This window comes from Bos javanicus, chromosome 20 (assembly GCF_032452875.1).
Source record: "Bos javanicus breed banteng chromosome 20, ARS-OSU_banteng_1.0, whole genome shotgun sequence".
Taxonomy (NCBI): Eukaryota; Metazoa; Chordata; class Mammalia; order Artiodactyla; family Bovidae; genus Bos; species Bos javanicus.
The window spans coordinates 8,600,432-8,744,610 of record NC_083887.1 but is presented as its reverse complement, the minus strand read 5'-3'; the positions used below and the strand labels follow the sequence as shown (position 1 = coordinate 8,744,610).

Sequence of the window (144,179 nt, the reverse complement as noted above, 5' to 3'; positions counted from 1 at the left end):
TTACTTTCCTCATCTCTAAAATGAAGGTAAGGATACCCATATGACTAGGTTTTTTGTAATAATTAATTTAGATAATCTTTGTCAAGGATCAGGAACAGAACTTGTTCTATAAAAGGCATAAATAAATGCCATATACCATGGATTCTAAAATGCACATTCATTTTCACATTTTAACATCTCTGAAATTGGAATGAATTTTGTGTTGCATTACAGTTTAGTCAACAGGATTTCCCCCCCCCCCCTTTTTAATGGTACGTAGTGGTACAGTCAATGGCATCTTAAGTTTGATTAAATATCAAAATATCAAAAAAAAAAATATCTTTCTCTTACCACAGACTTCAAGAACATGTTTTATTCCCTCCCAAACCTGACAAGTCATATAGCAAAATAAAGCAGAAGTAAAATAATGGACAGTGCCTTATAACCATTTAGAACAATTGAGAGTAATTTCCCCCCTATTTTATGCCATAATTCCACTTTTAGGGTTGTGAAAAGAGCAACTGAGATTTTTGTGAAAGGGTAAGATCTTTAAAGAGGCTCTCTTTTGCCTTTTTCACAGACAGCCTTGGTTTTAAAAAAAATGCTAACTCTAGATAATGCAGTTCTGTGAGAGGAAATATGTCCACCTTGTCTAAAACAATGTTCCAGTTAGATTATACTGGTTGATTCTGCCAAATCATCACACAGGATAAATTGTTTTGGTCCGAGTCCTGGTTTTAAAACTGATTCATGTGAGAAGAGCCAAGGGCAAATGAGTCCTGCAAACATACCTATACTCTCACTGGTCACTTGTCCCTTTGCTTCTGGGATGCCCTTTCTGCAATCCTCTCAAAATTGTTATCCCCAAACCGCCTAATAAAACAAGAGAGACAAATTTAAATAATAACTATATTATAATGCTAATAACTATTGTTAAATTTGAGGTGAAATAATGGTGAAAGTGAAAGTGAAAATGTTAGTCACTCAGTCATGTCCAACTCTTTGAGACCCGATGGACAGCAGCCCTCCAGGCTCCTCTGTCCATGGAATTCTCCAGGCAAGAATACTACAGTGGGCAGCCATTCCCTTCTCCAGGGCATCTTCCTGACCCAGGGATCGAACCCAGGTCTCCTGCATTGCAGGCAGATTCTTTATCATCTGAGCCACCAGGGAAGCCAGAAATAATGGTACCTAATTCTTTAAAGGTACATATTGTAATTTTTGTAGATAAAATGATATGTCTGGGAATAATCTAGAATTGAGGAAAATGTGTGAAGGTACAGATAAAAAACTCAGGCATGAAATTATGGAAGGTAGATGTGGGTACATAAGGGGTTCATTATACTGTTCTCTCTAGTTTTGCATATATTTGAAATTTTACATAATGAAAAGTATTTTTAATGTGCCACTGTGAAAAGTACTGCAACATATTTTATACCTAAGATGAATGAATCTTGTAGAATCTTCAAGAAGTACTAGAATGGCACACATGCATATAAATAAACTACCATTCTTTCAAAGTGGTCAAATATTTCAAGATAAAGAAATATCATAGTCTGGAGGAAGTACATATTTAAGTCAAAACAAAATTACTTCTCTCTAGTTTTCATCCAAAAATGCACCTTTGGATAGATTTGGCTCCAAACTCACCAATCTTCCTGCATCATTACTTCCGGAAGAGTCTCAGTCACCTATAACATTAATTATATTGTTAGAATATCTTGGAAACAATTGTGTGCATTCTCATGGGTCCCCTAGCACTGTTAAGGGTTCCCACTGGCACCAGGAGCTCTGTGTCTGCCATCGCATGATTTTACACTTACTAGTGCTAGCAAGTGATTTTATAAAGTTATGCATCCTGGGCTCCTCTTCTGCAGTATTTGGCTCAACTCACCTAAAGACCTTAGGTGCAAAAAACCATTATATTTTCCTAAACAAATCTGCCAGGGCAGAACCTAGGCCGAAACTGGCAGCAATGATGGCAACTTCAGGGCAAAAGCAGCAGCCACGGCAGCAGTGACCACAGCCATGTGACAAAGGAAGGTTCTGCACACAGGTACCTCTGGGACCCATAGTGGGAGGCTCTCACCCCTTCGTCTTTAGAGCCCGACTGGGGCATCTGCACAAATATTAACTCTGGCCTGAGGCTGGGACAGGAACCGCCAGCACATAGGCAGTAAACTTTGTCAGTAAATTATTACAAAATAAAACTGTACACATGAACACTGCAAGAAAGCACGTCAGGGAGTCATTATAATCTTTTGAAGTGTTTAGAACCCCAGGTTTTCCCTGCAGAAGGAAATGGCAACCCACTCCAATATTCTTGCCTGGAAAATTCCACGGACAGTGGAGCCTGGTAGACTGCAGCCCCTGGGTTCAGGAAGAGTGGAGGCTACTGAGCATACACACCCACACAGAGAGAATAGAAAGGGCCTTGTTAATGCAGAAGAGGCTGCCACTTGCTTAAATATTTCTCCAATGTTAACTCTTAAGAAGTTGAAGTTATCTTGAAAGGATAAGAGCATTCTAAGTATCATTGGGGGAACATGGATAATAAGATTTTGGTGACTTCATCAGACTTTTTCCAAGACAAAGATACTTTTATTTTGATAGTACAAGACTCTGGGACTCTAGGAATAAAATTGGCCCTGTGCACACAACTCTGTGGAACTAGGTTCCTTTCATTTTGTGACAGCTGCTACTCTACAGAAAGATTTTGATTTAGTATCTTGTTTTTAATCCCCATTTTTATTTATTTGTGTTTGGTAAGACCTAAGTGCGACAAAAGCTATTCTTCTGCAAATATGAGGTGGTACTGTGTTCTGTTAGAATCTGAATTCATTCATTGAAACATTTATTTTCAGGTTTACCAACTGTTTATTTTCACTAACATTTGAGCATGTTATTTTATAAATGACAGGATTCCAGGGTGGAAATGGAGTGCTTTTTCTCCTTTTAATTTCTATTTTAAAAAATTATGTCAGTTAAACTCCACTTCAGTGTTGTGGTTTAGCAAACTTGTGTTGCTTTACGGAAGAAGGAGTGTTAAATTTGATATTTTAAAACATGTTTCTTTATGGTTAAACATGATTTCTCAATGTTATTTTTACTTGTATTTTGCTTTTGGTATGGCCAGATAGTCAACTTGTTTTTCATAGCTCCTGATTTTCAGAAAAATCAGAATAAATTAGTTCCCTAAAAAAAAGAATCTCGGTTTTTGAAAACAGCTTCAATACTGCAAAGCACATACCCACAGACTTAGAAAATAAATTTAAAGATCAAGACATTTGATGGGAAGGTATAGTACTTACTATGAAGCTTCAGATGAACAAATTATTAATGAGGAGGCTATTTAAAAATTATTTTCTTATAGTTGAGCATGCATGGATAGAATGCATAAGCAATCACTTTAAATTTTATACAAATTATGAAGTCACATTTGGTTTCTTTTTTTTTTTTTTCACATTTGGTTTCTTTGTACCACCTCCACAAGTCATAAGAAATGTCAGAGGAAAAATTAAAATGCCATTGTATAAATTTACATTTTTAATTAAATATATTAAAATATTTTGTATGAAGAATGAAATATTTTTAGAAAAAATATTCCATGGAGCTCATTAGCTCTATAGGTGCTAAAATTTTTATTTGAAAATAATTTATCAGAAACTTATCCCAAATATTGTCTATAAAATAGACTATAAAATACTCTTAATAGCTTCAACAATTTCATCAGCAGAAGGATCCTTGTCAAAATTTAAAATTATCAAAAATTGTTTGCAACTTTTCATTTTTCAAGGGCAAGTAATGTTTCTTTGGATTGTATCAATTGAAAATAAAATTGCTAAAGGTATATATTTTAAGAACATTTAAAATGAATTTTCCTAAAAGAAAGCCACAAAATTATGATTAAGATACCACATTGATAAAGTATTATTATATTTATTGTTTTATATAAAATTATGGCATCAAAAACATTTTTTGTACTTTGTGAGTTATATTGTTATTCATATACCACCATCACCTCTGTTGTATTTTATAAGTAACAAACTGTTTTTAAAGGAAAACTTTATTTGTGATACTTTTAATGGCACTTTTTTCCTGCCTTTTTCAACAAGAGCCTGCTTTTTCATTTTACGCTGGGCCCCTCAAATTATCTAGCTTGCCCTGTTCACAGAAAAGGATATTTTATATGTTTTACCTGATTAAGGGAATAGCTATATTTCTAGATGTAATCAAGGCCGTTAAATCTATTCATAGTGCTGTTATATGGAAGAAGAGAAAAGCTGTCTCTTACAAATGTTTAACCAATTTCTGTAAGCCAAGCATTATAGAAGATTCTAGTTCGGTGGGATAGTGGGGACAATAAGATGAGCTATTGTCTGACACAGATAGCAAAACTGCAACAACAAACTAATTTTTTTCAAGGTCACAAGTAATTTAGACTTGGCATTAAATCTCAAGTCTCTCAAATCTACCTGGTATAGTTTTTACCCACCAATTCTTTCTGATTGTATCACTAACAATTCAGAAAGTGCTCTAGGTATTTCAAACAGTATAATGTGAGTAATGACCACCAAGGAAAACCCATTCAAAGGTGCTGGAGCAATGGAAGGAAACAGCTATTGCTGGAGGAGAGATACCCCTGCATTCTCCCTTCCTCCCTTCCTCTCTTCCTGCCTTTCATCTTTCACTCCAGATTCCCATTAGCAGAACTGAATTTTAAGTCAGCAGACAGAGAGCCTGGAAAACTCGGTCTGTAGGAGTCAGTCCTCTATGATATTGAGCAGAACAGGGGAAGGGTGAGCAGGGGATTGAAAGCAAATGACTGGTGCACTGAATAAGCCAGGGCTGATAACTTCTTTAGGTCTGAGAGCTTCCTGAAAATCTAAAAAGTGCTGGTAGTCAGCTATTACTGGCAGTCCTCAGTTACTGAGATAATGCATGTAAAGCCCTTAGCGCAGAACAGGGGATAGAATAAGTCGAGCTTACATCATCCTCATCATCATCATCATTACTTATCACTATCACTACTATTAAATGGGAAGAGGTTCCCTGGTGGCTCAGATGGTAAAGAACCACCTGAAATACAGGAGACCTGGATGTGATCCCTGGATTGGGAAGATCCCCTGGAAAAGGGAGTGGCTACCCACTCTAGTATTCTTGCCTGGAGAAATCCATGGACAGAGGCACCTTGTGGGCTATACAGTCCATGGGGTGGCAAACAGCTGGACATGATTGAGCAACTAACACTTTTACTTTACAGAATTATCAAGGAAACAGGAGAGTTTGCCAAAGGATGTTGAGGCCACCATTCAATATGTGAAATAAAAAGACAAAGCTGAATGTAATGCTGGTCAGTCGTAGTCTCTCAAGCAGAGCAAACTGTTGACCTTATAAAGGGTTTTTGTTTGGAGGGAACATGAAGTGCCAGGAATTGTCAGATTTTCATGGGTCAAAATTTTCACTTTCATGCATTGGAGAAGGAAATGGCAACCCACTCCAGTGTTCTTGCCTGGAGAATCCCAGGAATCGGGGAGCCTGATGGGCTGCTGTCTATGGGGTCGCACAGAGTCAGACATGACTGAAGCGACTTAGCAGCAGCAGCAAATTGGTTGACATCAACTGCAGTCCATTGCTACTCAGGTGAGACTGTTGTTGATTAGTTGGCACTCAGAGGTATGTTTATTGGAATGATTCTGTCAATGATAAGTTGATTTCATGTGGGGCTTACTGAGGCAAGTTATTCTTGACCAAGTAAATGGGTTTAAAACTGGTTTTTTGGCTACTTGTTATCTTTGCTAATAGCAAAAATCAGCCTTTTTCTAAGTTTATGGGAAGTTCTTAATTTTCAGTACTTCCTTTTGATTGTCATTTAATCAAATCTTTAGGAGAAACTTTCATGGATGGTGCAGATCTTTACCACTATTGTTGATTTTCCTTAAAGGTGAGGTTTCCTCTGTGGAAATTTTATTTTCAGTTTACATGTCTATCAGCAGGATTTTATCCTGTTCATTTGTTTGGTCTTTAAACAATTTCTTGAATCATCTGTAAGGACAGTGGCTGTACTAAAGTATCTAAAGTGAAAGTGAAGTCGCTCAGTCATGTCCAACTCTTTGCGACCCCATGGACTGCAGCCCACCAGGCTCCTCCGTCCATGGGATTCTCCAGGCAAGAGTACTGGAGTGGGTTGCTATTTCTTTCTCCAGGGGATCTTCCCAACCCAGAGATGGAACCCAGGTCTCCCGCATTGCAAGCAGATGCTTTAACCTCTGAGCCACCAGGGAAGCCCTAAAGTATCTAAGGCTCTGGAAAATACACATTTAACAATAGTGAGACAAGTAAGTATAATTGGAAGAGACTGGAAGACATTTCAAAACCATGATCCCAAATTTCCCAGACCTGATCATGAAAAAAGTCTCAAAGATCCTCAAGTCTATTTCAGATAGTTAGGTTACCTTTCCTTTAGCTTAGATAAGGATTACTGCAAATCAATTATAGTACTTGGGTATAACATATCGTCCCTGGTTGGCCAAAAGAAAATCCAAGGCCATTCTATTATCTATAACTACTGGGTTTAAAGAATTTAACCTGGTTTGTTGTGCCCCAGAGTTGGGGATGTACTATTTAATATCTTAGCCAAAGTAATGGAACATATTTTTGATAAATGCCTTTAGTAGTTTAACTCCTCTGGATAGGATCATTATTCTCAGGATTGACTCCTCATCAAAGGTTTTATACTTTTGTCCTCTTTTAAAGAAGATCTAGTCCATTTAGGATGTTTGGATTATGTTTGTTATCTATTGTTCTGTAACAAATAATCTCAAACTTAGCAGCTTAAAATAAGAGTATTCAGTTGTTTGAGGGTCAATCTCACATTGTTTGAGGGTCAAGAATCCGGGAGCAGCATATCAGGGTGATTCTGGTTTGCTGATCTACTTTTTTAGTCAAAAAACCCATTGACAAATAATGTCAGCACTTAGTTTTTGAGCCACAAAGAACATTAAATCAGCAGTTGGTACTGAAGTATCCAAAAACTGTTTTGGCCATCAAATTTCAAAAACATAATCAGACAGTTCCCTATTGGGTAAGGATTGTAGAGTTGCTGGAATAAGAGTATTTCTCTAATGGATAATAATATGAAATGAAGAAAATATTGGTACTTATAACTTACTAATTGAGGTACAAATATGAGTGTTTTTCATTAGCAACAAGGAGTTACTGTATACGATAACATCAGGTTTGAAGGTAATCATAGTACAAGATCTAAAGGTGTTTTAATATATTTGGTTCATGACTATTCTGAGGCAACTAACCTAGCATTGGCTACTGTAATAAAAGACTGGCCTTATAATAGGTATTAGGTCTTAAGTGTATGTCATGTTGAAGGGTTAAAACCCATATAGATGAATTTTCTCATGTTCATACAAAAAAAGAAAAGCTTATATAATCCAGAAAGACTTTTAAGGCCTCTGTTAAAATCTGTCTGTGTCCATGGAATTTTTCAGGGGGTGTTAGTGGTAAAGAACCCACCTGCCAATGCAGAAGTAAGAGACATGCATTCTATCCCTGGGTTGGGGAGATCCCCTGGAGGAGGACATGGCAACCCACTCCAGTATTCTTGCCTGGAGAATCCCACGGACAGAGGAGCCTGGCAGGCTACAGTCCATAGGATTGTGGACATGACTGAAGCAACTTAGCACACATCCATGGAATTTTTTGCCTGTTGCAATTCTGAGACCATAGTTACTCCTTCAGTGAGTTCTTAAATCACACGTGGTATAGGTATATTATTAACAATATCAACTATAATTTTATTGTAAGAAATTTTCTGTGATTTTTAAAAGCAATCCTTTGCAGTTCATTCTATCTGGTAGTTTCATTTGCAAAGTAAATCCCTACCTACTATATTCATAGGAATTGTGTCATAGAGAAGAAAGGAATGCCTTTCTGATAATGATTCCAAGGTATCAATAACAGGTTGGGACTTAGGGAAGGACTTAGGATTCTTAGACATTCCCATTCTTTTGCTGCTGCTGCTGCTAAGTTGCTTCAGTCGTGTCCGACTCTGTGCGACCCCGTAGACAGTAACCCACCAGGCTCCCGCATCCCTGGGATTCTCCAGGCAAGAACACTGGAGTGGGTTGCCATTTCCTTCTCCATCCCATTCTTCTAGTGCGTCCAATAAATCCATGCCTTCCATACTTTACTATATATACTCAAATTTGTCTTTTTTCACCACCTGGCACAGTTGGTCATTTTTAATTTAAGTGAAAATTTCTCTTTTTTTTCTTATTAAAAATCTATTTTAAATTTCAAACAACTTTAAAATTTTATTCTTGGGGATCTGATGAGATTAATGGTAGATGTAGTGGCTCCATAGCAACAAAAAAAGCAATATTAGTCCCTTCAAGAGGTTAGAAAAAGGAAAGGGAAATACTGGGGCTTAATGTCACCCTTGGAGTAACATCAGCAGACCAATTTGGGATAATTATCCCTCTATTCCTTGTGTCCTAAGTCACTTCAGTTGTATCTGACTGTTTTCGATCCCATGGACCATAGGCCACCAGGCTCCTCTGTCCATGGGATTTCCCAGGCAAGAATACTGGAGTGGGTAGCCATTCCCTTCTCCGGGGGATCTTCCCTACCCAGGGATTAAACCCAGGTCTCCCACATTTCAGGCAGATTCTTTACCGTTTCTTAGCCACTATCGGGCTGCCGTCTATGGAATCGCACAGAGTCGGACACAACTGAAGCAACTTAGCAGCAGCAGCAGCAGCAGCCATTATGAAACATTGATTCTTTCAATTACCATTGTATTTGCAATATCTACAGGTATTCCTAACCACAGGCTCCCAATTTTTCAGGGAATGGAGGCTTTTTTAGTTATTTTTATAGTTTATTTTTATTCATTTATTTATTTGACCACTCTGAGTCTTAGTTACTACACAAGATTCTTAGTTGTATCATGTGGGAGCTAGTTCTCAGACCAAGGATCAACCCCCCACCCACACACAGACACTGAGAGCATGGAGTCTTAGCCACCAAGGAAATCCCTTTAGTTATTTTTTAACTAGCAAGCCAAACACCATTTTCAGCTCCTTTAGTTCCTAAGACTCTGGCAGTATCTAGCCACAACTTGACTATTTTCTAAGTTAGCAATTTTACATTTCACTTTCTTTTTTATCATTAAATTACATATTTAAAATTTGACCCCATTTACAAGAGAAGACTTGTCTCTCTACTTTAGTTGTGGGTTTACTCCAGCTTCTAGAATATTTCCTGAAGTATATTTTTCATGTTTGTTTTGGTTACAATTTGAACCTTTTTACAATTTTTTCCTTTAAAATATTATTTCTGAAATTGTCTTATTGTAGGCAATTTTTAAATTTGCATAGCTCTCTTGAGACAACTTTTTAAAATTTATATAACTGGGTGGTTTAAATTTTTTCTTTCCTACCTTTCAGCTTATTAAGCATTTTCCATGAGAGGCTAAGCACTAGCCTAACTAGTTGGTATAGATATATAATAGAGAAAGTTAACTGTAACAAAATACTAAATTCTGTAACAAATTTCTGTCTGTATTCCAAAGTTTAGGAAAATCTTCAATTATATCCTTTAACTTGGCTCTAGATGATAATTTTAATTCAACCTTCTCATCTAGAAATTTTACAATAAAATTATTCTTTCCCTGAGAAAACCCTCAAAAAAGAATAGCTCATCTAGAAGGTCAAGTAAAACTGAGTAAAAAGAATGAAATGCAAGATGAATAGGTTTCAAGGTTACAAAGTTTTTGAAAGCGACTACCTTGAGTTAGAAATTTTTTGAGGTCTTAGCATTACACTTTAAGAATCTGACTATAGGTATTTTGTCTCCTAATATTATTAAAGTTCTTGTTAATGATATTAATTTAATGCTTTGGACATGTCAAACATGACATTATTAAATCAAAATAATTTTTTGCTATTTACCAAGAAAAATACAGAAGTTAGATTATAGAGCTTCTTAAAGGAAATAGAAGCTCTTCCAAAGAGAAGAAAGAGATTTGGCAGAGACAAACCCATAACACACAAGGAAGACAGGCCTCTACAGTCAGTTTACAGTGTGGGCTTTTGAAGGGTATTGCCACAGGACTGGAAAAGGTCAGTTTTCCTTCCAATCCCAAAGAAAGGCAATGCCAAAGAATGCTCAAACTACCACACAATTGCACTCATCTCACATGCTAGTAAAGTAATGCTCAACATTCTCCAAGCCAGGCTTCAGCAATATGTGAACCGTGAACTTCCTGATGTTCAAGCTGGTTTTAGAAAAAGCAGAGGAACCAGAGATCAAATTGCCAACATCTGCTGGATCATCGAAAAAGCAAGAGAGTTCCAGAAAAACATCTATTTTGACTATGCCAAAGCCTTTGACTGTGTGGATCACAATAAACTGTGGAAAATTCTGAAAGAGATGGGAATACCAGGCCACCTGACCTGCCTCTTGAGAAATCTGGATGCAGGTCAGGAAGCAACAGTTAGAACTGGACATGGAACAACACACTGGTTCCAAATAGAAAAAGGAGTTCATCAAGGCTGTATATTGTCACCCTGCTTATTTAACTTCTATGCAGAGTACATCATGAGAAACGCTGGACTGGAAGAAACACAAGCTGGAATCAAGATTGCCAGGAGAAATATCAATAACCTCAAATATGCCGATGACACCACACCACCCCTATGGCAGAAAGTGAAGAGGAACTAAAAAGCCTCTTGATGAAAGTGAAAGAGGAGAGTGAAAAAGTTGGCTTAAAGCTCAACATTCAGAAAATGAAGATCATGGCATCCGGTCCCATCACTTCATGGGAAATAGATGGGGAAACAGTGTCAGACTTTATCCCTGCAGATGGTGACTGCAGCCATGAAATTAAAGAACACTTACTCCTTGGAAGGAAAGTTATGACCAACCTAGATAGCATATTCAAAAGAAGACATTACTTTGCCAACTAAGGTCCGTCTAGGCAAGGCTATGGTTTTTCCTGTGGTCATGTATGGATGTGAGAGTTGGACTGTGAAGAAGGCTGAGCGCCGAAGAATTGATGCTTTTGAACTGTGGAGTTGGAGGAGACTCTTGAGAGTCCCTTGGACTGCAAGGATATCCAACCAGTCCATTCTGAAGGAGACCAGGCCTGGGATTTCTTTGGAAGGAATGATGCTAAAGCTGAAACTCCAGTACTTTGGCCACCTCATGCGAAGAGTTGACTCATTGGAAAAGACTCTGATGCTGGGAGGGATTGGGGGCAGGAGGAGAAGGAGACGACAGAAAATGAAATGGCTGGATGGCATCACGGACTCGATGGACGTGAGTCTGAGTGAACTCCAGGAGTTGGTGATGGACAGGGAGGCCTGGCGTGCTGCGATTCGCAAAGAGTTGGACATGGCTGAGTGACTGAACTGAACTGAACTGGGTTCCCCAACCAAGCAGAAACTAGGATTGTCAAGTTGACAAAAACCACACAATCCTTGACACTTGAGTATGGACAAAACAAAGTGAACAAATTAACAAGAGAGTACTTTGTGAAGGTTTTATAGAGGACCCCAGATAAAGTTTTACAAACCTTTTTTTTTTTTTCCCACAAATTGATTGCTGGTCTAACAGATCTCCAACAATTAGTCCTCAAGTCGGGCTTGCATTGAAAATTTATCAAGCTTATGCTCCCAGCTGTTCCCTATGGAACACTCCCTTGTGCTTCAAAAGCAACAAGCTTTCAAAGCAGAAATCCAGTTGCAGCTGTAGAAAACAAGTTTATGGTTACCAAGGGGGAAGGGGACAGGAAGGATAATTTGAAAGATTGGGATTGGCATATACACACTACTCTTTGCAACTCCATGGACTGTAGCCTGCCAGGTTTCACTGTCCATGGAATTTTCCAGGCAGGAATACTGGAGTGAATTTCCTTCCTCCAGGGGATCTTTCTGATCCAGGGATCAAACCTGTGTCTCCTGAGTCTCCTGCATTGGCAGGTGGATTCATTACCACTACACCACCTGGGAATTGTATAGCGTAAGGAACTCTACTTAATACTCTGTAGTGACCTACATGGGAATAGAATCTAAAAAAGAGTGGATATATGTATAGCTGACTCACTTTGTCATACACCTGAAACTAACAGAACATTGTGTATCAGCTATACTCCAATTAAAAAAGGAAAAGGAACAAAACAAAACAAACCAACCTAGGAGAAAGCAAAACACAAGAAATAAACAGCACCAAAAGCAAGGCAAGCTGCAGAATAAGTAGATTAATAGCAAAAAAACATTTCTTAGATGTGTGCTAAGTCACTTCAGTAGTGTCCGACTCTGGGCGATCCCATAGACAGCAGCCTACCAGGCTCCTGGCACGTCTCCAAAACAAAGGTATAATGATCTTATACAAAGACCAAGGCACTGGCACCCCACTCCAGTACTCTTGCCTGGAAAATCCCATGGGTGGAGGAGCCTAGTAGGCTGCAGTCCATGGGGTCACTAAGAGTCGGGCACGACTGAGCGACTTCACTTTAACTTTTCACTTTCATGCATTGGAGAAGGAAATGGCAACTCACTCTAGTGTTCTTGCCTGGAGAATCCCAGGGACAGAGGAGCCTAGTGGGCTGCCGTCTATGGGGTCGCATAGAGTCGGACATGACTGAAGCGACTTAGCAGCAGCAGCAGCAGGCTTAATTTAGTAAATAGTGCATCTCCAAACCGAAAGACCTAATTGCTCCATACAAAGATCTAGGCCTAAACAAAGACATATTTGGTTACAAATCCTAGAATAACAAATTCAGTGATATAAACTCAGTGAAACTACTCAGAGATGAGATTATTGTTGAAACTGACTCACTTGACAACACATCTGAAGAGTAAATAGAATTTTGGCACAATGTGCCCAGTGAGTGTACCTGTTGGCCTCAGGCTTCCCTGGAATGCTCCTAAATGAAGATCTTTAAAAGAATCTAGGTGGACCCTCCAAAAGTGTCCAATGAAGCCATCACTCAACATCTGAAATAAAAAGACAAAGTTAACTTATTGCTTGTGATAGTAAGAGATGCTGGTCAGACACACTGTCAGAATACATTGTCAATTCTATTATATAAGGATTTAGGGAAGCACCAAGTTCAGGAGCTGGTGAACTCTCAGAGGTATAACTGGATTAACATCATCTACAGAAGCATGGTTACTCAGGTTAATTTACTGTTGGTTGGGTACCACTCAGAGGCATGCTATTGGAGTGCATCTGTCACCAATAGGCTGACTTTCAGAAGTGAGAGATTGACAAGAGCGTCTGGCTTGTAAAAGTGTGTTTACCAAGATGAGTCATATAACACAACAGGCTTTAAATTAATTAGGTGACTGCTTGTTTTATGGCTTTGTTATTAAATGCAAGTTCATGTGCCCAATGCACAGTGAAACCAAACAATACCAAAACATCGGAGTCTGGAGCACAGAAAGGTTTATGGTAGGGCCACGCAAGCAGATGGGTGGCTCATGCCTTAAGAACCTTGGAACTCTACAAAAGCTTTCAGCAAAGCCCTATTAAAGAAAAGGTAAGGGAGGGGCATGGTTAGTGGTTGCAAACTTCTTGGTGTCAGATCCTTTGTTCTTGAAGTCAGGTCACAATCAAGTCACGATGTTTCTGGAAACTTCCACCAGAACAAATATTATTCTATGTTCTGACAAGAAAGGGCAAGGTCCCAAGGCTTTCTGAGGTCCACACCCTAGCTAAAAGGAGAGGTTTCCAGCATCAGCCAGTTACCCTGCCCCAGACCGTTCGACCCACACCCAACTGGGTCCTCCCACCAGTGCCCAGACCCTCCTGAAGAGACAGATCTCAGCCCTCAGTGCCAGGTGCCCAGACAGACCCTGCCCAGCCATCATCACTGAGGGAGCCAGGCGCCTGAGACTCAGCCTGCCCTCAGGCTGCCCAGACAGGGACCAGGTCCCAGGGACTGTGACCCATGAACACTGCAGCCGCCATTAGGTCACTGAGGTAGGGATGGGGCAGAGGCTGACTGCTGCTTCGATGCCTGGGTCCAGCCAGTGGGCAACCATGGCAAGGGCTCTGGCCAGTGCACCTCCAGGACCTACCCTCCACCGTATTTTGCTTTGTTTAGAAAAAGACAGAAAGAAAGAAAGTGGGGGAGGCCAAAGGGCAGGGGACAGAATATGAGGGAGAAACAAAGGTGATCAGTCGGGGGTTGGGGGGGAGCCCCGGGTGGGGTTCAGCCCTCAGCCTGTCCCCAGGCCCTCCAACTCTCCTGCTGGCCCTGAGGATCTGGAAGGCCAGGGCTGAAGGCCTTGGTTGCTTCTCACTATGCTCATGGCCCCCAGAGCACTGCCCCATGGACTGCTGAGGGAGCGGGACCTCTAATGGCTGTTCTAACGGCTGCTCTAACGGTTGTGGTCTCCACTAAAGATCTCGCACTAACAGCTGTACCCCCGCTCCACCCCATTACAGCTTCAGAATAATCAGTCTTTTCCTACATTTGTAACAAACTTTTTTTCCTCAAGTTCAAAAATAAGATAAAGTAGGAGAACTATTGGAAGCTGCCTCAAGTGGTAAAATTGCCCACTCTGAAACAGGTGCCAGTCTTTAAGTTAGATGACAGTCTTTGGTACAAGTGAGATTTCTGTGTGTACAGCTGAACTTTGTATGGTTGAGCCAGCAGATGAAGAAAAAAAAGGATTCTTCTGGAAGAAGGGTTGCAGCTGAAATTAGTACACATTTAATTTCAAATTTTCATTCCCTATTACCATTAACATTTATTGTACATAATATTCCTTTTTAGTAAACTTATGTGTAAAAAATGTATGTAGATTTGTTGAGAGAGTATTCCACCTTTACATTCCTTGTTTTTTCTTCTTTATTTCATCGTACAGCAAGGTTCTCTTCAAAGAATTTCATAACTCATCTTTTTTCATATTCAATATTGTAAGCCACTTCTAGTTTTAACTTATGATATCCTCTTCATTTCCAAGGCAACTGGTTATAATGTTATTTGTAACCACAGAGTTAGAACTTTATCATGGAATTAAACATTACAGAAAGTAAATCTAAATTTATATTTGGAAAAGAAGAGGAAGTAAAAGAGAGTATCAGTATGATTCATTGCTTGATTTCTAGATTCAGACAAACCTGAGTTTAAGTCCTGGCTCTTCCATTTATGAGTTGTGTGACCTGGGGCAAGTTACTCAACTTCTTCAAGCTTCTGGGTTCTCATTTGTGACATGATAATACTAAATAAAACCCTCTTTATGGCTATTGAGAGGATTAAAGGCAATAAATTGTGTAGAGTGGTTAGCATAGCTCCTGGCACCTGGCATATGGTAGGTTTCTAATAAATGGGATGTATTCTTTTTGTAATTAATAGGAAAAATATGAAGAGATGTTAAAAAACATAATTTGTTTTTCTTATTTCTCTTGTTTCTTGTTTTGCTTCTGTGTAAATAAAATTAAATATTTTCAAACTCTTTTACTAACATTTGCAACACAAAACCCCGTTTAGATCTTCACAGCCCTCTAAGGCAAGAAATGTGTTGTTACTACATCAATATATTTATGGTTAAAAAAAAAAAAAGCTTTATTTGGATGAGGTAACAGGGGTGGGAACATGAAATCAAAGAAATGTATGAGTTCATTAAATGTGACTAAAGTATCCAGGGGAGATGGCAATTTACACTCCTAGAGCATTTCACTCTCACCACATTCAGGTCCATCTAGTGACATGATAGATCCATCCATGGGCTGCTGCAACAGAAAATAATAGTGTCCAATTGGCGTAGAACCTCCTGAAATTTATGAATGGCTCAAAGAAATAGAGACACAGAAGGCTTGCAAAAGTACCTGTCCTTTTGCAAGATGTGACAAGTATTTGTCACGTCAATTTGTGAAATTGATGTCCTGTACCAAGAAAAGTCCTGAACCCCTCTGGTTGAATAATTATCTATTAAATGAATGTACTATATTTAACCATTCCCCTGGTTGAACATGTTTTCTCCCAATTTTTTTTACATTATAAATGATAATGCTGCAAGTATCATTGTATACACACTTCTTTTCTTTCATGATGTAGTGATTATGAGTCCAGTCCCAGGAGCTTCAAATATCAATAATCTTAAGCAATTTACTTAATTTTGATGTCCCTCAGTTTCCTCATCTGTAAAATGGAGATAATAAAACTACCTACTTCATATGGCTGCAATGAAAATTAAATATGTCAAGCACTTAGAAAAGTGCCTGGCATGGAGTAAGCATTCTAGGTGGCAATCACTATTAAAGGTGAAATTTTGCCTTAGGCTGAATCTTCATTTGTAAAAGAGCGTTTATATTTTTATGCTCTCGGTGTTTAATGCTAAGCATCTTTTTAAGAACTAAATTGAGAATTTAAGATTTAAGAATTAATTTATAGCAACAAGGACAATGTCTGGTTGCTTATTTTTCCATAGCCTCTTTTAAAGTTTTATGATTTTTCTTATGCATACTTTTAAATTCATTAACTGTGAGATATTAGCTTATTGTTGTTTTAATGCAAATTTATTTAATTGCTAGTGAAGGTATTTTTTAAAGTTTCCTCTTATTCGAATGCTGTTAGTATCCTTTTGTTCTTTAGGGATTTGGTGTTAGGCTTTAGCTTCCACTGAAAACTGATGTATTTAAAATTCCATCAGCTCACATATATTTAGTACAAGTAATTCCCTAAGTCTGTCTTCTTTTTTAGCTTCCTTCATTAATTTTCATTTTATAGATACTTAAAATGTTTATATAGTAATATATATCCATCTTTTTTCATTTCTCTTTTGATCTTATTTAACTTCTTATTTTCTTACAATTTGATTTATTAATACTTAACTTCAAGAAGTGTTCTCCTAAAGAACAGAGACTCTTCCCCATCATTGGATCTATATGCCCAGCCCAGAACATAGTAGGCAACCAATAAATATTTATGGAATGGATGAATAAGTAAAGGAACAACTGAATTGCCCTCAGTAGTCCACAGACCACACAAAACATAATAAGATCATATTTTCTTTAATAGCCAAATTAAGAAAACTATGAAGCTGCATTCCATAAGCTGTAAGAAACCCATTCTTCCTTGGGATAGCCCTCCCACAGGCCTATTACACATCCCCCTATTACACATCAGTTCTGATCACGTAGCATCACTGTTGGGGTCTAGCAGGTAACTCACACTGTCTATAACCAGTTTCTCCAGAACACCACTCTGTCCAACGGGTTTCCCTCGTAGCATGGACACAGATATCTTCCTTAATTCTCCAAGGCACTAAGAAAATAATTTAAAAATTAACAAGATACACTGAATATTCAAGAATGAAATAATAATAATATAGAGTACTACTGCTAGGAGGAGTTACTATTAGAACACTCAATACAGCAATGACCAACTCATTCCCACTAAGAGAAAATCTCAGGCATCTCCACACTCCAGAATACTGGCCCTATGAACCCCTGTGGTGGAAGTATGAATGGGATTGTGAATATATATGTGCTTGAATATGTGTACATACACATCGCGTGTGTGTGTGTGCACATATAGAAGAAAGAGAGATGGACACTTTCCTCTTCAAATCCATGTCCTGTCTCATATGGCTGTTATGAAGATTGAGTTAAAACACTGACGGTAGGAACACCCACCCAGAGAGCATAATTTGGCTCCATGGCTCAAACAAGGCTATGTTAAAGGTCAGCAGTGCTTTACTCAGGTCTGAGTTATTTTGTCTTAAATAACACTATGTGAAAGGCAGTAAAAAATGGTCCAATCCTAATATTAGTGTGCCAAGCCCAGTTCTACTGACTTCCCCTTCACACTTTTAATCTCCAGCATAAAGAGATCAGGTCGACATAATCCTCTTGGCACACTTTAGTGACATTGCATACGCGTGTGCTGTCACTTCAGTCGTGTCCAACTATTTGTGACCCCATGGACTGTAGCCTGCTAGGCTCCTCTGTCCATGGAATTCTCCAGGCAAGAATGCTGGAGTGGGTTGCCATCTCCTTCTGCAGGGGCTCTTCCCCACTCAGGGATCAAACCCACGTCTCCTGAGTCTCCTTCGTTGGCAGGCAGATTCTTTGCCACTGAACCACCTGGGAAGTCCCACTTTGCAAGGACAGTTCAGCCTAAATCCAGATTCCAGGGTGCTATAGTTTGAGTATTTGAATCCCCCCAAAATTTGTGTGTGGAAATCCCAATACCCAATGTGATGATATGAGGAGGTAGGGGGCTTAGGAAAGTGCTTAAATTATGAATGAGGAGCCCTCATGAATGGAATCAGTACCTTATAGACGTTCTGGCAATAGCCTCAGCCCTTTCTACCATATGAAGATACAGTGAAACGTCCGCCACACAGAGGAAGGCCCTCCCTGGATCATGTTGGCCCACAGTCTCAGACTTCCAGCCTCTAGAACTGTGAGAAATAAGTTTCTATTGTTTACAAGCTGCTCCGTCTGGCATTTTGCGACAGCAGCCCAAACAGATGAAGACACAGATACATTTTTCCCCTCTGATTCTGAAAGGACATATGCCCTCCAATAAACCTAAAGTTGTCAGCTTATGGGAGACTTCCATTTCCTCCAAGAGTAACAAGTGAATACTTGTTCTACATTTGTGTAATTAAAAAGAGCCATTCTAGTGACTTTCCCAAAACAAAGAAAGTCTTTTCCAAAGATGAATTGATGACTCCACCCCTATAAGAAGCAAACAGCTGGAAACTTTTAAGTGATTTAATACCAGCTTTCAAAAACAGTAAAGTCATAACGGGCAGCTTTTTTTGCAGAAGGGATAAAAATGTAGTGCGAGGTGGAGGTCCAACTTGACTTCTCTTCATATTAATATGTAGAAATGTTAGCTGCTCAGTCGCATCCAACTCTTTGCAACCCCAAGGATTGTAGCCTGCCAGGCTCCTCTGTCCATGGAATTCTCCAGACAAGAATACTGGAGTGGGTAGTAGTTTTCTTGCTAGTTCTTAAATCATGACTCCTCTCTCCATCATTTGGGTAGACTGAGTTCATATATTAAAATTACATTATGTGCAAATGAGGGCTCCTATTCCTTCCCATTACCCTTTCCTCCATTTTTGAACTAATGCCATGTCATTTCCATTCATTTCCTTAAAAATTCTAGTACCTAGCAAAGATAGTTCCTCTTCATTGTTCTTTTTCCCTCCACAGTGTAATATTTGCTAATTCTGCTGATTTGTTTTTCCAAAACAGTTTTGGAATCACTTTATTGAGTTCTAAAAAGTACACTTTGCTTCCCTGGTGGCTCAGTGATAAACAATTTGCTTGCCAAGCAGGAGACATGAGTTCTATCCCTGGGTCAGGAAGATCCCCTGGAGAATGAAATGGCAACCCACTGCAGTATTCTTGCCTGGGAAATCCCATGGGGTTTTTAGTCCATGGCTACAGTCCATGGGACCGTGAAAGAGTCAGATAAGACTTAGTGACTAGACAACAACATAAAGTACCCTTTGGTTTTTAATGGCATGTGTTAAATCAGTACATTTATTCAGGAAATATCATTTCTGCTATCCATAATCATGCGTGTGTCTGCCTTCATTTGGTTTTCTGAATTGTTTCATTAAGGTTTTTTCTAGCTTATTTTATGTTCCTTTAACAGTCCACATTAACTTCCACATATTTTATAATTCACTGATATTGTGAATAAGATCTCTTTTTGGTTACCTTTCCTCATTGTTTTTAACAATATTTAGGAAAGATATACATATTTACACATTTATCGTGTGTTTTCCCATTTCACTGAATGCTTTTAAGGTCTTAAATAGTTTTGTGGAGGGTGGAAATGGCTTGATTAGGGTCTTCTATTTCTTGAAATAGCGTTTTTGTTTCCTCCCTCCCCCAATAATTAGTTTTCATTCCTTTTGGAGATGCTACTGTGATAAAAACTATTTCTAGCATTATATCGGAAAATAATAGTGAAAAAAGCACCTTTGTTTTCTTCATTTTCTTTTTTTAAGGAAAATGTTCCTAGTATTTACTCTACCATTTACAAAATCAACTTAAAATTTTAAGTTCTTAGTCTTCCCTTTTTTTATATCAAGAAAGAGCAACTTTGCTCTCACTTTTAAGACTGGATGTTGAATACAGATGGCCAACAAATACGAATAAAGATGCTCAACACTGCTCATTATTAGAGAAATACACATCAAAATTACGATGAGGTATCATTTCACATCAGTCAGAATGACCATCATCAACAAATCTACAAACAATAAATGCTGGAGAGGTGGAGAGGGTGTGGAGGAAAAGGAACCCTCTTGCATTGTTGGTGGGAATGTAAATTGACACAGTCATTAAAGAGACCAATATGGAGATGCCTTAAAAAACTAGGAAAAACTTAAAACTACCATATGACCCAGCAATCCCACTGCTGGGCATGTTCCCTGAGAAAATCATAATTGAAAAAGACACATGTACCCGAATGTTCATTGCAGCACTATTTACAATAGCTAGGGCATAGAAACAAACTAGATGTCCATCAACGGATGAATAGAGAAAGCAGTTGTGGCACATATGTGCAATATGTACAATACAGCCATAAAAAAGAATGCATTTGAGTCAGTTTTAGTGAGGTAGATGAAACTACAGCCTGTTATACAGAGTGAAATAAGTCAGAAAGAGAAAAATATCGTATTTTAATGCATTTATATGGACTCTAGAAAGATGATACTGATAAACCCATTTGCAGGGCAGTAATAGAGGCTCTTCCAGATGTTCAAGCTGGATTTAGAAAAGGCAGAGAAACCAGAGATCAAATTGCCAACATCCGTTGGATCATAGAAAAAGCAAGAGAGTTCCAGAAAATATCTACTTCTGCTTTATTGACTACACCAAAGCCTTTGACTGTGTGGGTCACAACAAAATGTGGAAAATTCTTAAAGAGATGGGAACACCAGACCACCTGACCTGCCTCCTAAGAAATCTGCATGCAGGTCAAGAAGCAACAGTTAGAACTGGACATGGAACAACAGACTGGTTCCAAATCGGGAAAGGAGTATGTCAAGGCTGTATATTGTCACCCTGCTTATTTAACTTATATGCAGAGTACATCATGAGAAATGCTGGACTGGATGAAGCACAAGCTGGAATCAAGATTGCCCGGAAAAATGTCAATAACCTCAGATATGCAGATGACACCACCCTTATGGCAGAAAGCAAAGAAGAAATAAAGAGCCTCTTGATGAAAGTGAAAGAGGAGAGTGAAAAAGTTGGCTTAAAACTGAACATTCACAAAACTAAGATCATGGTATCTGGTCCCATCACTTCCTGGCAAATAGGTGGGAAACAATGGAAACAGTGAGAGACTATTTTCTTGGGCCCTAAAATCACTGCAGATGGTGACTGCAGCCATGCAATTAAAAGATGCTTGCTCCTTGGAAGAAAAGTTATGACCAACCTAGACAGCATGTTAAAAAACAGAAACATTACTTTGCCAAGAAAGGTCCGCCTAGTCAAAGCTATGGTTTTTCCAGTGGTCATGTATGGATGTAAGAGTTGGACTATAAAGAAAGCTGAGCACCAAAGAATTGACGCTTTCAAACTGTGATTTGGAAAAGACTCTTGAGAGTCCCTTGGACTGCAAGGAGATCCAACCAGTCCATCCTAAAGGAAATCAGTTCTGAATATTAATTGGAAGGACTGATGCTGAAGCTGAAACTTCAGTACTTGGCCACCTGATTCGAAGAACGGATTCATTTGAAAAGACCCTGATGCTGGGAAAGATTAAAGGCAGGAGGAGAAGGGGACAACAGAGGATGAGATGTTTGGGTAGCATCACCAACTCAATGGACATGAGTTTGGGTAAACTCCGTGAGTTGGTGATGGACAGGGAGGCCTGGTGTGCTGCAGTCCGTGGGGTCACAAAGAGTTGGACATGACTGAGCAACTGAACTGAACAGAGACTCAGACATAGAGAACAGACTTGTAGACACAGTGAGGGAAGGAGAGAGTGAGACAAACTGAGAGAGTAGCATTGAAACATATACATTACCATATGTAAAACAGCTAATGGGAAACTGTATAATACAAGGAGTTCTGTGACAACACACGGGGGTAGGATGCGGTAGCGGGTGGGAGGGAGGTTCAAGAACCGGGGGACATATGTATACTTATGGCTGATTCATGTTGTTGTATGGCAGAAACCAACACAACATTGTAAAGCAATTATCCTCCAATTAAAAATAAATTTTAAAAAACACTGGATATTGAATTTTATCAAATATCACTTGGAGCTCTTATTGATATGACTATGGTTTTTTTATTTTGTTATTAAAGTTATTGATATATGTTCTTACTTGATAATTTTCCTTTCATTGAATCACTCATTAATTCAGAATTTCCCTGATTCCCTAATCTTCAGTAGTCTCCCATCACTCTTTATCACATGCCCTATTTTATTCTCTTCATGACAGTTATGCTTATCAGGAATTGTCTTGCTTATTCATTTACATGTTTACATCTGTCCTTATGCATGGGACCCTTACTAGTATTTCTGCTTTGAAATCCTTACTGATCAGATCATCATTGCCATATTAAATTGTGTTATACCCTGAGTTGGAGAAGGAAATGGCAACCCACTCCAGTATTCTTGCCTAGAGAATCCCAGGGATGGGGGAGCCTGGTGGGCTGCCGTCTAAGGGGTCGCACAGAGTCAGATATGACTGAAGCGACTTAGCAGCAGCAGCAGCATTACAGAACTATCTTAGAGCTGATGGATTCCAAATCTGCTCCCTAAATCCTGGTTTTCCCTGTGGATCTATTTGCAAATCACCTCGGGGTAGAAGTTGTCTTTAGTTCAGGAGAAAGCACTGTGTGGAACTGATGTTTCTCAATTTCTGAGCTAAAGTTCTGAACTACTGTTAAGTCTTGCTGCCACAGAACACAGTGAGACCAGGGACTTATATATACTTTTATTCAGAGATTATTCAAATAAGAACCCATCATCTTTAAAATTTTTTAGCAAACTACAAGCTATTTCTAAGTTGCTGCTGCTGCTGCTACTGCTGCTAAGTCGCTTCAGTCGTGTCTGACTCTGTGCGACCCCATAGACAGCAGCCCACCAGGCTCCCCCATCCCTGGGATTCTCCAAGCAAGAACATTGGAGTGGGTTGCCATTTCCTTCTCCAATGCATCAAAGTGAAAAGTGAAAGTGAAGTCACTCAGTCGTGTCTGACTCTCCGTGACCCCATGGACTGCAGCCTACCAGGCTCCTCCATTCATGGGATTTTCCAGGCAAGAGTACTGGAGTGGGTTTATTTCTAAGCAAATAAGATCAAAATATCAGCACTAGGTAAGAAGTAACACTTGGATTTCAGCCTAGATGTTTTTACTTATTTACCATGTGACCTTGGTCAAGAAATTTATTTTCCTCTTTATAAAATGAGAGGACTGCATTAGATTTATCAATGCCTTCCAGCTGCAATTCCAAGTGAAAAATTTACTAGAGAAAATTATAAAATCAATATGAATTAACTATTCTTTTTATATCTAAGTAGTTAAAATAAACGTTGGTAAACCTTTAAGTACTGCTATTTTACCAGAATATGTTGGTAACTTGGTGGGATTTTTGTACCCGAGCATCAGATCATCTCTTTGAGTTAAATCTCATGAATCAAATGATTTGGAGATGTACTTTTCCAGTGGAGAACTCAGAAACAGTTTCCTTAGCCTATCTGCTTATCATAGAAACTGCACTTTCTCCTCTCTTTTCCCCTCCTGCTGTTACGCAGCCAGTGCAGGGAAGCCATATTGAAAATGACCCTTCATTCTAGCCACAGTTAATCATTCGTGGTCCAAGTTGGGCTCCTCACTCAGTCAAGCCCAATAAGTCCCATCCCCAGGAATTTAGGTTTTAAACAGCAAAAAAAAAAAAAAAAAAGATGTAGAGTTGGTCCCAAACGCTTGAAAGAATAAAATGTAAACCTTGGTCATATCAGGCAGTCATGCTCCACACAAAAGAGATGTTCATAAAACAAGAGGCAAGCAGAGTGTCTGACGTTTCTGTTCCATAGACAAGCTGTATTCCAATCACTAGAATGGGTAGTTTAGTTTAGGTTTTTTTTTGGGGGGTGGGGAACTATTCCAGTATACTTTCAATAAGTTCGTTTTGCCAAGCCAATCAAAATCTGGTTTGCTTGCCTTCCTCTCCAACCCCCAGATCTAAAGTGGCACAACTTCTCTACAAATAAATTGAACTCTCTCATCTTCAGCTAATCTCCCTACCAGGAATGATAACTTCTTTCATAGCCCTGTCCATCTCCACGACTTCTGTAATACTTCCTTGAGTCATCTGCTCACAATCCTCCTTTCTTTTAAATTTAAAGATTTCCATTAGCTCAACTACTATAAGAAGTACATTCTCCAGCTAAAATTGACCTGTATGACTTACAGATATTTTCACCTTATTTCTTTAGTCATAGAGCCTTCCTCCTTCTCTGTTACACAGAGTATTAGAGTTTCCTGTAAAAGAAAATTCTATAGACACAATTCAATGATATGTATGTATATAAACAATAGTAATATATATATTACAGTATATAATATATACTGTTGTATTTGTGTATAGGTACTTCTATCTACTCAGATCTTGAGGAGAGTAGATGGGGGAAAATGTGTGATACTTTATAAGAAATAATCCTTTGAACCTAACAAGATACTAGAATCATGGTAAATTATCAAAACAGCAATGTGATGACATCCTCTTTTCTCAGCAACCCAAATTCCATTTGTAAAAATATAAATATGCCCTTCACATAGTATTGGGAAATCCTTCTGAGGAAGGAACACAAATTATTTGAGTAAAAATATTGCTAACTGGGGTCTTCCCAGGTGATGCTATAAGAACCCGCCTGTCCATGGAGGAAATGTAAGAGATATGGATTTGATTCCTGGGTCGGGAAGATCTCCTAGAGGAGGGCATGGAAACCCACTCCAGTATTCTTGCCTGGAGAATCTCACGGAGACAGGAGCCTGGCAGGCTACAGCCATGGGGTCACAAAGAGTCAGACATGACTGAAGCGACTTAGCACTCATGCACACACGTTGCTAACTGGCAGAGAAAAAAAAAGCATTAATGAGAAAATGGGAAAGGTGGTAAGGTACACAAATTAATAGCATATCCACAGCTATTATTGAAATATTCCTTGTTTTGGTTTTCTAGATGTCTTATCAGTTTATATGTACTTCATGATAAAATTTCCTAATGGTTTTTCTTTCTGATTTATGTGAATACATATCCTCACAGAAAAATCCAATTCCAAGATTAGAAAGCTTTCCTTCTGTTCAGTCCTTAGGGACCATGAGATACATTTACCCCCATAGGCAATACAAATCTTGTGAAATGCAGGCAGAGCTTTCATGCCTTACGATTCATTTCTCTGACTGTACAATCATTACCAGCATAAGCAAAGCAAATCCAAATTACCACTTCTACTGCAAGCCAGCTAGAGAAGAGACAGCCCTCATTTTTAGAATTCTTTAACTCTGCCCCAACAGAAGTGCTAGGAAAAGCATAACACACGGAATCACACATTGGTCTTTTGACAAACGGCCAATCTGGTGACTCTTAAAGGAAGAATAACAGGGAACACTAAGGAAGGGACAAAACAAAAGTAATGGCTGAGAGATGAAGTTGAAAACTGAACTAAAAATGCAGAAGGTGGGGGAAAGGAGCCAGTCCAGCATACATGTAATTTCAGAGCCCCAAGAGAAGCCTGCATAAGGATACATTTTATTGCTTTAAAATTTATGAATAACTCTGTAGCAGAAAGTCCCCATGGTTTGGTGGATTCTTTGGATGCCTGGATATTATGACCCCAAAATTTTTGATGCAGAAATTAAAAGTTAGAAAAAGACCTTCCCATTTTCTGTCTCAAGGGATGATTCATTTTCAAAGATACGCATATATATTTAATCTATAAATTTTGCTATAGCAATCTGTGTTTAAAAATATAAATCTTTCTGAACAGAATGTCTGTGTTCTATGAAAGCTGCTGATCCATTTGTAAATTAATCTTATGAAGAATTTTCATGACATACAAAACATGGAAAATTATATGGCAGTTTATTGGCATCAATCTCATGTACTATCCCATGGTCTATAGCAAAATCATAACACAGACTCCTAAAATGTCACTGGAATTAAACCTACGTTTAATTTTTAAAATATTTAATTCCCAGTTGCTAACCTACTGACTCAAAATTACATACATTAAAATAGTCTCTCTCTTACTCAAAATTAAAAATGAAACCATGTCCAGTGTAACATCTAATAGTTACTTTTTAAAAGTAGAATACAAAATTCTAGTTTAACTTTTAGACATATTTTTCTCTTTTCTGAAATCTCCTGAAAATGACAGCAAAGGGAAATTTTTCAAAGATCTAATTCACAAGCACAAGGACAGCTAGAAAGATGCTACAGCAGACAAGAAATGTTAAACTTCGTTAACAAATTTGTGGAGACAGAAAGCAGATGAAGAAGTGGAAACTGGCTTAAAAGAGAAGAGAAATGTGAAATTAAAATGCCTGACCCCAAACTGAAACAAGCTGAGTCTCTCCATGGAGCTCAGGAAGGGCTGAGGAATGGAAGGCATTGAAAGAGGGGCAGAGATGCACTGACAGCAGAATTGGCTGAGAAACATCCCTGGAACCCTATCCTACCCCATGAAGCAACACGACAACTCATCCTTGTCTCACGTTGAGCAAATGGCAGGTTTATTCTCTGTGGCAACTGAACCAGACAGGCCCAGACTAGAGGAATCCAGGCACAGGAGAGCACAAGGACGAGGCACCAACATGAAAATAAAGGACGAATCAGATTTAGGCGCAATAAACAGTGAGACCTCCTACTTCCACCCCTATAGCCTGTTCCAGGTCCTAAAACTCCAGGAGCCATGCTTATCTCTCCCAGTCAAGACACCAGAGAAGTTGTTGTCACAAAAGTTGTCTCAGTGCCTCATCGCTGAGGGGAGGTCCACGCTTAGTTGTTCAGCCGTGTCCGACTCTTTGCGACTCCGTAGACGGTAGCCCGCAAGGCTCCTCTGCCCTAGTATTCCTCTAGGCAAGAATACTAGAGTGGGTTGCCGTTTCCTTCTCCAAGGGATCCGACTCAGGGATCGAACTAGTGTCTCCAGTGTCTCCTGCCTTGCAGGCAGATCCTCTATCCTCTGAGGCATCAAGGAAGGTCCACAAATTCCTCCATCACAGCAGCGCTTACAATCTGCTTTTCAGTGCCTTCTTCTTATTAATGAAAATGTCTGAATGAAGAGCCAGGCTCACCAGACCCTTAAGGAAAGCTCCCAAATGACAGGCAAAGACAAAAATGAACAGAAGAAAAAGAACCTGCTGTGGGGCAGGGGTTGGGATGCAGGCAGTAGAATAAAACTTAGTTTTGTTTTGTTTTGTTTTATTTAACTCTGATTAACATCCTCCAAGAGGTGAGAGGAGTAAACTGTCTATTCTATCCATGCCTTCCATAAAGGAGCTGGATATAAGATCACTTTGGGTAGCATTCTAGTTAAGTTTTGACACTATTTGCCATTATTTCTGCCTTGTTGGGGTTAGACAATCTGCCCAACTCCTCTTTAGTAGTGTATAACACAAACACTCAAAACATTTATCAAAAAATAAACATTTTTAAAGGAAAAAGTTCACATTCCTCTATTATACTGTTAATGTTAGTGTGTGTGTGTTACTGTGTGTGGTGTTCAACTCTTTGCAACCCCATGGACTGTGGCCCACCAGGCTCCTCTATCCCTGGGATTCTCCAGGCAAGAATGCTGGAGTGGGTTGCCATGCCCTTCTCCAGGGGATCTTCCTGATCCAGGGATTGAATCCAGATCTCCCACATTGCAGGCAGATTCTTTACGGTTTGAGCCACCTGGAAGGCTCAATGCTAGTATAGTTAGAAGTATTTTCAACTCCCCTGGAAAAATTATTCAGTTCAGTTCAGTCGCTAAGTCTCTTTGCAATCCCATGAATCGCAGCACGCCAGGCCTCCCTGTCCATCACCAACTCCCGGAGTCCATTGAGTCAGTGATGCCATCCAGCCATCTCATCCTCTGTCATCCCCTTCTCTTCCTGCCCCCAATCCCTCCCAGCATCAGAGTCTTTTCCAATGAGTCAACTCTTTGCATGAGGTGGCCAAAGTACTGGAGTTTCAGCTTTAGCATCATTCCTTCCAAAGAAATACCAGGGCTGATCTCCTTCAGAATGGACTGGTTGGATCTCCTTGCAGTCCAAGGGACTCTCAAGAGTCTTCTCCAACACCACAGTTCAAAAGCATCAATTCTTTGGCCCTCATCCTTCTTCACAGTCCAACTCTCACATCCATACATGACCACAGGAAAAACCATAGCCTTGACTAGACGGACCTTTGTTGGCAAAGTGATGTCTCTGCTTTTGAATATGCTATCTAGGTTGGACATAACTTTCCTTCCAAGGAGTGTCTTTTAATTCCATGGCTGCAGTCACCATCTGTAGTGATTTTGAGCCCAGAAAAATAAAGTCTGACACTGTTTCCACTGTTTCCCCATCTATTTCCCATGAAGTGATGGGACCAGATGCCATGATCTTCATTTTCTGAATGTTGAGCTTTAAGCCAACTTTTTCACTCTCCTCTTTCACTTTCATCAAGAGGCTTTTTAGTTCCTCTTCACTTTCTGCCATAAGGGTGGTGTCATCTGCATATCTGAGGTTATTGATATTTCTCCCGGCAATCTTGATTCCAGCTTGTGCTTCTTCCAGTCCAGCGTTTCTCATGATGTATTCTGCATAGAAGTTAAATAAGCAGGGTGACAATATACAGCCTTGACGTACTCCTTTTCCTATTTGGAACCAGTCTGTTGTTCCATGTCCAGTTCTAACTGTTGCTTCCTGACCTGCATATACGTTTCTCAAGAGGCAGATCAGGTGGTCTGGTATTCCCATCTCTTTCAGAATTTTCCACAGTTGATTGTGATCCACACAGTCAAAGGCTTTGGCATAGTCAATAAAGCAGAAATAGATGTTTTTCTGGAACTCTTTTGCTTTTTCGATGATCCAGTGGATGTTGGCAATTTGATCTCTGGTTCCTCTGCCTTTTCTAAAACCAGCTTGAACATCAGGAAGTTCACGGTTCACATATTGCTGAAGCCTGGCTTGGAGAATTTTTTTTTTTTTTTTTTCTGGCTTGGAGAATTTTGAGCATGACTTTACTAGCATGTGAGATGAGTACAATTGTGCGGTAGTTTGAGCATTCTTTGGCATTGCCTTTCTTTGGGATTGGAAGGAAAACTGACCTTTTCCAGTCCTGTGGCCACTGCTGAGTTTTCCAAATTTGCTGGCATATTGAGTGGAGCACTTTCACAGCATCATCTTTCAGAATTTGAAAGAGCTCAACTGGGATTCCATCACCTCCACTAGCTTTGTTCATAGTGATTCTTTCTAAGGCCCACTTGACTTCACATTCCAGGATGTCTGGCTCTAGGTCAGTGATCACACCATCGTGATTATCTGGGTCATGAAGATCTTTTTTGTACAGTTTTTCTGTGTATTCTTGCCACCTCTTCTTGATATCTTCTGCTTCTGTTAGGTCCATACCATTTCTGTCCTTTATCGAGCCCATCTTTGCATGAAATGTTCCCTTGGTATCTCTAATTTTCTTGAAGAGATCGCTAGTCTTTCCCATTCTGTTCTTTTCCTCTATTTCTTTGCATTAATCGCTGAGGAAGGCTTTCTTATCTCTTATTGCTATTCTTTGGAACTCTGCATTCAGATGCTTGTATCTTTCCTTTTCTCCTTTGCTTTTCACTTCTCTTCTTTTCACAGCTATTTGTAAGGCCTCCCCACACAGCCATTTTGCTTTTTTGCATTTCTTTTCCATGGGGATGGTCTTGATCCCTGTCTCCTGTACAATGTCACGAACCTCATTCCATAGTTCATCAAGCACTCTATCTATCAGATCTAGGCCCTTAAATCTATTTCTCACTTCCACTGTATAATCATAAGGGATTTGATTTAGGTCATACCTGAATGGTCTAGCAGTTTTCCTTACTTTCTTCAATTTACGTCTGAATTTGGTAATAAGGAGTTCATGATCTGAGCCACAGTCAGCTCCTGGTCTTGTTTTTATTGACTGTATAGAGCTTCTCCATCTTTGGCTGCAAAGAATATAATCAGTCTGATTTCAGTGTTGACCATCTGGTGATGTCCATGTGTAGAGTCTTCTCTTGTGTTGTTGGAAGAGGGTGTTTGCTATGACCAGTGCATTTTCTTGGCAAAACTCTATTAGTCTTTGCCCTGCTTCATTCCGTATTCCAAGGCCAAATTTGCCTGTTACTCCAGGTGTTTCTTGACTTCCTCATTCCAAATAGCAGGCATTTATTGAGTGCTTACTTTGTAAGTACAGCTTGGTGCTGACAAAATCTTTACAAGCTTAATCCTCTCAACAACCCTAGTAGATGGGCACAACTAATATTTTCATCACACAGAAAAGGAAACCAAGGATCCCAAAGGTCAACCGACATCTCCAAGATGACAAAACCATCTGAATCTAGATACGCCTGGAACTAAAGTTTCACCTTTAACCTCTGTGATCACTATTCCTCAAAAAAATTTTAAAAGTACATCAAAGTTGTAACGTGAGAGTATGGAGAGGAAGTAAATGGTAAATTGGTAATATGTGTCTCTTGATAGATGGTTCCTCAAAAGTTTTATAAGTTGATAAAAAAAAAACCCTAGAAGTATTACAAAGGGAGCAGAGCTGTCCCTTAACAGGGCCTCACGTAGCACCCTTAACTAGATAGGGTTTTGATAGGGTTACCATGGTCCAAGGGTGGGGTCTTTAGTGCTATTCCAACAGAAGGTGCAAAACAAGATAAAGGGTCACCTGTAAAGACTCCAAACACAGCTGTTCATCTCCATTTTAGGAGCAAACTCTCATTAACAAAAAGTGGGGAGAAACACGCATTAGAACCAGAATATCAGTCAATGTCTAAATATGATTAGAATGTTGTTTCTCCAATAATCAAATTTTTCTGGGAAGTTAAGTTATAATCAGAAGGTTGCTCAGTGAGCATGGAAACAAAGCCAAGGAGTTAGGTTCTCTTAATGTTTCACCAAGTTAGTCATCCATTCATCCATTTATTTATCTACTCTCTACTTACTGAGTACCTACTTTATATCTGGCATTCTTCTTTATACTGAGAATATGATTGCTGTAAGAAAGACAAAGTTCCCACTCTAATGGAGTCCACGTTTTAGTGAAAGAGATCCTCAAATGAACAGAGAATATGATTTTAGATACTGATACATGCAATGAATAAAATTAAGCATGGTAAGAAGATAGAGGTTTAATAAGGTGGTCAAGGAATAGTATCTAGCAGGATCTTTGAGACCTGAAGAAGTAAGAGGGATCATTGTGCTATTTCTGAGGGGGACATCAATCCAGCAGAGGAAACAGCAAGCGTAGGGATTCTAAGGTGGAGATGAGCTCACTATGGTTGAGGAACAGTATAGCTGGAACCCAGTCAACAGGTAGAAAGTGTTAGTCGCTCAGTCGTATCTGACTTTTTGCAACCCCGTGGACTCCTCTGGCCGCCAGGCTCCTCTGTCCATGGAATTCTCCAGGCAAGAATACTGGAGTGGGTTGCCATTCCCTTCTCCAGGGGATCTTCCTAATTCAGGGATCAAGCCTGGGTCTCCTGCATTGCAGGCAAATTCTTTACCGTCTGAGACTTCAGGGAAACCTAAAGAAGAGGAGGTCAGAAAGAGGAGGTCAGCAAGAGCCAGATCGTGTAGGGCTTTACAGCTATGATAAGGATTTAATTCTAGGAGTTATTGGAAGCCATTGGGGAGGTTTTGAGAATGATAGAGCCCAACTTCTGGGAGTCAGGCTTTGGACTGGAGTGAGAGGAAAACTTAGACTTTTCTTTGGGAATGGAGTTAAGCCCGAATATTAAGCTAGGTATGTGTCATATAACAAGAGACAAAGTTCTAGCTAATGACAAATGAAAGTGATGTGTGAAACTTTTTCAAAGGGAGGTTCTTACATCTCTCCTTTTTTTTTCTCTCTCTCTCTTTCCCAATGACTGGGTTGTGGTTGTAAATGGCTAAGCTGAAATCTGGTATTCCATACTAGACCATGAGAAAGGGGCTTCATATAAAGGATGGAAAAGTAGCAAGATGGAGAAGCCTACATCTGATAATTACAAATCTTCCAGACAAGCTGTGAACTGCCTTTGTTGACATGAAAGATAAATTACTATCTTGTTAGAAGTTTTCTGTCACTTGTAGCTGAGTAATCCTAACGTATTTCATTCTTAGCTTGTTTGAGATTGCATAATGACTAGAAATTTCAAGCCGGGACACTGACTTGAGTTGTCTCAGAAACCCTGATGGAACATACTGGTCTCTATAGTTTATAATAGGTTCTTCATAACTTGGCAGAAGGATTGCTCATTGGGCATCCAAACTCCACTTAATAAGCAGATCTAGTCTATTCACTGAAGAAGGAAATGGCAACCCACTCCAGTGTTCTTGCCTGGAGAATCCCAGGGACGGGGGAGCCTGGTGGGCTGCCATCTATGGGGTCGCACAGAGTCAGACATGACTGAAGCGACTTAGCAGCAGTCTATTCACTGAAGTCTGCAACTTTTATTCTGGTTGATGACTTGATTGGATGGTGTGTTTCTTTGGCCCTTAAGATATACAGATGAATTCTCCCTTCAACCACAAAAAGACTTTCAAACTTGATGGAATCTTGAATTCTTCCTTTACTTAGAATCCCACAACTTTTATAAACATTAAAGTCATATCCAGTTAAATTTTGGAAAGGTTTTTGATCCAATGGAGAGGCAGAGGTTGAAGATACAGGTTAGAGAAGGCAAGAGGAAAATCAAGCAGAGAGAAGGAACTTTGCTAGGAGAAACCATGGATTGGATTTTTTCCACTCATCATCCTCTGGAGCTTCATCCAAGTTTCTGTGTATATCAATAATTTGTTTCTATTTATTGCTGGGCCTTCCCTGGTGGCTCAGATGGTAAAGCGTCTGCCTACAATGTGGGAGACCCAGGTTCGATCCCTGGGTCAGGAAGATCCCCTGGAGAAGGAAATGGAAACCCACTCCAGTACTCTTGCCTAGAAAATCCCATGGACAGAGGAGATTGGTTGGCTACTGTCCATGGGGTCGCAAAGAGTTGGACATGACTGAACGACTTCACTATGACTATTTATTGCTGAGTAGTATTCCACATATTGAGTGGTATTATGAATATACCACAGTTTCATTAACCATTCATTCATTGAAGAACATCTGAGGTGTTTCCAGTTTGGGGCTATTACAAATAAAGCTGCTATAAATATACATGGACAGGTTTTGTGTGAAAGTAAGTTTTTATTTCTCTGGGATATATATTCAAGAGTGCTCATACAGACAAATGCTCATACAGTAGTCACGTTTCATTTTTTAAGAAAGTGCCAAACTGTTTTCCACAGGGACCATACCATTTTATATTCCCAATAGCAATGTATGAGTGATTCAGCTTCTCTGAATTCTCATCAGATTTTGGTATTATCACATTTTTTCAGTTTCATCCATTCAGATGAGTATGTAGGGATATCTTATCACCTTGGTTTAATTTGCATGTCTCTTGATGACTAATGTTGATTGGTTTCTGAAAACTGATTTAGCCTTGAGTCCCTGGAATACCCACTTGGTCATGGTATATAATTATTTTTATATTATATTATAATTATTTTTATATTAGTAGAATTTCATTTCTACTATTTTGTTAAGAATATTTGAGTCTATGTTGAGTCTATGTTTGAGTCTATGAGAGATACTGGTTTGTAGTTTTCTTTTTTATACTATTTTTGTCTGGTTTTGCTATCAGGGTAACAGTGACTACACAACATGAGTAGAGAAGTGTTTTCATCTCTTTTTCTAGGACAGACTGTGTATAATTGGTATTAATTCTTTAAATGTTTGGTAGAACTCTCTAGTGAAACCATCTGGGCCTGGTGATTTCTTTTGGAGGAGTTTTAAAATTATGAATTTCCTTAATAGTTATAAGTTTATTTCAAATAATCTGTTTTATGTCAGTAAATTATGGTAAATAGACTTTTTCAAGGAATTGATATATTTAATCTACATTCTCAAATGTATGTGTGCAAAGTTGTTTATAATATTCCTTTCTCATCCTTTTGATTTCTGCAGTGTCTGTCATGATATCCCCTGTTTCATTACTGAGTTTTCAGTAATTTGTGTCTTCTTTCTTTCTCAGTCTTACTGCTGCTGCTGCTGCTGCTAAGTCGCTTCAGTCGTGTCCGACTCTGTGCGACCCCATAGACGGCAGCCCACCAGGCTCCCCCGTCCCTGGGACTCTCCAGGCAAGAACACTGGAGTGGGTTGCCATTTCCTTCTCCAATGCATGAAAGTGAAAAGTGAAAGTGAAGTCACTCAGTCATGTCTGACTCTTAGCGACCCCATGGACTGCAGCCCACCAGGCTCCCCGTCCCTGGGATTTTCCAGGCAAGAGTACTGAAGTGGGGTGCCATTGCCTTCTCCTCTCAGTCTTACTAGAGGTGTGACAACTGTATTGATTTTTTTCCCCCAACATGCATTTGTTTCATTGACTTTCCTTATTGTTTTTCTATGTTCAGTTTCAGTGATTTCTGCTCTTTATTATTTCTTTTTATTTTAAACCTGCTTATATCATATTTGAAGTTAGTTTCTTATAAACATACTTGGATCATGATTTTAATCCACTTCTGCCAATCAAAATACATTTATGTTTAATGTAATTGATATGTTAGGGCTGTCATTTTATTCCTTGTTTTCTGTCCTTTTTTATTATTATTATTATTATTATTTACTTTTCCTGCTTTCCTGTGGGTTACTCACACATTTTTTGAATTCCATATAGATTTGCTTGTAATGTTTCTTCATGTGTCTCTTTATATAGCTTATTTACTGGTTGCTTTAGGTATTACATTATATACACATATATTTATTTAAATTACATACATATATGAAAGAAAGTGTATTAGCTACTCAATCCTGTCTGACTCTTTGCAACCCCAGGGACTGCAGCCCACTAGGCTCCTCTGTTCATTGGATTTCCCAGGGAAGAACACTGAAGTGAGTTGCCATTGCCTTCTCCAGGGGATCTTCCCTATCCAGGAATCAAATACAGCTCTTCTGTACCGCAGGCAGATTCTTTACCATCTGAGCCATCAGGGAAGCCCCATATATGCACATATATATGAGTATAATTAGAAATGTATATATATGTTTCTATTATAAGGTTTCCACACTTCACTTAAACTGGTAAAATGGCAGCACAGTATACTCAAAAACATATGAAGTATAGAAACCGTATTGCCCTTTATGTTTCTCTACCTTTCCATTAATGATACAATTGTCTCAAATATTTCCTCAAACTAAATTCAGAATGACATCAGACAATGTTATAATGTTTGCTTCAGCCACCAAATAAAATTTAGAAAACTCAAGAAGAAAGGAAATCTATTATATTTACCTATATTTTTGTCTAACTTGTTCTTTCTTACCAATGATGCTATAGTCCTACTTTTATACTTTCCATCCTGTTTAGAGTCTTCCCTTAACCATTCTTTAGAAAAAAGTCTATTAGTGACAAGATGTCTTAATTTTCCTTCATCTGATAATATCGTGATTTTTCCTTCAGTCCTTAAAGAGGTATTGTTGCTGAATATAGGATTCTGGGTTGATGGTTCTTTCAACACTTGAAAAACAGTATTATTTCCTTTCAGCCTCCATAGTTTGTGGTGTGCAATTCACTGTCATTCATATTATCTTTTAGGTAAGGTGTCACTTCTTGTTCCCTAAGCTTTCAGTTTTTTCCTTTACATTTTTAGAAGTTGAACTATGTGCCCTGACATGGATTTTTCTTTTTGTTTGATTAATCCTATTTGGATTTCATTTTTATTTTTTTAAATAACAGCTTTACTGAGGCATAATTTATATACCATGAAATTTCGCCTCTTAAAGTTTACCATAAAGTGTTTTATAGTATATTCATGAGGTTGTGTAACCTCTACTATCTAATTTTAGACTGCTTTCATTCTCTCCAAAGAAACCTACCTAGCAGTAGTCACTCTTGATTTCCCCTCCAGTCTTTGGAAGCTCCTAATCTACTTAGTCTCTGTAAATCTGCCTATTCTACATATTTCATATAAATCTGATTATACAATACACAGTCCCCAGTACTGCTTTCTTTCATCTAGCAAAATGTTTTCAAGGTTCACTCAAATTGTAGCATGTATTAATACTTTATTCATTTTTTAATACCAATTAATATTCCATTGTATGGATATACTAATTTTGTTTATTCATCTATCAATTGATGGGCATTTGAATACAAATATTGCTGCTATGAATATTTGTGCACACATTTTGTGGAGATGTTTTCATTTCCATTAGGAATGGAATTTCTGGAAGATATGGTAACTCTGTTTGTTTGAAGAAATGCCAAACTGTTTCCCAAAGCAGTATTAGCATTTTACATATCCCCCTTCCCCACATCCTTGCCAGTACTTATTATTATCTATTCTTCTTACTATGGCTATCTTAGTACATGTGGAGTGGTATCTCATTGTTTTGATTTGTATTTTCTTAATAGCTAAGACTAGAGATCTCTTCAAGAAAATTGGAAATATAAAGGGAACATTTCACTCAAAGATGGGCACAATAAATAAAGGACAGAAACGGTAGAGACCTAGTAGACACAGAAGAAATCAAGAAGAGATGGAAAGAATACACAGAAGAACTGTACAAGAAAGATCTTAATGAACTGGATAACTATGATGGTATGGTCAGTTACCCAGAACCAGACATTCTGGACTGTGAAGTCAAGTGGACCCTAGGAAGCACTGCTGTCAATAAAGCTAGTGGGTATGATGGAATTCCAATAGAGCTATTCAAAACCCTAAAGGATAATGCTGTCAAAGTGTTGCACTCAATATGTCAACAAATCTGGAAGACCCAGCAGTGGCCACAGGACTGGAAAAGGTCAATCCTCATCCCAATTCCCAAGAAGTTTGGTACTAAAGAATGTTCTAACCATTGGACAGTTACACACATCTCCCATGCTAGTAAGGTCATGCTTAAAATCTTGCACGCTAGGCTTCAGTATTATGCAAACCAAGAACTTTCAGATGTTGAAACTGGTTTTAGAAAAGGCAGAGGAACCAGAGATCAAATTGCCATCATTTGCTGGATCATAGAGAAGGAAAATGGCAACCCACTCCAGTGTTCTTGCCTGGAGAATCCCAGGGACGGGGGAGCCTGGTGGGCTGCTCTCTATGCGGTCGCACAGAGTCGGACATGACTGAAGCGACTTAGCAGCAGCAGCAGAGAAAGCAAGGGAATCCCAGAAAAATATCCACCTATTTCATCGACTATGCTAAAGCCTTTGACTGTGTGTATCGTAACAAACTGTGGAAAATTCTTAAAGAGAAAGGAATACCAGACCATCTTACCTGTCTCCTGAGAAACCTGCATGTGGGTCAAGAAGCAACAGTTAGAACCCTGTATGGAACAACTAACTGATTCAGGATTGAGAAAGGATTACAACAAGGCTGTCTGCTGTCACTCTGTTTATTTAATCTATACACTGAGCACATCATGAGAAATGCCAGGTGGATGAATTACAAGGTGGAAATAAGATAGGCGGGAGAAACATCAACAACTTCAGATATGCAGATCAGTTCAGTTCAGTTCAGTCGCTCAGTCGTGTCCGACTCTTTGAGACCCCATGAACTGCAGCATGCCAGGCCTCCCTGTCCCTCACCAACTCCTGGACTTCACCCAAACCCATGCCATTGAGTCAGTGATGCCATCCAACTGTCTCATCCTCTGTCGTCCCCTTCTCCTCCTGCCCTCAATCTTTCCCAGCATCAGGGTCTTTTCCAGTGAGTCAGTTCTTCACATCAGGTGGCCGAAGTATTGGAGTTTCAGCTTCAACATCAGTCCTTCCAATGAATATTCAGGACTGATTTCCTTTAGGATGGACTGGTTGGATCTCCTTGCAGTCCAAGGGACTCTCAAGAGTCTTTTCCAACACCACAGTTCAAAAGCATCAATTCTTTGGCGCTCAGCTTTTTTTAGAGTCCAACTCTCACATCCATACATGACCACTGGAAAAACCATAGCCTTGACTAGACGGACCTTTGTTGACAAAGTAATGTCTCTGCTTTTTGATATTTTATCTAGGTTGGTCATAACTTTCCTTCCAAGGAGTAAGCGTCTTTTAATTTCATGGCTGCAATCACCATCTGCAGTGATTTTGATGCCCCAAAAAATAAAGTCAGCCTCTGTTTCCCCATCTATTTGCCATGAAGTGATGGAACCAGATGCCATGCTCTTAGTTCTCTGAATGTTGAGCTTAAGCCAACTTTTTCACTCTCCTCTTTGACTTTCATCAAGAGGCTCTTTAGTTCTGCTTCACTTTCTGCCATAAGGGATATGCAGATGATACCACTCTAATGGCAGAAAGTGAAAAGGAACTAAAGAGCCTCTTGATAAGGGTGAAGGAGGAGCCAGCTTAAAATTAAATATTAAAAAAAAAACTAAGATCATGGCATCTGGCCCCATTACTTCATGGCAAACAGAAGGGGAAAAGGTGGAAGTAGTGTCAGATTTCCTCTTCTTGAGCTGTAAAATCACTGAGGATGGTGAGTGTGGCCATGAAATCAGAAAGCAATTGCTTCTTGGCAGGAAAGTGATAACAAACCTAGACAGTGTGTTGAAAAGCAGAGACATTACTCTGCCAACAAACGTCTATATAGTCAAGGCTATGGTCTTCCCAGTGGTCACATCCGGTTGTGAGAGCTGGACTGTAAAGAAGGCAGAGCACTGAAGAATTGATGCCTTCAAACTGTGGTGCTGGAGAAGACTCCTTAGATGGCAAGGAGATCAAACCAGTCAATCATAAGGGAAATCAACCCTGAATACTCATTGGAAGGACTGATGCTGAAGCTGGAGCTCCAGCATTTCAGTCATCTCTTGCAAACAAATGACTCATTGGAAAAGTCCTGAAGCAGGGAAAAATTGAAGGCAGAAGAGGGCGTCAGAGGCCTCTGTTGCCCTCTTCTCCTTCTGTCTTCAATCTTTCCCAGCATCAGGGTCTTTTCCAATGAGTTGGCTGTCAGAAGATGAGATGGCTGGATGGTATCACCAAAGCAATGGACATGAACTTGGGCAGGCTTTGGCAGATGGTGAGGGACAGGGAGGTCTGGCATGCCATAGTCCATGGGGTCGCAAAGAGTCTAGTTTGCAAAGCAATGGACATGAACTTGGGCAGGCTTTGGGAGATGGTGAGAGACAGGGAGGTCTGGCATGCCATAGTCCATGGGTTGCAAAGAGTCTAGTTTGCCCAGTTGCCCATGACTGGGCAACTGAACAATAACTAATGAGATTGAGCATCTTTTCAAATGCTTACTGGCAATCTATGTGTCTTACTTGGAGAGATGCCTATACAGATCTTTTGCCTATTTTAAACTAGATTATTTGTCTTTATATTATTGAAATATGAGTTCTTTATTCTAAAAAAGTCTATCAGATATGTGACTTGCAAGTATCTTTTTCCCATTCTATGGGTAGCCTTTTCACTTTCTTTACGGTATCCTTTGAAGCACGAAAGTTTTAAATTTATTTAAGTCCAATGTATCTAGTATTTTCTTTTGTTGCTTGCACTTTTGATGTCATATCTAAGAAGTCTTTTCCTAACACAAGGTACAAATATCTACTTCCATGTTTTCTTCCAAGAATTTTATAGTTTTGGCTCTTAAATTTAGTTCTATGATCCATTCTGAGTTAAATTTTGTAAATGGTACAAGGTAGGGGTCCAATTTTACCATTTTGTGTAAGGATACTCAGTTGTCCCAGCACTATTTGTTGAAAACACTCTTTCCCTCATTTAGCTGTCTGGGGACCTTCATTAAAAATACACTGTAGATGTATGTCTTTTGTCAAATTTCAGAAGTTTTCAGCCATTATTTCTTTGAGTATTTTTAGGCCCACCTTCTTTCTTTTCTCTTTCCAGGACCCTGATGACATGAATGTTAGATCTTTAGTCACTTAACTCCATGAAACTCTGCTCATTTTTTTAAAAATCTATTTTCTTTCTATTGTTAGATTGGATAATTTCTATTTATCTATCTACAGGTTCCCTGATTCTTTCCTTGTACTCCTCCATTGTGTTGTTAAACCCATCCACTTAGTTTTCTGTTGATGTTATTCAGTTGTCAAGTCACATCTGACTCTTTGTGACCCCACAGAATGCAGTATGCCAGGCCTCACCATCTCCCAGAGTTTCCCCAAGTTCATGTCCATTAAATTGGTGATGCCATCCAACCATCTCATTCTCTGATACCCTCTTCTCCTTCTGCCTTCATTCAATCTTTCCCAGCATTGGAGTCTTTTCCAATGAGTTGGCTGTTCATATCAGGTGGTCAAAGTATTGGAGTTTCAGCTTCAGCATCAGTTCTTCCAATGAGTATTCAGGGTTGATTTCCTTTAGCATTGACTGGTTTGATCTCCTTTAAGTACAAGGGACTCTCAACACCACAGTTCAAAAGCATTAATTCTTTAGCACTCTGCCTTCTTTATGGTCCAACTCTCACATCCATATATGACCACTGGAAAGACCATAGCCTTGACTATACAGACCTTTGTTGGCAAAGTGATGTCTTTGCTCTTTAATACACTGTCTAGATTTGTCATAGCTTTCCTTCCAAGAAGCAATTATCTTCTAATTTCATGACAGTAGTCACCATCCGCAGTGATTTTAGAGCACAAGAAGAAATCTGTCACTGTTTCTACCCTTTCCCCTTCTATTTGCCATGAAATGATGGGACCAGATGCCATGATCTTAGTTAATTATTAAATTTTTAGTTCTAAAGTTTCCATTGGTTCTTTTTAATATCTCCTATTACTTTGCTGAAGATTTTCTTTTTCTGTCTCAAGTGTTTTTGTAGCTGTTCAGAGAAGCATTTCTCAGATTTCTGTCTGCTTTAAAATCTTTGTCAGATATTCTAAGAACACTCTCATCTTGGTTTTATCATTTATTGTCTTTTTTATATACAGTTTGAAATCTTCCTAGTTCGTTAAATGATCATTGATTTTCAGGTGAAATCTAGATATTGAGGGTATTGTACTATGAGATTTTAGATCTTATTTAAATCTTTTATTTTAGTTGGCTTTTTCTGACACAGCATTCCAAGTGGAAGTGGGGGTGGAGAGCAGGCACCACCTCATTACTGCCAGGTTGGGGAAGAAGTCCAAGTTCCCTATTTGGCCTCCACTGACACCCAAGATAGGAGGCTTCCCATTACTGGTTAGTGGGATGAGTGTCCTAACTCCCTACTTAACTTTCTCTGACACCAGAAGAGGTGAGGGGAAGTTGAGATGAAAGTCTAGGCTCTCCACCAGACCTTTGCTAGCATGAATTAGGGGACAGGAGTCATATTTTTTTCTTAGTTTTTGTCTGGAGTAGAGCATTTATTGTCTAAATGTTTTCTGTCTGCTATACTGCCCCTTTACTGGTCCTTCAGCTAAAGAGAGGAATATTTTCTTGGGTCTTTCTTGGTCTGCACCATAGACACTTCCAAGTAGCCAGCTTCTTCAGTTTCAAGTCTAGGATCTATGAGGCAAAAAGAAAACTCAGGTAACTAATTTTTATATTCCTTGGGTTTCCAGGACCTTAGCTAGTCTGTTTTCTCTCTTTCATGGATGTTTTATGTGTAACATATGTGTAATGCTTTATGTGTAAAATGTATGCTTGTTTTGTGTGTAATGTTCAAGGATTTCAGCTGTACTTTGTGAGAAGAGCAAAAAGTAGGTCTACTCCATCTTCCCAGAAGCAGAAGTCTAAGTAGACATTTTTATAAATAGAATCATATTTTAATCACTAGGAGATATTAATAGTTAAAGGAACTTTGAAGTTCATCTTTTCCCAGTTAATAATAATTCCCTTGTATATCTCTTCTGTACAAACTATAAATTGGGTTTGCTTTAAGTGAGAAATGCTTATAGATTATTTAAAAATATCTGAATATTGAATACAACTGTCCTTTTCCAACATTTGAATTAAATTCCTCTATATAATTACTTTTTAAATGTTTTTACTTATTGCCAATCTGAACATATTGCAATAGGCATTTCTTTAAACTACCTAGTGTTAAAGGATCTAGTGAGAATCCACAACTTTCCAGAAGTGTAAAATGGAAGCATTTCTCAGAAGTTTTCTATTTGAAAAGCTTCCCTGTATCTAATAGATAGTTTCAGTTATCTTACTGAGTTTCTATATACTCACTAATCATTGACTATTAAAAATATTTAACAATTTCTGGATTTCCAGACCTATTATCTTTTCAATAACCATTCCTCCTTCTCAAACCTCTGCTCTTTTATAGGTGTTAATACCTAATAATACTATCTTTTATTGCCCTCCAACTATCTGTCAGGCACTCTGCTAATAAGCTCCTAATATACTTTATCTTATTTAATCCTGTTTAAGACAAAGTGATGCTCAGAAGGACCACACTGAAAGTGTCTGTAAGTGCATACAGAGCCTCTGCTTATGAGATTCATGCTTGATTTGACAGTGCTACAACCTACAGAGTAAGCATCTTTTCTTTCCAAGGTGAAAGCTTATAGGTATGTTTTCTCCCTTAATACTATTTTGTAACTTCTATCATGCCTTGATTTTATCTTGGTCATGTTTTTACCTAAGAAATAAATTTTAATACAGAAATTTAAAATATGATATCTGTAATGGTTCTGAAGTTAAACTCAAAGTTTATTTACTATTTTTAATTTCAGTATATGTCATTAAAAATACCAATAATTCTTAAAAGTTTATCACATGAGCACTGTTGTACTGTATTTGGATGTGAAGAGAAAACACTCCTGGATTAGATGTTACTTCATTTGGCTAATTGTGCCAAGAGGAAAAAATAACAGGAAATTTAAAATAAAATAAGCTGTGTTAATAAATCCTTGTTAATGATAAGATTTACTGTTTAAAACACGTATTTTTAATTTAACCTAAAGGACAAATATTAAAAGCCTACATGTCTAAATATTTCTGTATCCAATAGAGAACTATTTTATATTAAAATTTTAATTCATTTTCATTTACATTTTATAAAAGAACATATTTAATTTGCCTAGTCTCAATTTCAAAATATTGATAATCAGTATTTTTTCCTTTCAAAATATCTTGGTCAATAAATCTTCTCACATACATTAAATAATACTTTACTTCTTTCCAATTCAACTATTTCCAAACTATTAGTCAGGCAAATTCCTTAGTAATTGCTTAATCAATATATCTTTACACCTGTCATTATTTGCCAATCCTACACATTTTAAAAGTATTCCTGTTATTTTTCTTTAGTACAGTAGCATACAAATACCACATACACCCTGATTTGTAGAGAACAAGGCTCCCTATTCTATGACAGGACTTCTCAAACGCAGAAATATGATGTTTGTTATTTGGATAAATATACATATTTTGGATAAATATCCCTGCAGATATACTGAACTACCAGTTAGGAAGGTTGACATTAAGATTTTTTTTCTTGATAACCTATTCCTCTCTCAGGGGTCTCTTTTTGCTTCACACTACTGCATGGAACTGCTACTGAATTACCGTTAGAAAATGTTAATCATAATTATAAATATTTTAGTTATTTAAAATATTTTTTCTGCTATGTTCAATTTCCTAATGATAGAAAAGCTCCTTTTATACTCAAAGTCTAAGTTAAATAAACATTTTTTCATAAAATGACTGTTGTTGCAAATGAAAATTAACAAGTTTATTAATAAATAAGATGTCTCAGTATGAAAAACACACTTCTAGTATTGGTACTACAGTTTTATCTAGATATACCTGAAAGGCAACAACCACCACACATTTTCAAAACATAATGTATACAACATTTGCAAGTAGACTAGTCAAAACTGCTGGTATTTTTACACACATTGACCACGTGAGGAAGAATATTATCAGCGGCATCCTCATCTTAGGAAATAATATTTAAAATATTCACATATAGTAAATTTATATGTAACAATAATGTGGAGAAGGGAACTATTTATCTACTCACTACCATTATTATAAATGAGTATATAAAACGTCTGCCTTTATATACTCATTTATATAAAGTATAAATATTTTTCTGTTCAGAAAATAGAAGACATTTTAATTTCTCGTGATGGCCTGTTACGGAGAGGAGAACCTGTTACTTCTAACAGCAAGAAACGACACTTTTATATGAATACACGCCTGAAGACGTAAAACCTAATTTTAGAAAGCATTTAATTTCACCTACATAGCAGTCGATGTGTCAGACACAGCATACCTCAAAAGCTATCCTGTAATATTCGCGGACAAGCGTCCACCCTATCTAGCCATTGAAGACATTTCTGCTTTTTACCAGCGGCGATGGAACTGTATTATTGTGGAATATGCGGCACATTCGGTATTAAATAGGCTCCCGGGGCAGGGCTGTCACTTTGGAGTTGGTCCCGGGGAAGGGCCGTCGTGCTCAGAGGCAGCCACACTTGCAGGGCCATTTTGTCCGAGGCCTCACAGGGCAGAGCAGCGTCAGCAGCGGCTCCTCCTTGAGCCACAGGCTCGGGCCCGCGAGCCGGCCGCAGGAGGCGCGAGCTGGAGCCCGGCAGCGGGCCGAGGCCCGAGGCCCGAGCCTGCAGCGGGGGCTTAGAAACCGCTGTCACGCGCTGCCGGGCGCAGGTCCTTAGGCCCCGCAGTCCCCCGGCCGCGGTTTTCCCAGCCCCGGCGCCGTTGCCAAGGCGACCGCCGCCGAACGTTCCCGCGGCGGGCCCCGCCCCCCGTCCAATCGGACCGGCGCTCGGCGGAGCCCAGATTCTCTTTGTTCCGCAGCCATTTCAGGCCCCGGACGGGAGGCAGCGCCGCTTCGGCAGAGGGCCCGAGCGCCGGAGGCCTCTGGGATGGTGTGGGACCGGGTAGGTGGCGTGAGGGTGCGCGGCCCCTGACTGGAGGGCGGGAACTGAGGCAAGCTGTTCGCAAGCTGCCTCACGGCCGCGGGGAGAGGCGCCGCCGCCTCGTCGGTGCCAGCCTGGCCGTTTGGAGCCCGGCGGCGGCGGCGGCGCGGTTCTAAGCCCAACAGCTGCTGGCCCGGGCGTCCTTGGGGATCCGGACAGGGGGCGGGCGGCGGCTCTTCAGGTGTCCGAGGGTAGGGCCCGTAGCCCCTGAGGGGTGGCGGGAAGAAGGTCTGCGCCTCAGGGCGCTGACTGAACCGCGGCGTTTGAGGACCCCGGGACAGCTGCTCCCCGCGGGTTCTGGGCACCGTCGGGCGCTGCCCCGGATGCCCGCTCTTTGTCCCCGCCCGGCCGCCTCTGCTCGGCTGTCCTGGGCCCGCACCCACCACCGCCTCCACACTCCGACGGCTGATCGCTGTCTCCAGGCGGCTTTTTTCCCCTTGGGGACTCGTGGTTTCACGACATGTTTACATAATTTTAATGTTTGTAACTGTACGGGTTTTGCGTGGGTGTGTGTTTTTTGCACTTCTGCCCTTCTGTACTTCTCCCACGCGAACACGCCCCAGGGAACTGCTGCTGAGAAGCGGACCCACGCCACAAGCAACCTGTTTGGGGAGTGGTTTTCTTCCTATTGAAAGCAATCGCTTGTTAACTTGTTTTCAGATTTTAAGAATCAACTAGATTTTACAAGGATTGCATAGTTTTAAGCGCGTTACCTTAACCATCACTAATCAGTTCCGTTCTTCCACAGATAAAAATATAGAAAATTAAGTTGGAGACTGTCCACAAATTGATTTTGACAGTTGTATTAAGAAGCTCAGTAGCAATCCTGCCTTGAAGCTTGTAGCTTGAATGATGAGTGTATAAATGGTGCTTTTTTTTTTTTTTTTACCTAAAGGAAAGATTTTTTTAAAAATACAAGTTGTATCGTGTAGTAGGTATTTGAAAACGCAAGACTGTAAAATGGCTGTCCTGACATGCTCGTTTTTAGGATAACAAAAGTTACATTTGGTTTTAAGTTTCTCTATTTTGTCAAAGCTTTCATATTAGAATGGTAAATAAGTTATACTTAATCAGGGGAGGATTCCTTATTTTGAAATCAATTCTGTTTTCCATTTTTACCCTCTCCTGCACCTATTTTTCTTAGAGAATGACTCTGCCAAGTTGAAAACTTGGAACTGCAAAAGAGAAATACTAGCTTGAAGGTGCAGATTTCTTTTTTACTCTGCACTGTATACAATGCATAAATGCGTTAACAGTTTGGCAGTTCACCTAATTTAACGGGAGCCTAATGAACTATTAGTGATCCACTTTCTTTTACCTAAAAGAGGCCCCTACCAGATTAGCCTTGGTGTTATTACATTTTCATCCTAGATATTCAGGGAATTACTGAATTCCCCCCACAGAAGTATCTTAAAATATTTTAAAGTTGTATAGCTTATTATCATTGTATATTGTGATCAGGATAAGATTTTGGTAAAAATATATATGATTCCGGTTGTAAATCTTTCCATTATCAAAACTTTTTGTATCCATTGTTTTTATGACTAGTTTTTTTATATAATGTTAAAGCCATCTCATGAATTCTGTTTTTCTAAATCCTATAAATGAACTGCATTGAAATATAAATGTATTATGTTTAGAAGAATTGCTTGCAGTTAACCATGTTGGATTACTGCAGACACTGTTTTTAAGAAAAGGAATTTGGTTATAAAGGAAGCCAAACCAAGTGACATATATAATGAAATAAATTTATCAAATATAAACTGCAGAGAAGAACACAGCAATAAGTGGGAGTTATTTGTTTTGCCCAGGATATAAATTATGCATTTTTTCCTAAAACTGATATTTGAATACATATTGGTGTCAAAGATCTTGTTCCTAAAAAACAAAAGGGTGAAAAAGCTGAGAAAATCAAAGTGAGAGTTTTTTAGAAACAGTGTAGAATAATTCCAGCTTCAGAAAGGTAGGATCAGAGACAGCTAACTAAATTCCCCAGGTGTTGAAAATCTTTCTTAGTTGGTTCCATTCAGCCAGTGCTATAATAGCTCTCTGGTGAGTGCTGGCAGGTAAGAGAGATCTCCTGGATTGTAGAGGGTGAGGAGTTTACAATGGAGGACAGAGGTCTGCAGAAGTGATGACTGTAGATTTGTAGTTCTATAGATGGGTGTTGAGCTTCCTCGGTGGCTTAGTGGTAAAGAATCTGCCTGCAATGCAGGAACCTCAGGAGACTCAGGTTCAGTCCCTGGGTCAGGAAGATCCCCTGGAGGAGGGCATGGCAACCTATTCCACTATTATTGCCTGGAACGTACCATGGAGAGGCTAAATCCATAGCGTCCCAAAGAGTCAGGACATGACTGAAGCGACTTAGCACACAGATGGGACTTAGGGTGGGAAAGAGTTTTCAGAAGCCACGTTTGCTTATTTCAAGACTTCCTTACTAGAATTATTTGACGTACTATGTAATAATGTTAAGAGTTCCAGAATCTTAATGGTTAAATGAGATACGAGAATGGGAAATTAGGGTGCAGATTTGTCTTAGAATTTTTTGCAGTAGATAGAACCAATACAGGAATGGTGGCTACATCTCATTCCAAAATGGCACCTGATAGCTGAGCAAATATTTGAACTCAGAATTGAAGGAAAGCTGAAGGAAATCTGATATCCGAAAGACTACAAGATTTGAATCATCATATGTCTCTTTAATGGTAAAAATTTTAAAACAAAGCAAGTCTTTTCAGTGTAATATAGTAAGTTCTTAGAACTGGGCCTGGCATGTAGTAAACACTTCATAAATAATAACTTATTATCATCGTCTTTGACATGGTCATTGGTATTTTAGAAAACTATAGAAAGCAACCATAAAATAATGATCACAAATATCAGGACCATGAGGTAATTAAGCCCTTTGATACATTTCCTTCCAATATTTTTTCTCAGTTTATTTGATTTTTATACAGTTGAGACTTTTATATTAATAATTTTGCTTTTTTCACCTAGCACCATAAGCATTCTGACATGCTGTGAAATTATTTTGTCAGCATCTTTTTAAATAACCACATGATGTTTTTATGAATTTCTCATAAACATTTTGCTGTTGAACAGTTAGCAAGTTTCTTTTTTTATTATATTTTTGCGGTTATAATAAACACTACAATGAACATCCTTATACATAAAACAATTTCTTTGTTTTAGATTATTTCATTAAAATAGATTTCCCAAAGTGAAAATATTGGGTCAGTGTATATGAACATCCAAAAACTCAGTTCATATTGCCAAACTGCTTTTACTTAAGGGAATTTAATAATGGAATTAAATTGAGGAGCACAGCGTTTATTGCCCTTTTGCTTGAGTTGAAAGGGAAGAGTGAGTGAATTAACATTTTTTTTCTGTTGTATGATGATGTAATATGATAGTCATCATTTGTAGGCATTTGGCATACATTATTACTTTTACATACAGTATGCTCATTATCCTAGCCCCCTGTTGCTTTACACATGATAGTTACTTCCATTTTACTTACGGGAGAACTGAAGTATCAGTAGGTAAGTAGTTTGCCCAGAGACTCAAGAGTGTTCTTGGCTGAATTTGAATCTAAATCTGCATGATTATGAAATGCATATTCTTTTATTTGTAAAGTTTTATGTGACACACATATTCAGAATCTTGTAATGAATATATGTATACATTGAATGAATGCAGAATCTTAAAATGTATTTTATAGTTCACTCTAACGGTGAATCTATTAACTATAGATCATAGACCACATTTTTTTAAATTTTATTTATTCATTTATTTTTGGCTGCTCTCAGTCTTCAGTGCTTCTCGGGCTTTTCTCTAGTTGCGGGGAGCAGAGGCTGCTCTGTACTTGGTGGTGTGCGGGCTTCTCATTGCAGTGTCTTCTTTTGTTGCAGAACACGGGCTCTAGGGCATGCAGACTTCAGTGGTTGTGGTTCCAGGGCTCTAGAGCACAGACTCAGTAGTTGTGGAGCTCAGGGCTTAGTTGCTCCGGCATGTGGGATCTTCCTGGACCAGGGATAGAACCCATGTTTCCTGCATTGGCAGGCGGATTCTTTACTGCTGAGCCACCAGGGAAGCCCCATAGACCACATTTTGAAGATAGTAAACTGAGCTGGAAGTAATGAATGAATGACTTGCAAAGTTTTAAAACAGATAAGGTTTAACTATTCAGGTGTATTTTAAAAAGAAAAAAAAAACAACTCTTTACCAGGATGAGGTGTAATTGATAAGGAGTATATAAAGCTGGTTTCTAAAATGATTGCAGCAAGCATTTGTGGGTGAAATGCTCTTAGTAAAGACCTCTTAGAAGAGGAGAAAACAAATCCATCAAATATGGAGGTTAAGAGAAATGACAAAGGCCCATTAAATAACTAAATTGAAAAACATGTTTAGTGAAGTCCCTGGCAAAGTGTCAACTGAAGTCTTAATAGAAAAGAAAAAAAAAATATGTTAAGGAGAGTAGAGTATCAACAAGGTGTGTGAAAATAATTTTATACTGAAAACTAAAGCAAAAAAAATTTTTTAGTTGCATTTTGTAGTTGACTTTGAAGCACTCTGAAGCCATTAGTGAAATAATTATTGGTGAAGTCCCTGAAACCTCAAATACCAAAGTAACCACTACAGTGAAAAGACTGATCCCAGAAAGGTCAAGATTCCATTGCTTTTGTCTTTACTAGGGAAGGAATTAGGGGAGAGAAATACTTAACCAGATTGTAAGTGTAAAAAATAGGTGCAAATAAATAATTAGGAATAGGTGGTATCCATCAAAATCGTAAGTAAGTGAATACAAAACATGGATCATTATACTGCCATTGAAATAATGTTTTTAAAAAATACTTAATGAAGTAAAAATATAGTTTATTTTAACTGGCAATAGGGAAATGATGGAAAGATGCCAAATTATGGAGGACTTCATTGTGCCCTTTATGCATTTAATGAGCATTTTTAGTGCTGAGATTGTCCCTTTTTCTCAAGAGATTTAGATCCTACTGTCGAGAGAGAGATGTAAATCAAAAAAGTGCAATGAAGTGTAGGTAAAGCTTTTACGATATAAATCTGATGAGACCCTGTAAATAGTTTCCGCTTTGTAGACAAACCAAACTTAGCCACTGTACTGCAAAAGCAACCATAGACAATATGGAAACCAAGGGGTGCGACTAGATTTGATTGGTAGGCTTTAAGGAGAAGAAGGGGACAACAGAGGATGAAATGGTTGGATGGCATCACCGACCTGATGGACATGAATTTGAGCAAGCTCCAGGAGTTGGCGATGGACAGGGAAGCCTGGCGTGCTGCAGTCCATGGGGTCACAAAGAGCCAGACACGACTGAGTGACTGAACTGAAGTAGAATTTCTAGTATACAGTAGAGGGATTTCAGGAGGAGATACTTACTGAACCTTGTATTGCCCTAGCATGAGCCATTGAAAGATTTGAAACAAGAAATTTGCAGTGTTGATTTGTGTGATTCATTAAGAATAGAAAAATAGGTTAATTTTAGGTGCTCTAAACTAATAGGAGGATTCATTTTTTAAATGGGCAAATTCGTAGACAAGGAAATACAGCTAGCCAATAATCATGAAATTAATGCTCTACCCCACAAATAGGGAAATGCAAAGTAAAACAGTGAAAAATTTTTTTTTCAAAATATATACATAAATATTATGAATCTTTTCAAAATTTCTCTCTTTTTTTTTTTATTTTTAAAAGAAAATCCTGAAAAATTTTTTTACCCATCAGATTGGCAAAAGTGATAAGAATGTAGAATGTATTTTGCTAGAATGTATTGATAAGGTTGAAGGGAAATGCAAGCATTGAATAAATCAGTACAGCCATTTTAATTTTCAGGTAAAAACTTTTTGGACTTGAGCAGTTCCTATTTCTTAGAGAAACACATGGGTATATCGGGAATCATGTATATTCAAGGAAGTCTTTGTCAGTAGCCACAGAACCTCCAGACTTTCAGGTCACCTTTTATCTCCTCTACACTCAATCATTAAAAGGTCTATATTTGGCTCCTTTTTTTTTTTTAAACCCCCATCCCAGCTCTTCATATTCTTCTACTGTGCGTTCATCTGCAAAATCCAAAGCTTGAAAAAGCTACTGTTCTCCCTCCCTTCTGCCTAAAAATCCTTAGTTTTGGATTATGTCCTCGGATTATGTGACTACTTCCCTTTATGATTGCTATCAACTGCTAACATTAAGGTCATTCTTCCTCATTTCTCTCTTATTTTTGCTCCAGGCTCTTGCCCCTCTCTTCAATACCACTCAGTCTTTATATTGAAATTAGAACAAACATCCCTGATTTTTCCTCCAGTGTTCCTTTCTCCTCTGTCTTATCTCAGTCACTCATTCCCAAAGTTTTCCCTCTTGTATTGTCAGTAACTGCAGTCCCTCTGTGGTTGCTATTTCACGTTTTCTGCTCTTTGACCACACTTCCTATCTAGTAGTTCACTCCTAGTTAGTATCTCAGCGCCGACTTTCTCTTTACCCCGATGGAATCGCCCGTTTGTTGATCCTATTACTGTGTCCCTGCCACTCACCCTCTTGCTGTTTTTACTTCCTTTCTTACTCAGTTTAAATTTCATGGTTAATCACTCCCTTGGATGACTCCCTTGCTCTTCGCTTGTTTAGTAGAACCACACACTGGTTAAAACCAACTCTCTGCTTTCTTTGCACCTGCCCCTAGGTATCTTAGAATGGCTAGAAGAAAATACAGCCACACATGACCACATACCTCTTGTGGACTGTTATGCTGCCTATTGATTATACTGTATTTTCCTGGTCTGTTCGCTTTCCTACTTTTCTCAATGACTATTTTGTATCTTCTTTTCTTCAAACCTCCAACATGTCTTTTCCCATCCTCATTTTCAGTTCATTACCTTGCTTCCTATTTTGTTAAGAAAACTGAAGCAGTCAGCAAACTTCCACACACTTCCACCGCCCCATGAACTATGGTCATCTGTGTCAGTACATGCTGTCTTCTTGCTTGTTAGATGAGCTGTTCTGTGTCCTTGTGTCTGCTTCTGTGTTAGATCCCATCCTTTCTCCTCTATCATCTGCTCAAGGAATTGCTTCAGCTTCTGTCCTTCCACATTAATTTTTTCCTTTACTGGATTATTTCAATCAGCAAAGAGACAAACTATTATTTCTACTATGTTAAAAAAAAAAGATTAATCCACTCTTTACCACCTGTTTCCCCATATTTTTGGTTTCCTTTTGCAGCATTATTCCCTGAAAGAGTTGTCTATATTTGCTGTTGCCCTTTTCTCCTCCCATACTCTGTCAAACCCATTCCAATCAGGCCTTTGCACCATTCTGAGCTGAGACAGTTCCTTAGTTTCTCCAGTAACTTCCTTGTCGCCAGATGCCATATGTTATTGAGTCTGTTCATCTTACTTGACCTGTCAGCAACCTTTGACAGAGCTATTTCTCTTAATCTTGAAACTCTTTCTTCTTTGCTTTGCAGGATAACTCACACCCCTGGTTATCTCCTACGTCAGTGCTGGCTCCTTGTAATTCTCCTTTGCCTTTCTTTACACAGACTTAGTATTGGAGAGCCCCAGAGCTCAGGCCTTGTTTTTTGTGTTTCACACAACTCACTCCATTAGTAATCTCATTCAGTCTCATGGCTTTAAATACTGTCTAAATGCCATATATGCTCAATCACTCAGTCGTGTCTGGCTCTTTTTAACCCCATGGGCTGTAGCCCACCAGGCTCCTCTGTCCAAGGAATTTTCCAGGCAGGAATACTGGAGTGGGTTGCGGTTTGCTTCTCCAGGGGATCTTCTCCACCCAGGGATCGAACCTAGATCTTCTGCATTGTGGGCAGATTCTTTACCAACTGAGCCACCAGGGAAGTTGCCATCTCAATGTTCAGTTCAGTCGCTCAGTCGTGTCTGACTCTTTGCGACCCCATGAATCGCAGCACTCCAGGCCTCCCTGTCCATCACCAACTCCCGGAGTTCACTCAGACTCATGTCCATCGAGTCAGTGATGCCATCCAGCCATCTCATCCTCTGTCGTCCCCTTCTCCTCCTGCCCCCAATCCCTCCCAGAATCAGAGTCTTTTCCAATGAGTCAACTCTTCGCATGAGGTGGCCAAAGTACTGGAGTTTCAGCTTCAGCATCATTCCTTCCAAAGAAATCCCAGGGCTGATCTCCTTCAGAATGGACTGGTTGGATCTCCTTGCATTCCAAGGGACTCTCAAGAGTCTCCACCAACACCACAGTTCAAAAGCATCAATTCTTTGGCCCTCATCCTTCTTCACAGTCCAACTCTCACATCCATACATGACCACGGGAAAAACCATAGCCTTGACTAGACGGACCTTTGTTGGCAAAGTAATGTCTCTGCTTTTGAATATGCTATCTAGGTTGGTCATAACTTTCCTTCCAAGGAGTAAGTGTCTTTTAATTTCATGGCTGCAGTCACCATCTGCAGTGATTTAGGAGCCCAAAAAAATAAAGTCTGACACTGTTTCCACTGTTTCCCCATCTATTTCCCATGAAGTGATGGGACCAGATGCCATGATCTTCGTTTTCTGAATGTTGAGCTTTAAGCCAACTTTTTCACTCTCTTTCAACTTTCCTCAAGAGGCTTTTTAGTTCCTCTTCACTTTCTGCCATAAGGGTGGTGTCATCTGCATATCTGAGGTGATATTTCTCCCAGCAATCTTGATTCCAGCTTGTGCTTCTTCCAGCCTAATGTTTCTCATGATGTACTCTGCATAGAAGTTAAATAAGCAGGGTGACAATATACAGCCTTGACGTACTCCTTTTCCTATTTGGAACCAGTCTGTTGTTCCATGTCCAGTTCTAACTGTTGCTTCCTGACCTGCATATACGTTTCTCAAGAGGTAGGTCAGGTGGTCTGATATTCTTCAGAATTTTCCACAGTTTATTGTGATCTACACAGTCAAAGGCTTTGGCATAGTCAATAAAGCAGAAATAGATGTTTTTCTGGAACCCTCTTGCTTTTTCGATGATCCAACAGATGTTGGCAATTTGATCTTTGGTTCCTCTGCCTTTTCTAAAACAGCTTGAACATCAGGAGGTTCATGGTTCACATATTGCTGAAGCCTGGCTTGGAGAATTTTGAGCATTACTTTACTAGCGTGTGAGATGAGTGCAATTGTGCGGTAGTTTGAGCATTCTTTGGCATTGCCTTTCTTTGGGATTGGAATGAAAACTGACCTTTTCCAGTCTTGTGGCCACTCCTGAGTTTTCCAAATTTTCTGGCATATTGAGTGCAGCACTTTCACAGCATCATCTTTCAGGATTTGAAATAGCTCCACTGGGATTCCATCACCTCCACTAGCTTTGTTCATAGTGATGCTTTCTAAGGCCCACTTGACTTCACATTCCAGGATGTCTGGCTCTAGGTCGGTGATCACACCATCGTGATTATCTGGGTCGTGAAGATCTTTTTTGTACAGTTCTTCTGTGTATTCTTGCCACCTCTTCTTAATATCTTCTGCTTCTGTTAGGTCCATACCATTTCTGTCCTTTATCGAGCCCATCTTTGCATGAAATGTTCCCTTGGTATCTCTAATTTTCTTGAAGAGATCTCTAGTCTTTCCCATTCTGTTGTTTTCCTCTATTTCTTTGCATTGATCGCTGAAGAAGGCTTTCTTATCTCTTCTTGCTATTCTTTGGAACTCTGCATTCAGATGCTTATATCTTTCCTTTTCTCCTTTGCTTTTCGCTTCTCTTCTTTTCACAGCTATTTGTAAGGCCTCCCCACACAGCCATTTTGCTTTTTTGCATTTCTTTTCCATGGGGATGGTCTTGATCCCTGTCTCCTGTACAATGTCACGAACCTCATTCCATAGTTCATCAGGTACTCTATTCTATCAGATCTAGGCCCTTAAATCTATTTCTCATTTCCACTGTATATGTTACCAGTGCCCAAATTTAGATCTTTATCCTCTCTGTCTCTAATTCCGTACATATTCAACTCCTTTTTGACATTTCTACCTAAATGTCTAATAATAGGCCTCAGGCTCAGCTTGTCTGTAACTTACCTCCTAAACTTCCTCCCAGTACTGGCTCTGCCCACAGACTTCACCATTTTTGTTTGCCAATGGCAACTCCATCCTCCTAGTACCTCACACTAAAATACTGGAGTTGTTCTTGACTTTGCTGTTTCTTTGACACATCCATTCCATCAAGACAGCTTTTTTTTTTTTCCCCTATATCATCAAAATATATCCAGAATTTTATCATGCTTCACCCTCTTCACTACCCTTATCCTGGTCCAAACCACAGCCATCATATCTTTTTGGATTACTTACTAGGATTCTATCTGGTCTCCCTGTTGTATCTTGCCCTCCTGCCTACAGTCTTCCTTCAGTATAGTAGCCAGAGCAAACCTTTTACGATTAATACAGTCTCTGTCACTTCTCCATTCAAAGCCCTGTAGTTCCCCCTTTGACTCAGAAAATCTAGTCCTTACGATCACTTACAAGGCTCTACATAATCTACCCAACCCACTTCCCTTTCTCCTTACCTCCCTGACCTCATTTCCCACTACCACTTTCCCTTTTACCCACTGGCCTTTGCTCAGCTCTCACGTTCTCTAAACACTGTTTAATACTGCATCCTATCCCCTTATCCCCCTTATCCTGGATTCTTTTTTACTTTGTGCATACTACATACCACCTTCTAACACACAGTTAGGGGTCAACAGGCTAGATCTCCATTGCCCTGTGGCCTGTTTTTGTACAGCTTATGAGCTAAGAATGGTTTTTACATTTTTTTAAGGATTATAAAATAGAAAGACTATATAACAGACATATTCTTAGTATTTGGCCTGAACATGGTCTGCAAAGTGCAGAAAATTTACTTTCTAGGCCTTTACAGAAAGGTTAGCACTAAATATTCTGTTTATTGTCTTTTCTCTTCTTACATGAATGTAAGCTCCAAGAGGGCAAAACCTTTGTTTTCTTTATTGCTCTATTTGCAATAAGAACAGTGCCTAGAATATAGCCAGTCAGTAAATATTTGTTAAAAGAATGAATTGCTTGTAATGGTATAAAATTAAAATGAAATGGCAACCCCCTCCAGTATTCTTGCCTGGAAAATTCCCATGGACAAAGGAGCCTGGCAGGCTACAGTCCATGGGGTTGCAAGAGTCGGACATGACTTAGCGATTAAACCATTACCAAACCAGAGCTAAATATAATAAGTAGGAAAGCTAGGGCATATTTTAGATGAGTTTTTATAGAACCAAAGTAAAATTCATTTTATTTTGACGTAAAGATATGTATTTAAATGCCCCCAAAACGGCTCTGTAAGGATACAGCATCAAATGAATATTAGAGTACCTTTGGGGAAGAGACCAGGATTAGGAGAGGTACTTGAAGGGAACTTGAATTTCATCTGTATTGTTTACGTTAATACAGTGAGAAGCAGCAGATACCAATTTTTCATTTAAAGATTCTTCTAATGAAGAGAAAGGGGGAAAAAATAGGTATTGATTAAAGCAGTGGGAAGAAATAGTAAGCGGGTAGAGAGAGAGGGAAGAAAACATTGCTGGCCAAATATGACATTTAAAAAAGGCAGTCTGAGAAGTGAGCAGTATCAATATTTGAAGATGGAACAAGCAAAAGTAAGACTCTTAAGTAGGGAAAAGCATAACATCAGGGAACTATAAGAAAACTGCTGTGGAGCATAGTTGGAAAAGGGGACAGAGCCTGCTAGGAGATTAGTTCAGAGAGAGACAGAATCCCACATTAGGAACAATTTTGTAGGCTATGGTAAGAATAAAGTGAAAGTCGCTCAGTCGTGTACAACTCTTTGAGACCCCATGGACTGTACAGTCCATGGTACTCTCCAGGCCAGAATACTGAAGTGGGTAGCCTTTCCCTTCTCCAGGGGATCTTCCCAACCCAGGGGTCAAACCCAGGTCTCCCACAATACAGGCTAATTCTTTGCCAGGGAAGCCCATGCTAAGAATATGAGGCTTTATTTTTAATTGTGAAGAGAAACCATTGGACAGTTTTGATGGAGAAAAGATATAATTGCAACTTTAACTTGATCATTTTTGCTGCTTCATCTCAAAAAATGGGACTGGAAGTGAGCAAGAGGGAAGGCCAGGTAACCAATTAGACTAGACTACTTTTGTAGAAAATGGTATCTGGACTGTGGTAGACAGTATAGGTGAAAAGTGGTCAGAGTATATTTTAAAGGTATATTTTAAGAGTATATTTCGACAGAACTGACTGATGGTTTAAGTGTAGAATATAAGGGAAATCAAGGATGACACCTTGGTATTTTGGCATGAACAACTGGATGAACACAAGTAACATTTACTAATAATAGGCAACTGGAGGAGGAACAGATTTGAGTGAGATGAAGAAAATCAAGTTCTGTTTTAGCCAGCAAAGTTTGAGATATCCATTTAATAAACAAGTAAATAATCTTACAAGACGTTAGAATCTTGAGTCTGCAATTCAAAGGGCTGTTCATTGGCACAAACTGGATAGATTATGTAGATAGAAGAAAGATGCCAGGGATATTTAGGGGTGGGGGGGGCAGCAAGGTAAAATGAAAACCAAAGGAGATATATTGCCACAGGCTAAGAGGTGAAAGAATTGTTGCCTGTTTTCAGCACTGTGGAGAAATTAAGATGAGGCCAAGAAGAAACCATTTGGTTTGGCAACAAGGAAATCTCAGTCTCATGGAATATAGTGTTGGGGGGGAAGGTGGGGGGTGGGAACAGGGTGATTATACCCAACTTTCAAGATGTTTCTGTGAATGGAAGGGAATAATCGAGCATTAATTGGAAAGAGTGGGTAAATGGAGTCAAAGCTTGTTTTTAAAGATATTTTTAGATAATTTTAAACTTAGAGAAAAGTAATGAGAGTAATTGGGAGAACTCTCATATACCCACCCTTTACCTGCATCCACCCATTTGTAACATTTTGCCACATTTTTCCAGCCACTGCCACATGAAATTATTTTTTTGAGTAGATTGCATACATCTTGCTCCTCTACCCCTTAATACCTTAATATGTACTTCTTAAGAGCCACAGGATATTCTCTTCTGAAACCACAGATAGTCATCAACTTCAGGAAATTTAGTGTTTTACAGTCTGTATTACGACTTTGTCACTTGTTTTGGTAACATCCTGTATAACATTTTTTTCCTGCAGTACAGGGTCCAGTCTAGGGTTTTATATTACTTTTCGTTGTCATCTTTTTAGACAATGAGTTTTTTTGATGGAACTTAGCCATTTTTCATCATAATAGCCCCATAGGTAGAAGTACTATTAATTATCTCATTTTATAGATCATAGGTTAATTATTCTTTCCATGACTAATAAGTGGCAGAGCAAGAATGCAAAGTCAATCTAAGGAACAACAGAGTTTGTATTCTTAAGCTATATACAACAGTGCCTCCCGTGTAGTGCATGGAAAAGTCTGAAATTCCTCATTTGACGTGGGCAAGTAAGTCAAATAGAGAAATAAGAGACAAAGATTCTTATATCAAAAAAGTCCTTTTAAATTTCTAGATCTAGGTTATAACTCTTGGCAGTGGTGGATCAGAGTGTAATGTCACCTTGATGAGCATCAGGACAGAAGGAAACAAGGAAAGAAAAATGAAGATATTTAAACTTTATATGTAAATTTTACCAGCTTGTGCATGCATGCTCTGTCATGTACAACTTTTTGCAGCCCCGTGGACTGTAGCCGCCAGGCTCCTCTGTTAATGCAATTTTCCAGGCAAGAATACTCGAGCGGGTTGCCATTTCTTCCTCCAGGGGATCTTCCTGACCCAGGGATCAAACCCATGTCTCCTGTGTTGGCAGGCAGATTATCTACCACTGAGTCACCTGGGAAGCCCAGATTTTACCAGACACATTTTTGAGTTACTATTGCTGGTTGTTTAGAAAGGTAAAATAAAGTACTTGAGTTAATTCTTTCGTGGTAAAGTTTTAATTGGCAGTATAAATGGGTATGAACTGGAGAGTCCTGACATAAGTTTTGGCTCATAAAATACTGCTTATCAAACCTTTTTTAGAAAATATTAGGAGAATTAATTTAGGAAAAGAGCTTTAAACCGTGAATCGTTAAAACCACAGGTGATCCAATGAGCAGGAATTAGAACACTACATTGGATTTTTAGCTCAATAATGTTTTATACATTTTTTTGTTACACAGTTTTGAGGATATAATAGGCAAAGACTTCCATTGGGTAGAAATCCAAGTTACAATGAAAATTTCTGTACATAATGTTCTCAACTAAAGTATGAATTCGATAAGAACTGACCTAAGCCTGGTGTAGACCGTTCACAGGAGCCCAGGTATTTGCTGAAAGAATCACATGACATGAAATTCTTAAGTAATTTAGCAGTCCCAGAACTACAACTGAGTTGAATATAAGTTTCTGTGAAGACTTGGAGGATTTCAGTAGCAAGTCTAAAGTAAGGCTGGCTTTGGTATTAGAATATGACCAGATTCATTATTTACTAAATGTTTTAATTTCTAAAAGCTGAAAAGGAGCATGGTCTTTAATTGCTTTGTAAGTAAGGAAGTGAACCAAACAAGTGTAAATGACCTGTACGGGATTGCCCGGCCAGCTCTTTGTTAGAGAAGAACTGAGACAAAAGCCCCAGATCTCTGACACGCCTTTTTCACTGATGTTATTTTGGCTTGTCATGGCACGGAGGATTTGAAGACCCAAGCAGGTTGTCTTAATGCCTGGTGAAATTACACTGGCTGGGAGCTAAAGGGTCCATTTTGCTTCCCCAAATTTCATCCCTCCCTTGGTCTGACACCACCCCCACCGTACGTCAAGGATGAAACAGTGGAGAAACTGCAGGAGGCTTTTCTGGAGTCTTGTTTTAGCGTAGATGGGCTTCCCTGGTGGCTCAGACGGTAAAGCATCTGCCTATAATGCGGGAGGCCCGGGTTCAATCCCTGGGTCGGGAAGGTCCCCTGGAGAAGGAAATGGCAACCCACTCCAGTATCCTTGCCAGGAAAATCCCATGGACAGAGGAGCCTGGCAGGCTACAGACCATGGGGTCCCAAAGAGTCAGACAAGACTGAGCGACTTCACTTCACTAGTAAGCTCAGAGTCAAGACAGTGATACAATAGTTTCAGATTTAATGTAGGAATTTGTTGGGGAAGCTTAAGAGCCAGTAAAAAAAATTAAAAATTGAGTCATTAAAAAGGAAAAATCTCTAATAAAAAGCCTAGCTTTGTTTTACCCTTACATTCCAGTGGGCTAGAGGCTTTTGTATTGGTGGTGTTACTTGCCGATCACACGTACACAGCAGGCATTTTTATTTGTTAAACAGAATCTACACCTTCACACTCCAGTGAGATTCTAGTAGAGTTTAAATTGCTCAGCAACTCAGACAAAACTATGATTTCAGATCAAATTATTATTTGGGAATTATTATTTATTTGAGAAATACAAACTCCTGTCCATATCAAATGCTATGGGATCAACTGTGTAGCCACATACTGAGTTGTTGAATTGAATAACATAAAGAAATCTTAGGAATTTCCTAGTTCCTCTCTTTTTCCAGGCTTTTATTGTATTTGTAGTTTCCAGATAAAAAATCCAGCATATATAAGTGCTGAATACATGTTTGCTTATTGATTTGATTTCTGGAGTTTTCTTCTTTCTAGAACATGCATGTTACTCCTGTAAGAATGTATATGAAGAGTTGAATGAAGTCTATTTATTTCATTAACTGTAAATAATATGGATTAGTGACTTATGACAATTTTTTTCTTAAAATTGAAATATGACTTAAGACAAAGATTTTGCTTTCTATGTCCCCAGCCCTACTCCAGGAAAATGATTCAGGAACAATTTGTTTTGTAATAAATGAATTTCTTTTTCTAAGAATCAGTTTAGTGTAATAGAAATAGTGTGTACTCTTAAGGCAGTTCATTAGATTCCTGTGTCTATCAATTTTAAGTGTCTAATCATAGATGTTATCTATCTCATAGACTAGACACAGAACTATACCATTAGTGTCAAGTTATCATTTGTAAGCATTTTTTCCACCCCATCTTACTACATTAGCTTCCTTAAGGAGAAAAATATATTAAGAATCTGTTGATGAGTATAACATAATCTTTTTTATCTTAAGTGAACGATTTTCATTTACTGTTTTTCAAAAGGTCTTAATTTTATTTAAAATACTTAAAATTTTTTTTTCTTCTTTTAAACTGGAGTATAATTGATTTACAATGTTGGCTTAGTAATACTTAGAATACTCCAGTATTCATGCCTGGAAAATTCCATGGACATAGAAGCCTGGCAGACTCAGTGAATGGGGTTGCAAAGAGTCAAGCACGACTGAGTACACAGACACTTCCTGTTTGTATTTCTGAGAAATCCGATTGACTTGCTTTATCTTTTTGTGCTGGGATTCATCATATTGACAGCTGAGTGCCCAATCCTGGTTTAATCAGTTGCATTTAGGAAATGGAATCACGAAGTGTCAGCCTTGCCATTAAAACCATTGGTTAGACATGGGCTGTAGGCTTCTCTATTTCCTTTAGGAAAGACCTTTGAGTTTACTATAATTATCAGAAAATCAGTGCACTATGCAAAAACAGAGAGAGAAAAGAGCCTCATAATATAGAACCAGATGTTGTTACTATGTTTTTTTAAATTTTTTAATTGAAGAATAATTGCTTCACAGAATTTTGTGGTTTTCTGCCACACATCAACAAGAATCAGCCATAGGTATACCCATGTCCCCTCCCTCCGAAACCTCCCTCCCATCCCACCCTTCAGCCTGTCACAGAGCCCCTGCTCGCATTCCCTGAGTCACACAGCAAATTCCCAATGGCTGTCTATTTTATATATGGTATTGTGAATTTCCATGTTACTCTCTCCATACGTCTCACCTTTACCCTCCTCCCCTCCTCCCATGTCCATAGGTCTGTTCTCTGTGTCTGTTTCTCCATTTCTGCCCTGAATGTTACTGTTTTAAAAAATAGAAATCAAATTATTTTCCTTAATTAATTTGTAATGTTGATTTCTGGGTCTTGATTTCTCCATTTAAAAAAAAAAAACAAGTTAGATACTGTTTATTGCTGTTTTCATTTTGATGATAAGATGTTGGAAGATCTATTTTCTAATGACAAAGTTTAAAGTGATAAATTTCAATTTCATGGGATGAGGGGGATGAATGGTGACATGATATTTATTTGGCTGATGTTTATAAGACACTAATAAGCTTTTTAACCCAGGGTTCAGTTTTAAGGGTATATTCTTTAAACACTTTCTTAGTACGTATAAGAGATGAACGTTATCTTTTACATGTCTAATATAATCTCAGATTTCCTTGCCATCACATATTTTATTCTAGGTTTTATATTCATTAATTTTTTAATGTCTCAATCTTGATTGAGGCTTGTTGTTTCTTTGTCATGGTAATAAAACAGACAAACACAGAGTATGTGCTGTTGTTTGTCATACTAAACAATTACTTGTACATACCATGGATCATACAGCATTATTGCCTGCTGTTTTTCCATTGTGGATTATCTGTAGAATTTACTTTGTGATACTCTTTTCCTATCTCCTTACATACCATAAAGACTGCCTGTAATCACCTACTTAGTTTTCACTCTTGTGAAATTTTTACAAACTGATTATAATACATTTATATCTGATTTAATACTCACCACTTGATTTCTGGTTCTTTTCTTCGTTCCTCTATTCCTCCAGTATTTTTCTTTTGATTTTTCTATTTCTTTAGAATATCACCTCATTTAAATGATGAGTCAAACAGCCCATTTTCTTATATATTCTTTGCTCATACAAATATAGTTTAAGTAATCTTCATCTTAATTCTACCTGATGATATAAACTATCCTCATTAAATCTGTTTTTTTAAATGATAATTTTAATGGGGAGTGAAGTGTGACATTGAGTGACAATGTCTTCACAAGAGTGAAGAATGAACATTAAGTGCCTACTATTGCATCATTTTACATTCTCAATTAATCTTCTCTTCAACCCCATTTCACAGATGACTAAACTGTGACTCAAAGTTAAGCTACTTTCCTGAAAAAGACAGTTGGTAGGACTGAGATTGTATGTATGATTCTGGATCCCATGCTTCGCCTCTATCCTCTTGCTTAGCAACAAAAATAGTGTAGAACAATATTCAGCTCAGGCACTAAAATTATAAAAATTGATTTCCTTTCATAAGTTTTTTCTGCTGTGTCTTCCCACAGCTGAAATCTGAATAATGTATGCCCCTATTATGAGTGAGATTTCAATGAACAAGGAAAGGTTAGATTAAAACTGATGATAACCAACCTACAGGCTACTTATCATTTGTTACCTTTCTGTTGTACTGTCTAAACTGCTCTGACCCTTTTACCAGTTCAGCCTTGGCCAGGGAACACTGTGCTATGTTCCTTTTTCTGTTTATGCTTAAAAATGTGAAATACTGAATCAACCCATTGCACTTTAACAGTCAAAGATAGTTTGGAGCATGAATGAGAAACTCATAGGGCCCTCTCACTTGAGAACTTTAGGAGAAATCTTAACTGTAACAAAATAATATACCTGTAATCACTGAAATGATCTGTAGTGGATGTCCCGTGTGCTACCTTGTTTTTCAAAGAACTATCAGCTTAGCTCCCAATCAACTATATTGATGTGTCTCCCTTTATAAACTAGATTCTGAAATACTAAATCATATATATTTTTTTACTTTATAATTTCAGATGTGTTATGTAGGAAAATATGTGGTTATTTGCATCATACCCTTTTTTATCATGTTTTTAAATACAGTAAGTATAGCTGTAATCAATAGCTTGCCTGGTACTCATATATTTTAATCATTTAATGCCAGAATTTTACCAAGAGCTACCATAGTCTTGCTAGGGCACGTACAGATTTATCTCCATCTTGCATATATGTCCACACATAAACCATCAAGCAAATAATCTAGCAGTGTAATGTTACTTTAATCCATTTTGAGTTTATTTTTGTGGTCCAGTTTCATTCTTTCACATGTGAATATCCAGTTTTTTCCCTAGGTCTTCCCTGGTGGCTTATATGCAAAGAATCTGCCTGCAATGCAGGAGACCCAGGTTCAATCTCTGGGTCGGGAAGATCCTCTGGAGAAGGGAATGGCTACCTGCTCCAGTATTCTTGCCTGGAGAACTCCATGGATAGAGGAGCCTGGTGGGCTACAGTTCATGGGATCGCAAAGAGTTGGACACAACTGAGAGACTAAGATCTAGTTTTCCCAGCACCATTTATTGAAGAGACTGTCTTTTCCCCACTGAGTATTCTTGGCTCCTTTGTCAAGTATTATTGACTGTATATGCATGGGTTTATTTCAGGGCTCTCAATTCTGTTCCGTTGGTCTATATGTCTGTTTTTACGCCAGTACTGTTTTGATTTCTTTTGCTCTGTAATACAGTTTGAAACCAAGAAGTGTGATGCCTCTAGCTTTATTATTTTTTTGCAGGATTGCCTTGGCTAATTAGGGTCTTCTGTGGTTCCATATGAATTTTAGAATTTTTTTTTTCTATTTCTGTAAAGAAAAAAGACATTGAAATCTCAAAAGAGATTGCATTATCTCTGGATGGCTTTGGGTATTATGGACACTTTAATAATATTCTTCCAGTCCATGAACATGGTATATCTTTCTGTTTGTTTCTTCTTCATTTTCTATCCTCAGGATGTTATAGTTTTCAGTGTACAGACTTTGGTATCCTTCATTAAATTTATTCCTAAGTATTTTATTATCCTCTTTGATGATATTGTAAATGGAACTGGATTTTTTTTTTTCAAACAATTTGTTGTTAGTGTATAGAAGTGCATTGGTTTTTGCATGTTGATTTTTTTTTATCCTGTAACTGTACAGAATTCATTTATTAGTTTGGTAGAATCTTTATAATTCTCTATGTGTAATATCATGTCATCAGCAAACAGAGACAAATTTACTTCTTCTTTTCTAATTTGGATGTCTTTTACTGCTTTTTTTCTTGCATGATTGCTCTAGTATTCCATTGAATTGGAGTTTTGAGAATGGGCACTCTTATCTTATTCCTGATCTTACAGAAAAAGTTTACAATCTTCATTATTGAGTATAATACTACCTGTGAGTTTGTCATATATGGCCTTTTTTTATGTTGAGATATGTTTCTTCTATATCAAGTTTGTTGAAAGTTTTTATCATTAATAGATACTGGATACTGAATTCTGTATGTTTTTTCTGCCTCAGTTGACATCATTATTCATATCTTTCATTTTGTTAATGTGATATATCAAATCAATTGATTTGTGTGTGTTGAATCAGCCTTTCATCCCAGGGATTAATCTCACCTGATTATGACATATGATCTTTTGAAAGTGCTGTTGAATTTGGTTTGCTAGTAATTTGTTGAAATTTTTTTTCCTGTATCCATCAGAGATGTTGGCTTGTAGTTTTCTTCTAGTGTTCTTATCTGGTTTTCCTATCAAGGAAATGCTGACCTCGTAAATTGCATTTGGAAGTATTCTTTCCTCTTCATTTTTGGTAAGAGAGAATTAATATTAATTCTTCATTAAATGTTTGGTAGAATTCCCCAGTGAAACCATCTGATCCTGATCTGGTCTTTGTTAGGATTCTGTCTGATTCAGTCAGCTTACTCATTATTTGTCAGTTCATATTTTCTATTTCTTCATGATTCAGTTTGGTACATCATATATGTTTCTGATAATTTATGTATTTTTCCTAGTTTGTCCAATGTATTTGTGTATAATGGCAGTCTCTGGTCATTGCAAGCACCCTCTTTCAACAACACAAGAGATGACTCTACACATGGACATCACCAGATGGTCAATACTGAAGTCAGATTGATTATATTCTTTGCAAACAAAGATGGAAATGCTCTATACAGGCAGCAGAAACAAAACTGGGAGCTGACTGTGGCTCAGATCATGAACTCCTTATTGCCAAATTCAGAGTTAAATTGAAGTAAGTAGGCAAACCACTAGCCATTCAGGTATGACCTAAATCAAATCCCTTAGGATTATACAGTGGAAGTGACAAATAGATTCAAGGGATTAGATCTCATAGAGTGCCTGAAGAACTATGGATGGAGGTTCGTAACATTGTACAAGAGGCGGTGATCAAAACCATCCTCAAGAAAAATAAATGCAAGAAGGCAAAGTGGTTGTCTGAGGAGGCCTTACAAATGTATAGCTGAAAAAGGAAGAGAAGTGAAAGGAAAAGAAAAGGAAAGATAAACCCATCTGAATGCAGAGTTCCAGAAAATAGCAGAGAGAGATAAGAAGGCCTTCCTAAGTGAGTAATACAAAGAAAGAGGAAAACAATAGAATGGGAAAGATTAGAGATCTCTTCAAGAATATTAGAGATACCAAGGGAACATTTCATGCAAAGATGGGCTCGATAAAGGACAGAAACATGAACCTAACCAAAGCAGAAGATATTAAGAAGAGGTGACAAGATTACACAGAAGAACTATACAAAAAAGATCTTCATGACCCAGATAACCACGATGGTGTGATCACTCACCTAGAGCCAGACATCCTGGAGTGCAAAGTCAAGTGAGCCTTAGGAAGCATCACTGCAAACAAAGCTAGTGGAAGTGATGGAATTCCAGTTGAGCTATTTCAAATCCTGAAAGAAGATGCTGTGAAAATGCTGTACTCAATATGCCAGCAAATTTTGAAAACTCAGCAGTGACCACAGGACAGGAAAAGGTCAGTTTTCATTCTAATCCCGAAGAAAGGCAATGCCAAAAATGTTCAAACTACTGCACAATTGCACTCATCTCACACTCTAGCCAAGTAATGCTGAAAATTCTCCAAGGTAGGCTTCAACATTATGTGAACCGAGAACTTCCAGATGTTCAAGTTGGAGTTAGAAAAGGCAGGAGAACCAGAGACTACATCATACCCCTTTTACCATCTTTTTAAATACAGGAAACAGAATGCCAACATCTGTTGGATCATAGAAAAAGCAAGAGAATTCCAGAAAAACGTCTATTTCTGCTTCATTGACTATGCTAAAGCCTTTGACTATGTGCATCACAACAAACTGGAAAATTCTTAAAGAGATTGGTATACCAGACCACCTTACCTGCCTCCTGTGAAACCTGTATGCAAGTCAAGAAGCAACAGTCAGAAACGGTCATGGAACAACAGACTGGTTCCAGATTGGGAAAGGAGTACGTCAAGGCTGTATATTGTCACCCTGCTTATTTAACTTACATGTGGAGTATATGGTGTGAAACGCTGGGCTGGATGAAGCACAAGCTGGAATCAGGATTGCCAGGAGAAATAGCAATAACCTCAGATATGCAGATGACACTGAAGCCTTGAAATTAAGACACTTGTTCCTTGGGAAAAAAGCTATGACAAACCTCTGCTTATTAAAAAACAGAGACATTACTTGGCCAACATAGGTCCATCTTGTCAAAGCTATGTTTTTTCGAGTAGTCATGTATGCATGTGAGAGTTGGACAGTAAAGAAGGCTGAGAGCTGAAGAATTGATGCTTTTGAACTGGGATGTTGGAGAAGTCTCTTGAGAATCCCTTGGACTGCAAGGAGATCCAACCAGTCCATCCTAAAGAAATCAGTCCTGAATATTCGTTGCAAGGACTGGTGCTGAAGCTGCAGTACTTTGGCTATTGGATGGGAAGAAATGACTCATTGAAAACAACCCTTATGTTGGGAAAGATTGAAGGCAGGAGGAGAAGGGGACAACAGAGGGCGAGATGGTTGGGTCACCGACTCAATGGACCTGAGTTTGAGCAAGCTCTGGGAAATGGTGAAAGAAAGGGAGGCCTGGCATGCTGCAGTCCATGGGGTTGCAAAGAGTCTGACACGACTAAGCAACTGAGCAACAGATGATAGTCTCTTGGGACCCTTGTATTTCTGCGGTATCAGTTATAATGTCTCCTCTTTCATTTATAATTTTAAGTTCTCCTTTGTTTAGGCTAAAGTTTTTTGTCAATTTTGTTTATCTTTTCAAAGAACCAACTCTTGATTTTGGTAATTTTTTTTTATTATTTTGTTTTTCACTGCTTCCTTTATTTCTGCTTTAATTTTTTAAATTCCCTTCTGCTAAACTGGGAGTTAGTTTGTTCTTTTTCTTGTATCTTTAGGCATAGGGTAAGGTTTTTTATTTGATATCTTTATTTTTTTCTTGATGTATGTGGTTTTGGCTGTAAACTTACCTCTTAGAGCTGCTTTTGCTGCATCTCATAAGATTTGGTGTGTTGTGTTTTTACTCCATTTTGTCTGAAGATATATTTTTATTCATTTTTAAATTTCTTTTTTGATCCATTAGTTGTTCAGGAATGTGTTCATTTCTATGTATTTGTGGATTTTCCAGCTTTCCCCCTATTGTTGATTTGTAGTTTCATACCATTGTTATCAGAAAAGATATTCGATATAACTTCTGTCTTGAATCTGTTGAGACTTGCTTAGTTGCCTGCATATGATCTAACCTGGAAAGTGTTTCATGTGTACTTGAGAAGAATGTGTGTTCCATTCCATTTTGGGTGGAATGTTCTGTATGTGTTTATTATGGCCATTTGGGCCTCTATGGTGGCTCAGATGGTAAAGAATCTGCCTGCAATGCTTGGAGACCTGGGTTTGATCCCTGGGTTGGGAAGATCCCCTGGAGGAGGGCTTGGCAACCCACTCCAGTATTCCTGCCTGGGGAAGCCCTGTGGACAAAGGATCCTGGTGAGCCGTAGTCCATGAGGTCTCAAAGAGTCGGACATAACTGAGTGACTAAGCACATGGCCATTTACTCTATAGTGTTTTTCAGTTCCACTGTCTCCTTATTTATCTGTGCGGATGATCTAGCCTTTGTTAAGAGTGGAGTATTAAAGTCTCCAACTATTACTGTATTGCTGTTTATTTGTTCTTTTAGTTTTGTGATTATATGCTTTAATACTTAGGTGCTCTGATGCTAGGTACTATATATTTACAGTTGTTATATCTTTTTGATGGATTGATTCCTTTATGATAATATGAATTTTTTTTGTCTCTTTAGACCATTTTTAATTTCATGTTTTATTTGTCTACTATAAATATAGCTACTTCTACTTTCTTTTGGTTACCATTTGTTTGAGGGATCTTTTTCCATTCCTCATTCTCAATCTACTTGTGTCCTTAAAGATAAACTAAGTCTCTTTTAGACAGCATATTGTGGATCTTGTGTGTTTTAAAATTTTTTTAGAAATTTTTCTCCACCATTTTGTCTTTTGATTGGATAATTAACCTATTTAATGTTTAAGATAATTATTGATATGTAAGGACTTACTGTTGCCATTTTGATAATTGTTTTCTAGCTGTTTTGTAAATTGTGCCTTTCTTGCTGTCTTTGTGGTTTGACGACTTTTTGTAGTGTTATACTTTGAATCCTTTATCATAATCTTTTGTGTATTACTATAGATTTTCCCTTTGAAGTAACCATGAGGCTCACATAAAAATAACATCCTATTTTAAACTGATAACAACTTCAGAAGCATACAGAAACTTTATACTTCCACATATCTCCCTATCACATTTTAGATTACTGATGTTACAGTTTCCATATTTTTATATTCAGTTCAGTTCAGTCACTCAGTTGTGTCCGACTCTTTGCGACCCCATGAATTGCAGCACGCCAGGCCTCCCTGTCCATCACCAACTCCTGGAGTTTACTCAAACTCATGTCCATCAAGTTGGGGATGCCATCCAGCTATCTCATCCTCTGTCGTCCCCTTCTCCTCCTGCCCCCAATCCCTCCCAGCATCAGGGTCTTTTCCAATGAGTCAACTCTTTGCATGAGGTGGCCAAAGTATTGGAGTTTCAGCTTTAGCATTAGTCCTTCCAATGAACACCCAGGACTAATCTCCTTTAGGATGGACTGGTTGGATCTCCTTGCAGTCCAAGGGACTCACAAGAGTCTTCTCCAGGACCACAGTTCAAAAGCAATTCTTCGGCACTCAGCTTTCTTCACAGTCCAACTCTCACATCTATACATGACCACTGGAAAAACCATAGCCTTGACTAGACAGACCTTTGTTGGCAAAGTAATGTCTCTGCTTTTTAATATGCTATCTAGGTTGGTCATAACTTTCCTTCCCAGGAGTAAGCTGCTTTTAATTTCATGGCTGCAGTATCAAAGTATTGTAGCTTTGGTTATTTTTAATACTTTGAAAAAAACTTTTAAACTAGAGTTGTAAATAAATTAAATACCACCTTTAAAATGTCAGTGAATCTGTGTTTCATAATATATTATGAAGCTAGTGGAGGTGATGGAATTCCAGTTGAGCTATTTCAAATCCTGAAAGATGATGCTGTGAAAGTGCTGCACTCAATATGCCAGAAAATTTGGAAAACTCAGGAGTGGCCACAGGACTGGAAAAGGTCAGTTTTCATTCCAGTCCCAAAGAAAGGCAATGCCGAAGAATGCTCAAACTACCACACTATTGCACTCATCTCACACGCTAGTAAAGTAATGCTCAAAATTCTCCAAGCCAGGCTTCAGCAATACGTGAACTGTGAACTTCCAGATGTTCAAGCTGGTTTTAGAAAAAGCAGAGGAACCAAAGATCAAATTGCCAATATCCGCTGGATCATCAAAAAAGCAAGAGAGTTCCAGAAAAACATCTATTTCTGCTTTATTGACTATGCCAAAGCCTTTGACTGTGTGGATCACAATAAACTGTGGAAAATTCTGAAAGAGGTGGAAATATCAGACCACCTGACCTGCCTCTTGAGAAACGTATATACAGGTCAGGAAGCAACTGGACATGGAACAACAGACTGGTTCCAAATAGGAAAAGGAGTACGTCAAGGCTGTATATTGTCACCCTGCTTATTTAACTTATATGCAGAGTACATCATGAGAAACATTAGGCTGGAAGAAGCACAAGCTGGAATCAAGATTGCCAGGAGAAATATCAATAACCTCAGATATACAGATGACACCACCCTTATGGCAGAAAGTGAAGAGGAACTAAAAAGCCTCTTGATGAAAGTGAAAGAGGAGAGTGAAAAAGTTGGCCTAAAGCTCAACATTCAGAAAACGAAGATCATGGCATCTGGTCCCATCACTTCATGGGAAATAGATGGGGAAACAGTAGAAACAGTGTCAGACTTTATTTTTTGGGCTCCAGAATCACTGCAGATGGTGATTGCAGCCATGAAATTAAAAGACACTTACTCTTTGGAAGGAAAGTTATGACCAACCTAGATAGCATGTTCAAAAGCAGAGACATTACTTTGCCAACAAAGGTCCGTCTAGTCAAGGCTATGGTTTTTCCAGTGGTCATGTATGGATGTGAGAGTTGGACTGTGAAAAAAGCTGAGAACCGAAGAATTGATACTTTTGAACTGTGGTGTTGGAGGAGACTCCTGAGAGTCCCATGGACTGCAAGGAGATCCAACCAGTCAGTTCTAAAGGAGATCAGTCCTGGATGTTCTTTGGAAAGAATGATGCTAAAGCTGAAACTCCAATACTTGGGCCACCTCATGCAAAGAGTTGACTCTTTGGAAAAGACTCTGATGCTGGTAGGGATTGGGGGCAGGAGGAGAAGGGGACGACAGAGGATGAGATGGCTGGATGGCATCACTGACTCAATGGACATGAGTTTGAGTGAACTCCAGGAGTTGGTGATGGACAGGGAGGCCTGGCATGCTGCAATTCATGGGGTCGCAAAGAGTCGGACATGACTGAACGACTGAACTGAACTGAACTGAATGAGTTTTATACATTTATGTTTTTAGGATATTAATTAATATACTTTTCTTTAATAAGCATTCTTTACAACTTGAAGAATGTTGTTTTATCATTTCTTGTTCTAGTGGCAATAAAATCCCTCAGCTTTTTTGTTTGGGTATGTCTTTATCCTTTGTTTCTGAAGGAGAGCTTTCTGGGTATAATATTCTTGGTTGACAAATGTTTTTCTCCCTCAATATTGGGAATAATGTCATTCCACTCTTTCTGTCCCTGCAAAGTTTCCATTGAGAAATCTGTGTCTTGTGGAGGCTCCCTTATATGTTAAGAGTTGCTTTTCTCTTGCTGCTTTCAAAATTCTCCATTTATTTTTGACTTCTGACAGTTTAATTATAAATTCTTGATGTATCCCTTTTCACATTTAACCTGTATGAGATTTGGATGTTCATTTCTCTCCCCAAGCTTGAGAAGTTTTCAGCCATCTAACCCAAATCTTAGCCTTTAGTAACCAGCTGAATTGTGGCAAGTTGCTTAACCTAATTGAAACTGTTTCCTCAACTCACTAAACTCAGTTTAGTTTTGAAAAACAGAGATAAAATATGACAGTACTTTGAAAATTATTCAGCAGTCTGTTTACCTGAAACCAGTTGGCAATGATCAGTCAGCATTCTGAAGTAGAATTTACAATTATGTTGTTAAAAGAATGTTTTTCTTAAATTGATGTCATGGAAATAAAAACCATGCTGCTGCTGCTGCTGCTAAGTCGCTTTGGTCGTGTCTGACTGTGTGCGACCCCATAGACGGCAGCCCACCAGGCTCCCCCGTCCCTGGGATTCTCCAGGCAAGAGCACTGGAGTGGGTTGCCATTTCCTTCTTCAGTGCCTGAAAGTGAAAAGTGAAGGTGAAGTTGTTCAGTCGGGTCCAACTCGTAGTGACCCCATGGACTGTAGCCCATCAGCCTCCTCCATCCGTGGGATTTTCCAGGCAAGAGTACTGGAGTGGGGTGCCATCGCCTTCTTTGAAAAACCATGCCAGAGTACAGTTAACATGTTCATTGAGCATAATCGGTTGAATGTAGCAATGGGAATATCCCTAGTAAAGCTCATTAATGAATATACAATATGAAAAGAATCAGGGACCTAATTTACTTATTTTGTATGTTTGTATTTTAATGTGTGGGCTTATTATTTAGAGAGGTTTTCTTTCACTTTTATAAATGTCTTAATATTGCTATCTGAAGAAAGATGTGATTATTATTTGCCAAATAAGTTGATTTGATATATGAATTTAAATCATATTTGGCCAGTCAAGAACCATGATTGTCTAGTATGTTTTACCTAATAGTTTACTTAATGTATTTAATTTATATAATGACAACTTACTTGTCCCCCTGTATATTGACTGAAAAGTTTCCATTTATAAAAACCTAAATGCAACTCCTTACTAAACTCCTTGAATAAATTATGAAGTAAATGACCATGACCATTGTACTTCATAGCTTCCAACACATACAGTCCTTACTAAGTAGTGGAAACTGATGTGACTTTAGACAGTATGTTCTTTTTTTTTTTTTTTTTTTTTTAGACAGTATGTTCTTATATTTTGGTTTTCATCAAAGACATTTTTCTAGTGGTTGGAATATTTTCATATTAATCAGTACAGTCTGCATGCTTCCTCTTTCTTCTGTTTTCTGTCATTTATGTTACAGCTAGGACACTGCTGCTCATTAGGATAAGAAATTCATAAAAATTGCCAAGAGCAGGCTTATTAAGCTAATATTAATGATTCTCAACTGGCTGTATATTGGAACCACCTGGGAGTTATTTAAACATACCCATGCCTGGGTCTTAGGTCCCACTCCTGTGTAGAATCATAGGGAACAGGCATCATATTTTATTAAGCCCCCAATGAGTATAATGTGCACTTAGGACTGAGAACCACTGGTTTAAATAACATACACGGAGAGTGAGACCAATTGTGATATAGTTTAATCTTGTTTTAAAAGTCAACAGAGAATTGGTGTTTTAATGATGAAAATTATGTAACTGAAAGTTAAATATATGGGAAGTATTACTCCTATCAGCCTTTTATTTTGTTGTATAATAAAAAGTTTGTATTGAAAAGCAAAGTGTAGTTATCATACCTGAACTTAAAGAAAGGAGACCCTTAAGTAACAGAGCTTTTGAGTTCTTGAGAATTCATGAAATAGAAAGAAAAAGATAAACCTACCTATGAACTCTAGACCCAAGAGTTCTGTTAAGGGTTAGTCACATGTTCATGAGGTGGCAGAATTAGAGTAATATGGCAGCATGGTTCAGTGCACAGGCTCTGGAGTTCGGTGGATCTGAGCTTGAGTCTTGCCTTTATTATTTACTATCTTTACGACCTTGGACACATTACTCAACTTGTCTGAAGTCTGTTACTCTTCTACAAAGTGGGGGTAAAATAGTAATCCCTACTCATGGAATTAAAGGAGATCATGCATTTATATCATTTAGTATATTTAGTGGCACATAGAAGTGCTCCATAAATGATAACAGGGTTGCTTATTACTAGACACAGTCCATACTTTGGTTTGCCACATACTGGCTGGGCAAGCTACTTAACCTCTTTGAACCTCAGTTAACATAAAGTGGAGTTAATATCTACCTCATAGTGCTGCTGTGAATATTAAATAAACTGAACTATATATAAGAAGTAACTGATTGTAGATTAGAGTGAGTTTTGAGATCAAGTTTTCCTTCTTGTCACCTGCTCATTTTGATACTAGTCTTAAAATATTTGTTTGTAAACTTTAGTCCTTGATTTGCATGTCTAGTCATCTTCAGAGGTCTTCCTGAAAAGGGCACTCTAAGAATACATTTATTTACATCTTCCATAATACTTATTTTCCATTTCCTTTTTTTTTCTGTTAATCTTTCAGCTCTTCGATGACAATAAATTGTGAAGTCAGAGAATTGTAATTTTAACCTCTTAGCATAATTCTTCCAAGTGGTGAACAAGATCCTAGTCAGTAAGTCAAGAACTGTTTAAACCTAGTTTGTATCTAGCACCATGTAACATCAGAGGGTCCATATGCTGTGATCCCTGCCCTTTAATCTGGTTGACCTCATTTTCTCAAGTAGCTTGGCCTCAGTGGTTGCTTTTACTTTTTCCTCTCTTCTTTTTTGATCCTTAATCTCTGATTACTTTATAGAATCTCTTAAAGAACCTTCTAGTTCTACTGATATCTTTTATTTACCAAGCCTGTTGATATTTCCTTCTCTGACATTAAAAAAAACCTCATTTTTAAAAAGTTTTAATAATCAGCTACCTTTAGACTTTTCCTTTGTCCCCTTCATACCTGAAATTTGGTTCAATTTCTTCTAAAAGTTTTATTAAATAACTTCTTAAAAAATAACATGATCTTTTTAGCTCTGTAGGCATCTCTGATTTTTTTTTTCTTCCTTGTTCATCATAGTATTTTTTTTTTTGTAAAGAACATTTTATTTTGAAAGATCTGATTCACATTCAGCAAATGATTCAGCAAATTACTTAAGCTGTATTTTGATTTATCTGCTTGTCGAATGAAGATAATACTTGCCACCTACTTACAAGAAAGGGATGTTGTGAAGATTAGACTTAGAATGTTATGAATTCATCTACTCAAGTGCTATTAAAATATCTCATTTTTTTCCACACTATATACATATTGCTTTTTTAGATCTATTTTTATAATAGTGAAATATGATTTTTACTTTCTCTTTCACCTCACTACTAAGATATCAAATGGTACTCTAGTCTCCATGGATTGTAGCCTGCCAGGCTTCTCTGTCCGTCTAATTCTCCAAGCCAGAATACTGGAGTGGGTAGCTGTTCCCTTCTCCAGGAGATCTTCCCAACTCAGGGATTGAACCCAGGTCTCCTGCATTGCAGGCGAATTCTTAACCCACTGAGCCACCAGGGAAGCCCAAAGATATCAAATAGTTCTTTAGTATACAAATGGTTTTCTTTATTATTAGCTTCCAGGTTACAGAAATTGATGTTTCTGTTTAAAAGGCAGTCTTATCAGGGGCCTAGAGACTGAACTCTGGAACCAGGTTAGTTGGGTTTGAGTCATGGCTTGTCATTTGCTGAGTAACCTTGGGCAAGTTACTTCTCTGCACCTTAGTTTACTGATCTATAAAATGTAGTTAATATCTTATAGACTTCTGAGGAATAACTAAGTTACATAGTTCTTAGGGCATTGCCTGGCAGTCAAAGAAAATATTAGCTATTACTATAATAGACAAAATAATAAGATATTAAATTTTTAATATTTAAATCCTAGAATTTTTGGTAGTATTTTGGCTCCTGAAACATGACAGCCCTTCCTCTAGCAAACAACTCCATTTTAAATGCAAATTGGACAGTTAGGTATTCCTGTGACTCCTCCTGCCCCTTCAAGTGATTTTCCTACACTGCAGCCTGATGGATTTTTTAAAAACTAATTTTTCTTATAAAAATATGCTTATTGTAGAAATTAGCATAATACTGCACAGCAGAAGATGACCCTGTCCTTCCCCATTTCTGCTTCCTAGGAGGAGTAGTCCTTTTCCATACTTTTATTTGATCATATCTTTTATAACTTGTGGTTATGACTTCATAACCATCTTCACAAGTTTTCTATTAGCCTTAGGATAAAGTCCAAACTTCCTTACATAGTAGTCTGTGAAGTCTTCCTAGCCCTGCTTTCATCTCACTTTCTCACAGTCTTTTGTTAATTCCTATTGCTGCTCCTGCTGCTAAGTCGCTTTAGTCGTGTCCGACTCTGTGCAACCCCATAGACGGCAGCCCACCAGGCTCCCCCATCCCTGGGATTCTCCAGGCAGGAACACTGGAGTGGGTTGCCATTCCCTTCTCCAATGCATGAAAGTGAAAAGTGAAAGTGAAGTCACTTCAGTTGTGTCTGACTCTTCATGACCCTATGCACTGCAGTCTACCAGGCTCCTCCATCCATGGGATTTTCCAGGCAAGAGTACTGGAGTGGGTTGCCATTGCCTTAGATCTCAGGTGAAAAGTCACTTCCTCAAGGAGTTCCTTTCCTGACCTCTAACTGACCTCTTGGCATAATGTCCCCACAGCCCTTTGTACTATCCCCTACTGTGTTCATTCTCCACTGAGGCAGTGCTGCTCTCTGAGGGGACGGGCTAGTAACTAAGGGGCTCCATCACTTAGCAGGTGAGGAGTGCTTATGTTCATCTTTAAGAATTGTCTAGAGCCTTGATTGACTTCTGAATGTTCCATTAGGGAATCACATAGCTGAAAAAAAATCTGTTACAGCTGTCAGAGCCTAAAACCTAACTTAGTTTCACATTTGCATATGGAATTTTTTGCAGGATTTTAATTAAATGTTGAGTTTTCCAGGAATAAAACTACTGTATTATTTGAAGGAAGATTACACCAAGAATTGGAACTCTACCAAAGAATTGGTCACCATTTTGGGAAATCATGTCACTGATGGCAACATTTATCACATTCATAGTGATTCTCCATATTAGGTAGAAACATCTGACTGCTCAGTAAATATTTGTTTGAATTTAATTGAAATTAGGAGAGAAAAATATGGGAGAAAAGCACTTATTTCTTCCTAGCAAAATGTATTTTCTTTCCTCTCTTTTCCTGTTGTTCATCATTCATATACTTCATTTGTAGACAGTTTATCTGACTCTGCCACTGAATGAGAACTAAGGGCAAGGACAGTATTTTACTTACTTTGAGTCTCTAATGCTCACTGAGTACATGGTCGTTGCTCAGATTAATTGAATTATTGGACAAGAGTTCTATTTTAGTAATTAACAGCAAGAGTATTTATTCAGCAAATACTTAATAAATTACTATAGTGATTCAAAAAAGGCAAAAAGATAGTCACTGCTGTCAAGGAACACATGATGGGTTGCTAAGACAGACCTGGAAATAATTATAATATGGCTGTTGGTGAAATGGAAATAGCCACAAACTATAGATCTCTGATGAAAAAAAAAATCAGTACTTAAGTCTTGTGGAGAGGTCCTATAATAATGTTACAGAAAAGAAATAGTATCCAGTATCAATCGTAGTGCCAAGGAAGACACTCAGTAAATGCTTGGAAACTGAGTAAATGAGCATATCTCTGATGAGTGAGATGGAGTTTGCCAAATGGTCAGATGTAAAGCAGGCATTCTAGGGCTTCCCTGGTAGCTCAGTGGTAAAAACAAAAATCTGCTGGCCAATACAGGAAACACAGGATTGATCCCTGGTCCGGGAAGATCTCACACGCTGTGGAGCAACAAAGCCCGTGCGCCATGACTCGAGCCTGCACTCTAGAGCCCAGAAACCACAGCTGCTGAGCCCACACACTGTAGAGCGAGTCCTCCACAGGGAGAGAAGCCACCACAATGAGAAGCCCACCGGCTGCGACTAGACAGTAGCCCCTCTCCCCACAACTAGAGAAAAGCCCATGGAGCCACGAAGACCCAGCATAGCCAAAAAGAAATAAATAAAATGATTATAAATAGGGTGTTCCAGAGAGGCAGTCCCTATGCAGAGACTTAGAGGTATGAGAGGCGCAGTTGGTATTGCTGGAGCATAAAAGTTGGACATTGAATTGTAAGAAATAAAGCTGTCCTTGGAGATGATGGGCCAGATCATGAAGGGCCTCGTCCATGAAAAAGAAGAAGTTAGATTTTATGTTGCAGGCAGCAGAAAATCATTGATGTAACAAACAAAACTACTAAATTTCAAACCATACTGTATGCCAGGCAAGTACCCATAATCCTATTACAGAGTCAGTATATTCTCATTTTATAGTTGGGACACTGAGGCTCAGAGAGATTAATTTATCTTGCCCAGGTTTTCACAGCTACTAAGTGAAAGAACTAGGGCTTAAATTTAGGTTGGTTGAGTCCAGACCTCCTGTCTGCTTTTTAAACTAGATTTTACAACCCCTGTAGCAGGGGGGAAAAAATAGATATTTTTACTTTTTAACTAGTCTGACTTCTTTACCTCCCATCAACTCTAGTAAATTCAAGTTTTTAATGTAAATTCAAGTTCTTAACAGTTTAGGACTCAAGTTAAGTTTTAGTCTTCTGAAGACTACAGTTATTTTAGTTAGTTACCTCTTGCAAACTTTTTATTCTGGTGCCATCTTCTATATAGATAATTCAAATAACTGTCTTGGTTTTTATTGAAATGCCATTTGTGGGGGAGAGGAGACTTACCATTGAATGTCATGGACCAATCAGCATGATGGCATCTGGTCCCATCGCTTCATGGGAAATAGATGGGGAAACAGTGGAAACAGTGTCAGACTTTATTTTGGGGGGCTCCAAAATCACTGCAGATGGTGATTGCAGCCATGAAATTAAAAGACGCTCACTCCTTGGAAGGAAAGTTATGACCAACCTAGATAGCATATTCAAAAGCAGAGCCAACAAAGGTCTGTCTAGTCAAGGCTATGGTTTTTCCAGTAGTCATGTATGGATGTGAGAGTTGGACTGTGAGGAAAGCTGAGCACCGAAGAACTGATGTTTTTGAACTGTGGTGTTGGAGAAGCTTCTTGAAAGTCCCTTGGACTGCAAGGAGATCCAACCAGTCCATCCTAAAGGAGATCAGTCCTGGGTGTTCATTGGAAGGACTGATGCTGAAGCTGAAACTCCAGTACTTTGGGCACCTCATGTGAAGAGTTAACTCATTGGAAAAGACCCTGATGCTGGGAGGGATTGGGGGCAGGAGGAGAAGGGGACGATGGAGGGTGAGATGGCTGGATGGCATCACCGACTCGATGGACATGAGTTTGAGTGAGCTCTAGGAGTTGGTGATAGACAGGGAGGCCTGGCGTGCTGTGATTCATGGGGTCGCAAAGAGTCGGACACAACTGAGTGACTGAACTGAAGTGAAAAGAGAAAAATTTGAAGTACTAAGTCCATTTCTGAAACATTTCTGAATCTTCAATATGTAAAAAGAATGGTAATTATTTTAAGAAAATTTAATATTAATCTTGATATTCTATTTAATTTATATAGATGTAGTTCACTGCTTAAGTAAATGATTTCTACCTCATAATCCTGGTGTGCACATTTAGCTTGAAATACTTCAGATGTTATCCATATAACCCTGAGATATCTCTCGCTACCTTAAGGTAGTATTCTCCTAACTTTAATGACTGTTACTGTAGTAAGTCCTGGAGATAGAGATGGCAGTGGTTGCACAACAGTGAAAATGTACGTAATGCCACTAAATTGTACACTTTAAATGGTTAAAATGCTAAATTTTGTATTATGTGTATTTTGTTATTGTTGCTGTTGAGTCACTCAGTCGTGTCTGACTCTTTGCCACCCAATGGACTGCAACATGCCAAGATTCCCTTTCCTTAACTATCTCCCAGGGTTTGCTCAAACTCATGTCCATTGAGTTGATGATGCCATCCAACCAACTCATTCTGTCTCCTCCTGCCTTCAGTCTTTCCCAGCATCAGGGTCTTCTCCACTGAATCGGCTCTTAGCATCAGGTGGCCAAAGTATTGGCTTCAGCATCAGTCCTTCCACTGAATATTCAGTGTTGATTTCCTTTAGGATGGACTGGTTTGATCTCCTTGTAGTCCAAGGGACTCTCAGGAATGTTCTCCAGTACCGCAATTCAAAAGCATCAGTTCTTCAGTGCTCAGCCCTCTTTATGTTTCACCTCTCACATCTGTACATGACTACTGGAAAGAGTTGTGTCTGACTCTTTGCAACCCTGTGGACTGTAGCCAGCCAGGCTCCTCTGTCCTTGGGATTTGCCAGACAGAAATACTGGAATGGGTTGCTATTCCCTTCCCCAGGGGATCTTCCCAACCCAGGGATCGAACTCACATCTCTTAATGTCTCCTGCATTGACAAGTGGATTCTTTACCACTAGCACCACATGGGAAGATAGCATTCTCTCTATGGACCTTTGTCAGCAGAGTGATGTCTGCTTTTTAATATGCTGTCTAGGTTGGTCATAGCTTTTCTTCCAAAGAGCAAGAGTCTTGATTTCATGGCTGCAGTCACCATCTGCAGTGATTTTGGACCCCAAGAAAATAAAGTCTGTCACTGCTTCCATTTTTTTCCCCATCTGTTTGCCATGAGTGATGGGACAGGATGCCATGATCTTTGTTTTTTGAATTTTGAGTTTTAAGCCAGATTTTTCACTTTCCTCTTTCACCTTTTTTAAGAGACTCTTTAGTTTCTCTTCACTTCCTGCCATAATGGTGGTGTTGTCTACGTATCTGAGGTTATTGATATTTTTCCTGGCAATCTTGATTCCAGCTTGTGCTTTATCCAGCCAGGCATTTCTCATGATGTACTCTGCATATAAGTTAAATAAGCAGAGTGACAGCATATAGCCTTGACGTACTCCGTTCCCAATTTTGAAGCAGTCCATCGTTCCATGTCCAGTTCTAATTATTGCTTCTTGACTTGCATACAGGTTTCACAGGAGGCAGGTAAGGTGGTCTGGTATTCCTGTCTCTTTAAGAATTTCCCACAGTTTGTTGTGATCCATACAGTCAAAGGCTTTAGTTAATGAAGAAGTCAAGTGTTTTTCTGAAATTCCTTTGCTTTTTCCATGATCCAGCAGATGTTGGCAATTTGATCTCTGGTTCCTCTGTCTTTTCTAAATCCAGGTTGTACATCTGAAAGTTTTCAGTTCACATAATGTTGAAACCTAGCTTGAATAATTTTAAACTTTACCTTGTTAGCATCTGACTTGAATGCAATTGTGCAGGAGTTTGGACATTCTTTGGCATGGCCCTTCTTTGAAAACTGACCTTTTCCAGTCCTGTGGCCACTACTGAGTTTTCAAATTTACTGACATATTGAGTGCAGCACTTTAACAGCATCATATTTTAGGATTTGAAATAGCTCAGTAGCTCAGTAGAAATTCTACTACCTCCATTAGCTTTGTTCTTAGTAATGCTTTCTAAGGCACACTTGACTTCAACACTCCAGGATGTCTGGCTCTAGGTGAGTGACTACACCACATGGTTATCAATATAACCATGGATATAGTTCTTTTGTGTATTTTTATATAGTTCTTTTATGTATTCTTGCCCACCTTTTCTTAATCTCTTCTGCTTCTGTTAGGTTCTTCTGTTTCTTTCCTTTATTACGTCCATCTTTGCATGAAATATTCCCTTGGTATCTCCTAAGTTTCTTGAAAAGATCTGTCTTCCCCATTCTGTTGTTTTCCTCTATTTTGCATTGTTTACTTAAGAAGGCTTTCTTATCTCTCCTTGCCATTCTCTGGAACTCTGCATTCAATTGGGTATGCCTTTCCCTTTCTCCTTTGCTTTTCTCTTGTCTTCTTTTTTCAACTATTTGTAAGGCTTCCTCAAACAACCACTTTGTCTTCTTGCATTTCTCTTTCTTTGGGATGGTTTTGACCACCACCTCCTGTACAGTGTTAGGAACCTGCATTCATAGTTCTTCAGACACTCTGTCTACCAGATCTCATCCCTTGAATCTATTCATCACCTCCACTGTATTCTCATAAGGGATATGTTTAGGTCATACCTGAATAGCCTCTTGGTTTCCCCTACTTTCTTCAGTTTAAAGCCTGAATTTTGCAATAAGGAGCTCATAATCTGAGCCACAGGCAGCTCCTGGTCTTGTTTTTGCTGAGTGTATGGAGTTTCTCCGTCTTCAGCTGCAAAGAATATAATCAGTCTGATTTCAGTATTGACCATCTGGTGATGTCCACGTGTAGTGTTGTCTCATGTTGTTGGAAGAGGGTGTTTACAATGACCAAGTGTGTCCTCTTGGCAAAACTCTGTTAGCCTTTGCCTTGCTTCATATTGTACTCCAAGGCCAAACTTGCCTGTTTCTCCAGGTATCTCTTGACTTCTACTTTTGCACTCCAATCCCCTATAATGAAAAGGACCTCTTTTTTGGTGTTAGTTCTAGGTCTTGTAGATCTTCATGCTGCTGCTGCTCCTGCTAAGTCACTTCAGTCGTGTCCGACTCTGTGCGACCCCAGAGATGGCAGCCCACCAGGCTTCCCCGTCCCTGGGATTCTCCAGGCAAGAACACTGGAGTGGGCTGCCATTTCCTTCTCCAATGCATGAAAGTGAAAAGTGAAAGTGAAATCGCTCTGTCATGTCTGACTCCTAGCGACCCCGTGGACTGCACCCTACCAGGCTCCTCCGTCCATGGGATTTTCCAGGCGAGAGGACTGGAGTGGGGTGCCATTGCCTTCTCCAGTAGGTCTTCATAGAACCATTCAACTTCATCTTCTTCAGCATTAGTGGTTGGGACATGAACTTGAATTTCTGTGATATTGAATGGTTTGCCTTGGAAACAAACAGATCATTCTGTCATTTTTGAGATTGCACCCAAGTACTGCATTTCAGACTCCTTTGTTGACTATTAGGGCTATACCATTTCTTCTAAGGGATTCTTGCCCACAGTAGTAGATATAATGGTCATCTGAATTAAATTCACCCATTCTGGTCCATTTTAGTTCACTGATTTGTAAAATGTCGATGTTCACTCTTGCCATCTCCTGCTTGACCACATCCAATTTACCTTGATTGATGGACCCAACATTCCAGGTTCCTAAGCAGTATTATTCTTTACAGCGTCAGACTTTCATCAGACTTTACTTTCACCACCAGAAGTGAGTGAAGTGAAGTGAAGTCACTCAGTACTGTCCAACTCTTTGCGATCCCATAGACTGTAGCCTACCAGGCTCCTCTGTCCATGGAATTCTCCAGGCAAGAATACTGGAGTGGGTTGCCATTTCCTTCTCCAGGGGATCTTCCTGACCCAGGTATCGAACCCAGGTCTCCTGCATTGCAGGCAGACGCTTTACCGTCTGAGCTACCAGGGAAATCCCTCACCACCAGACACATCTACAACTAAGCATCGTTTCCACTTTGGCCCAGCCTCTTCATTCTTTCTGAAGCTATTTCTTCACTCTTTCCCAGTAGCATATTGGACCACGTACTGGCCTGGGGGGCTTATCTGGTGTCATATCTTTTTTGCCTTTTCATACTGTTCATGGAGTTCTTAAGGCAAGAATACTGGAGTGGTTTGCCATTCCCTTCTCCAGTGGACCATGTTTTGTCAGAACTCTCCCCCAGTGTGCATCTATTAAAAAATGAAAAGTTAAATCTATATGTAGTGGCCTGATGATGGCCATTCAATGTTGTGTGTTTAAAAGTTGTAGAGTTATTTAATAATACAGTATGTGGCATGATCCTAAAATACAAACCAGAACTATATATATGTTTGCGAATAGAGAAAGGTGTAGATGGATTTGTTTCAGACTAGTAAAACTGATTCTGTTAGGGCTGTAAGTTTAGTGATGGATTTAAATTAACTTTTTGTACAACCATGTTGTTCAATGTGTTGTAATATTGTTTTTGTAATTGTTTTTGAAATTTCTGAAGTAAAAAAGCCAGGAGGGAAGGGGGAGTTGTTTTTAACGATAGAAATTATAATAGGGATCACAGTGTGAGTTGCTGACCGAGAATGGTACAAGAGAAACCTTGGTACTAGTAGTGATCTTTATCCTGATGCAGATGTTGGTTACACCAGGTGTATTCACTTTATAAACATACATAAGTTTGTATGCTTATGATTTGTACAGGTTATTGTACATATCAATTAAACGTTTCTTAAAATTATGGCACAGAAATACAATGGAATACTTTGTTTTTAAAAATACTCTAAATATTTAATGATATATGGAATTGGCCCAGAAACAACAGTCTCATCATTATAAAATATATAAACACACAGAATGAAGACTCCAATAAAAACATGACAATATTATTAATAGATATTATGTCCAGATACCATTTTTTTGTTTGAGGATTAGGGGGTTGGGTCGTTGAGGAAGTTGGTAGAATTTGGTAAAGAAAACCGGATTACAGGATATTAAGCAGAAAATAAAAGTGAAGGAGAGAGGGAACGTTTTTTTTTTTACAAATATAAGAAAGAAAAACAATACTAACTGTTGTTAGTGTTTTTTTTTTTTAAACGAACTGTAAGGTCAGGTAATTTTTTTTTAACCCCAGCTAGGAAGAGACTCCTCCTAGGAAGGGACTAATTTCAGATTTCAAACTATCAAGTATAATAGTAGGTCGTTATGAAAAAGCCCCTCCTTCAGCAAATTCATGCTGAATTACAAATAATTCATGCTGGATACTTAAGTTTTGTTTAAGCATTCAAAGAAACTGTCATTGATAGGATAGTTTCCATTGATTATAGTAGATGCAGCTCATAGTAGTTTAAGAAACCTGTACTCCTCCCAGTTTTAACTAATTAACTATTGTCATTTCCTGTGATCTTTTTGCTCTACAGTTACCACTCAGGGGGCAAATAATATCCCCTCCGGCCAGAGTGATAATAAAATAAAATGTATGTGAAAACACATTAATAGAATTAAACACTATCCAGTTGTAAAGTTACATTCTTTTTATTGTTTTTTTCTTCAGCCCTAAGTCATTAGTTGTGAAGGTGGTTATTTCAGGTGGAGTTTAACTTAAAGAGTTCAAAAGTTGAAGTTTATGAAAGAATGCATTTTTTTCAGTCGTTTTGCAAATGTAAATGCAACATGTAGTGTTTATTCAAGTGTGAGTTGTGATGCAATCCATTTTTAATATTTTAGACTAAATTTTAGTATTTAGTACTTTATATATCAAATTTAAATATAAACATTTGTTATTCTAAGTATTGTTGAGCCGTCAGGGGAATTAGCAGGCTTTTTTCCCTATTAACAGTCATTCTTAATTATTAACCATGTTAATTTAAAATGATTAAAATCCCAAATCAGATCTCCAGGTGTCTCGCAGGGGGTTTGCTTTTTTTAGATTAGCCCTTAAATCAGTAATAATCTGGGTGGAACTAGAGTTGGGTTAGGTTGGAGAAAACTGCGTGGCACTAGGACCCAGGGGGCTCCCGTGAGCGGATCTAGGGGCCAGATTGCAAATTCGCGGTGACTCAGTCTGGTCGGCTCCTTGCGCTCAGCGGCCGCGGCGGCAGCAGCAGACGTTGGCGGCCGAGCTGCTAGGATCAGTTCCCCCGGGTTTCACCGTCCGAGACTTCCTTCGGGGCGCCCCAGGCAGGTCTGAGGCGTCCGGGGAGCGCAAGGGTCGTTGTGGCGGGGAGGAACGGGGGTTGCTCGGCGCGGGAAGCCCTCGGGCCTGTGCACGGGGAGTAACATTTGCTCCGTCTCTTCCTGTGTCTGGCTTTATTTGCAGCAAACCAAGATGGAGTATGAGTGGAAACCTGACGAGCAAGGGCTTCAGCAAATCCTGCAGCTGCTGAAGGAGTCCCAGTCCCCCGACACCACCATCCAGAGAACCGTGCAACAAGTATCCTTTGCGAGGCCTCGCCACCGCCCGCGCCGCTCTGCCGCGCCGGGCCCGCTCTCGCCGGCCGGGAGGCTCCCGCCGCCCCTCCCCCTCCCCGCTCCCGGATCCCTCCGCCCTCCGCGCGCCCGCCCGCGAGCAAGGCCCGCCCGCCGCCGCCGCCCCTGCCCGGCGCCTCGCGCACGCGGCCCTCGTGCCCCGAGCCCGGGCCGCCGCCTGGCCCGGCGGCTTCCGGCCACAAGAGGCCGGGGGCGCCCAGCCGCCGCCCGCGATCGCGACATGTGCACCGGCCGGGCGCCACGTCCTCCCTCGCGGCGGGCCGCTCGGGAAGGCGGAGTGGCTGGGTGCCGGCGCGGACCCCCGGCGAGCCGGCCCACACAATGCGCCGGGCGTGGAGGGGGCGGCGGGCGAAGCGAGGGGCCGGGCGGGCGCGCTGCGTGCGCGGCCGCGCTCGCCGGCCTGAGTAGGGTGGAGCCGGCGCGGGGTTTGAACTCCCTGGGTGTGGGGCCCGGGATTTCTTCCAGGCCCTGATCCTGAAGAGCCGGAGACCTAGGAATGAGGGCTCCCAGGACTCACTTCGGGGCTGCTCAGGCTAACACCTGTTGCGAGCTCCCTGCCTCCCAAGTGAGAAATCTTTGGCTCGAGACGGTCTGCTCAGTTACCCAAGTCTTGACCGAGTTTGCTGGTGTAGCGGTCCTGTTGCTAAGGCTTTACTGGCAGAAAGGCTTAACAGAAGAACCAGAACCTCTGCTGTGTGTGCGCTCTGCAGTGCCCTAAACTGCGGTCAAATGGAGAGCTCTTCCTGCATCTAATAAAGGAAACAAATTCACCCGATCATAAAATAACTTTTATTTTAAGATGAAGTTAATTGTTTAAAAACTTCAGCCTGTGTTCAAAAATGCCTCTTAATTTTTATTGTTAATAAAGAGGGAAAATTGGTTAGTACGGAATTTGGTAAGCTCTTTTGGTGTAGTTTGGACTTAAGTTTAAAATACTATAAACTTGGGGTTAAATCGAATTACTTGAAAAGCTCTGGTAAATAAAGTTTCTCAAAGTACTGCATTGCTGTAATTTAAAACCTCGAATAGGCGAGTATCTAGCCTTTTGATTAATTAATACTGATTATTTTAAAATGGAGGTGTTAATGATTTAGGTCTGCTTGGTTTGGTGTTTGTTTTTCTTAAGCCATTTTGCTACATAGTACTGAGGGAATAGTAGTTGGTTTGGGGTGTATTGGAGCTTGTATTTGAAACATTGCTGTTGCGCAATCTTAATTTGTATTATCATAGCTTTAGAAATGATAGAAGTTGAGTTTTGATGAATTATAGGTGTTAGTATGACAGTTAAGTTAGCCAAGTCACAAACCACATTGTAATTTATTCTGTAGCATTGTATATCATAATTTGTTGTTTTAGTGCGTTATTTATTAAGTATTCTGTATGCCTGGAGCATAGTATACTGTCTGCATAAGGAACAATTTAAATTTCAGTAGATAAAGGTTAATAGTATTTTTAAAATACACACTGCTCTATACTTTCAAAGTGCCTAATGATGACCTTGTTCTTTGTTTCCTTAGCAAAGAATGTAATTACTGTTTTTGTATAGACTTGAGCACTTTTAGAAAGACCGTTATAATAATATGGATAGATAGCTTAAGTTCCTAGGAAGTAAACCTTATTAGGAAGTATTTATGAAAAATTATTAGCATATCAGCATACTGTTAATCTTGGCTGTTCACTAAAAAAAGAAATCACTAGGGTTTTTTGGTCAAAGAAAGTACAGCTTCTAGAGAAATGTATGTTGATAGTTAATTTATGTTCTGGCCACTGAACACTGAGAATATTCTAGTGTGTGATAAATAGCTGATATGGTGTGCCTGGAGTTTGTATAGTGGATTTAATTTAAAGATCTAGGTCTACTGAGAAAATTCTAATAAAACCCAATTAGAGGTGTTATTAAAAAGCGTATTAGGGTTTAAAAGGGCATGAAGAAAGACGTAGCAGAGCAGTATGTCATTGTCGCCTGCCACAGGATGGAAACCTGCACGTGTGTGTCACTGGTAATGGCAGATCCTGGTGGGGGAGTAGGGGAGAGGGGATAATTGTAGAACTATTGCAGTGCAGTAATTTCACAACAGTGACTTTATATAATAAGATTTGATATGTAGACTTGTACATAAATAGCATTTTATGTAAATTTCTTGAATTCTGAAGAAAAATTCTAATAGTGTTTAAGTTAAAAGGCGATTTTTATAAGGTTAATTTCTGTAAGTGATTTCTGAAAGACTTGTTTTTGTTCATTTGGAATGCTTTTCCTTTTTGTCATTATTTTATATGTTAATACCTTTCTGATTAAGGTTTTTTGTTTTTTTTTTTAGTTCAAATAGGTCAAAGAAATTGTTTTGAAAATTTTTTTCATACAATGTGCACCTATACTGAAGGTGGAAGTTGACTGACTTGTATTGAAAATAATTGATGTAAAATAGTTTAATATTTTAACCATAAAGCTCATAAGAGGTTTAACACAGCCATTGGTGTGTTCTTGGAATAGTGTATTGATGGTTTTAATAGGATAACTTTATTCTTACTGAAAAAAAAATTCAGGCCTAAAAATCACAAAAGAGATTATTGATTTTAGATTAAAAATACTGAATTCCTTCCTTATAAGTTTCCTTAACTACTGTTTGTTCTAGAAACTGGAACAACTCAATCAATATCCAGACTTTAACAACTACCTGATTTTTGTTCTTACAAAATTGAAATCTGAAGGTAAGTAGGGTTTGTGTTGAAAGCTACTTAAAAGTTTTTTACATTTTTTTTTAATAAGTCTTTAAGGTGTACTAAAATATATGAAGAATTACTCATTTTAAAGGATTTCATTTTGTAGGAATCACTTGCTTTAAAGATATGGAATGAAAGTGTTACTAAAGCATTTGGATGCTTGATGAGCAGTCAGTTGTTAGTTGGGGGTTTTTGTAATAAATTCATTCTTCGCAAATGAGAAAGCATTTTGCTAGAGAGATTGATTTCTTTTATACACAAATCGAATGTAGGATTTACTAAAAACTTACTATATGGGTGATCATATTTGTATGATTGAAAGTTGATTTAACCAAAATGAAGTCATGTATAATACCATCACCAGGTAATTGTTAATGCCTTAATTCTGTACTTCACTTATATGGCCATGTACTATTTTAATTGTTAACAAAAAGTAGAATCATTCTATTCATAGACTTGTAACTTTTTTAAACCTTCTAACAGTATACATGAAACCTTTTCATTAACTATTCTACAACCATTTTAAATTACTTTTATAACAAAGCTTGAAAACTAACTTGATTTTTAAATGACATAGTCATTTGATTGTTTCCTATACATGTAATATATCTCTCTTGACTCTGTTTATTACATGAATATTTGTGGAGCACCACTCCTTGCCAGGCAGTTTGCTGGCTCAAGAGCAGTGAAAGTGAACAGAATAATAAGGATCTCTGTCCTCATGGAGCTTACACTGTAGTGAGAGGTGTTCTCAGAGTTGAGTATTCCCTTCCTGGGATGTTGTCAGACACTCAGAATGCACTCGGGTAATTTTTGAGAGACTGATTGGCCTCTAAATGAGAAGTTACGGTGCTTCATTAGTGCTTCTGTAGTTAGTAAAAGCACTACACTTGGAGTTAGGAAATAAGTCTTAAACTCTGACACTCATTTCATCTCTCTTTCATCTACAAAATGCCTGTGTTAGACTACCAGACCATATGTAAGGTTTCAACTCTTAAGTGCTAGCGAGCGGGTTAATGACCTTAAAATCTCACTAATCTTGTATTTACTCAGATTTTAATGTTTCATGCCAGTGTATAGTGATTTATTTTGAATTATTTTAAAATTTTCTAGTTAATTTTAGGAATTTTAATTTGTGATTGAAGCATGTAAGAGAAACTTTAGAAATTTCAAAACTTAAATTGCAAAAAACTAAAGTTTTTTGGCATATCTTTAAATTCAGCAGCTAATATTCCTAGTTTGATAAGTACATATTAATGTGATGTGTTATTTCTTAATATAGAAATTTTCTTTTTCCCACATAGAAGTTGTAATTAGATAATGCTTTAAGAACTTTATATTTAGTAAATGAATTTTTCTAAACATAAGTGTTTTACTTGAAAATTTTATTTTCACCAAGCCATCTATTCTCTGTCCTGTCCTCATCTTAAATTCCAAATGTTAAGATTTTTATAATGTTATACTCTTTCTTAAAACTTTCTTGGGATATGAGGATACATCAGAAGTATTTTTAAAAGCAGACAAATGACAAACTTAAGTAGCAAGAGAGGTTGGTGTGTAACTATCTCCCAGAAGACCTATGAATTATAAAACCATGAAATGTTGGAAAAGGTTTTACTAACATTTGCTATTTCTTCCTGTGTTTATTCATTTATTTGGAACACAAGGTTGCTATATCTAGTTTTCTGTTTTAAAAAATTAGCATTGTGACCATCCATATTAGAGGAGGAGCATAAGTAAAGTCTTTAAATCAATATGCTTATTTATTTAGGAACCTTTTTGCCTTTCCTGCAGTAAAATTTTAGATATGGAGAGACCTCGGATCAGCTCATCTACTTCCCTCACTCTGCAGATGAGAATTGAGACCTAGTAAAGGAGTCTTTAAGAAAGAGGACATAGTTAATTTTAACTCCTTTCACCTTGTGATTTTTTTAAAACTCTCCATCTTGTAATCATAGTTGTAAAAATGGTATAGTGTGTTCGTTGTAAGTAAATACACATGCCATTTAAAATAAAATTATACAACTGAATTATTGATGGCTAACAAGACAAAAACATGTGTTGCTTGAGGAAGTTAAATATCTGGCTATTTTATTTTATGGAAGTTTTAAACTTTGAAGAGAATTTAGAATTGCTTTTGTTTCTAAGTTACTGATTGAATGGTGGTAATTGAAACCAGGAAGAAATTTTTGGAGGGTGACATAAAAGGCTCGTAGGCTGTGTTGTGGTGGCTCGAATGGTTCATTTGCAAAGAAACACAGTCTTTTTGTCCCCCCATGCTGTACCCTTGAAGAGTTCAATACCAGTCAGACTTTGGGGACATACTGAACTAACTAGAACAAGTTGGGTTATTTTCTTTTTTAATAAAGTACGTAAAATAATAGTGCCGAAATAGCATTCTGTGTTCCGTAAACCAGTTCCACACGTCTTCCAGCCCTTTAAGGAGGGTGATACTATGCCATCATCAAGTAGAGGCTCTGGAGACAAACTCCTCAGGTTGACACTTTGGCTTCCGCAACTCATGGTCTATTCTGTGTGAGTTAGGCAAAGGCCTCAGTTTCCTTGTTTGTGCAGTGGAGATAAATTAATTCTTGTCTCATGAGGTAGTGAGGATTAAATGCAGACTACTTGGAAAGCACTTAGCAGTGTTTGGTATGTAATGAGCATTGAGAAAATGTTGACTATTGCTAATATTGTTGGTGATAATACAGATTCTTAAAGCATCAGTTATATTCTACTGATATTAAATTGGTTCTTCAGAATTTGTTAATATCATCTACGGATTAAACTTCTTTTACATAGATTCTTTTTTATTTAATCTTCTGGAAATTTAAAAATTGTTTTACCCTCTCCCCCCTTTTCTTTTTAGCTCAGAGGCAAGTGAAAAACATGATATAAATGAACGGCAATTATTTGTATGTGAAGGTGATCCCATATGTTCTTTGTCCACTTAATTTTTAATAGGATATCTTTAGTGACTAATACTTTCATATCTGTAATTTGATGTTTGCATCAGGTTCCAATAAAGCTTGAGTACATTGGCCATATATAAACTTAAATTCAATCAGTGGTTCTCAACCAGGTGCAGTTTTATTGTGTTTCCCCCGCCCATCCCCTTCTCAGTGCCCAAGGAGACATTTGACATTATCTGGAAACATTTTTGGTTGTCACAATTTGCAGAGGTAATACTGGCACCTATGGTCAGTGATACTGCTAAACATCTTACAGTGCATAGGACAGCACTCCTAAAGAAAGAATTACCTGGCCCAGAATGTCAATAATGCCAAGGTTGAGAAACCCTGAACTGTAAATCATGGAGCTAATCCTTTGTAATCATTTACAGTATTTTCACCCCTGGTTATAGCAGATTAATGAAATATTACAATCAATTTTTTAATATATTTTAAAAGTTACATTCTTGATATATTTTGAAATGAAAACAACTTTAAAACTCAGTAGTAGTGTTATTTTATTACAGATGAACCCACAAGATCATTGAGTGGTCTCATTTTGAAGAATAATGTGAAAGCACACTTTCAGAACTTCCCAAATGGTGTAACAGACTTTATTAAGAGTGAATGTTTAAACAATATTGGTGACTCCTCTCCTCTGATTAGAGCTACTGTAGGTAAGTAATGTTACAATTTTGCTTATCTTGTTTGTGACTGGGTTGGTTTCTGACATGATTGATGATTTCCATAGGAATTTTGTCATCCGGTTCATGTTGAATTGTGATGGGGAAAATTTTTCATTGCTTCTTTTGACATAATGTTAATGATTACAGGAAAAGTTCTCTGGATCCTTTGAGACCAGATTCACTAGTAGTTGCTTTATCAAAGTTGGTTAAAATGGGCCGTTAAAAAGTGATCCTAGTGTAGAACTCCTGTTTTTCCTTTGAGTTCTTTAACTGTCTTTCTTGTGTTATACATGGGGTATAATTTCCAGTTTCACTTTCTTTTACATATAAAGAGAAACTTCTTTGTAAGACAATTTATGTGTAGGACTTTAGGTTTTTACTATGTACCCCCTTGTTTTTAATATTTCCCTTGTATATACCTAATTAACATCAATTTTTTAGTCTTTTTAGAGTATTTCAACTTGTTTTCAGTGGAAGAACAAATTTCTATCACTTTATGAAATACTATTAGATGCTTAATTACAGTAACTGAAATAAGTAGTTTTGGGAACCAACACAACTGACTCTTGGTAAGCACACACATCCTCTGGTAGAAGCAGAAATAAACATGTACTATGGAACAGCCGACCAGTGGGTAGATTTCATATGCCATGGGGTTTCCGCAGCCATATTTCACAGGGACCTGAAAAGCTTCTGTTAATCAGGTTGGTTAAATGGGATTCAGTTAAGAACTTCCATAATGAATCAGTCATTTTCATTAAAAGTTCTCTGCTTTTATATATTTTGTCTCCTGGTGGGTTTGAAAAGTACCTGGTTTATCTCTTCCTTACAAAACAGAAGCTCTTTGTAACTTCCCTCCAGATACTAAACATTGCCATTATTAACACTCATTTTAAATAGGATATGTAGAGGGCATTTATAATTTGAGAAAAGGGTCTCCCTCCATAGGTTATTCTTGTGGACCCTCATGTATGCCTGATTTTCTACCAGACTCTTAACACTGGTTTAAAAAAAAAAAGATGGTGAGTGTATACCAGTCTTAATTTTTTTTTTCATCTTAAGAATGCATTTTGGAAATCTTGCCAAGGAAGTGTATTTGGAAGGACCACATTTCAGTGACTGTGTGGTAATCCATTAGATAGACGTAGAATTGTTTCTGTTAAAGAATGTATGGTTGGTTTGTAATGGGTATTGCTGAGTACTCAGTTTTCACACCCATCTTTGGTAAATCCACTGAAAATTACAGTTTTTCACTTTATGTAACTATGGTAGCATTAGAATTTTTTTTGTGAGTGGATGCAATTATATGGGGCCAGATTAATTTGAATTTGTCAGTCTACAAACATTCTTTAATACTGTCTTAGAAGTCGTGAGTGTCAGCAGACTGTTAGTACCAAATTTTATCTTGTGTTTAATTTTTATTATTACTTGTTTTAAAACATGGCTTGGTTTCCTTTAGGCAGATCCAGAACTTTCTTGTTCCCCCAACTCTTTATATTTTGACTTTGGGAAAGAATACATGGCAAGAAAGAACAGATTTACTATTAGTCTTGCTGCTTTTTGATCTTACCAGAAAGTAACTTATCTTTAAAATGCTATCAATACAATGATCCTCACCATACAGTTCAATTTTTTCAGTGGGGAGTAAATCCTGGCCAACAACTTTACTCTTTACATTTTTTAGCTCTTTACCATTGGGAGCAACCTGCTCAAAACTCACAATGGAAAACTCAAAGAGAATTTATGCACACAAACAGTAAAATTTGTTGTTCAGTAATAATTATTATTATATGCTCTGCATTTTGTGTACACATCACTGAATTCTCAAAATAACTATGAAGAGAACTTTTTCTCTTCTAAAAATTTTCTTTTGCAGATTAATAATTTGAAGTACATATAATTTGCCTACTGTCAGTTTATACTCTTTAATTATGGTGCTGAAAGATCTGTAATCACTAAGCATATTACATTATGTTAACTACTATTAAATTTTCTAAGGCAGAGAAAAACAATGACAAAAGTTTTTTGTTACATATTTCTGTATTTGCATAATCCTTAACTAAGAGCTAAGTTACACAACACAGTTGAAATAATCCAGTCAAAGTGACATGAGTAAGCCTATGTCAGTCAAGCCTCCACAATCCACAATCACCTTGCCAGTGATTCATCCTTGATCCCCATAAGTGGAAACTGTTGTAGGGGTGTATGGCCTGTCTCCAGGAGAGGGATTGTTGCCAAAAGAGTGGGCATGTAGAAATGTTCTTGACCGATGGCTCATCGACTTTCTCTACCATGGGTCACAGCTTTGATACTAGGTTAAGTCGGAGCTGCTGCTGCTGCTAAGTCGCTTCAGTCGTGTCCAACTCTGTGTGGAAAGCTGTTCTTACTTCTTTGATGTGTTTTTATTTGAATCTAATAGTCATATTCATCACCCAGTACTAAGTGTTGCTAATAACATTTTGGTGTATTTTCTTTCTGCTCTTTTGTATGTATTTTTTATAAAATAGGAGTAATTTTAATTAGTAAAAGTATTCTTGGCATTATTGGAGAAGAGCAAGTTGTCTTTTGTACAGATACTTGTTAAAAAGAGGGTGAATTGTTGGAAAATAAGATGAGAAACGGCTCTGATTTCTACTGGGATTTTCCACAGATACGCTGTGATGATGCAGGGATCCTTGATAAATATTACGATTGACATGATTTGCAAGTCTTACCATGATTTGGAACATTTAAATGTGTGTGTGTGCGCACGTGAACCCACTTGCAAGAACATGATGTAAGCGCTTGGCATTGGCTTGTGGTTGCCCACAAGGCAATATATAACATAATGCAGTCACATTTCCTAAACAGACATGTTTTCTTTCAAGGTATTTTGATCACAACTATAGCCTCCAAGGGAGAATTGCAGAATTGGCCTGACCTCTTACCAAAACTCTGCAGCCTGTTGGATTCTGAAGATTACAACACTTGTGAGGTAAGGATTTTTGCTTCATACATAATTTGTCTTGTCATGTTGTGTATTAGTGATCTTGAGAAAAAAGAATTCCTCTGAAACAAAAAACATCAAAACTTAGAGACCTAAAGTTACCTTTTGTTTTAAGTCAGTGATCATTTACCTTACTGTTTTCCATAAAGACCGTTAAGTTATGAAACCTCTTTACTATACTTCCTACAGAGAAAAATCTTCTGTTGTTGTATTTTAGAGCTATTCTTGGGTGTGTATATGTATCATCAGCAAAGCTATTGTCAAGCTTAATCGGTTGCAGTATTTTTCAAAGGTGGACTTAATTAAATGTACTGAATTCCCAGACCATGGGTACATTTTCAGTGTCTCTAAGTTGTTTGATGCCTCTTGTATGATACGTCTGAGGTATATCTAGTATTGTTTTAATTATAAATTATAGTCTCTTGTTGTTTGTCACTGATCAGGTCAGTAGCAATTTGGGGAGAGAAGAGGGAGTCTGTATGGATTTGTTCTCCTGTAATTTCTCACCTAATGAGGATCTTACCCATCTCTTTCATTAGCAGGTGAAAACGATGTCTTAAATGGAAATCATTTTAGATGTTTTGCCTCTTGAGGCAGTGACTTAATCTCCTCAAAAAAGAGCAAGGCTTGGAGGCAGGGCGGATATAAAAATAACCTAATGTAAAGGAATCAAGTGGTCTTTTTAACTTACCATTTATTGCCAGGTTGGCTTGGGGGAGAGAGGACCAGGGAGAGGAGAAGCTAGCAAAAAGGAGTCTTAAAAAGTCACTCTTCTCCCTCCTTAAAAGAGAAGGAAAAAAGCTTGCATTCTCACATATATGTTTTCTAGTAATGCCTTGGAAATACACTAAGATTATAGGAAAATAAAAATAATACTTAGCTGTAGGGTAACAGTTAATGAAAATTTAAATAGTGCTTTGGTATAAAGCCAACAACATAAAGACCAAAATCTTAAGCAAGCACTTTGCAAGAATAAAAAGTTTAAACTGATAATCATGAAATCACGGAGCTGCTGTCATACAGTATTGAGTTAACTGTACTGTAGCGAATGAGCACCAAGGTGCTGCTGATAAGATTATAAACAGTAAACAGGTGGTTGAGGTAACTAACAGGCTAGATGATCCATGCAGGAGCTCTCCAGATAAGCCGCTTGGTTGTAAAATGGTTGTAGGAAAATTGCCAGTTGAATACAATTTTTATCAGTGAATGATTTATATGTAAATAGTTATGATAATTAAGGTTTCTTTTGGTATTTCAAAAAGAAGTGATACAGTGGTTAAATAGACATACATAAAAGTAGAGTTTACATTGTTTTAACAAATCAATATTTAATAAGAGAAAAATTAGTGCTGATTTAAAAATTGACAAGAATACCTCAAAAGTTGTTTTTTAATTAGATGACATTACTTACAATCCCTGCCAACCAGAATTCTAATTCTGAGTCATTTAATGCTAAAATTAAAATGTGCCATTATGTTTAAATTATGGTTTTAAATCAGTGGTATAATTTTTCTTAAAATTGATGATTAAATATATGGATTTCATGATGCAGATTTTATGTGGGCTGAGAACATTAATCCACACAAATTAGTTAATATTCCTCAATTTGCTTTTTAAATGGCTTCATTTTTAATTCTAATAATTGAAATGTCTTTTACAGGGAGCATTTGGCGCCCTTCAGAAAATTTGTGAAGATTCTGCTGAGATTTTAGATAGTGATGTTTTAGATCGTCCTCTCAACATCATGATTCCAAAATTTTTACAGTTCTTCAAGCACAGTAGTCCAAAAATAAGGTATCTATATAGCCAGTATTAAATTCACTTATAAATTCTGATACAAACCTGACCACTCCCTTACTTTGCATTACCTAGTACTTTTGTGATTGCATGTGTGCTCAGTCACTAAGTCACGTCCACCTCTTTGCGATCCCAAGGACTGTAGCCCACCAGGCTCCTCTGTCCATGGGATTCTCCAGGCAAGAATACTGGAGTGGGTTGCCATGCCCTCCTCCAGGGGATCTTCCCAACCCAGGGATCGAACCTACATCTCCTGCATTGCAGGTGGATTCTTTACCACTGAGCCACCTGGGAAGCCTTTCGAAAGGAATGCATACCCATTGTTTTTTAATCTAAAATAATTCTCATTATGTTCCCATCCAACATCCCACTCTTGAGAGTGAACATGTCCTTTCAGACACTTTTACACTTTCTTAAAATTATTATTCCACAACCTGCGTTTTTCACTTGACACAGAAAGAATGTGAAGGATATGTTAATACATAGAGAATTTTGACTCAGTCTTCTTAATGGTGTGTGTGTACATATGGCTATACATACACCATAATATTTTTATGGAGGAATATTTAATTTCTTGCCAGTCTTCTGTAAATGGAAAAAAAAACTTCAATGAACATATTTTAAATTTTGTTTCTAGGTCTCATGCTGTTGCATGTGTCAATCAGTTTATCATCAGTAGAACTCAAGCTCTGATGTTGCACATTGATTCCTTTATTGAGGTAAGATTCCTGCCCCCCCCCCCCCCCCCGCCACCTTACTTTTGAGAAGGTTGGAAAATGTTAAATACGTATAGTTTTATTTTATAAATGTAATAAGTTATAATTATGAACTGGCAATATTTAAATTGCTTGTGATAGTATTAAAATTGGATACAGTTAAACTTTATAATTCTCATTAACTGGAAAAAAAAAAAACTACTTCTCATACTGAGTTTTTTACTTGTATAAACATTGTGATATATGTTTGTTTGATACCTTGATTATAAAAATTTCTGCTTCAATCTACTATTCAAATTGCATATGGAAATTAAGCCTCCAAGCTCATTTGTGATAGGAACATGAAGAGGTTGAATAAACTTACTTTGATAAAGAATCTGAAGTCTGGACTTCAGACTTTAGACTGGAAGGATAGTACTTTATTTTTTCCATTGGTTTTCAGTGTAAAATGAGAGGTTTGGGAGAAAAATTGGCGCATCTTAGTATTTCTGAAGTTACTTTTTTTAATAAAAGCGGGAAGACGACAGATGTAGTTTTTTGGCCATTCAGCTCTAAGCAGTAGAGTTTCTTTTCAGAACTTCTGCTCAGTAACAGCAATTTTGAAAGGGTTATTAAAGTTCCTTAAGTATTTCACTTTTATTTTCATCATATGAAATTTAATTAAATAGTCTATTCCTTTTTAGCTGTTCTTTAAAAAAAAAACAAAAGATCCTCCAGAGACCATACTGCTGGTATTCCTGTTGGGAAATTACCAGAAAGAGCTGAGGAGAAATTGTCTTTTTTTGCTTATCACTTAAATTGACAAACTTCTTTCTTAAACGACTGAGTGACTGAACTGAACTGAACCAATCAAGTGCAAATAGTAGCCATTAGAGTCCTCGAGCCATTTGAAAACTGAAACAAAACTAGGCATCTTAAATGCATTTTCCTGAGTACCTACTGTGCTTGTGCTAATAGTACATAAAGAAATGTTACGCTTCAAGGTGTTTCAGTCTGTTCAGGGTAGTGGACCACTTGTAGTACAGGCAGTAGTAGAAGTCTGGAGAGTAAGACTGCCTGGGTTCAGATCCCAGCTCCACAGCTTAGTAGCTGTTAACCTTGGGCACCTCATTTAACTGGTATTTTCAGTTTTTAATAAAGCTAATAATAGACCTACTTTGTTGGATTGTTATAAAGGTATTTGCTAAAAATGGAATAGTGCCTGATGGAAAGTAAGCACTCCACATGGTAGCTACTGCTATTATTTTTAGAAGCAGTAGTAGTTTTTGTTGTAATTACAATAGTATTTCCACTCAGTAGTGTTCTTTCATAGCTCATTAAAGAGAACAATGGTGGACACACCAGCATCTTATACAGAGATGTAATTTAGAATAAAATTTTCTGAAAATAAAAACTCCACAGGACCGTACTTAGCAAGTGGAACAAAAACATTTCCTGACATTTAAAATTATTTTCCATTAGTATTAAATACCATATTAACACTTCTTTGCTGCTTGATAATACAGTAAAGCTCACCTGGTTCTTCATCCTTTGCTTCAGTTGCCAGTGTTTTTATCTGGGGCTGAAGCCATGCCTCTGAGTCTGGTGGCACTGATAACGAGTGGTCAGCCGCCAAACTGTCCAGCTCTGTGACTCCATGGACTGTAGCACACCAGGGTTTCTGTCCTTCACTGTCTCCTGAAGTTTGTTCAAACTCATGTTCATTGAGTCAGTGATGCCATCCAACCGTCTCAATTCTCTGTCACCCCTGCTTCTCATGCCCTCAGTCTTTCCCAGCATCAGGGTTTTTCCAGCGAGTTTTTTCACATCAGGTAGCCAAAGTATTGGAGCTTCAGCATTGGTCCTTCCAATGAATACTCAGGGTTGATTGATGAAAAGTGTATTGATCACTAATACATGGCTATAACATACCTTGATAAAGCTGGGTATTCATGTGTAAGACAGCATCAAATTTAATGAACAATTGTATAAAAGCAGCACCTGCTGGAAAAACAGTACTATTTCCGACTATGTAAAATTAAAAGTGCAACTACAGAGTTTTGAAAGCCTCAGAAATAGAGGCAGGATTTGGAGAAATTAAAGTCCTCAAAATGCAACATACTGTCACATTTGATATTTAAATTATTCTATTGTCTTACCCTTTCTTTGTAATTAGATTTCAGATTCATATGTTTGGAGACGTTTCTGTGGTCCTGGGAAGAGACAGTGGGACACATTGGATTTTACTTTATTTTAGCTCTTTTTTTTTGCTGCTTTCAGTTTGTTTGTGTGTAAAGTAAAACCTCAGGAGTGAGATAGGGAAGGCTTACTGTTTTCTCTTCTTGAATCTCCACTTGAACCTCTTCAAGAGACAACTTCTAGTGAAGGCTTGTTGGTATAGTTAACTGAGCGTGGACTTACCCATACTTTTGTGAAAACCAAATTCAGGTCCCCCACTTGCAAGTTATATGATGTCTAATCTGCATTTCTCTCTCGGTCTATAAAATTGAGTAACAACATCTTCGAGTTGAGAACCATTCGGATTTTTTTTTTTTTTTTTTTCACTTTTAGAGAAACTTGAGAACAGCATCAGATTGATTGCTACCTTTATTATTTTTTAATAGTTTGACTTAGTGAACAACAGTTGAGGGTTAGGTTGTTAGAAACTCTCAGTATATATAATGTCCCAATTGTTGATGCTCTTATAGAACATGTGCCTGTTAAGAATCAGTGTTGGTAGGAATACTCTATTGACAGTAATTTTGAAGGATAAATCAGATTGTATTTTAATAATTATCTTTATTTCTGGGTGAGCTGGATGAATGCTCCTCTGTCCTAATGACATGGTTTTATTCTCGCAAACTAAAAATTACTTCAGAACACAGCCGCTCATACTCTTGTTTAAAAGCAGGGCTATAGATCATTTACTGAAATCATAATTTTTGGCAGTTAGCTTCCTGTGTTTGTCTTTATAATCTAATACTGTGGGCCAATTAATTCATAAGCCTTTATTTGTGCTATATCTTAGAGTTTCTTTAAATATTACCACCTTGAAGATAATATTATGTATAAATCTTTCTAGTATATTGGAATATTTAACTAGAAGAAAATTTTTCTTGTGTGATAGAATCTCTTCGCCTTGGCTGGTGATGAAGAACCAGAGGTACGGAAAAATGTGTGCCGGGCACTTGTGATGTTGCTTGAAGTTCGGATGGATCGCCTGCTTCCTCACATGCATAATATAGTTGAGGTAATACAAACAATTTAAAAACTTTCTCTCCTCTTCCCTTCAGGGAAATTCTTGGGCACAAAACATACAGTGTGAAATCACTGTTTTCTTATTTGTCACATTTGGACTATAAAAATTAATTATGATTGCCTTAAAATTATAAGTTATTATGGTGATTTTTCTTTCATGAGATTTAAGATGTTATAGAGAGGAAAGTAATTTACAGGAGTAGACAGCTTTTAACTGTAGTGTAACTAGGAAATATGTAGATGATTTGTATTTACTAGATACGACTTAGGCCAATAAAATTGTAGTAGATAAAAATTTGTTTTCTACACATAACTGCTAAGTTGATCTGATCAACTTTTGATTTATGGTAACAATGAGATTTCTAAGTCGAAAATATATAACCTTTATAGTGAGTTCTAGTAGACCATTTAGATTTTAAGAGATTCTCTTTCAGTTTTTATGTGATGAAAATAATTTTATGTAAGTACATTGATCACTGATCAGATCAGATCAGTCGCTCAGTCATGTCTGACTCTTTGCGACCCCATGAATTGCAGCACTCCAGGCCTCCCTGTCCATCACCAACTCCCAGAGTTCCCTCAGACTCACGTCCATGGAGTCAGTGATGCCATCCAGCCATCTCATCCTCTGTCGTCCCCTTCTCCTCTTGCCCCCAATCCCTCCCAGCATCGGAGTCTTTTTCAATGAGTCAACTCTTCGCATGAGGTGGCCAAAGTACTGGAGTTTCAGCTTTAGCATCATTCCTTCCAAAGAAATCCCAGGGCTGATCTCCTTCAGAATGGACTGGTTGGATCTCCTTGCAGTCCAAGGGACTCTCAAGAGTCTTCTCCAACATCACAGTTCAAAAGCATCAGTTTTTCGGCGCTCAGCCTTCTTCACAGTCCAACTCTCACATCCATACATGACCACAGGAAAAACCATAGCCTTGACTAGCCGGACCTTTGTTGGCAAAATAATGTCTCTGCTTTTGAATATTCTATCTAGGTTGGTCATAACTTTCCTTCCAAGGAGTGTCTTTTAATTTCATGGCTGCAGTCACCATCTGCAGTGATTTTGGAGCCCAGAAAAATAAAGTCTGACACTGTTTCCACTGTTTCCCCATCTATTTCCCATGAAGTGATGGGACCGGATGCCATGATCTTCATTTTCTGAATGTTGAGCTTTAAGCCAACTTTTTCACTCTCCACTTTCACCTTCATCAAGAGGCTTTTTAGTTCCGTTTCACTTTCTGCCATAAGGGTGGTGTCATCTGCATATCTGAGGTTATTGATATTTCTCCCAGCAATCTTGATTCCAGCTTGCGCTTCTTCCAGTCTAGCGTTTCTTATAGTGTACTCTGCATATAAGTTAAATAAACAAGGTGACAATATACAGCCTTGACGTACTCCTTTTCCTATTTGGAACCAGTCTGTTGTTCCATGATCAGCCGTTATTAAAGTAAGGAATATGTAATAGCAACTTATTATTAGGACAGTGTAATTTATTGGGTAATACTCATTATTGCTAAAAGAGTCATGCCTAATTTTCATATTACTGGACATAATTGTACTTGAAGGATGGCATTTCTAAGACCTGTTAGAGAAAGGATAGCATTCATGCTGTTCAGCAATTCCTTTTCTAAAACATTAGGAAGAATAGATGTACTGATAAGGATATGTAGCAGCAAAATGGGAATAAATGACATTTTTGCTGATAAATCTGTTCTCTCTGAAGTGTTTAGAAGAATCAGGTGGCGCTGGTTGAAAATTTCGTTAGAGTTTGGAGTTAACCAGAAAATCAAGAAAAATGTTTTATCATTTGTCATGTCACACCTGGGGAACCTAATTTGTGCGGCTGCAATTCTTTCTTCAGCAGTGCTCAGCATTGTAGTAGGACATGGGAGGGGGTGACCTATCAGAGTGGTTGTGTGGCTGTATTTTGTAATATGAGATGTTTCATTCAGGAATTCATCACTTGACCCCAGTTTCAGCCCCTGGTACATTGGGAATTCATGCCTTTGATCTTTTGTTTTTACGTATAAGGTTTTTGTGGAGGGATGGGGTTTGCTGAGCTGCATGGCTTGCAGGATCTTAGTTCAAACCCAAAGCCCCAGCAGAGAGAGCACTGCATCATAGCCACTGGGTCTCCAGGGGATTTCCTGGTTTGGGGATGTTTTTTTAAAGGAGGGTAGGTTTGGATAGATTTGGAGATCAGATAGATGTTCTTTCAACTAAGTGAATTTGGCTTGGTATGTTCAAAGGACATGATAAACCTATTTTGTTGGCAACTGAAAATTGCAGTTGACAAATGTGTCTACTTTCTTCAAAAAAAATCTTGTATAATATGTATATATCTTCTTAAATATTGGAAGTATTAATATATATATAGGTGACCCTTGAACAACACAGGTTTTAACTGCATGGGTCCATTCGTAGACAGATTTTTTTTTTTATACTAAATATGTACTACAGTACTACATAACCCAAGATTGGCTGAAACTGCAGATGAGGAACTGTATATGTGGAAGATGGGCTATATATGTGGATTATTTGACTGCTTGAAGGGTTGGCACCCCTACCCTTGGTTGTTTCAAGGTATAGTTGTAATTATAAGAGACAGCTTGGGTCGTTATATTATAAAAAGATTATCCATTTTATGAAAAGTTTAGTGGAGTTTATTTTGAGAAGCAGACAGACATGAATTGGACACTTTATATTAGGCAGCATTCTAAAATAGTAGTTCTTAAGTTTGGCTGCTTTTTAGAATTGATTAGGAGGCTTTTTAAAAAAAAATCCAAACCCTAAATTGAGAACTACTGTAAAGGGTAAGGCCCATAGCAAAGGACTCTTAACTTGCTGAAATTGGATTAGGTTTAATTGTATGCTTTAAACCTATTAATACTAAGGCTCTTTTGTTTACAGTACATGCTACAGAGGACCCAAGATCAAGATGAAAATGTGGCTTTAGAAGCCTGCGAATTTTGGCTCACTTTGGCTGAGCAGCCAATATGCAAAGATGTACTCATAAGGCATCTTCCCAAGTAAGTATTTCTTAGCAGTGCTGTCTTGTTAACAGTGATGCCTCATTTTCGTGTTTTTAGATTGCATACTTATGCCATCAGGTAGTGAAGTTCTGAAGAAGTTGAGCTTAATTTTACTGATGTATAAGTAAAGATGTTTATTTAAGAAGCAATTCCTTTTGTTTTCTAAACTACATGAGGGTGGTTTATGCTGTGAATTATAACTTAACTTTGGATAATCCATGGCAGTTTTTTATAATCTTGTAATTTTGACTGTGGACTCTTTTCCCCCCTCCAAAGATCTTCTTACTAGTTGTGCTAAGAGTTTTTTGTTAACATATTGTTAAGTCTATTTTTAACCCAATGAATGCTGTTAGGTCAGTTTTTTTAATACATTTTTCCAGTATTGAGATAAATTGAATTGATGTAAAACTATTATTTTTAGGTATATAGCAGTGGTTTATGAAATATATATGAAATCAAGTAAAGTCAGTTACTTTTAAAAGTAGTGCTCACATTCTTTTGAAATTAAAATACAGGCTCATAAACTTAATTTTCTACATGAAAATTTAAACTCCATTGGATTTCCACCCCCTTAAGTAATCAGTTGTTCTTTTTGGTGTGTTGTCTTTTAATGTGTTTTTCTCTGTGTTAATACTGTATGCACACCTGTATGCATGTGTGCATGTTCAGTCGACTCAGTGGACTGTAGCCAACCAGTCTCCCCTGTCCTTGGGATTTCCCAGGCAAGAATTCTGGAGTGGGTTGCCATTGCCTCCTCCAGGGGGTCTTCCCAACCCAGGGATTGAGTCCACATCTCCTGCATTGGCAGGTGGATCCTTTATCACTGAGCCTGAGCCACCTGAGATGCCCAGTACTGTGTACCAGATGTCATATATCAGTATTTTGGAAAGAAATAAGTTTGATAGTATGAATAAGGCATCTGTCTATAGTTAGTGCTTAAAATTTTGATTTACTGTTTTGTGGTCGGCTCTTGTCAGTTACTATAAGTTGTGCCCTTTCCTCCATGTCATTAGTCTAAACTTTGAAGTGCTGTCCCGTCACGGTGTTCTCCAGTTTATAATACACTAGCAGTGTCTCATCTTGTCACAACTTTTGCCATCCATTAATTACAGTTTTTCTAATCTTAGCCATCTAATACGCAAAAAAATAACCATTTGTTTTAATATGTTGTATTAGTGGAGTCACATTTTTTTCAGAAGTTCGTATACTCAGATGTTCTCATTTTCATGTAGTCAGTTCTTACCAAGAAAACAATTCCACCTATATTTTATTCTAGTCAATCTAGAATTTATTATCTAGAGTAAAGTATAAGGTGTGCTAAACGGATTGCCTCCACTCACCCCCCACCCCACCAGGAAATTTATTCTTCTTTCTAATTTGTGATGCCACTTTTATGATATGCTTGTTTCTTACTATTGGATCATATAGTTCTACGTCTTATAAAAAACAGACATTAATTCTTACAAAGCTGAAGAGATTTTATTAATGCAAACCTAATCTCTAACATTAGGAGATAAGAGCAGTTATAGATTGATGGTCTCTTTTATTGCCCTAATAAAATCCAAATTTTTTTAAGCAACCAGTAACTTGGTAGCAGGCTAAAAGATCAGCAATTTTAGCTGATATTTTGATGAGATGAGATCAAAATGAGATCTCTTATTTCACATAGAAAACATTAATGTAACAAAGAATAGGATTAAATTCTTTCATCTGTTTCTGGGCTATGTTGTGTGGTTTTTGTTGTTGTTTATAGCCAGTAGTATGTTCTTTTGGTTATTGAGCATTTGTTATCTGGTAGAACAGGTCTTTTTTTCACCAGAATTATTTTGTTTTTTTTCCCCACCTTTATTCTTACACATAATACATTAATATCTCCTGGGGCTTATTGACGGATTGATCCATAGAAAACAATTAACCCAGTGCCTGGTATATACTTAGTGAAGTGAAGTCACTCAGTCGTGTCCGAATCTTTTCGACCCCATGGACTGTAGCCCACCAGGCTCCTCCATCCATGAGATTCTCCAGGCAAGAGTACTGGAGTGGGTTGCCATTTCCTTCTCCTGGTATATACTTAAGTACTCAGTAAACATTCATTATTGGTATTAACATCATTGCCTTTCCATGATGTTGCACTAAAATTCTCTCTTGTTTTCTAAAACATGAGGCTACAGGAGAAAGCTAAAACAATTCTTCACTCAGTCACTCAGCTGTGTCTAACTCTCTTGCAACTCCGTGGACTGTAGCCTGCCAGGCTCCTCTGTCCATGGGATTCTCCAGGCAAGAATACTAGAGTGGGTTGCCATGCCCTCCTCCAGGGGATCTTCCCATCCCAGGGATCAAACTGCATCTCTTGCATTGGCAGGTGGATTCTTTACCACTGAGCCACCCAGGAAGCCTGAACCTTAGCTTACTCATCTAGGTTATAAAGAAGTTGCTTTATTAATAAGCCCACAGCATATGAGTATGAATTTCTTTTGCCTATTCATTCTTTTCCCATGCCACCCAGAACAATTAAAGATAGAATTTGGGAGCAGCAGGCTGTGGGCATTGTTAGGTGTTTCCAGAGCGTTCCCCTACCTTCTGTCCTCACTAGACTCATCTTAGTGTGCATGGCTGAACAGTGAGAAAACAAAGTGTAAGAAACCTGTCAAAGATGAAAACCATCATAGCTGCAAGCGGAACTAAAGTTAGTATTCTGACCTTTACCTAACATGTTTTGATACATATTTTTTTTAGCTAGTCGTAAATATTTCAGTATATCTGAAATTCCATGTTTATAGACATCGTGATTCTCTTAAGAAATTAAAAATAAAATTTCTAAACTTTTATCAGACTATGATAACCTTGTCCATAGAACTCTTTCTTCCTTCTTGCATTATTTCTTCTGAATAAAATCCTTCAAATTTTCTGTTTTTATATTTTAAACACTATCATCTCTTTTATTAAGGAGAAGGCAATGGCAACCGACTCCAGTACTCTTGCCTGGAGAGTCCCATGGATGGGGGAGCCTGGTGGGCTGCAGTCCATGGGGTCGAGAAGAGTCGGACATGACTGAGCTACTTCCCTTTCCCCTTTCCCTTTCTCTTTTATTAAAAAGAATAGAAATACTGAATGTAGGCTCATTGTAAAAATATCAGCCATTTAGAAATAAAGTAGAGGATGGATATTGTCCCTTGTTAGCCTACTCACTCACCTCTGAAGATACCAGTTTATTGTGTAGCTTTCCTAGTTAGTCTGTGTATATAAGTAATTATATAGGTAATCTTGTTTTTTAAATAATTTTTTATTGGAGGTTAGTTGATTTATAATGTTCTATTAGCTTCAGATGTGCAGCAAAGTGAATCAGTTACACATGCACATATATCTACTCATTTTTAGGTTCTTTTCCCATATAGGCCATTACAGAATTTTAAGTAGAGTTCGCTGTGCTCTGCTTAGTCACCTGTTTTATATATTGTTGTCATACTCAGTCATGTTCAACTCTTTTGTGACCCCGTGGACTGTAGCCCACCAGCCTCCTCTGTCCATGGGATTTCCCAGGCAAGAATACTAGAGTAGGTTGCCATTTCCTTCTCCAGGGGATCTTTCTGACCTAGGGATCAAACCTACAAGAGATACATCTCTTGTATCTCCTGAATTAGCAGGTGGATTCTTTACCACTGTGCCACATGGGAAACCCATTTTATATAAACTGTATTTAATCAATCCCAATCTCCCAATTTATCTGCCCAACAGCCCCCCCCCCCCCCCCCGCTCCCTGTTGTTGACCATAAGTTTGTTTTCTGCATCAGTGACTTTATTTCTGTTTTGTAAGTTCATTTGTACCTTTTTTTATTCTTTCCACATATAAGCAATATATTTGTCTTTGTCTCTCTCTGACTTGACTTCACTCAGTATGACAATCTCTAGGACTGTCCATGTTGCTGCAAATGGCATTATTTTTGTTGTTTTTATGGTGAGCTTTTCATGTGCTTCTTTTTGCCATCTATGTGTCTTTGGAGAAATGTCTGTTTGGATCTTCCACTTTTTGATTGGGTTGTGGGGTTTTTTTTTTCCTGAGCTGCATGAGCTATTTGTGTGTTTTAGAGATTAAGTCCTTGTTGTGTGCTTTGTTTGCAAATATTTCCTCCCATTCTGAGGGTTGTCTTTTCATTTTATTTATGGTTTCCTTTGCTGTACAGAAGCATTTTAAAGTTTAATTAGGTCCCATTTGTTTGTTTTTGTTATTTTCATTATTCTAAGAGGTAGATCAAAAAAGATAATGCTACAGTTTATGTCAGAGTGTTCTACCTATGCTTTCCTCTATGAGTTTTATAGTGTCTGGTCTTAAATTTAGGTCTTTAATCCATTTTAAGTTTATTTTTGTGTATGGTGTTAGGGAGTGTTTAATTTCATTCTTTTACGTGTATAGCTGTCCACTTTTCCTGGCACCACTTATTGAAGACACTTTTCTCCATTGTATATTCTTGTCATCTTTGTCATGGATTAGGTGACCATAGGGAGAAGGCAATGTCACCCCACTCTAGTACTCTTGCCTGGAAAATCCCATGGACGGAGGAGCCTGGTAGGCTGCAGTCCATGGGGTCACTAAGAGTCAGACACGACTGAGCAACTTCACTTTCACTTTTCACTTTCATGCATTGGAGAAGGAAATGGCAACCCACTCCAGTGTTCTTTCCTGGAGAATCCCAGGGACGGGGGAGCCTGGTGGGCTGCCGTCTATGGGGTCGCACAGAGTCGGACACGACTGAAGCGACTTAGCAGCAGCAGCAGCAGGTGACCATAGATACATTGGTTTATCTCTGGACTTACTGTCCTGTCTGACTGAAATATATTTGTTTATGTGCCAGTACCATACTGTTTTGATTACTGTAGTATTGTAGTATAGTCTGAAATCAGGGAGCCTGATTCTTCCAACTTTGTTTTCTTTCTCAAGATTGCTCTGGCTATTCAGGGTCTTTTGCGTTTTCATACAAATTGTGAGATTATTTGTTCTAGTTCTGTGGAAAATATTATTGGTAATTTGATAGGGATTGCAATGAATCTGTAGATAGCTTTAGGTGGTATAGTCATTTTGACAATAGTGATTCTTCTAATCAAAGAACATGGGATAACTCTCCGTCTGTGTCATTTTTTTCTTTCTTTCATCAGTATCTTATAGTTTTCTGAATACTGGTCTTTTGCATCCTTGAGTAGGTTTATTCTTAGGTATTATTCTTTTTGATGTAATGGTAAATGTGATTATTTCCTTAATTTCTCTTTCTGATCTTTTGTTGTTAGTATATAGGAATGCATCCTTTATTTCTTTTTCTTACCTGATTGCTGTGGATAGGAATCTCATTGTTTTTAATACAAATGGATATGAGCTTTTTATGTATTTTGCACGGGTGGTTTTTTGTTTTTCCAGTTTCACTGTCATTTGTTTCTTTGTTTATGACTGTGTGCATCCAAAAATAAGATCCTTACAGGATCTTAGTTCCCCAACCAGGGATTAAAACCCAGCCCCTACAGTGAAAATGCAGAGTTCTAACCACTGGACTGCTGGGAAATTCCCAGTTGTAACTTAACCAGGCCCTTAGTGATGAACATTTAAATTGTTTCCATTGTTCTTAGTCTTGCATCACGGAACATGAGTCTTTACGAATTGGGAATGTTCCTTCGTGTATTTGGGATAAGTTCTTAGGGGAGAAATTGCAAAAAAAAAAAAAAAGAAATTATTGTTTTTATTTTTAAGCACTCTTGACAAGCTATCTTGTCCAGTCTAAAATTCCATCCAGTAGATTCTATGCATGAGTATGTAAAAGGCCTAAGATATACATTGGGAGTACTCATCATTGGAGAAGGACAGACATAGAATATGCTATAAGGCAGTATTAACAGTAGTGGTGGTATTATTAGTATTCATGAGATTGTTGAGACCTTGAGATCTTTAGATCTTTTGATTCATGAATTTCTGTCTTATAGGTTGATCCCTGTGTTAGTGAATGGCATGAAGTATTCAGATATAGATATTATCCTACTTAAGGTAAGGAAACTATTCCCTGATGAATAAGGATGTTTATTTTCACTGACTTACAGATGTTTGAATTTGATTAATAGGACATTTATTTAGAGTAGGCTCTATTTAAATAGGCTTTCTGTTATATAATATGCTATGGAGTTCAAAGATAGAAGCAAACAGTGAATTTGGCAGTAGATTCTAGCTTAATTGAAACTAACTAGATGGTGACACTAGTAGAGTTAGAGTTAGCGTGAATTTCCTGTTAATTCTGACTGTTTGGGGTTCATTTTAAAATAATCTTAAATATGTTCTAAATTCGATTCAGATACTCTAAATTATACCAGATGTTGGGAAACTGTCTTATGTGGTTCAAAATCCCTGATAATCTAACATGGGTTATGTGATAGCCTATTCTCCCCTTCACAAAGAGCTATTTTCAACGCAGGGGCAAGCAGAAGATGTATACAGCTGACCCTTAACAATGGGATATTAGGGGCACTGACCTCCAGTGCAATCAAAAATCCCTGATTAACTTCACAGTTGGCCCTTCGTGTCCATGGTTCCATATCTGCAAATGCAACCAACCACAGATTATGTAGTCGTCTAATACTTCATTTAGAGAGAAATCTGCATCCTGTTTGAACTGGACATGCAGTTCACACCCATACTGTTCAAGCATCAGCTGTATTTCAGAATCATGTCACGCTGTCTGGGACTGCAGGTCAAACCCATACTGTTCAAGCATCAACTGTATTTCAGAATCATGTGTCATGCTATCTGTGAATATTCTCATTCTTTTACCTATATATGTACTATTAGCTTATATGAATATAACCAGAATTTTCCTTTTGAAAAATACACAGGGTGATGTTGAAGAAGATGAAACAATTCCTGATAGTGAGCAAGATATAAGGCCACGGTTTCATCGATCAAGGACAGTGGCTCAGCAGCATGATGAAGATGGAATTGAAGAGGAGGAGGATGACGACGATGAAATTGATGATGATGACACGATTTCTGACTGGAATCTAAGTAAGTCATAGAGAAGCACATTCGCCTGCTTGGATAACAGTTTAATTGGGAAGTAACACATCCTACAGTGCCCTCATACATAGTTCACTTAACCATACAAAAGAATACAATTTAGTGGTTTTCAGTGTATTCACAGAGTTGTGCAACCATCATCTCAGTAAATTTTGAAACATTTTTGTCACCCTAAGAGAAACTACATACTTAGTAGTCACTCCCATTTTCTGAACTCTAATGGACATTTTCTATAAGTGGAATTGTACAAAAAGTGGTCTTTGTGACTGATTCATCTGTTAATTAGCAGATGGACGTTTTGTTTCCCCTCTTTGGCTACTGTTGGTAGTGATGTTATGAACAGTTACATAAGGTTTAATATGTGGTCCTAAGTTTTCAGCTCTCTTGGGTATATACCCAGGAATAGGATTATTGGATCACATGAAAACTTTTATGTTCAATATTTTGAGGTACTGCCAGACTGTTTTTCACACTTACTTTGCCATTTGCTTTCCCCCAGCAGGGTCTTAGGGCTACAGGTTCTCCACGTTTGCCAATACTTTCTGGGTGTCTTCTTCTGGATGTGAAATAATGATCTTATTGTGGATTTGTTTTGTTTCTTCCCAATGGGTCTGTTCTTCATTTGCTTGTCATCATATTCCTTAAAAAGACTTTAATCTCACAGTGTCACTTCTCAAAGGGGGTGTATGTTTTGTTGGATACAAAATATATAGGAAATGTGTTTTGTTGGATGCAAAATGTATGTTTGATAACAAAGTATATACGAAATAGGAACACTGGCCGTGGCTTTTCCTGTTTTCCTAACTTATTTTTTTGTATGTCATAATTTGCATGAAGATTGGTTGATTATCATGCATATTTCTAAGATAATGTAAATCCCTTTTTCCTCCAGACTTCAAAATATGCTTTTTAAAATTTCTGTTTTCAATATTAGCGACAAATCCACATCATCTGTTCAGCCTGTGTTGTGGGCCACACACTAATTAGATAACTCTGGGGAGAACCTCGACACCTGTGTTTCGGTTTTGCTTGGGTGCTGGTTTTTAAATCTTTACTTCTGTAGTTCACAGCACATTGGATGTTTTGGGCCACTAATTCTTTGTTGTGGGCTTGTCCTGCCCATTACAGGATTTTGAGCAGCATCCCTGATCTCTCACCAGTAGAAGGCAGTAGCGCAGGAGATCAGAGGGAGAACACACCTAAGACTGCGACAAGCAGCAGTGTCCTGAGATACTGCCAGATGGTCCCTGGGACACAAAGTCACCACCAGTTAAGAACCACTCTGTGATTCAGAAGACTGAGATTTCTAATAACTGATGGCACGGTTAAGGACGTGAATGATCATCCTGAACTGTGTCATTCATTTGGAATAATGCTGATTACTCCCATTTAGTTCCCTATAAGTAACAGTTCCTTACAGTGACCAATGTGCCCAGCCCTAGGCCAAGGGCTTTGTATGCATATCACGTTTAATCTTTTCAACAGCCTTAGGAAGGTAAAGATACTGCAAAAAGAAACTTGCCCGAGGTTAGCATAGCTAGTTCTGGTGGCACAAGTAGTTCTGGAACCCATATGTTACAGAACAAGAAAACCCAAGGTCTTCATTACTATCACAAATTACTTCCCGTTGTATACCAACTGTAAGGGGGAGGATGAATTAAGATTTAATGTAGAGAACTGCAAAAGTAACAGTGTATGTTGCATTGGGGAGGGAGAGGGGACACTTCTTTTCACTCATGTGTATGTTTTTCCATAAACACCTACAGGCTTACCTTAGTCTGTTACACTTTGCTTTCTTACACTTCATCAGTTCAGTCGCTCAGTGGTGTCCAACTCTGAGACCCCATGGACTGCAGCACGCCAGGCCTCCCTGTCCATCACCAGCTCCTGGAGTTTACTCAGACTCAAGTCCATCGAGTCGGTGATGCCATCCAACCATCTCATCCCCTGTCATCCCCTTCTCCCACCTTCAATCTTTCCCAGCGTCAGGGTCTTTTCAAATGAGTCAGTTCTTGGCATCAGGTGGCCAAAGTATTAGAGTGACAGCTTCAGCATCAGTCCTTCCAATGAATATTCAGGCCTGATCTCCTTTAGGATGGACTGGGTGGATCTCCTTGCAGTCCAAGGGACTCTCAAGAGTCTTCTCCAACACCACAGTTCAAAAGCATCAATTCTTCAGTGCTCAGCTTTCCTTACAGTCCAAATCTCACATCCATACATGACTACTGGAAAAACCATAGCTTTGACTAGATGGACTTTGTTGGCTAAGTAATGTCTTTGCTTTTTAATATGCTATCTTGATTGGTCATAACTTTTCTTCCTATGAGCAAGCATCTTTTAATTTCATGGCTACAGTCACCATCTGCAGTGATTTTGGAGCCCCAAAAATAAAGTTTGTCACTGTTTCCACTGTTTCCCCAACTATTTGCCATGAATTGATGGAACCAGATACCATGATCTTAGTTTTCTGAATGTTGAGTTTTAAGCCAACTTTTTCACTCTCCTCTTTCACTTTTGTCAAGAGGCTCTTTAGTTCTTCACTTTCTGCCATTAGGGTGGTGTCATCTGCATATCTAAGGTTATTGATACTTCGAACCCAGCAATCTTGATTCCAGCTTGTGCTTCGTCCAGTCCAGCATTTTGCATGATGTGCTCTGCGTATAAGTTAAATAAGCAGGGTGACAGTATACAGCCTTCATGTTCTCCTTTCCCGATTTGGAACCAGTCTGCTACAGTTTTTCTTATACTTCATAGATAATGCATTTTTTTATAAAGTGAAGTTTGTAGCAACCCTGCATTGATCAAGTCTGTTGGTGCCATTTTTCCAGTAGCGTTTGCTTGCCTTTGTATCTCTGTCACATTTGGGTAATTCTTGGAATAAGAATTCAAACTGTTTTGTTATTATATCTGTTATGACAGTGTGTCATCTGTGATCTTTGATGTTAACTGTTATAATTGTTTTGGGGCTCCATGAACCGTGCTCATAAGACGGAGGTCTGTATGTATGTTGTATGTGTTCAGACTGCTCTATCCATAAGCGATTCCCCATCTCTCCCCTTCTCCTTGGGCCTCGCTGTTCTCTGAGACACAACACTGTTGAAATTAGACCAGTTAATAACCTTTCATGTCCTCTTGAATGTTCAAGTGAAAGGAAGAGTTGCGTATCTCTTACTTTAAATAAAAAGTTAGAAATGATTACACTTAGCAAGGAAGCAATGTTAAAACTGCAGATGATGGTTAGCATTTTTTTTAGGTATAAAGTGTGTATCAGTTAAGGTTTTTTCCTACATAAATAACACTATAACTTGAGCATAACTTTATATGTACTTGGAAACGAAAAGTTTGATTTGACTCACTTCATTGCAGTGGTCTAGAATTGAACCTGCAGTATTTGAGGTATGCCTGAATCTTCTTTTTTGGAGGAGAAGCTGATTTTCCAGAAGTGAAATCAGATTGTGTGTACTTTGCTGATTCTTCTCTGCACATCATACAACTCATTCTGTATTAGTACTTAAAGATTTCATTTTGTTTCATGGCAGTGTAATATTTATATGAATGAAACTACCATACAGTTTAACTAAGATCCTTATTGATGAGTAAAGTGTTATTTCTGGCCAGTGTAACAGCTTTATTTTAAAAAAAAAAAAAAAATTGGTAGTCATTTGCAAAATAAAATATTTTTATGATTAGTTTACTGATTCTTGGTCATAAAGTGTTTTGGTCAATAGAGTTTTTTTTTTCTTGTGATTACCTCCTATTTAATTGAATTCTTAAAAACTTTGTATAGGTAAAAATGTGTTACTTACAACAAATTTTATCTACGTATAGATAGATTTATAGTTATATAACTGAATGATAGAAGTTAATGTAATGTTTTTGAATTAAATATTTCCTTAGGAAAATGTTCTGCAGCCGCCCTAGATGTTCTTGCTAATGTATATCGTGATGAACTTTTGCCACATATTTTGCCCCTTTTGAAAGAATTACTTTTTCATCATGAATGGGTTGTTAAAGAATCAGGCATCTTGGTTTTAGGAGCAATTGCTGAAGGTAAGTCTGAGTCAAACTGAAACTGTCAAGTCCTCAGTAGGTGCTAATGTGACATGACTACTTTAATTAAGCAGAAACAAGACACATACTTTGTTTACTGACTTGTGTTCCTAGTAAGATAAGACTGTTGAGATAGATAAGACTGTGATCCATATTAACCTTAAAAAGGATATTTGAGTCTAAGAGCCATCTTAGAATGAGTTTTCACTTTTGAGCTAGTTAATTATTACTAAACAACCATAGAGTGACTTAGAACCCCAGCCAGATATTTTGCAAGTGCTTTTGTTGTAATGAAGAGAACAGAATGAGAGGGTTCTGATCTCGGAAACATCCCTGTTGCTAGAAAAATAACTTCCATATGTAGGTGTAAGGAACGTAAGTCAAGTGTCACTGGCCCTAGAAAGAATTATTATTCTTTCCTAGCTGTAAATATCTATCTATAAGAAATTGATGCATTTTGCATAATTTCTGTAGCAGAAGTAAAATGAGCTTTCCTATCCCTACTGGGAAGATAGGGAAGCCTGGTGTGCTGCAGTCCATGGGGTCACAGAGTCAGACACGAGGGAGTGACTGAACGACAAACCCTACTAGAAGATACTTAAGAGCAGTTAGCTCTCATTTCAGTTATTTAAAAGTTTTGAAACAGATTATTAAATATACATATTAGAATAGAAATAATTGAATATTTTTCATTGATGCATCTATCAGTTTAATATTCACCTGAAATAATTTTAACCAAATTTGAGCACTTCCTGAAATATTTGGGGTTTTTTTCCCTAGGTTGCATGCAAGGCATGATTCCATACCTACCTGAGCTCATTCCTCACCTTATTCAGTGCCTCTCTGATAAAAAGGCTCTTGTGCGTTCCATAACGTGCTGGACTCTTAGCCGCTATGCACACTGGGTAGTCAGCCAGCCCCCAGACACGTACCTGAAGCCATTAATGACAGAACTGCTAAAACGTATCCTGGATAGCAACAAGAGAGTACAAGAAGCTGCCTGCAGGTAAGACAAGTTCATAACAAGTTGTTCATGGTGGGAGAAGGGAGTGTGAAGATTTCAGGGCGAAACTTAATTTTCAAGCCTGTGATGAAATGTTGATATTAAACTATTAATGGGATTTTTTTTTTGTTATCCGTATCTTCCAGCTGATGGTTTTGCAAATCCAAGTGAGACTCTTAACTAGAGATTTGTATTTGCTATTTTCTTCAATTTTTTTTTTTTTTTTTTTCTCACTGGCTATAACATTAGCGTTATCTTTCACCCTCATTCCCACAGATATTTGGAGTGGTTGTGGCAAGAGTCCTATTCTTGGAGAAATACAAAAGTTTGAGCAGGATTGACTTTTTTAGTCTACAGTCAGCTCCATAACTCCTCAGGAAGTCCCGCGGTGACGACCCATCTGCCACAGTGGTTCAACTCCAGTAACCACTCTTGTCAGTTGCATTTGGGGTTGTCTGTTCATCAGATCAGCGGTTTCATTACTATGAATATTTCAGTTTTCTGAAATAAATCTTCATGTTCTAAAAATGCTTGCCATTTATGTTTATAGTTCTTAATTTTTCAAGTAGAATTGCTTCTACTGTTCACTTTGTTAATAAGGAAGAAATAGCTGCTGAAAGAGAGGAAAGTAAGTTTAAGTGTAGTTAGACTATACCAGATTTGAAAGAGTTCTAATTCATAATGATATGAAAGAAAGTTAAACAAGGGAGCTTTGGTGATTAATAGCACCAAATTTTTTTTCAAGGGAAGGGAGGGTACACATTATATTTGGTTTAAGGTAGATGTTTCATTCAGCAAGGTGTTTTTTTTTTGTTTTTTTTTTTTTACTAATTGTTAGACATATATAAAATGTTGTGCGTACAGTCTCTGCCATCTTAAAATTTATAGGCTAGTAAGGTATATAATTTGTGGAAAGTGCCATGAAAGAAATATAGTTCAGTGTTAATGAACAAGACTTTAATTAACAAATGGCTTAAGCCTGTCATTTTAGGAAATTCCTGCCTGGCTAGGACAGAATACTATAACCTTAATTTCACAAATGAAGGGCCAGATACACCTTAAAGTCAAGAAAAATTTAGGTATAAGGTAAAGTAATTGCCCGAGACCCTAGAGCTTGTTCCTTTCTTGTGTATTTGTCCTAACAGATAAGCTACAAGTAAACAAATTTCTAATAACAAATGCATTGTGCATTCTTATGTATAGTGTAGGGCTTAGAGAAAAAATTTTAAACTTTACTGAGGAAAAATTGACAAACATAATTGCAATACTTAAAGTATACAACAATGATGATTTAATACAGATAACCGTGGTAGAACATTTACCAGGATTAACACAGGTAACTCTTTTTTGTGAGAATGCTGAAAATCTACTCCGCAACTTCTAAGGACTCAATACTGTATTAACTGTCATCACCATGCTGTGTATTAGATACTTTGGAATTTGTTCTTATAGTTGAAAATTTGTGGCTGCCAGCACCTCATTCCCTCTCCCTCTAAGAGAAGCATTTGAGAGACCATGATACTGCTGTGTTCTCAGACATCTCAAACACACTGTTAAAGCTGCTTCTATCTTTTTGTGGTGCTTGGTATGCAAGTGAAGGGTGAAGAGTTTTTTGGGTTTTTTTTTGTTGTTGTTTTTTATTGAACGATAATTGCTTTACAAAGTTTTGTTTTCTGTCAAACCTCAACATGAATCAGCCATAGGTATACACATCCCCTCCCTTTTGAACCTCCCTCCCATCTCCTGCCCCATCCCACCTGTCTAGGTTGATGCAGAGCCCCTATTTGAATTTCCTGAACCATACAGCAAATTCCCATTGGCTATCTATGTTACATATGGTAATGTAAGTTTTAATAGTTTTAATTCTGGTGTCATTAGTCTGGAACATCAGTAAAATGTAAACTCCCTGAGAAAGGGGACATTGTTTTGTTCGTTGCTATATTCCCAGCCCTCAGACACTAAATAAGTAGTAAACACCAAATAAATTGTTGAATGAACCAGCAGTTTTCGACTTTACCATTGTTTAAGCAGATACCCATAAGTGTCAATCTCTTTGAAATAAGTGGTAAGGAATGGGAAGGAAATGATAAAAATAAGTATCTGGTGTGGTGACGTAGGGAGATGTGCGTGTAAATAAGTATTCTTTAAACTCTATACTTAATTTCTTGTCTCTGTTGTGAACTGTTTCTTTTCTACAACAGTAATCTCTCCCTTTTTAAATTATAGTGCCTTTGCTACCCTTGAAGAGGAGGCTTGTACAGAACTTGTTCCTTACCTTGCTTATATACTTGATACCTTGGTCTTTGCATTTAGTAAATACCAGCATAAGAACTTGCTCATTCTTTATGATGCCATAGGAACTTTAGCAGACTCAGTGGGACATCACTTAAACAAACCTGTAAGTATCTATGATGAACCATTATGAGAAAAATCAAATATAAAGCATAGTTATACTCAATATATATTTGAAAAATGTTTAGGGAGGTGTGAACACTTAGTGTTTTCTTCTTTAAGACTATAGGGCTGAAAAAGATTGCAAGTGTACTTTTAAATAATATTTTAAAAAAAGAAATATGTGCAGGGTGTGAAAATTAGAACAGTTTATCACATGAATATACCAACACCTTTTTTAGTGACAAAAGGAAAGGGGATAAAGGTTTTATACTCTGGATTTCAGAGTTAAGAATAGAAGAGATGGATGAATCTGTTTGTAAATGGGGTTTAATATTTGAATTTTAATATAGCTTGAAATCCCCTTGCTGAAGAATAGACTTCATGTTTATGATTACACTGTTAAACATCTTAAGAAATAGTCTGTGTTTATAGGTTATGCTTAACACTTGGTGCAAGACACTTGTTTGTGGGTTTGCTTTGATGGTTGTTTTGATTTTGTTTGGTAGGGGGTTTCCTAATGTCTTAGGTTAGACTACTTGTAATGCTCCTGTTTACATGATGACTGTTTATTGATTTGATTGCAGGGATTCTTCTGTCTTAGAACATTTAAATGATTATGAATCTTTTTCTACAAATGTCTTTAATTTATCTTGTCATTTATAACCTGCTGAACAGCAAGTCATATTACATGTCTCAGGTCATGGGACTAAAAAAATTCAAAGAATAAGTCTTAAAATTCTTTCTGTAAAAATTTTATACAATTACTCTAAATGGATTTTAGTTTTCATAGACTCGCTATGGACTTGTTTACATATGATAGTGGAGCTTTCTGTGTTTTTCATCATTGTAATTTAGGAATATATCCAGATGCTAATGCCTCCACTGATCCAGAAATGGAACATGTTAAAGGATGAAGATAAAGATCTCTTCCCTTTACTTGAGGTATGCTACTGACCGTGTGTATGTTTGTTAGTCACGCAGCTGCATCAGACTCTGCAACCCCATGGACTGTAGCCTGGCAGGCTCCTCTGTCCATGAAATTCCTCAGGCAAGGATATTAGAGTGGGTAGCCATTCCCTTCAGAGGTATACTAAGCTGGCAACATTTAATTAACCTGTTTTTCATCAAAAAAACACATGTTCAGACCTATGATGATTATATGTAATAAGTGTTAATTTACATTCTGAACCATTTCTGTTAAAATGCTGAATAAACACGCAACTCCATATAACTTGACCTGTATGCTCAGTCTCTTCCATCGTGTCCAGCTCTGCCCCGCATGTAGGGTAGCCCACCAGGCACCTCTTACCTCTGCATGGGATTTTCCTGGCAAGAATGCTGGAGTGGGTTGCCATGTCCTCCTCCAGGGGATCTTCCCGATCCAGCCATTGAACCTTGTCTCTGCATTGCAGGGGGATTCTTCACTGCTGAGCCACCAGGGACAAACTGTTGAATTTGTGTTTTCTAACCTGTTGTACTTGATAGTAAATTATCCTTGGAGATCTTTCCATATGAGTGTGTGTGTGTGTGTGTGTGTGTGTGTGTGTATATGTCTATTTCTACTTAACTGTATTTCTTTATGTAGATACACAGCCATGTCATAATTGATATAGCTTAAATTCTTTAGTCTATTGTTTATGCATATATATACTCATATACATGTGAAGTAGCATTGACACCTTTTCTATATAGTTTGAAGTTTTGTTTTTCATGTATTTAAATACTTTTTTTAAACACCTCCCCCTGCCCCACCAAGTTTATATGCTATTCAAATAACTGAACACACACTCAAATGTGCCAACTTAAATCTGGATGAATTGATTTTGATAGAGCCAGATCAATCATTCTAGTCTCCCCTGTTATTTCAGGGGTCACCACTTCTGCCTTGAATGGTCCCTACCCAACAAAGTAAAAACTTATGTGACAAAGAGCAATGGCTAATTCTGGGCCCAACAGAATAAGAATAATAATTATAGCTAAATATATTTACTTCCAGGCAAGGCTCAGAATGTGCCCACATTCTGAGATCTACCCACATTATTGACCAAGATGGGAAGATAAATAAATCTCTCATATTTGAGGAGAAGAAATAGGAATACGTAATACTGAAATTTGTTCCTGAAAGATAGTGTTCATTATAGAAACCTTAAGTTTTTTTTCTGAGGAAACCTCCCTTGACCAGCTAGTAAACTTAGCAGCAACAACCGCATCCAAAAGAGAGGTGTGAAAAGATAAACTGCTATACTACAGAAGAGTAGAAATGACCAAGATTTTTATTGAGCACTCTTTCAAGCATTTATCATAATCTTAGTTATACCTGGAGGTGTTACATGCATCTGCTTTATCCTTCTAGTGCCTGTCTTCAGTCGCCACGGCCCTGCAGTCTGGCTTTCTTCCGTACTGTGAACCTGTGTACCAGCGCTGTGTGAACCTAGTGCAGAAGACTCTTGCACAAGCCATGGTATTTAAACAAGTTTTTATATCTCTCCCTTATTGGCATCAGAAACATTTTTCTAAGGATAGGCATAATGCATAAAAACTTTTTCAGTAATTGGTTTAAAGTAAGTTTTCAAAAAATTGTGTGTAATTTCAGCTGAACAATGCTCAACCGGATCAATATGAGGCTCCAGATAAAGATTTTATGATAGTGGCCCTTGATTTACTCAGTGGCCTGGCTGAAGGACTTGGAGGCAACATTGAACAGCTGGTAGCACGAAGTAACATTCTAACACTAATGTATCAGTGCATGCAGGTGAGATTTACTAAATTAAAATGAACAGAAACTTTTTTTTTTTTTTTAACTTTACATAATTGCACTAGTTTTGCCAAATATCAAAATGAATCCGCCACAGGCATACATGTGTTCCCCATCCTGAACCCTCCTCCCTCCTCCCTCCCCACACCATCCCTCTGGGTCGTCCCAGTGCACCAGCCCCAAGCATCCAGTATCGCGCATCGAACCTGGACTGGCAACTCGTTTCTTACATGATATTCTACATGTTTCAATGTCACTCTCCCAAATCTTCCCACCCTCTCCCTCTCCCACAGAGTCCATAAGACTGTTCTATACATCAGTGTCTCTTTTGCTATCTCATACACCAGATTATTCTCTGTGTCACATTGGGATTAATTTCTGCTGCTTTCTTTCAGGATAAAATGCCAGAGGTTCGACAGAGTTCCTTCGCCCTGCTAGGTGACCTGACAAAAGCTTGCTTTCAGCATGTTAAACCTTGTATAGGTATGAATATTTTCTACTGCTGTGATGTGGTTTTTAACATTATTTTTCATCAGCTGGTGGTTTTTATTATTAAACTGAAGGCATGTACTGGTTAAATCTACTCTGATTGAAGCAGGTGGTTTGGAAACCCCTATTCTCTTGTTTCCTTGAATTCACCATCATTTCAGTGGCTCGTTAGGTGTTCATGTTGCTGAAGAAAAGTTGGAAAAGTATTGCTTTAGAGTAAGGGACATACCCACCTGTAAACCTTGGTCCTATATGCTAGTTCATAGATACTTCTTAAATGGCCTCTTTCTTTTTGGTAGAGGTACCCAGAAATAATAATATAATTAGGTTTTCTCATGATAAATCAGCATAAACTGTAGGAAATTTCTGTTTTCTTAAAAGTAAATGAATTTTTTTTTTCCTGTTTTAGTGGCATAGTGTTTGCTTAGCCTTTTGTGAAGATAATAAGCAGTTGCTTGAATAATGTAACCTGAATTGCTGTCAGACCCATAAATTAAATCAAATTTTGGTTAATTTTCTTCATTTGTATACCCCATCATTTAATCTTGTTTAAAATATTCATGTTAAAATTTTTTTTCATTTGATGATATAGTGTGCTTTGGGAGGCCCCCCTCCAGTTGTTGTTTTTTTTTTTTTAAGTTGTAATTGGCATATATCAAGACTTGTGTGTGGATTGAGAACTTTTAAGATCTACTGTCTTAGCAACTTTCAAATAAACAATACAGTATTGTTAACTGTGAACTTCCCAGGTGGCTCAGTGGTAAAGAATTTACTTGCCAATGCAGAGGATGTAGGTAGGTAACACAGGTTCTATCCCTGGGTTGGGAAGATTCCCTGGAGAAGGAAATGGCAACCCACTCCAGTATTCTTTCCAGGAAAATCTCATAGACAGAAGAGCCTGGTGGCCATACGGTCCATGGGGTCACGAAGAGCTAGACATGACTGAGTAACTGAACACACACACACACACTAGTAACTGTAGTCATACTATGATATACTACATCCCCCAGAACCGAACTTATTTTAGAACCAAAAGGTTGTATCTTTTGACCTTCACTCAATTGCCAGTTGTATTTTTCAGTAATGTGTTTCTCAACTTGAATAATAACATTAATTATGATGTATTAAAGTAAGGCATCAAGTTTAAGCCTACCTACTCTAAATGAAATTGTGGTGAATTATTGCTTTATGGAAAACCTTGTCCTGAAAATACTTTCCACCTGATTGAAGTTTTTGAGTTTAAATTTGTACGAAAAGATTTCTTTTTTTTTTTTTTTAAGACTTTATAGGTCAAGTACCTTTAAGAGATACACAGTGTCTGGTTGTTCTCTGTTTTTAATGTTACAAACTGTGGATTATTTTCTAGGTTAGTTTTCTCAAGAGTAATTTGGAAATATCTGGAGACACTATTACACAGGGAAGGTGTTACTGGTGTCTGGTGGGTGGGGGTGAAGGATGTTTCTAAATATCCTGTAATGTGAGACAGCCCCCTACAATAGAATAATCTGACCCAGATTATCAGTATTGCCGAGACTGAGAAATTGTGAAATCAACTGGTTTATTAGGGATTAAAAAATGATATTCTAATTCTTCATACAGTAGAGAGAATACATATGTAGAGATATTTCCCATATCAATAAATTATTGCCCATAGGTGGCTCAGATGGTAAAGAATCTTCCTGTAATGCAGGAGACCCAGATTCAGTCCTCGTGTGGGGAAGATCCTCTGGAGAAGGGAGTGGCAACCTACTACAGCATTCTTGCCTGAAGAATCCTATGAACAGAGGAGTCTTGCAGGCTATAGTCCATAGGGTCGCAAAGATTTGAACATGACTGAGTGACTGACTTTGACAAATCATATAGAAGAGGCAGGATTATTGCTTGTTTCTTTATCTTTATTTACCAGTTTTGAAAGGAACAAATTGATTTCCAGCATCTTGCACAAGTCCTGTATTATATTTCAAAAGTTTAGTTTTTGTTCATGTTAGTTATTGGAGTGTCAGTATGAACTGACACTCCATTTTTCCTTTTAAATGGAAGATGATATTCAGAGACCACAATCTGACATTAGAGTAAACATTACTATAAAAACCAAAATCATTGATTTAAAAAATTCTTTGTGTGTGAAAAACCAGCTTTGAAGAAGTTCCTATTGTATCATATTTTCACTTTTAAAGTGAGATATTTAAAATAAAATTTTCTGTCTGATGCCAAGAGAAGTTACTCTGACCACTCTTTTTAATGATACTTAAAATGAAACCAAACTGGGGCTGCTGCTGCTAAGTCGCTTCAGTCGTGTCCAACTCTGTGGGACCCCATAGGCCGCTGCCCACCAGGCTCCTCTGTCCCTGGGATTCTCCAGGCAAGAACACTGGAGTGGGTTGCCATTTCCTTCTCCAATGCATGAAAGTGAAAAGTGAAAGTGAAGTCACTCAGTCGTGTCCAACTCCTCGAGACCCCATGGACTACAGCTCACCGGGCCCCTCCATCCATGGGATTTTCCAGGCAAGAGTACTGGAGTGGGTTGCCATTGCCTTCTCCCACAGCCAGACTGCCTGGGGTCAAATCCTAGCTTTGCTGCTTATTATAGGTGGTGCAGTTGGTAAAGAATCTGCCTGTAATGCAAAAAGTACTGGAGTGGGGTGCCATTGCCTTCTCCGAAACTGGGGCTACTTCACATGAAAGTTCAGTGGCCAGATATTTCCTCCTTCGTTTTCTTAAGATAATTATTGCCAACACTTTGTTTTTTTAAAGGTTATATTTTGCCTAGGTTTCAGTTTCCATCTGGTAGATGTCCTTTAAAGCACAAAACAAAAGCTTTTTTTTTTTTTCCTAGCTGATTTCATGCCAATATTGGGAACCAACCTCAATCCAGAATTCATTTCAGTCTGCAATAATGCCACATGGGCAATTGGAGAGATCTCCATTCAAATGGGTAAGATTCCCACCCTGCCCACCCCACCCCCGCCTCCCATTTACAAACATAAAAATTTTTAGATAACTTAATATTTTTGTAATTGCCTTTTTCTAATGAGCTTTACCTATGTAAATATATAACATATCACAGTAAAGGGGGCAACTATTTTCCATTGATATTTTAACAATGAAACGTTTCTTTTTTTGTTTTCTCTCTCGGGGATGATCTAGGTATAGAGATGCAGCCTTACATTCCTATGGTGTTGCACCAGCTTGTAGAAATCATTAACAGACCCAACACACCAAAGACGTTGTTAGAGAATACAGGTACCATACGACTGAACTGTTAACGGTGGAGAGAAAACGATCTGCCTTGTCATTTTAAGTTGAGATGCGTAGAGAAACCAAAGCAAAGCTAGCTTTAGAAACCCAGCTTATTAATTAACGGGTGTTTGGGATTCTCAGTCATGAAATGAACTGTTTGAGCTTCATTCCATAGCCAGTTTCCAGAAACTTTCCAAAAAACACTTTTTTCCTCTGCTACAGTGTTTTAATACTCCCTAAAATGGACCCCAGCTCAGATAACTATATGAATTTTTCATTAATTCAGAGTAACTGCTAGCTGGGGAGAATTTTTTTTTAATATGTAAAAATGTAGCCCAAAATAGATTGTATTGTGGTAGTTAGTCTTAATAATGGCATATGTATTTTGTATTTTGTTGTATACTTTTCTTCAAATTGGGAACTTGAGCAGTATCTTGTGGGATTTTTATTCAGAAGGCTTGTTTCTCTTTTGCATTTATAGAGAGCATGTTTATATTAAAGAGTACCTTCCATACTATAGAACACATTGCTAATGATTTTTTAAAGTGTTTTGTTTTCAATCAGGCATGTCTTTTTCTTTATATACTAAGACAGTTCCAGCAGTATAGTCATAGTCAATGAATACCTTACCAAAATACTGGACAAAGATTTAAATAAGTTTTTCTAAATAAATTTATCTTCAAAGGTATTTTAATTTTATGGTTTTTAATTGTAGAAAGTTTATTATATCCTAATGTGATTATTGGTATGGAAGGAAGTCTTTTAATTATGAAACAGTTATATGACTGTTTGGCTGTATGGGTACTGTTTGTATCTTAAAGTGAATTAGATTTTCCTGCTAAAAAGCTCAAAAACTTATGTGTAGGATGGTTATGAAATCTTGTCAGGTGTTTATCTCTTTAGAATGCAGTACCTATACATGACATTCAGATTTGAAACACTTGCCATTATAAAATTACTGTTGAACATTAAAAAACTTCTTATTTATTTTTAAATGTGAATGCATAACTGCAAATAAATGTTGAGTGTAATGTATATTAAAGTTTCTTGTGGGATATCAGCTGGTGAATTTGCTATATAGTTCCTTGAACAAATTGGCTTTATTTATAAGATTATATTCTAAGTATGAATCTACCCTAAGTAAATAAAGAGGTAGTTGATAATGCCTTTCAAGTTGATGGATTGAATTTGTACCATTAAGAAATACACTTGGGATTCACTGGATTATTCGTATCACAAGTGACTGCAGAAAATGTTTCTCTTATTCCTTACCCAAAGGAGGAGAGATTAATTATTAAAATTGTCTGTGGGTAATATCTGTAGATTTTAGCAACTTAATTATTAATACCATTGTCTTAATATTTCATAAAGTCAATTCCTTAGTGTTTGCAGTTACTTGCTTTTTTTCTAATTAGTATATCCTACACTGAACTTTCTCAATGGACCATCATCTGCTTTATCGCATGTTTCATTGGATTGTTCATACTTGCCTGTTTAATGAGAATGTTGCATAGTTTGTGTCTTTTGAACATAGGTTTTCTTTCTCTTGCTTCATATGAATCTGCTGGATTTTAGTATTATCTGTGTAGTTTGCTTCAAGTAATCCTTAAACATTTTTCTTTACCCCCCTCCCCACCCTTTTTTTATGAAAGGTTAACCTGTAAGTTTTTGAGAGAACACCATTAAAGCACCTCATGGTTTGTTTTCTGTTTGTATTTTTTTTCCCATTGTGTATAAATGTATTTATATGTATGTACCTTTGAACTGCACAATGCAGTTCTGAGTTGCACTTGTTTTAGCTCTTTGTAAGTTCAAGAACTTAACTGAATTTTGATGGTGAATTTATATTTGATTGAGTCCCACTTCAGATTTTTTAAAATAAAATATTAGCATGTAATCATGTTTTATTATCTATCATTTTGTGCTGTGCATTTCATATCAAGGACAGAATATTTGTTCCTTTGGTCCGCATATCACATGCCATTACAGTGGACTAAATTTTCCTTTTGTCAAATAGGACTTGAAATTAGAATTGTTACCATTAGAATTGTTTTTTTTGGAATGGGATTTTGACATAGCACAGCAATTCTCCAATCCATTTATTCAGTATGTACCATAACACCTAAAATTTGATCATTGATTTTGATGTCAGGCAAGAAATGGTCCACTGGCTTATTTTGGAAATGTTGGCAAACAAACCAAAAATATACCAAAATTTTGATTAAATTCCTAGATAATTGCAAAGAATAAAAATCACTTTTAAAAAGCAGTATGAAGAAGTGAGAAAGATTTTAACTTCTGAGAAGTATGTTTGAACAGACATTCAGAAATGTAATCATTTACATTTATTATTTCTTGGGAGGGGGGGCTAGATTTCATTATTAAACTCTGGAATTTTAACTGACTGTGAAGGAAGAATCTATAGCTATTTAATCCGCTCATCGTTTTTATTAACAGAATATCTTTTAACACTTGATTGAGCGAGAAAAGCAGTTCATCCTGGTTTTTGGTGTTCTCTCAATCTTTAAAGTTTTTTTAATTCCTTTTGTTTTTCTTTTTCCAAGAGTATGCCATATATGTTGCTGCCCCTTATTATAGGGGGTGGTAATAAACAGCACTGGTGAAATCTTATGTTTATTATCATACACAAATTCTGTTGGTTTCTGTTTCTGAGTTATTTGTTGTTTTTTCTTTATTTTTTCTCCTTCCCCCTCATTTGCTCATGTCTTGGTTGGCGTTTGGTGGTGTATAACCGTGATTGCGTTACCTTAGCAATAACAATTGGTCGTCTTGGTTACGTTTGTCCTCAAGAGGTGGCCCCCATGCTACAGCAGTTTATAAGACCCTGGTGTGTATTATTCAATCTTTTTTTTTTAATTCATTTTTCTTCACTCTTTCTTTCTCTTTCTATCTCACTTTTAGATATATTTTCAGTTGGTTACAAAAATCACAATCCTTAATCATTGCCAACCATGTGACTAATCTTGTCCTATCGGGTTTGTGAGGTTTTCAGTAGCATCGTCATGTATATTTATTTTATGTTGTGGCTAACGACTAATTGATGCATGGGATAAGATTGTCACATGCTTGCTGTGTTAAAAAGCTTGATTATACATAAAAAGCATTTAAATATCCACCAGTAAAATAAAGATGCATGCAAATTCTATAAATTTTAGGTTTCTGCATTATGTTTCCTTTTTAGAATTAATTTGAAAATTTGGATTGCATTAAGAAATACATGTTTAAATTTGTTATGTATAAAAATCTTATTTGCTTGTTAATGTAAAAATTAAACATCTACACCATAAGTTGTATAGTAATAGTTTCTATTGTGGCAGTATATCCTATGTTCTGCTTCTTTCAATTGACAGTCTTTCAAGTCATTTTTAGTAGTGTTTAATGGAATACAAGTCATAATACAGTTTTAAAAATTGATAATTTACTCTTGGCTCAAGCTAATTAATAGTGTAAATGGGAGATTAAAATCAGTTGTTATTACTTAGATGCAATCTGTTGGTAAGAATTGTGAATTTGAAGGTTTTCACTGTATTGAGACTAGATGGGCCTAACATAATATAGTATGAGAAGCTTAAGCTTTATGAAAATTCTTTGAATATAAACATTATCTCTACTCTGGTGCTTATTCCATTAAATACTGTCCATTAGAATTGTAGTTGAACTTACTTTTTACTTAAATGCTAAACTCAATTCTATAATTTAATAGGTGCACCTCTCTGAGAAACATAAGGGACAATGAGGAAAAGGATTCAGCATTTCGTGGGATTTGTACCATGATCAGTGTGAATCCCAGTGGAGTAATCCAAGTAAGATGTTCATAAGGTTTTAATTTTTAATGTTCTGAATTATTAAACTTTAAAGGAGGGGAGGTATTTTTAAACTATAATTATGAAAATAATTTTTACCTATTTTATATTTATGAAAATAATTTTATCTAAAAATTATTTTTACTGAAGATACTGAAACGTGTTTTCAATGTATATTTCTTAATACCTTGAAATGATAATATCTATTTTTATTTTTTAAATCTTTTTTTCTGTTGTGGCTTATAATAACAGATTGGAAGAATAAAAGTTATATTCTTGACTTGAATTAAGCCAAAGTTTCTTTCATCCTTTGAGATCTCATTTATTTGTAAATGCTTCCTAAAACAGTGAATGTAAATTTCCTGAGTTTGAGGCTCTCTATACTTAAGAGAATGATTAAATAGGATACTCTTTCTCTTATTTAGTAAATAAAAGAGTACTGAGTCAACCATTATAACTGCTTTAACTTTGATTTATTATCCTTATTTTGTTTCCTATACTAGTTCAGATTATATTTAGACATCTTTAGCATTTAAAGAATTATTTGGCAAGAGTACCAAACGTGAATCTGATCAAACGTCTGGATCCAACTTACACGTAAAATGTAAAGGAACATGTTGGTTGACACCAGATGTGTGAAATCAACGAAATACAGGCTGAGGGCTTTAGGTTAAATGCCCCACATTCCTCAACAGATAGAAATTGTAAGGAAAAGAAAGTGTATCAAGAAAACCTTTCACTTTTGAGAGATTGGTGCTTTGAACATTTTTTAATTGATGTGTAGAAAATAGGCACTGAACCATGTACACAAAATAGAACTGGAAAATAAAATCTTTCAATTTCACTAGCGGCAAAATAACCTTCTGGCATTGAGTTTCTTGGTTTTTTCCCAAAGCTTAGGAACTTTCTGTCACTTTAAATATGTTTTAGAGGTATCTGATGGGTAGTATATACCATATCAAGAAGGAGCATTTTCCTATAGGGATTTTTTGTTGTTGTTTTGCTTTTTGAATTAACGTTTAAGAACACGAAAGTAACACGTGTAGTCATGAAATCACTACCAATTACAAATTTTGCATGATTATATAATTTAAATTTTTAACATCAGCTTTCAATATGGGAAGACATAGGAATCATAATTTGAATAAACCATAGATTTTAGGCACATGCATTTTATTTGCCTAAATATGTGTTTTATGTATATATTTTGATATTAGTGAATTTTGGAGTTAATGAGGTTCTCTGAATTTAATAGTAAAATTTAAAGTAGTCTATATCTCACACCATCAGCAATATTTTGTATGTTGAACTGTTTCAGTAAGATAGTTGAAAATGGAAAATACTTAAGTGAAGTATTTCAAGTATATACCTATTATCTTGTTCTTTTAGTCAGAATAACCTGATTGTCTTTTAAATAACAGTCTAAGCATTGGGAGTTTTTTTGTTTGTCTGAGTTGAGTTGGATTAGTTGCTATTGGTAACTGCATAATTTTTGTTCTAACTTAATGGTCATTTCATTTACATTTCTGTCTGAAGATGGATCTTGAAACTTAGGCCTATTAATTTTCATATACTTTAAATAAAATTTATTTGATGTATATTTAACTAGCTTAAAATTCTCAGTGATTCAGAACTGTAAAATTACTGAATTTATAGAATTCTTTAATTCTATAAATGAAGGTTTTTTTGAACTGGTGCTTATTTGATGCTTTCAGTCTTTGCTGATGCTATACATTTACTAGACTGGGGTTTTGTTCTGTAATGTAAAATGAAATACAAGAAGGCACTAAATTCTAATATAAACTGTATGAGTTAGATATTCGTTGATAAGGTGGAGTCTTAAGGACAACCATTAAGAAATCACTTACAATTCCTTATCATAGTTGTTAATTTTTTTTTTTACCTAGGATTCTCTTGGTATATATTCTGAGGTTTACATATGTCTTTTGTAGTGCTTGACAAATATAGTATCAATATAAGATGTATTTCTTGCTTATTACAGGATTTTATATTTTTTTGTGATGCTGTTGCATCATGGATTAATCCAAAAGATGATCTGAGAGACATGTTCTGTAAGGTAACTAAAAAGTCTTTATGATGAATATCTTGTAACTCTTGCAGTCCTAGTTGGGAAATAAATTATGTTTTTATTTCATATGAGACTTAGACTCTTTGAGTCAGTTTTGGTAGACTATGTAAACTTTATTTTGGTAAAGAAGTTGACTTTCTTTTCTTGATATACAGTCGTGACTTAGTTTCAATAGAGTACATACTTTTAAAATGTTTTCTCAAGCAGTACCACTGATTTGTGTAGACCCATTATCCCAGCTATACTAAATAAGTAGTTTGTTAGTTGCCCAGTTGTGTCCGACCCTTTGCAACCTGTCCCCTTGCCAGGCTCCTCTGTCCATGGAATTCTTCAGGAATACTGGAGTGGGTTGCCATTCTCTTCTCCAGGGGATCTTCCCGACCCAGGGATGAAATCTCGGTCTCTTGCATTGCAGGCACATTCTTTAGCATCTGAGCCACCAGGGAGGCCCATGCAAAATAGGATGTATTTTCAAAAATGACTAAGACTGGAGTATAATATGATCTGCTGAACAAAGTCAGTCTTAGTAGTCAAAGCAAGGATTAAACCTGTCTGTTTCAGTAATGCCCCCTTGGATTAATTCTAGTCACCCCTCAATAGTGAACTATATAGTTGCAACAATGAACCCAAAGCTTTGTATATTTTCAATTTGAAAATATGGCATAAAAATTTTAATTTCCCTTGGGTGGATTCTATACCTTTATGCTTGCTTTTCATTACTATTTTGGCAGAGTTGCTTAGAGTACTTCTTTTACTAGGACTCTTAACTGAATTCTAACCTCAAAGCAAAGTGTGCAGTATGTCTATCCTATGAGGTGCTTTTGGGCAAGACATGGAATGATACAGATTTCAACAAAGTTTGAGAATACTTTAAAATGAGTAAAATTTTAGAATAATCAATAGTGTTTGATTTCAGAAGCTATGCAGATACGAGTTCCTCTTTTGTTACTGATTATTTAATGATTATTTACTTTTTGCAGATCCTTCATGGATTTAAAAATCAAGTTGGAGATGAAAATTGGAGGCGTTTCTCTGACCAGTTTCCGCTTCCCTTAAAAGAGCGTCTTGCAGCTTTTTATGGTGTTTAATCTCATATACTTAAGCTGCAGTCCCAAAATTAGGGGTAAGTTGTAAGAAATTTGGAATTTTTCAGGATGGAAAAACTTAAGTTAGGACTTCAATCTAGAACTACTGTGAATAGAATAAAAGCTGTTTGTTTTCCACAGAGGTTGAGTAGAAGAGTCTTACATTTGACTTAAAATTGACTTATGTGAAGTCTACAGATTTATTTATTTATGAACCAGCAAAGCAAGATAAAATGCATGGTTCCACTTTGAATCCTCTTGGAAGGAAATCCAAGTTGGTACGCTAGTTAAATTTCAACCTGTTCTTTTCTTAATTTTTTAAAATATAGTCTTTTATATATTAAGAGCTTTCTGTGTTGTGAACTTTAGGGAAAACCCAAGTAGAACTAGAACTCAATGTAGTCTCAGTAAAAATAATTATTCAATATTTATTCTTAATATTTTATTGAGTCCCTACCTTGTGCCCAGCGCTGTTGTTTTTTGTTTGTTTGTTTGTTTGTTTGTTTGTTGAAAGATTAGTTTTTGATTTGGGGTGGTAAAGAGGTAAGTCTACCTGGACTCTTGTTCTTTCAGTTTTTCTGACATAAGTCAAACTAACAATTTTAATTTTAAATACCAGAATTTTAAATTTTAAATTTAAATTTTAAATTTTAAATACCAGAATTTTAAAATTCTGGTATTTTAGCCTTTGTTCCCTCATTACGTTATTTTAAGGATTAAATACTGTGCTATATGTGGTGCCAGGAGTTAGTATATATTGCCTGACACACTAAGTTGGCTCTTTTATAAATATTAGAAATATGGGTGATAATGTTTTAATTCAAGAAAAAACAGCTGCCATTGAGATCCATTGTACAAATAGGGATAAAGAATTAGACTCATGTCATCCTACAAGCCATATTTCATCTGTTTAAAGTGCTGCACACGTCTCTTTGCCTGACATCACTTTCTGTATCTGATGCAAGAGACAGCTGAGAGCCGTAGGAGAAGGAGGCAACATGGCTTCACTGACCAGCGTGATCTTGGGCAGTTGTCCAGTTTTTCATGTGATTGTATTGTTACTTGATTAATTTTATGTTCCACTGGGCTTACAAAAGAAACAATTTTGTTGAAGTATGAAATTGTTTTGTTTTCTTACAGGTCCTTCAGTCTTGGAGACTATGAGGGAGCCTCTGCACCCAGGGAAAATGTTACCCTTTACAGGGGGGAAGGGTAAACCAGTAGGGAATACAGTACAATCCCAACCCTACTGGGAGGGGCGGGAGGGAGGTGTTGCCGTCACTGTATTAAGTCGATGTTGGGAAACGTTTTAACATCTGGAGCCTTTGTGGGTGGAAATCTATCTCCAATTACAACTCTGCACTGGATGTGAAGAAGCAAAAAAAAAAAAAAACCTATCTACTCACAAAACAGTACATTCTGGAATATTATGGGGAATTGTACCAAAACAAGAACCATATAAATGATGCATAGGGATAAGAAAGAAGAAAAATTCTATAGCGCACAATAAAGGAAACCTAAGAATGGGGATTAGAAACAGTAAAGGGTTTTGGTTTTGTTTTTGTTTTTTTAATTTAAAAGGTTTTATAAAATTTCCCACATGATGGGGCCTTGTTTTTTGCATGCTGATAAAGAACTACACAAATGAAAGCTAATAGAGTTAAAATCAGCTTGCCTACCCATAGTAGAAGCAGGTTCTTGGAAGTTACAGTTTAAGGTACCCCAAAAAGTTGGAAATAAAACAAAACAAATTTAAACAATGAAGCACCCTGTGAAATGCCAAATGAGTCACTCCTTTTACCTTTGTGGGGTGGGCAGGGAGGGAGGAATAAATGGGGCTGGACATATCGAACTAAAGATTGACATCTTGATTTTTCATTAAGACATTAACGTAGTGGATATAATTTGATGGTTGTACATCATTAGATTTAATTTCTAGGCCAAGATATTGTTCTTTTTAAAGTGCAGTTTAAGGTTCAGGCATGCGTTCTGGCTCATAGTGATTGAAAGTACTTTAAATTAGTGGGAAAGTAGCATGCTTGCATCACATAGAGTGAGATTGGTATTCAGTTACCTCTGTTGCGCCAGTTTGTGTTGCAGTTTACCGATTCAATATAGCCCTGCATTTAAAATTCCTTTTTAAGATTTGTGAATTTTATTTTTATTAAGAATATAGATATAAAGTACTGTAGTTTACAGCTAGGCCTTGAAATAATCTTCTTAGGATCTGTTAGGAATAAGATTGGTATTGTATCGCGTGTAACCTGCACAATGTGGAAAGCTGATATACCTGTGCAAAATCTTTGCCTCTGTGCTGTCAGTGTGGTGTGCTTTCTGCATGGTTATATACTACTAGTGATTTTATCAAAACTTCTCTAAAACTTAAATTACATGGTAAAAGATCTGTAAGAGGCTGCATAAATGTTAGTTGGCACATAAAGACAATTGTAGAAGTTGAAGACATGATTGCTATATTTCAATGTTTATTCCCACTCAACATATTGCCTTCTAAGCTTTCTTTTTTTGTTCAAAGCATGATCTTAAAGATATGTTTAAGTTAATGGGTGTAATGCAGGGTTCCTACACTGTATTGGCGCATGTTGGTGGCCCTCAGTGCCCTAGACACATGCACACGGGGTGCAAGTAAAAAGCTACAGAGTGAAAGTGGGTTTGGATCCTCTTCATTTCATTTGTTTAGCTTTTCTGTTGTTTTTCTCTACTTACATGTATTCCTGTGAATAAATCCTTGTTAAGTTAACCCTTTACTTTTCCTTCCATGTGTATTTTCTTATATACTGTGAATGTGAAAACCTAACTGGTACACTTGATCTTGTGTCCATATGGAAGTGCAAGTCTTTATTAATTTGGATTGCCTGAACAGTGTATCCCATGATGATGAAGGAAAATGGAGAGATTTTTCTTTTTAACTCTGCTGGTCAGAGATGAAGCCACACCTTTCCATTTTTCAATGCTGCATATTTAATCTGCAACAGAAATGTTAAGCCATAACAGCCTTTTTATATTTTAGTTTGTCACCTTTGCATTGCAGAATAAATACTGAATAACCATTTTTGTAAGCAGTTGCTCCTCTTTGCATGGTTCTATTCCTCTAGAGGTGTTGAATGATACAGCCATTGCACTGAAGTTTGAGCTGTATGCGTGTGAATTTATAAATACTGTTTCAAAAAAATTCAAATGCATGGTAGCATGCAGAAAGGGTTTTGTTGTGTGTGTGTGTGTGTATGTATTTTTTTTAACATGTTCTTTCACCTTCCTTTCTCTACTTTGGCTTTGCAAATTTCAGTCTGTAGAGCCTGAAATTAAATCATATTTTTAGTGTCCAGTTGTTTTTAATCGTAAGTTGGATCCAAAGGGTATGTAGCATTTTGCTTTCTAGTACCATTGCCTCATTGGGAGCTCAAAATGTGCTTCCTAGTTAGTGTTTAAAAAGCTGATTAGGGTAGCTGTTTTATCCTCAACTTCTAGTGATCTGTAGTTCTCCAAAACTTTTTAATATGGGAGATATTTTAATATTCTGGAATAAATAGTAAAGATTTTAAATTGAGAGAAAAGACAAAATTCTCAAGAACTCTTTTAAAACATACAGTCTTCAATAAAGTTATCTGGATCTGTGATTGACAATTCTGTATTGACTGAAAAGCATTACTGTTACCTAATTGAGTAGAAAAATTAATTTCTAATTATATATGTAACAAGTCGTGCCCCTTTTTTGTAGTCCGTGTGTTTTTAAATTAAAAGGAAATTTAATTTAAAAATACAACATATAAATAGACTGCAACCTGAGATGGGGTTGGGTTTTGGGGTTCCCCCCCCCCCTTGAGGTTATAGTTTCTTCCTAATTGTATTTCAGATACATAGTATAACATAGGAATTTGCAGAAGCCATTTAAGTTTAAGTTATCTTTTGAGGTAAGCTCTGATTTAGCATTTATTCTGATAAAACTTAATACATCATGGGATATATATATATATATATAAAGCAACTTAATTCTTGTGGTGTAGTCTTAATAGTTTTGAATGTTGACTGAATGTCTATGAAATTGTGAGTTTGTCTTTGTTACATTCCAGTGTTTCTGCCTCTTGGCATGCTTAAAGCACGGCTTACTTCATCTGCTCCTTACACACTAAAGTGCTGTTAGTGTGCTCAACTACAGAAATAGCCGCTGCTAAGTGATGTAGATTTTCTACTTGAATATTTTTATGTTGTAGGAACCTCAGGAGGTCAGTGTTTACTGTTTTATATGCCTTCTTTTTCCTGTTTGAGCTTCTCTCTTTGAAGGATTCTAACAGAACAAAAGCTGCTGATCAACCTAAGTTGGAAACAGAAAGTGTATTTAATATAGTTTAAATGCATGTTTGCCAGTTCCATGTTACAGTCCATTAGTAAGTGAACTTAGTGCCACAGATATTCATTTATTCAGGAAAGAACTTTGCTTTTTGTATTGTCTAATCTCTTTAATAACTTCATACTGTGTAAAAAAAAAATCACACTTTTTTATATTTTTTGGTTGGTTATTTTCCAAATAATCAACATGTAAATAATCTTTAAGAGCCAGTTCTGATGCTTTACATTATTGCTACTTGATTTTGTGACGCAAGTTAGATTTCAGAAGAATAGATTTTAAAACACTTAACCAAGCCATTACATCTTAAAAACAAAATAAGTAGCATACATTTTGTAATTAACATATTGATAAACACTGTGATTTTTTTTGTTAAGACTTTTTCATTGATCTGAATTGCTTAAATTGCATATATTGTAAAATAGGATCAGATGTATATTTTAAAATAATCTCAACTGACTTTCCTCTATTGAAATGCTTTGTCTACTCAGTTATAAAATATTCAGATACAAGTTTTATCTCAGGTGAATACTCTTGTATCCTTCTTTCTTTGGTGACATATGCTTATAAAGGGTCATCATACTTAACATTCTTTGGTTTTGTTTTTTTAGTGTATTTCATGAAGAATCTTTCCATTTAGTCTGATTTTGTAATTCTTAGTCTAGCAGACCATGGCGGTATAAGTCCTTACTGGCGAGCCCTTTGGCATGCAGGCTTACCTTGAAAGGGAATTCAGTCTGGTTCTCCTTTTCTCCAAACTCTTTTTAAGATAGTAGAGTGGAAAATTTTCTGTCGTGTATTAAATTACCCTGCATATAGCTGAAATGCCAGAACTAAACTAATTATGTCTTAAATCTTTTAGTCTAAATTTAACTTAAATCCTTTGCCATAAAGAAAAAAGTAGGTTTGTTTGCTCCATATAGTTCATCTATATTATTCATATTGAATGTATTAACAGATAACGGTGCAAAAACATTCTTCCCAAGAGAAGAGTGTATCATGCATAACTGCAATTTAAATCCTTTCTTTAGTAGCCCTTTAAACTACACACAGCTTCGCTTATTGAATTATTTTTGCAAATAATACAAGGGGGAAAACACTTAACTGTCACTACTAGTACTGTTACTGCAATGTAGGCATTGAAATCTTGATGCAAACTATGGTCTTCAGGTTAAGGGCCTAAAATAATCTAGAATAAAAGTCAGATCAATAAAGAACTGTTTAACAATATTATCTAGTAATACCATGCAAATGCATTATATTAGTACTTAGTCATACTGTATTAGAGATGTTTCTAATGTCTCTTAAAAATTGTTTTATTTAAAATTTTCTCACTTGTACACTTTGCAGGTGACTTGTGACTAATTTTTTCAGTCTTACATAGATCTTCCCCCATTAGTATTATATATGAGGGATTCTTTATCTTTATGCCTAATTATTATGCTTATTAATTTTAAGATACACATGTTTATTGTGATTTGTATCCCAGAATGTATTGTTTTTATTTTTTTTAATGTGTGCATGATTTTGAGGGAAGTTAAAGAGGTGATTGTTTTTTTCACCTCTTGTACATTTTAAAATCAAACCAAATCTATTTGCCAAGCATTATATCACTAACTAAGAAGATAGGATTTTTCCCTTTTATTACTATTTTTGTTCATCTACCATAGAATCCCCTTAAAGATGGCTTGGTATTTTTCACAATTAGCTATTTTGCAAGTCCAGTTATCTTCTAAAAGCTTACTATAATATGGTTAGCCTATAAGGCAGTGTTGATTTCCTTCCCAATACCAGCCTCATAAAGGGGTCCTGCTGTTCTTTCCCCATATTGCCTCATTGTTCCTCTGTGGATATATAACCAAATTAAGATTGGATGAGTTTTATGGAGATAATAATAAGACAATACTGTATAAGTAATTTTGCTTAATAGATTATCATCTGTGAGAAGATGTTTAAACGTGGTTAATGACTTCATATTATAAAAGTTTTACACTTAATATTCATGTTAATATTGGGTGCAATAATTTAGTAGTTATAGCTTTAGTTATAAATAACTGGATCTTTCTGCTGACAACTTAGGTTGTATGAGTTACGCTTAAAAGCTTTAAATCTGATGTTTCTTGTACCTGCCACACTATGTTAGAATGTGTCCTTCAAACATATCCTCCTGCAACTTCTCAAACTGTACTAAATTGATATTTCTTGAAGTCAAACTCTGTGCTAACAGATCTTCATTTTAAATAGAATACGGTTTTAATTTTTGATAAGCTGCTGAATTTTAAAGAGAGTTTTTTGGGGCCACCAAATATTTTGGATCATGCAGAGAATATATATTGTACTGTAGTAATTTTGTATTTACATTTGTATGATGTGACATAATAGATGTGAATGTTAATCACTGCTTGACTATGTTAATAAAGTTGTTTAACTATAGATGTTTCACTCTGATTTTTAATGACAGGAAACAAGCTTTCTTCCCCCACTCCTCCCCCCATTTTGGGTCCAGATAGGTCTTGTGTTCCTTGTTTTTTGTTTTGAGGGGCCTGTTTTTTAGCTTACACTTCAGTACACTCTTGTTTGACACCATGTATTTTTTAAAATTGAGTATTAGTTGTATAGTGTAGTTAAAAAAAAAACCTATTTTCCCTACATTTAACTTCTGTTATTGATGTATTTCTACAGAGTTGATTCTAGGTTCAGCTTCCAGTGGGGGAGGAAGAAAAGATGATGCTCTGCAAAAAAAAAGAAATTAAACTAAGTGAAGTCATGAATAAAACATTGAAAAGGATAGATTGCATGAATGTGTGTGAATGTGTGGCCTATTTAGGCTTTCTGGTCATCCTCCAGAAAAGATAAAAGACTTGTAATTTTGGAAATTAATATTTACAAAAGCAGTAGTTTCCTCTTAAGGTTGTGACTTGTTATTACAGTTGCATGTTATTAATTTAAAATATAATTATTTAAAAGGAAATGTGTACATAACTGTCAAGTGGTTTTTTTTTTTTTTTTAGAGCAAGCAAAGTGCTTGAGGTTAGATTAGTGCAACCTAGAAAATTTAAAAGAAATGGGACTCCCAAGTCCCTTTTTTTTTTTTTTTTTCCCTTTTGTTACCTGTGCATGGAAACATTGAGATACCTTACTTGTGTTGGAGAAGAGTGGGAGGGAATGACATCTGGCTATCACGCTGTTCTAAAACATCAAGAAAGATTCCAGGACTTAGGTTGTGGAAGAAGATAAAACCAGCCTCATCCTTAAGTTTTTCATCATTCTGATTAGCTGCTAAGGTCTTAAAATGTGCCTGAATCTAAAAATCTTTTGTAAATCTTTAACATTGTAATGAAACTAAAGTACAACGTTTAAGATGTTTTCACTTTATACTTACTGTTACAGATGGGTGTTTGTTACCTTTCAATGAGTTATCACCCTAACTCTGGTTATTTGCATTACATGTGGTTCTTGAGGAATGATTCGAAAAGTAGCAGGTGGCCCTCAGAGCTCTGAGGTTGGACTCCCTTACTGCTCTGGTGAACGCGGAAGCTGCCGTCTTGTCCTTAACCTCAGAGTCTTGTGCTCACCTGATGTAAAAGAACCTGCTGAACCATCCTCGTAGATCTCCAGTGTTCAACACAATTTACAAATCACAGTTTAGAAATTCAACCCAATTTCTGAATCATTGGGAAAAGTAATCCCAGAAAATTGTTATACTAAGAACCTTTGAGATTTTGTGTCAGTTATTAGTGTAATTCATTTCTATGCATATTACAGCCATTTTGTTCTGACAATTGAAATTTTATACTAAGTATTCCTTTTCAAGTTTATGTGACCTTTTGATGAACTTCATTAAACAGTTTTAAGAAAAACAACTGAACAGTTCTAAATGAATTTCATACAACTGCCCCCCAATGATAACAATGACTTGATCTTTGTGTGCACATATGAATAATAAAACTTGCCTGTTAATATGCATGATAGCTATATCATCTTCTATAAATAATTTACACAACCTTCTTATTGTTGGACATTTCAGAAGTTATTTCTCATTTTTCACTCCTGGAGATAGATGAATGCCCCTATACTTAAATGCCTACATCTGCAGCAATTTTTCTGGAATTACATGTCACAGGAGGTCTCTTTCATAGAAACTTGTACTAGTTTTCACACTCAGCAACTTCAGTGAGTGTTACCATCTGTGCTGTAAATTCTGATTTAAATAGCATGATTTTATAATTTTGTTTTTAGGAAATCTTACATATAAGGTCATTTTCACATTACATACTTAAATATCTGAGCCTTATGTTACAGGCACAGTCTTACAGAGCTTACATTCTGTTACAGCAAGGTGGATAAGGAACTGTTCAGTCGCTCAGTCGTGTCCAACTGTGACCTGCAGCATGCCAGGCCTCCCTGTCCATCACCAACTTCCGGAACTTACTCAAACTCCTGTCCATCAAGTCGGTGATGCTGTCCAACCATCTCATCTGTCGTCCCCTTCTCCCGCCTTCAATCTTTCCCAGCATCAGGGTCTTTTCAAATGAGTCAGTGTTACCTGGTGGCAGGTACCAATGAAATGGAAAGTGATGGTGGAGATGTTTTCAATGGGGTAAGTGAACAGAGGAAAGTCTGAAGGGGGTCATTTCAGCAAAAACTTGGAGTAAAACTATAGCTGTCTGGGGGCAACTCGGAGGTTTGAAGGACGTGGGACCCCTTTCAGGGCCCAAAAGGGGGCTTTTAGACATCTAACATTCAGAAATGAATTGTCCTTGGAGACACATGTGATGACTAAGAGACTTTATTGGGAAGGGGTACTTGGGCAGAGAGCAGCAGGTAAGGGAACCCAGGAGGACTGTTCTGCCATGTGGCTCACAGTCTCAAGTTTTATGGTGGTGAGATTAGTTTCCAGATTTGCCTGGCCAATCACACTGACTCAGGGTCCTAACTAGTGGCATGTGCATTGCCCAGCCGAGAAGGAGTCTGGGACGTTGGTAAGAACCTGACATCTCCTTTTGACCTTTTCTGAATTCTTTGGTTAGTGGTGGCTTATTAGTTCCATGTTCCTTGCCAGGACCTCCTGTTGTAAAATAACGCATGCAAATAGTTACTATGGTGCCTGGTCAGGGTGGGCAGTTTCAGTCAAGTGTTTCCCCTAACAAAAGTAACAGTAAGGACAAATGTCATGAGACAGTAAAATGTTTGGTGTGTTGGTTTTGCCCTTGAGTAAAATTAAAGGAGCATTGTAGGGTAAGGATGAGCTTTGGTGGTGGCTCAGATGGCAAAGAATCTGCCTGCAATGCAGGAGACCCAGGTTTGATGCTGGGGTTGGGAAGAGTCCCCTGGAGAAGGAAATGGCAACCCACTCTAGTATTCTTGCTTTGAGAATTCCATGGACAGAGGAGCCTAGAAGGCTATAGTCCATAGGGTCACAAAGAGTCAAACACGGCTGAGTGACTTAAGATTTCAGGCTAAGGATTCATGATTTGCAATCATCCTAGAAATGGGTTTGAGAAAAGAAACCAAGGATGGCTCTTACGGTTTTGGGGTTGACCTGAGCAGCTAGAGGGATGAAATGTGAACTGAAATATGGAATATCTTAACATTTGGTTTGAGCCATCTATAAAGAGAAGTGGAGTAGGTAGGTGGAGTTCAGGGGAGATAATGTGGCTATAGACAGAAAATTGAAAGTGTGTAAATGTGCTTTCAACCATGAGATTGAATTAACATCATCTGAGAACAGGAAAAAGGGAAGATGGGAGCACTGAACATGAAACTCCCAACAATGAAGTCTGAAGGCTTCAGTAAAGAAAACAAGAGAAGCCTGATGTTCTGATGTATAGAACAAGACAGAATTTATATTTAGCAACATGGAGGGCATTTGTTTTGGCAGATTTTTTTTATGGCTGTAGAAGAATCAGAATGAGGGCTGTTTTCCCTCCCTCCAGAAGACCATAGGCTTCCTTTTTCCTCAAGACCATGTGAAGTAGCTTTGTTGTTTTCTAAAAACTGGATCATTTAAGAAATGTGGAAGCTTTTGAAGCGTGAACAGGCAAGAGTTGATAGATAACTCCCCTAAATGACTACCAGCATGTAGTGTTTAAATTTGAAAGTTAAGACATCCCCAAAGACTAACAACAGTTTTTGTTTGTTACTAGACAAGGTTATTTTAGAATTTATATGAAAAAGTCAGAGAAGCCAGAAAAATTGTAAAAAAAACAGGTAATGAGGATGGGACAGTCCCAAACAGGTGTGTGTGTTTAATTATGGCTACAGGAATTAAACTGATTCATGTATAGGCAGCTTAAAAGAACAAAGACCAGAAATACCTAAATGCTTCACATGAAACTCAGATATGGCGCTTAAGTGGGGGGCGGAAAAAAGGGTTATTTGACAAGTGCTGGAAAACCGGGTAGGCATTTGTTAAAAAAAAAAAAAAGTTAGATTCCTACTTCAACCTCATACTAAAAATTCTTGTTCTTTAGTCTCTTGTGTCTGACTCTGTGACCCCATGGACTGTAGCCCTCCAGCCTCTCTGTCCGTGGGATTTCCCAGGCAGGGATACTGGAGTGGGTTGCCATTTCCTTCTCCAGGGGCTCTTCCTGACCCAGGGATCAAACCCATGTCTCCTGCACTGGCAGGTGGATTCTTTACCTCTGAGCCACCCCAGGGAAGCCACCAAATGCAGCTCCTTTTACAGAAAATGATTAATTTTCTTAAATTATGAAGAGTTCCTACAAGTCAGAAAACAATAGAAAATACGCAAAGAATATTGAGTTCACAGAAAATTTAACCTTAGATTGCTTTCTCATTGACTAGAGTCAGAAAAGGCTTCACAACACACCTAGGGAACATGGTAACAGGAATTCATACATTGCTCAGTTCATTCGCTCAGTCGTGTCCGACTCTGTGACCCCATGGACTGCAGCACACCAGGCCTCCCTGTCCATCACCAACTCCCAGAGCTTGCTCAAACTCCTGCCCATTGAGTCGGTGATGTCATCCAAACATCTTATCCTCTGTCATCCCCTTCTCCTTCTGCCTTTGATCTTTCCCAGCATCAGAGTCTTTCCTAATGAGTCAGCTCTTCGCATCAGGTGGCCAAATTATTGGAGCTTCAGCTTCAGCATCAGTCCTTCCAGTGAATATTCAGGACTGATTTCCCATAGGATGGACTGATTGGATCTCCTTGCAGTCCAAGGGACTCTCAAGAGTCTTCTCCAACACCACAGTTGAGAAGCATCAATTCTTCAGTACTCAGATTTCTTTAGAGTCCAACTCTCACATCCATGCATGACTACTGGAAAAACTATAGCTTTGACTAGACGGACCTTTGTTGGCAAAGTAATGTCTCTGCCTTTCAATATGCTATCTAGGTTGGCCATAGCTTTTCTTCCAAGGAGCAAGTGTCTTTTAATTTCATGAATGCAGTCACCATCTGCAGTGATTTTGGAGCCCTAAAAAGTAAAGTCTGTCACTGTTTCCATTCTTTCCCCATCTATTTGCTGTGAAGTGATGGGACCAGATGCCATAAACTTAGTTTTCTGAATATTGAGTTT

At 37.7% G+C, this 144,179-nt stretch overlaps 1 protein-coding gene and 1 long non-coding RNA gene across 5 annotated transcripts; one reads left to right on the top strand and one right to left on the bottom strand.

Moving 5' to 3' along the window:
* Nucleotides 1-37,624: 37,624 nt before the first annotated feature.
* LOC133233470 (uncharacterized) lies at nt 37,625-44,807 on the bottom strand. Its single transcript, XR_009731724.1, has 2 exons — nt 44,491-44,807; nt 37,625-41,687 (listed from the first exon to the last, which is right to left on the bottom strand). It is a non-coding gene; the product is annotated as an uncharacterized LOC133233470 (long non-coding RNA).
* Nucleotides 44,808-44,919: 112 nt separating this feature from the next.
* TNPO1 (transportin 1) lies at nt 44,920-139,065 on the top strand. 4 transcript variants are annotated; one of them, XM_061393294.1, is made up of 25 exons: nt 44,920-45,040; nt 86,009-86,122; nt 88,812-88,887; nt 92,378-92,527; nt 95,404-95,510; nt 97,183-97,316; nt 97,957-98,038; nt 101,142-101,264; nt 104,174-104,292; nt 110,260-110,320; nt 111,160-111,328; nt 115,238-115,390; nt 116,171-116,396; nt 118,620-118,791; nt 119,643-119,729; nt 121,141-121,248; nt 121,381-121,539; nt 121,938-122,025; nt 124,868-124,966; nt 125,179-125,274; nt 128,044-128,119; nt 128,996-129,095; nt 131,098-131,172; nt 132,165-132,307; nt 133,410-139,065. In XM_061393294.1, exons 1-24 carry the CDS (start codon nt 45,026-45,028, stop codon nt 132,270-132,272), a joined length of 2,697 nt encoding a protein of 898 aa, XP_061249278.1. In that variant the 5' UTR covers nt 44,920-45,025; the 3' UTR covers nt 132,273-132,307; nt 133,410-139,065. The 4 variants fall into 4 exon arrangements, with proteins under 4 accessions (XP_061249278.1, XP_061249281.1, XP_061249279.1 ...); XM_061393295.1 differs by lacking the exon at nt 44,920-45,040 and adding an exon at nt 85,739-85,873; XM_061393296.1 differs by lacking the exon at nt 44,920-45,040 and adding an exon at nt 85,767-85,869.
* Nucleotides 139,066-144,179: the final 5,114 nt, after the last annotated feature.

What these genes read in the sequence shown, in the direction of transcription:
- TNPO1 (XM_061393294.1), top strand. An exon ending in TCCAGAGAACCGTGCAACAA is followed by an intron (nt 86,123 to 88,811) that starts GTATCCTTTGCG and finishes TGTTTGTTCTAG; the next exon opens with AAACTGGAACAACTCAATCA. An exon ending in AGAGATCTCCATTCAAATGG is followed by an intron (nt 124,967 to 125,178) that starts GTAAGATTCCCA and finishes GGGATGATCTAG; the next exon opens with GTATAGAGATGCAGCCTTAC.